The sequence below is a fragment of the Gallinula chloropus genome, assembly GCF_964237585.1.
Source record: "Gallinula chloropus genome assembly, chromosome: 5".
Classification (NCBI taxonomy): Eukaryota; Metazoa; Chordata; class Aves; order Gruiformes; family Rallidae; genus Gallinula; species Gallinula chloropus.
The window spans coordinates 76,000,665-76,144,843 of record NC_140090.1 but is presented as its reverse complement, the minus strand read 5'-3'; the positions used below and the strand labels follow the sequence as shown (position 1 = coordinate 76,144,843).

At 42.1% G+C, this 144,179-nt stretch overlaps 3 protein-coding genes across 3 annotated transcripts; 1 reads left to right on the top strand and 2 right to left on the bottom strand.

Moving 5' to 3' along the window:
• Positions 1-51,291: 51,291 nt before the first annotated feature.
• SEC23IP (SEC23 interacting protein) lies at positions 51,292-75,482 on the bottom strand. Its single transcript, XM_084265239.1, has 19 exons — positions 75,323-75,482; positions 71,056-71,585; positions 69,124-69,319; positions 68,418-68,611; positions 67,975-68,064; positions 66,611-66,731; positions 66,416-66,505; positions 65,666-65,807; positions 65,062-65,270; positions 64,590-64,708; positions 63,808-63,978; positions 63,337-63,432; positions 62,957-63,163; positions 62,006-62,161; positions 61,170-61,272; positions 59,666-59,851; positions 58,590-58,752; positions 55,209-55,309; positions 51,292-52,448 (listed from the first exon to the last, which is right to left on the bottom strand). Exons 1-18 carry the CDS (start codon positions 75,465-75,467, stop codon positions 55,228-55,230), a joined length of 3,000 nt encoding a protein of 999 aa, XP_084121365.1. The 5' UTR covers positions 75,468-75,482; the 3' UTR covers positions 51,292-52,448; positions 55,209-55,227.
• A 235-nt stretch (positions 75,483-75,717) lies between these two features.
• Positions 75,718-90,894, top strand: MCMBP (minichromosome maintenance complex binding protein). Its single transcript, XM_084265240.1, has 16 exons — positions 75,718-75,818; positions 76,633-76,718; positions 78,430-78,570; positions 78,880-78,921; positions 79,353-79,445; positions 80,081-80,216; positions 81,555-81,700; positions 82,032-82,132; positions 83,887-84,050; positions 84,938-85,061; positions 86,561-86,678; positions 87,338-87,503; positions 88,951-89,084; positions 89,695-89,859; positions 90,126-90,214; positions 90,513-90,894. The coding sequence occupies exons 1-16, from the start codon at positions 75,761-75,763 to the stop codon at positions 90,637-90,639; spliced, it is 1,890 nt and encodes a 629-aa protein (XP_084121366.1). The 5' UTR covers positions 75,718-75,760; the 3' UTR covers positions 90,640-90,894.
• Positions 90,895-94,863: 3,969 nt separating this feature from the next.
• On the bottom strand, positions 94,864-134,450 carry INPP5F (inositol polyphosphate-5-phosphatase F; the record flags this gene model as incomplete). The annotated part of the gene is made up of 20 exons (XM_084264691.1): positions 94,864-96,001; positions 96,866-96,953; positions 97,706-97,834; positions 98,844-98,917; positions 99,016-99,087; positions 100,077-100,275; positions 100,795-100,912; positions 102,551-102,679; positions 103,482-103,602; positions 104,577-104,654; positions 105,663-105,787; positions 106,223-106,290; positions 107,216-107,395; positions 109,730-109,928; positions 111,446-111,502; positions 111,837-112,004; positions 112,686-112,814; positions 113,980-114,116; positions 120,085-120,165; positions 134,354-134,450. The coding sequence occupies 20 exons, from the start codon at positions 134,448-134,450 to the stop codon at positions 94,864-94,866; spliced, it is 3,387 nt and encodes a 1,128-aa protein (XP_084120817.1).
• Between the last annotated feature and the right edge of the window lie 9,729 nt (positions 134,451-144,179).

Genomic DNA, 144,179 nt, shown 5'->3' with positions numbered 1-144,179 from the left:
ATTATAGCTTAGTGAGCATTATAACCTACCCGCCTAGCGGATGCGCGAGTGATGGGTACAGCAAGAAGTTGCACTGAAGTCGTACAGCTGCCACTGCTTGCTTTGAGGCCCTTGCTTTTAGTTTTACATTTCTGAAGATGGCAATCTGTGCCTCCTGACACCTCCTCTTTGTACCCCAGCCCAAATCATCTGGGGAGAAAGGCACAACCAGCATATGATTCACCCCACCTTATCTCTGGATAGGATGAATTGACTGCTCAAGGGTCTACTGTTCTCCATTGTCTGTAGAGATGACAGATTAGAAACTTACCTTTAACAGTTTCAAAGAAAGAAGCTTCCTTCTAAATTTCACTTTTGCTTTTTCAAGTTTAATCAGATGACACCCTTTTATGCTATTCATGCTATAGTACTTAATGTAGCACCACACAATCATTATCACAAGTTCACCTTCATGTCATGGTAGGCATTTTGTAAAACAGGAGATCTGATCCCCAAAGCAGCAGAACTAGCCTGTTTTCTGTCTTGGGAGAGACTGGAAACTCTGTCTTTTCTTTAATTGATATTCATTAATTCATAGATTTCCTATACATTTATATTTTTTTAGGAACTGGGAGATATACAGTTTAACAAATTACTCCGAATACCCAAACTTCTCTAGTTCTCTTCAAACACAAAGCCTACACGAGGTCTTGGCAACCATCTTTCCTTCATAAGAGAGAGTTAAAAGAAATTAACTATAAACCCCAAGTCCTGGTCTGATATAGACATAAGCACTCAACACAGTCTTCTTGGAGGAAACCAGTTATGCTTCCAGGTTCCTGGGTTTCTCTCAAGCTTCTAATAAAAGGATAAAAGGTAACTGACACTTTTATACCAAGCCAGAACAAAACCTAGCACAAAGTATAATAAAATTTACCACAGAACTGTTTGAAAGCAGAATAACACATTTAACTCTAATTTAATCAAGCCAATAATTCTGAAAGCAAAGCCTAACCAAAGACAGCCTTAAAGTCTCAAAAAGGCTCCTATGGCCTTTGTGAATAACCCTGCAGGTCAGAATTATCAAAATGAAATCAAAATCTCAAATGAAAACATATTTGACTGCCATGTCACGTGATTTCAGGTAGCTGAAAATCTTTTTATTGAGAGATGAAATGCTCATAAAGCACATCATACTTCTTGAGGCAAAAAAAAAGAGAGCCATGAGTTATAATTATGCAATTTTTCTCTCCAAGGATCTCTGCACCACTCATTTTCTTTTTTTCTGTGAAAGATGAAAATATGTTGGGAAAGAACTAGGTTGCTGGGAGAGAAAAAACAGGTTTTATTGTCAGTAAAAAAAATATGACTATGGTTATAGGAAATATCCAAAGTGAACTCTGCAGAAACTTTACATCAGCAGAAGCAAGAGATAAAGCACTAGCATGCAAAAAAATATGTTCTGGACTGGGTCCTTCTAACCCACAAATTACTACGTGTTGGCCAATACTTGTCCATTAATTCGTTCAGCTCACAGCACAAATGCATCTGACCGTTTTTGCAGTGCAGATCTGAATTGCTAATTTAATAATGAAAATAACACCTCATGACTTACTGTTGCAATCATTTCAGATTTAGTCACTTATGTAAAAAAATAATCTGCATTTTGTTATTAAAAAAGTCATGGGGGGAAAAGTAACTATGCTTTAACTGATATAAGTATGGAAACTGGGAAGCTAAGTTGCATAAGCTTGAGCTTTTTGATTTTAAAAAACCCAACAAAACCTGAAACAATTAGTTGATATTATGCTCTCCAGTGTGGCCAATAATTCAGTCACTCCAGAAATAAATCTTACAGACCTGCTTTCAGCACAAGCCAAGTTAAAAAAACCCAATAAAATCATATTACAGGAAATTTTGCTTAATGGAGAAGTGAATTTGCATTTTATGGCTGTTTATATGTATTTGTGATACACATAATATGGTATGACCTTCAGAAGTAATAAAATTTGAGTTTTTATCTCATCAGAAACTCTTTTGCATGCTGCAGTTTGCTAAGACACACCGTCACTCCAAACCGTGAAGCAATAAACTTGTCCAACTTATTTCCCTGAAGCATACTGACTCCTGGCTGACACTTTGAACAGTACAAACTAATTATCATTGCTCTATAAAAACAAGACTTATGCAAGGACAAATTTTTAACCAAAGCATTCTCTTAATAGCTTGTCAGAAATACATCATTTTCCTTTAGCTGCTCGGAGATGTCGTTAGCTGGAATCAGGGGAGCTGCCATTAGTTTGGCTCCTGCACTAACACCTCTGCAATAAAAAGGAACAATATTTCTGGTCACCTGTGTGTGTCAAAACACAGAGTGAAATTGCCATGGCTGTAAATCCATGAGTGACAATTGGACTAGGCTGAAACATGAAAAAAATAAGCTGAAACAAGTAATGTTTCACAATAAGTAATAATTTTAAGTCTCATTTTCAACTGCTTGGCCTACAATAATATTTAAGGTTCACATGAGTGATACCATGCTTACTAAATGCAGTGGATTAAGACTATCGACTCCATAGATTGATACTATCTACTAAGCTTTAGACCAGTTAGGTATGACAGCTAAATATACTTATTTGTCTTTCAGAGGAGACAAACTCACAGATGAACCAGGGAATTCAGATTTCTGCCATCTTCATATCTAACCAAGATTTGTGCTGTTACTGAACAGAGAAATGAAACAGAAAGGCTGAGATCGTAGGTGAGGGAGAACAAACACACAGCATGATTAGGTGATGCTCCCAACACTCAAACAGCTTGATGTGGTCCAAAATACCTCGTAACTCTTCTGACTAAAACGTGACGTCCCACAAAGTGCCACAAGCAGACTTTCTTATTATATTCCACCTACTAACAATATGTAACTAAGGCACAGTGACACATGAAATCAACACTCCATGGAATAGTGGGAAGCAGCTTAATTCAAAAACCTTTATCCTGGACTCAAAACATGCGGGTTTTTTTATTTTAACTAATATTTTTGAGTGTGAGCCCTGTAAAACATACAATACACAACAACAAGATCTTCTAGACACCCGGAAACCATCACAAGCAGAGTTCTGAGCAAGTCTGAGGCATGTGTGGAAGGACTGATATTTTGTAGACCTTCCTTTCACAGCCAAGGGACAACCTCCTCAAACTCAGAAGTGACTCATTTATCTTTTCACTCTAATTAGAAAGCTGCAACTCCAGTCCCACGCTGGGACCCTGTGTGTCTGGAACAAGAAAATGCACTGACACACAGACAGGTTTCCCCCCCACACCTGTTATGCTAGAATTCTTTTAAAGCCATGGCAGGAATAACAGCAAAATTCTGCATAAAGCACTAGAAGGGTTCAGCAAGCACACAGGCAGCACTGCAACGTTATCTGGTGGCTTTGTGCTTGTTCCTCTATGGCTTAATTGAATAATCAGGAGCAGCACATCCTCCCTGTTCCCCACCTGCCCATGCTAGAAATTGGAACTGATAGCCTTTTAGCTGTATAAAAAGGGAAGTCATGAACATTTTCTGCTACAACCCATCAATACCACATAACCCAGAGGCAGAAGTGAGAGTAATAGAGAGGGGAAACTGCCAAAAACATCAAGGGGGAACAGAAACCTCTACTAATACCAGTGTAAGTTTGAGGTAATACTACTGTTTTGACACATGCAAGTTTGAGAATAGGTAGCTATGGACTGATGCTCTATGTTTATTAACAGTTATCTTAAGAGCTGGGTTTAAGAAGCAGATCCTTAGGCACTTCAGGCTGTGGGAAATTGCCAAGAACTGCAGTTGGCATTGAAGTGAGCTCTAAATGCTTTGTAACACTGACTTTTGGGAGAAGCAGCCTCTCAATCTGTGTAACACTGCTGTAATTACAGTCAGGGTGCTCAGCGTAGGGTACTCAATAACCCAGGGGGCTGCCAGAACACCACTCTCCCTGGGCATCCTTTCAATCCTGGAATATTTGCATTTGTCTGACTCCAGATTTGTTTTTTCCAGACATTTTATAAGAAAGAGCCTGCAAAGGGAGCTGAGGCAATGAAACATATGCAAGCTTACCAGAGGTCCCCCTCTATCTGACTAACATTTTGTTTTAACACAGTCATAAGAAATATCCTGAAATGGATACAGGCAAAACAAAAATCAAAATGAACAAAACAACTTATGAAGTTGGGAATAAGTAAGGTCTTTTTCCAGGAAAGAGGATGAGAGAAATGTTTCCTCAGTTGCAAGAGCTGGAGAGGAAAGGTTCTGTCATTTTAGAAGAGTTTTCACTGGAGCCTGATTAATTTGAGATGGGCTTCCCCATTTTCAGGGGAAAGAGGGAAACAAGTAATGTTAGATTCACTAGTACTTATCTGGTGGATTGGGTTTTGCCACCCATAGACTTCATCTGTCTATTTAAAAGATCATGCCCATTCCATTACTAGGGACAACAGATCAACAGGCCAAGGAGTAGATGTGTCTCACCACTCTTAACCTTATGCAGCTGATCAAATCATATACATTATTTATCTAACAAATAATGTTACTTTAGGAATCTCTTATTCAATCTGCCAGCCTTTGGTTTCTTTCAGTAACAGATACGTTTTTCTACAACCAAAAGCAGGCAGCTTCTTCCTTCAGCTCATTGCATCAGTAAGGCAACTTTGATTAACATTAGCATCACAAAACAGCATTCATACCTGGTTCAGAGCTACGACTGGGTGATGTCCCTAGGTCTGCTCATATATACCTGTGGGTTTTCCAGGGTCATAATGTCAGTTTATTTCTAATTTTTTTTTTTTGCATTAATTGGTTATAAAATTAGGGTAAGATTATTTTTGTTAAAAACACACTAAAACCCCTCAAGTTCAATGCTAAGCTGTAGGCATAATTTCAAACCAGAGATCACCCAAGAAAACTACATGCTCTGCACCTTTCTGAAGGTCAGATGTAATGATCCTACTGAAGGCTATTAGACTACTTTTGTTGTTATATTTTAGCAAACTATGACCTTTCCAAAAGGACATTCTGTAACAGTCATTAACACTGTTGTAAAAGTAATTACAAGACCCAGTAAAACAGTTTTGATTAAAAATTTTGGAAATCTACTGGTAGTTTTATATGGAGATAAGTTTCTTACCTCCACAAACACAGTCTTATGAGTAGTAAGAGCCCATAGTTGAGCACAAGCATTCCTAGGATCTACAGTGTAACCATAACAGTTGCATAGAAAGTATTTTATGCACTTCTGATGAAGATTGCTGCATCCTTAATTTGTTCTTCAAGCCATGTTTCTAGATGTTGTAACAGTGGTGGTTAAAAGAGGGCGTGTGCAAGTGTACTATATGCAACTAATAAAATAACTGGCCTAAAAATTGTTGGTGGTACAATATTACAATAGAAACCAAAAGTCAACTAAAGCTTTGTAGCCAAAGGAAGCTCATTGTTTCAGACCACTGTTACAGAACACTATCAGAATAGTGCACCAAAACTTCCCTTGAAAATCACGTGTGACATAACAGCCTACAGAATGCATAAGTCACAACTTGCCTGGAAATTCTAGGTGCAATTTCAGAGATTTGATCCCTTGATTTCTAAATATAAGTTTAGATTTTCTACAAGTCAAGGAAGAAAAGTTATCAAAAACCTCCCCTCCTCCACCCTCCCCCCCCAAAAAGCACAAAGATCTCCATTAAAAAACAAAACACCCCAGAAAACCAAATGCCTTTAATAAGCACACACACCCCTCAAAAAACAGATAACACCTTTAATGTGATGCCTGTCTGGTACTGTGCAGGAAGCAAAGATGCTTTATCCATGATTCTTAAGGACTTGAATTTAGGACACTTCTCCACAGTGATTAACACCACAGCCAGCACACTCCTGAATCACCAACTGTACAAACCTCAGCACGTAATTGCATTTCTGGTTAGTCAGAGGGCACAGCTTGAATTTCATGCTATTTTCTATCAAATTTATGCCCACTGACAAAGCTTCTGACATGGCATAAAACCTTCCCACTACAAAGTTAATCCATAAACATTTCTTTAAACAAAACTTCAGCCTTCATAGCGAGTTCCCTCTGATCAGAGCTTTGTGTCATGCAGCTATGGCATTTCTGATCCTCCATCACTGATTGAAAAGCCAGGTTTATCATATTATCAAACCACAGATCAACCAGCTGCTAAGCCTTCCCACCATACAGTTGTCTGAAGTCTGGCTGCTGAAGAAAGCATGGCTTTGAGTTCCAATTTTTGCCTCTTTGATCCCCATTTTGTCCAGAAATCAATTTTCAGCATTAAAATGCTCCCATCTCATAGACGTGAGCTGCTTAAATAAGGCAGCAGATAAATCTGTAACAGTTTTCAGGCCTTTTGTTGTATTTTTTTCCCCCTGCAACTAGGCACATACAATTTTAAAATACTGACTGAAAGGAATAATGATTGTTTTGCTTCAGGAACTGCTTATACATTTGAATTTCCCAGAGCCCTGATGGATTAAAGCAGATGCCAAGAGGAGGTTGAATAGTTTTATTCCTATAATCCACACTCACTCTTTTGTCAAATTTGTGTTGGAAGTGCTCCCCTGGTATATTATCAGGCCTCTACACTAATATTACAAAGAAAGAACTTTTCCAAGATCTAAACTTCTTGTTATTACATTTTTTGTTTTGCTTACTTAGAGGAGCAGGTATATACACAGTTTTGCTGTCAGGACTGTTTGGTGAAACCCTGGCATGGGTTGCCCTGGGAGGTGGTAGATGTCCCATCCCTAGGAAGAGTCAAGGTCAGACTGGACAGGGGTCTATGCAACCTGAACTAGTTGAAAGTTTCTCATTGTGGGGGTAGGGGACTAGATGACCTTTAAAGATCTCTTCCAACCAAACCCATTCTATGATGGTAATCCACTCAACTGGAGAAACTGCCACTACCACTGGCCATCACACTTGTGCAATCCCCCAACTCTGAATGTGCTCATCCCTTCCCAACCCTGTTGGGCCAAAATGTTTTTCCTCTTTGAGCCCAGGCAGCACTTTGCAGCTTCCAGGAGGCACTACCTGTGCTCCATCCCCATCACTTCATGCAAAGGCACTTCCATTTCATATTACACACTGATGAAGCTATTCCAGTGACAACCATGACTCTGCTCAATGCCCAAGCCAATGCAGTCAGATCAGAATACCAGAGAAGTCTCCGTTTCGTCACCAAAACCCAACAGCAAGTCGAACTAATTAATTACCACAAACACATTTTCTCTTTGTCTGCTCCATTCTCCTGCATAACTGCAATGCCAATTCACAACCCTTCCAAGACTGATGACCTTTCAAATCTTATGATGCATTAGCTGCCCTTCATTGGCCAGGCACACTTCACTGGTCACCACAGCACTCCTCCAAGACTGTGGCTTAAAGTTTGATAAATCTCTTGGCGTTCAATACCATTTCACTGTGCAAGGAATGAACAATAAGACTGCATAGGTGGAAAAAAAAACCCACACCAGGTGCCTTTGAAGCACACTTTTAAAAGCACCTCACAGAGCACACAGAATTCCCTTGCCTCCATGAGAAGCTATTGAACTCGAGTCTAAACTTCTCTATGCCTAGAAGTGACTTACTAAACCCACATTTGCTAATACTGAGATTTCAGCTAGTAGCCACTCTGCATGTGGGTGCCTCGAGCTCATACAGCAGCATCAGTGGTGGGAACCAGTCTGTGACACATCTTCCCCTCACTTTAAACACACAGATGAGGCCTTTGCAGCTATGTTGCAATTCAGTTATGTTTTGAGTCAGCTAGAAGTGGGTGTTTGAAGTTTTGAAAGTCACACTGACAAGCTGACAAGCCGTGGAACACTGCCTGCTGGGTTCTTCCTCAGCAAGGGAAGGGCAAAACAAGAATCAGAAAAATACAGTGAATAAAGCCATGCCACAGGGGCCACTGAAGATCAGAAACAGGTGTTTGGGGGAATCCCTTCTCTTTTGCAGGTGTTTCTGGGTCAGAGTCCTGAACTACAGCTCTTCCTTTGCTCCCAAATGAGAGCAGCATCCCAGAGCTTCCCCCGCAGAGAAGGGGGATGGGTATGTTCTCTTGCTGCCATCTGAGAGCAGAGAAGGATGTGCTGAATCATGTTATTCAGAGCCTCTCTCGACACTTTATTTAACCTGGGACCCAAGCTGCACAATCTAGGGTATCTCACCAGAGCTGAATTGAAATTGAACCTTTAGAAGAATCACATTGCCAACTAAGCACCTGCACAGACAAAGGAAGCTTGGAGTCATTCAACGAAATCTGTACATAAATGCCATGGAGATTAGAGCAATATGTCACTATTTGCATGTGTTCTTTAAATATTCCTTCAAACAAGGATCTACAGGGCAGAACAAATGTATTGTGCACCAAAGCCAGCTCAAAAACTGTCAGCGATTACTTTTCCTCAATAGTCATTATGCTTTTTCTGTGACAATAAAGCCCTGTGACTATTATGCCTCCTAGCAGATTGTAGTGCATCTCATCTGTAAATTCCCCAAAGCGTCAATATGAATCTCTGGGCATGGTACTGCAATTATAATGAGGAATGCTCCGAATGCCTAAGTCTACCTTCAACCATCTGGAGTGCCTCCTTTATTAAATTTGTTTTCAGTGTTTATACAGTCTCCTGGTAATTAATTTAAGACATAAAGTAGATTTGTCTTATGTTCAGAAGCCTGTCATTCTTCTGTTTAATGACAACTGGAAAGATTAAAGATGAAGCAATTCATAATTATATCCAGTATACCGATATAGAACATTGCAAGGCTGTTACCTTATAAACTAAATGCCTGCAACCCCCAGAACAATAACAAAAATCCCACAAAAACCCCAAACCAACACAATTTAAATTTTTAATCACTATATTTGGTGTAAAGGAGACAATACAGTTTTGCCCTCATTACTGAGGTCACTTAGAGAGCAGCAAGACTGCTATATCACACTTTAAGACATCTGGTCTGTAGACACACAGGATGGAGTCCTGAAGGAAGCATGAACAATATCCACCTTTCCAGAAGCATGAAGAGATGACAAAGCTGTACAGGCCTTGAAACCCATCTAACCCATCAATACCTGTGGTTTCAATGTTCTAAGTACCACCACCCCAAATGAAGCACAGAGGTGTATTGTGTAGGACTGCTAATTTCCCCAAGAGTCTATAGAATTCTGATTTGAACTGTTTATAAACCAGAGACCAGCGTGGGGGTTGAGGGGCAGCGGTTGTTATTGCTGTGTGATTTATTTATGATACAAGCTTGAATTGCATGTAATCAGAGAACAAGTGATACACATAATTACACTATACTATGGATGTGCCATTATGGGCTAGAGTTTCTTTAATTCCCCTCAGTGATTTGAAGCATTAACAGCCCTTCATGATCTTTTCCTAACAAATATAAGCACAGATGCTAGTCTTATTTATATAAGCAGCTCCTTGCATCACTGTATAACAGGGACTAAATAAAGTTCACTAAACTCATTAGGCTCTGTAATAGAATTGATCAATCTGTCTGTGAACAAGACTGATCAAACTACACCCTGGCTTCAACCAGCAAACTTTGTCTGAACCAATGCAAAACTCGTAAGTATAGTTCTTATTTGAAGAGTTGCCACTCTCACAGAGGTTTTTCTGGATTTTTAAAAAAATCTCCAGAAAGTCATTCAGTAATATCAGTCCAATCCTAAAGTACAAGTAATTATCAGTCATTTGCCATAAAACCTAAGATCACCTGGACTGGATCCAGTAAAGACTTGCTGCAGACTAGTATATCACCCCACACTTTCTACAAATTTTAAGTCATGTATTCTGACATCAAGTCTTAATTTCCTTTTAATGAAATGAACTTACTGGTTACCACAAACATCCCCAGGCCAGTCCCTTAGATTTATTTTTTTTTTAATAGTGATACAGCTCAAGAAAAACAGAACTTTCCAGTGAACTGCCTTTTGTGCCTCACTGGGAAGCCACAAGCAGTGAGAACACATGAATAAAAATATTTCAAGAGCATAAGAAATCTCATTTAATAGTGAACAGGTGTGAGAATTAAAACAATCTACTTATTCTATAATTTATCTTGTACCACCTGTCTTAGGGAGAAACACCACCTATAAGGGAAAACTGGGTCTGCTTTTCACTGTGAGACTGCAGTGAAATATTTGACAACACTCCTAGGAGAATTCCAGGCCTGAACCTTCCCTAAAACCACAAGGGCATCACCTTGGAAATGCAGAATAGCTATTTGGGTGAGAAGACTGCCAAGAGGCTTCTGTTTGTTTGTTTTGATTGAATTAAGTGAACTGAAGAAGTCTCTCCCAACCCTTTCTAGGGCTGCCTGAAGAAGTATTTCAAAGCTAACATATTTCCACCTTCAACTCTTATTTATAGTTTGGGCTTAATGTGAACCATTTTGCCTATTCAGGTTTTTTTATGGGCCTTTTTGATGTAATACACTGAGATCTAAATCCTATCTATGCTAGTTTTATTTCAGTTTAACACTATGAAATATGCATTGATTCAATGAACCCTGTATTTCACACAAGGTGGCAAGGAAAGAATAAAAATATATATGTGTATATATATAAGGCTCACTATTCAAGCATTTCTGCATGACCAGAATACAATCTGAAGAACATCCCTAAAAGCCATGGTCTCATGGAGGGCTGAATCAGAAGCAGGATTCCAAGTAACTCCAGAAGTAAGAAGATTAAACCTCTGTGCAAGTTCTGTCTTACCAAGGAGAAACTCCAAAGGTAAAGCTTGAAAAGCAGAATCTCATACACCAACGGGACAACAGAATTCATTCCTTTAGAGATGGCTTTTCACAACCAGTTTTAAGACAAAGAAGGTGAATTTATAACAATGGTAAAAAAATAAATCCTTTTAAAATTAAAAGCCAAACACGACATGAAATGTATTAAATTCAAGAGTTGATGTCCTAACTTTGCCAGCCTATGATCAATGCAAGTCATCTGCAACATAAAATTGCCTGTTGGACTTCAGAGAGTCCATTAGCTACTTCACAAATAATCAATGGCAGCAATATAAACAGACCTGCCGCTGAAGAGGGCATCAAAGTCACAATAGATAATCACATCTGTGAGCTGGAGCACATCGTTGGTGCTTATTGTAGTCAAGACAACGTTTCAGGGGATTGTAGCACAGTTTGAACACTTCAGTATGAAGTATTTAGAATGACAAAAAATGGACACTGAGTCAATAAGACATGGATAAAAGCTGTGATGGATCCTTTTTGATCGGTCTTCAGCACTGACTTGTACCCTGTAAAGATAATATTGAACAGAGGAAAATGATGTGAAGATGGAGTTCTATGAAAAAGGGCTCAGGACCTGCTTTTGCACAGGTGATGTTACTGGCCAGCAGAGTTAGGGCATGCCTGAATCAGAAACAAGGCACTATGCATGTTCAAAGCCAGTGCTGTGGCAATATTAGATTCCCTCTAACCAAAAATACATGCAGCCCATCAAATGATAAATCTGCCATCTTTATATTCATATAAAAAAGTGGAAAATTATATTGATACTTATCACTGTTTTCATACATTCTGTAATTTCTCAAAACGTTTTCAGGCCAGCCTCAGCTAATACTCTTTTCAGCTCTGGAGGTTTTCCCCAGCACTTCACTGTAGTTAACTGCTGAAAGTCCACAAGGTTATCCAGTAAAGCACTGGAAAAAAAAAAACCAAACAGCTACCCACATCTTGAGGAGCATTTGCAAAGGTATTTCTAGTGTCTGTCAAATGAAAGCTATTTCCAATGGGGTTTGTGACTGGCCCCACCATCCTTAGCTTGCCCAAGGCACCGATGCTGGGACACCTGGTCAGCTGGGTGCAGGTGCTTCCACTGCACACCAAGCTCTGAGGCCAGCCCCTGTTGTCATTTACCTGAACACAGACCATAATCAGGCCACAGTTGCTCACCGGGAGTGTTTGTGGGCACCCATGCAAGTCCAGTACAACACTGAAGAGAGCAAGCACAGCCCAACCAAGCCCAGTTTGACACACTAGTGAGTCCCAGGGAACATCCCCTGGTTTTATCAGCTGCCATGAAGTAGGATGTTCACAGCTCACCTCATTCAGTTCTACAAAATAACTCTCATGGACTTCAACAAGGCTCAACCATTATTAAATAGTTAAAATCACCATGCCAAGGCTTTATTTTCCCCTGCAAAACATGACTCCATCAATCATCTCCCCGTCCCTCCTCTCCAGGAAGGAAGGAGGGTGGCCTGTGGAAGAGCTGTGGCAGAGGTGTGACAGCAGTGAGTCTGCAGAAGCCAGATTGCCCCAACACACAAAAACAACTCCCCAATCATCCCCCTCCAGCCCCAGAACAGCTGCTTTTTCCCCTTTCTTCACCCTCCTTCACCTCACAGGCCAGCCACCCTGTTCCTTTATACGTTCCTGAAATACAAAAAGGCAAACTCATAGCTGCAGATACCCCAGGCCACATCTACCTCCAGACCACTCCCTTCTGTCACAGAACATCTTTATTTCTTTCCTGTCACTCGAAATCAAAGCCACTTCTACCAGCCTCACCATCATGACTATCTTCAGGCCAAGTCTAGCCCCTCTACAAAACATACCACACTGGTGCTTGTAGATAAGGAGGGCATCATTATTAACGGAAAGGTTCATGTGAGGACATTTTCTCTTCCCATTTCAACACCTTGTTGTCACTACAAAAAATGAAATTAACATGAACTTGTCCAGAAAAAAGATAAAGGAAGTGTCTTTAGATACCTTCTAATGAGGTAACAATACAGGTTTTTAAAAAGATAAGGAAAAGGCAGTACAAAGCTCCCCAAAAGAATCTCAGAGCATCGATTTAACAACTGGGCACAGCAGCTGGGACCCTAACTTCTTTTTCTTCTGCTATCCTTATTTTTATGCCCACACATTACCAAAGGGTACCCATTCCCTTGCAGCTTCCCAAACATGCTTATCAAATATGTCTGCGTTATTTGCTGTGTATGCTTCTAAACACTCCTACCATCTTCACCTACTCCTCTTCATTTCTTTCTCACATTTGAAACCAAATCAAGTTTCTAAGAATTTAGCTGCTATATTTATGATCATGGAAAAGCCAGCACGTTCTAACAGATCAGCCAATGAAAAATAAGTTATTTTACTTTGTAGGGATATAATCCACTACCACAGTAGTCTCACTTTGCCATGAATTTATGAGAAGTTTAGGTTCCAGAAATCTCAACTGTTGTGCTGGTTTGAGGGTTTTTTAGATAAAGCTAATGAAAGTTAAACAGAGATGAAAAGAATTCTTCAGATGAAACAGTGCGATAGAAATAAAAAACAGTTAAAAATACTATTAGTACAAATCCAGTTGCACCAAATCAAGCAGCTCTGTGGAATGAATGTGCTGCTAGTTTATGCCAAAGCCCCTGCTACAGACCAGCACATCCTTCCTTCCCAGTGCTGACAGCCAGCCCTCAGACCTGCCCCACTTCCACTGCAAACAGGAGTACAACATGGAGCAATGGACAACACACACCCCAGCAATACTATTTGTGCTGTATTAGGCTGATTTCACCAGTGTTAGAGATCCTTTGCCTTCTCCATTTTAATCCTTAATTAAACTAACTCATTGGAGGCAAACGCCAGACCTCATTCATTCTCATTTGCATCTTCCCCAGCCTGTTGTCTTAACCACCCTCTGGTATCTCTACCCCAGCATCCCAGGAGCAACAGCATCATTCAGCTCCCTTTGATCTCTTCTCTATTGCGGGCACAACCGCAGCTGCACAACACGCACTCGTGAGCCTCTGTAACAGCACCGGGCCGCAGAGATTGATATTGATCCGACTGCTCTTTGTACGTGTATGTCTGGAGCACAACCTCCACGCCTTTTGACCAGCCACCTCTAGCTGTGCCAAACAGAAACCACACAGCAAACAGCTATTGAAAAGCTTTAGCGAAAGGAAGCCCAACCACACACCACTCAGGCTTCTTTCTGTCTCCCCAGCGTTGCGTATTATAAAATAGTCTTATTTTTAATGCACTATGTGCAGACAATAACTGCATTTTCTCTTTGCTCACCCGTGCCAAGCACTATGGAAAGCTGCACTGGGCTGAGCAACACTCGTTAAACCATAAAGCCCTCAAACTGGGAAGCATGAGCAGCTTGTTAAATGACAGCGGTGTTCACCAGAGCCAGGAAAGGGCCGAGAATGAAGTTTCCCTTATCGGCCACACAGCAGATATGCTTTATAAACTAGTAGGAACAGGCTGCTCTGTGAGGGAAGAGATGTTTTCTAGCTGGTTACGTGACCCAGCAGGAGCAGCCACGCAGCCCGGGTATCATACACCCATGTGACAGTGACATCTGACCCCTTTGCAAGAGTTACAGCACGATCAGAGGCACTTCCTGCAATCACAGGATCATAGGGGTTGCAAGGGATCTCCAGAGATCATCGAGTCCAACCCCCCTGCCAAAGCAGGTTCCCTAAGGCAGGTCACACAGCGAGGCGTCCAGACAGGGCTTGAATGTCTCCAGAGAAGGAGACTCCACACCCCCCTGGGCAGCCTGTCCCAGGACTGTCACCATCACCATGGAGAAGGTCTTCCACATATTGGTGCAGAACTTCCTGAGCTCCAACCTGAGGCCATCACCCCTTGTCCTGTCTCCCACACTTCAGATCCCTTCGTAGCCTTTTTTCCTTCTCAAGACTGAAGTCCCTGGATGCTTGCAAAGCACCAGCAGAGCTCAAGACGAACGGTGCTGCCGTAAGGAAAAGCAGCAGTGAACAGGACACAGGCAGAGAGTCACTGAACAGCAGCCCTGGTGCGTGACAGGCCCCTGGGGAGTCTCCCAATTAAAGAGATTCATCACCCTTCTGACTCATGCCACTTATTTATTTTAATACAATGCATAAGGAAGAACAAGGAAAGGACAGGAAACAAGGAGCAGTTTTGATAAATGTTTCCTTTCAAGCCCTGTCAACCCAGGCAAAGCGGGTAATATTTCTCACAGGCTGTGTTACTCAGCAAACACCCAACACTTCCACCACCACCCACTCCTCAGGTGGCAAGGCACAGAGGCTGGCACCCACTGCCCACACTGTCCTTTCACAGGACCCTAGGCAGGTGGAAGTTCATCAGCACATCACAGGAGCCCCCAGAGCCACAGAAGAACACCTGTGAGTGCCAGACACCTTACAGAAGTGGGGGCCATGCAGCTCAGTATTGATTAACAAAACAGCAAGAAGAGAAATGATGCAGTGACTACGTGTTTCTTACAAAGCCCTCAGCCTCCCATGCTGTAGCTCCTACAGAGCAACTGGTAGGCATGCCCACAGAGTAGCTCCCACCTTAGCTGTAAAACCAGGCAACAGAGGTGTATAGTGTTAACACCAGTCAGGGGGCTCAACTGGAAACCAGTCCCTCTGCCTGATTTATCACCCCAGCCACAGAGAACTAGGGGTTTTATCTATTTGATCACTTCTCAAACCCTTCACAAAGGGGAGAAAGTGAGAAAACCACATTTTCTAAAACAAGTAGTTTCACATGCTGAGAGAAAGACAAAGGGATGGTGGATAAAACAACAGAGGATTAAACTGCACTTGCACTTCTACTGCAGGCCCACCCCTGCATCTCCTTACCCTCAAGAAATAACCCAGCAGCAGTCCAGTATTTATAACCACAGGCCTGTTCCCTCTCTCCTGAGACAGTAGCAAACTTAACTGTAAAATACTTGCATACAGCTTACGCTGCCATTATACAAGCCAAACCACAGCTACACAGCCCAGCCCCTGCATGACTCAGGGCCATCAAACTGCACACAGCCCAGCCCAGAGACTGGCCAACAGCACCCAGACACAGGCAGTGACCACCCCAACAAGAAACATTGGCACACACATGCCAGCACAGCAGCAAGCACCACACCAACTTCCAAGTAACACCTCAGAAATTATTTTTTCTTCCCCATGACATTGAAAACATTCCCAGGAAAAAAACACACTAACCTCCTTCAAACTGAAGATCCCAGTGCTCCAAACTCCTTCCAGCCAGGCAGCCACCTCTCTGCTTGCCTAAAAGACACTTCAATCAGCTGCTGGGGATCAGAGCTAATTACTGATTTCTACATTGCAATAGGGCACAGGAGCTGACCTCCAATGTGCCAGCTGCAAGTAGGGAATCTCTTCTGTCCTGGAGATTGAGATTACAAGGGTGTTTTCTATCACTATGATTTGGCTTCTGCTGTTTGGAGTTAAGGGTCTTATGTCAGCTGTTCTTTGTATTTACTGTTTCCATGTGTCTAAACTCATTTTATGGAACTCATTATTGAGTTTAATAAACTTACTGAGCTCTCTCTCAGAAATACTGGCTGTAAATGGGGAAAGAAACTGCTAGACTCTGATGCCACGAAGTGAAGGGTGACTGCACTGCACCGAGGCAGCAGCAGCAGCAATGGCTTCATGAAATTCTAATGCTGCTCTCTATTTTCACCCATAAATACAAGCAACTATTGCTCAAAGTAATAAGTACTCACAAAGTTGTTGCTCACACACATCATTGCTTTCTAAAGAACCCATTTCCTAAAAAGGGAGAGAAAGAATAGCATCATCTTTGGAAAAGCAGTTTCAGGAGAGTGAATGTGTTTGGCAGGGCAGACACGCTGCTGCACTAATTTGGTTTTGACATCCACACAAACCAGCCTGTTTAAAAAACGAAGCAGGCATCAAGTGGCACAGTGCACTCCTGAATAAAAACTTATAACAAAGGTGGTATTTAGGTTTCAATTCCTTTTGTCATGCTATCAGCTGTTAGCCTTTCCAAGCATCAATCACGAGGAGCTTGAAATCATTAGAAACAATTTCACTGAAGCCCACAGCTCGCTTACCAAGGTGTGAGGGCAGAGTCTGTCCTGAAGCAAATGACATTTGGTTGAAACTGTTCGGAGTTATAAGGTTCATTATAACTTTTTAAGCACTTCTAGTTAAAAAAAAATACAAAAAGGTGAAGTCTGACAATAGGGCTTGTGTTTATGTTTCACGGAATCAAAGTGGGTCCCGTTTTCTATCTGCAACAGAAAAATACTCTTGCAGCCAAACTTTTTACTGAAATAGCTTTACAGTTTTTGCTTTATTTAGAAATAACTTTTAGCCAGTTTATTCAACAACAGATGACCAAAATTAAAATGATATGAGATCATGTTTCTGTACAAAATTCATTAGAGCAACATATGAAAATGAAGAAAATAACAAAACCCCCAGCCTTGCCATCCAGAAAGTTTGTAATTTGGATGCATTTGAGCTTGAAAGCCAGACATACTTTGAAGATGATCACCATAGCCTTGTAGCACTGTGACCTCCTCACATATGTGTAAGGAACTCAAGGGTGTTTTCTAGAATTCATCTTCAAACAATTACTTCTTTCTCTCTTTTTTTTTTCCCTGACATATTTTTGTAAAACTATGATATTTCTGGACAGGGTTGTGTCGAGTAGAGAGGTGTTGTGGCTTCAGCACAGTGCCTGGCAAAACCCAAGTCAGTTAAGCACTAAGGACAAATTTCCCTACAAGTTTTAGATGCTCAGATTTTTCACTCAGATCATTTCCCTTCCAGTATTGGATAAAGTATCAAAGAATGCCAGGTGTAAAGGTTTCTGAGACTCTATAATAACAATTGTGTGCAGCGCTGCCATGAATACATAAAGGTAAACCAAATAAATCTACTGGAAAAACATTCCTGAAAGCGTTTCCTTGTTGCATCTGACCTAACAGAAGATGCTGAGGGAAGCACAGCTTGGTTTGCACTTGCATTCTGATGCTTATATCAAAAGGAAATTTTTTTGCTGAATAGATTATATTTTGTCTATTTTAAGCAAGCAGCTACATTTATGTCAGATATTTTCAAGTGATTATCTTATAAGACCATGTAACTCACTTTAACTTTTGCCTTGATTGCATAAATCAGCGGTTATTTTAATGTAAGTGGAAGAGATTCTGACTTGAGACAAACAGGGTAAAATTTCTGTCAGCTGAACCCTCTGAAATGTAACCTTAAAAGCCACATATTACTCAACCTGACATTTCTGTTTACTGCAGTGGGGAAAGTTTTGTTGCTCTTTAATCCCATTAGCCCTGCTGAAATAGCAGGCGGGAGCCTGCACCATCTGGAACCAGCCAGAGCTAAACGAGCAGCTCCACCAGTGATGCTCCACCGTGCAACCCACTGGATGTGCTGGTGTGCAGCTTGAGCAACGCTGATCTTTAATTACTCACACAGTAAAACCAGGGAGGGGGAGCATAAGTGGTTTCTGCTCACCTCCCCATGATTGGCAGAGCCCGGTCTTGGGACTGGAAGGTAGAATGAAATTCCTGTCTCAGGATGTGTTGGTCACCAGCAAGAAAAAAGTACCCTGGGGAGCGGGTCAGGGAGGGATTGGGGAGCAGAGGCCAGTTTGGGGAAGAAAGGTCCATGAAGGGGGCTGAAGGGCAGTGCACTCTGCAAGCTGTTGGAGAAGCTGCCACAGCACATGAGCAAGATGTTTCAAGCAATGTGCTTTTTCTTCTTTGTCCACTGGCTGCAAGATTTTCAAATGAGGTGTAAAACAACCCTCCCTATTTTTCAAAATCTCTTTTTTTTCTTCCCCTCTTGTCTGATTTTTATCTTCAAAACTCCCAAACTGAAACAGCAGCAACATGGAAGAAGGACAGACACCACGTCTAGAGCCCATGTTCTGCTGTTCTGGGTACATGAAGAAACCTTTCCAGAGATGTGATTTGGATGTTTACACTATTCAACTCACATGCCACAGCCCAACACTCCAGTATTTTTACCATTTCAATCCACCAATCCCTTATCCCATCAGAGTGATTAAGGTTCTAGTTGCCATATTTTTTCCCCAATCAGCTTTCCACTGAATTGGCCACTTACTAATCCTGATATGGTATCTAGAAATATTAGTCAATATAATAAGCCTAATAAACAGACAAGCTTTGCATTTCTCTCTTGTATTTTCTAATTAATTCATTGCCTGTAAAATCCAGCCTTTGTTGCTTGTATTTGAAACAGTTTTAGTATGCTGAAAATCAGAGAACAACACATTGAACTGAAGGCAGCATTCATATTGAGAGGATAAATATATTCCACTTTAGCCATAAGATTTTTTTCACTTTCTCCAGTTTCTCATTTTATGAGCCTATAAATCATTTTGATTTAGCAGGTGACTAAACTGATTTCATGGCTCCAGCGTGTCAAAGTTACCTTCTCTAAATCTCCAAGTAAGAAACATTGACCTACGTACAAGTGGATTTCCCTTCCCTCTTTCCTCTTCTCTCCACGATCCCTAATGAGTCCCTTCTTTGCTGTCAGCCATCATCAAAAGCTGGAACCATATTTAAGAGCGAGGAAAAAGATTGCAGCTTGTTGGGTTTTAGTATCCTGACACTCCTTTGGGAGAGGATGAAACTTTTATTTCAGTTTGCCACAATCTCATTTGGCTTCGTTAGACTTACATGTTGCATCTTTCCTTAGTAGATAACAAGCTTAATTCTGATAAAAGGCTCAGATAATTGTGATCTAGATTTACTGACTCTTAAAGCTTTTCTAGCCTCTTAAGGCAATGCTAGCCATTCTTTTCTCTTTCTATTTTTATTTCTTTTCTTCTGTTTTCCTTCTGAAACAGAAAGTGGGAGGATTCAAATGTTGTTTAAAAATAAAGAAGAAACAAAACCAGTGCTAGGCTCTCAAGGACTTGTTTAGAAATGACATGTATGCTTTTAGAGGAAAAAAGGTGAGTCCCATTTTTAGTTTCAGCTAGTTTTTTTCCTGTTGTGTTTATGAAAATATTTGTATTTTCAGGTCCCAGACAGATTTTTTCTCATAGATAGGACCCCAAAGCCTGTTTAATCTCTCCCTCTGCCCTCCTTCTAGCGAGATTCCTGTGCAAAGTACCTTCTGAGTTGTTCCACTGCGATGATATTTCTTCATCCTGCCTGCCCCTGGGCAGCTTGAATCTAGTTTCTAAACTAGGGAGCCTAAAAAAGTGCAATAAATCCCAATGGAAATTGACCTGCTAACCTCTAGAAACGATCACTAAGCCACCCCTCTATAAAAACTTGCTCTTGCCTCTCTTAAATGTCTGCAGATCTGACAACATTTAGAGAAAGGGATCCAGACTGCAGGATGACAATATCCAACTGGTTTGGTGTTTCCTAGTTTGATATGTCACACATGCAGTGTGTCACCCTCCCCATCATGTTACTTGAGTGGTTTGGTACAACAACCCCCTGGGGACGTGGAGGCCGCTAACGGTGCTCATGGTAGCCAACTGCCCTCCCATGCTGGCTGGTGGATGTGGAGTTTAGTTGGTCTGAGTTACCTAAATCTTTTATTTCAAAGAAATATGGCATTAGGTACGAGGTGCAACATAGATGCACTGTAATACCCTGTCCAAATAATGAAAATAAGCTAAAGAATGTCACACAGGCTATTTTATTTGGAACAAAGAGTTTTTAAAAGACATTTATTTATCAGATTCTTCAATGAAGATTAAGGTTTTAATAACATAGCAACTGTGTTAACATTCCACATAAAATCCATTGTTTCTTTGTGTCAACCCAACTCTTCCCCCAACAGCAGCATCAATAACTGATACAGGCCCTTTGAACCCTGCCTGGCTGCTGGAACCCCAATACCTGCTTGCACAAGAGCCTGGGCTGTAGTACCTGAAGGGGCTCCAGAAAAGCTGGACAGGAACTGGTTACAGGGGCAGGGAGGGAGAGGACAAGGGGTGATGACCTTAAGCTGAAGGAGGGGAGATTTAGATGAGACATTAGGCAGGAATCCTTCCCTGTGAGGGTAGGAAGGCCCTGACACAGGGTGCCCAGAGAAGCTGTGGCTACCCTTGGATCCCTGGCAGGGTTCAAGGCCAGGTTGGATAGGGCTCTGGACACCCTGGACTGGTGGAGGTTGTCCCTCCCCATGGCAGGGGGTGGCACTGGGAGACCTTTGAGGTCCCTTCCCACCCAAACCAGTCCAGGATTCTCTGATTTTAAGAGCAAAAAACATGGTAAGAGACCAGACTGGAGAAGTAAATGTTGCATGAAACAAATGCCTGCACCCTTTTTTAAATGAGAGCCTAGGCCTTGATTATAAGCACATGCACCATTGGGGCTTCTTTCTCTTCTTAGCACCAGTTACCTCCTGTGAAACGTTTCCTTTGGACTGCAGAAGAATTTGCTCAGTAAATATGGGCACGAGAAAGTCTCTGATGAATTACTGCTAGCAAATAGCCAGGAAAGGTGTCTGCTTTTGTACAGAGAAGACTCAGTGATCCTGAGAGCTTAAATGCACACGCTGCAAAGTTGCAAGGCAATAAAGCGACAAAAGCTCTCCCTGACAGAGAGCACCATGTCTGAAACGGAGTAACCTACTTGTAGCTCAGCAGCTGATTTATTTCAGTTGCAAACCATTTCTCCCACGACAGGTGAGATATGTGAGCGAGCACTAATGATGGTCACAAGGGAAGTGATGGATGATTCCTCAGCTACTGTCCAAACTCCAGATTTTAGCCCACAGCGTGGATCAGTGTGCCAGGCAGAGAGCTGCTGTAAATCTGCAGAGGAGCCTACATAGGAAACTTAAATAAGCTAAAAGGCTTGGCCAATTAGTCTTTAAATAAGCTTTCACAGAGCAGGGAAGGACTTGGGAGAGATGCTAGTTTGAAGTGGTTTTGATACACATCACTGGCAGGAAAGAGGAAGGCACAGAAAGGAAAAAGGGAAAAAGCTAAGCTGGAGGATGGGAGAGGAAACAAGGGTAAAAAACAGTTTTAATGCAATAAGAGTTGAAAAGTCAGGCTGTGAAAAGCCAATTAGTGCACTGAATATGTAAAGCACACAAATTAAATAAAGAGATGATCATCAGAGAGCTGAAATATGAATGCTCCCAGCACAGGGAGCATTCCCATAAAGGAATTTCAGATTCATGTATAAGAAAATGTTTTTTAAAAGGAATGAAGTGCCTTGAGAACTCCAAAAAATCAAGCTTGTAATAGGCAAAGGAGAGATTCTGAAATGAAAGTATAAAAGCCAAATCTTTATATAGTATCTAACACTGACAAGACATTTCAAGGTTGAGTTTATGAGGTCCTGTGCCATAATCATCACAACTTAGACAGCTGATTTCCTACCTGGTATGTGATTTTATTTAATATCTTCTGTTCTTGGAATGTTTAATGAGCAAAAAGCTACATTCTAGCATAATTCCTTTTTGCTAGAACAAAAAAAAAAAAGACTAACATCAGCATTCATAATTAAATTACTTTTAAAATATCTCGAAAATAGTCTCTCCTATTAAGCCCCTTGGGTGCTCATTGTGGTCTGAACACATTGACAACTGCTTTAATATAGATAATGAATTCCTAAGTGACTTTTCTGCATTTAGAGTGGTAACCTGCTGGCTTTTATTCAAAGAGATTATACAGAGAGGGGTTTTTTTGCCATCCTCTTACATATGGATAAAGGAAACTCTTAGGCAATATAGAATGCTTTCAAAATGTTACAGTTGGAAGGAAAAAGTTGCTTGAGTCTTAACACTGAAAAATTTGGCTTAAAATCTTCACATATATATAAAAAAATTTGTAAATTAATTGCCCTAAGATGTGAGAATTTGAATTAAGCAATGTGGGTGCTTCCTGCAGTCTAAATGTACACTGACTTTGTATCTTGGAGCACCTGTCCCTGAGAGTCAGATCAGCAGCAGCTCTTGCTGCATCTCTGCCTCCAGTGGGAACCAACTGCATCCTCTGCCAACCCCTGCAGCCAGCGTGGCATATGGCCACCAGCTCCTTTGTCCATCACTTGGCCAACCTTGGCATAAGAGCCTTCTGGGGAACAGCTACAAAACACCCCCAAGTAGACCAAACAGACCACAAATCACTTGTGCAGGAGTTTGTAATCAGTGTTTAAAGCTTGCCTATTACTCCATCTGCTGAAGTCTTGGAGGAACAATTACGCAGAGGAAACATCCAAGCAAGCAGAGTAGGGAAGTTACCACAGACAGCCTTTTGTCTCCCTTCCAGCCCATTTTTTGTCCTTTGCATTGATGCATTTTACATTCCAGTGGTTCAGAAGGACCTGTATGTAGGATATGTTTTCAATTGTTTAAAGCTGCAATTCAAAAATCAGTGTGTTTACCAGAAATGCAAATCCTTCAAAAGAGGAAATATCAGGGTGTTCAATCCTGTCTCATTTTTTAAGTGTCAAGAAAATGTTTAAGGATGTAATCAAGTTATTTAGCATGTGTACTTTATATTTCTTGAGGCAGTCAGTAGCTTATGCTAATGCCAAGTCAACATCCAGGATTCTTGTTGAGCTGAGGCTCGTGTTTTAGTTCTTGCCCAAAAACACTGAAGTAGGTGTGGATAGTGGGGAATGCCTGTTCTTCACATGAGGATCTCTCAGGTAATACAATTTATAGTTAGATGCTTGCTTTGCAATGTCGATTTGAAGAACTGTAAATGCTAAATAGCTAAGAAACCTAAGCTGTTGTCATTGGGATGTTTTATTTTTGAATGCTTAACCTTGTAAGGATGTAAGTAGCAGGAGAATGTCCTCAATCTCTGGAGGTGCCTTCCATTCCCTACAATTCTGTAACTGCTACCAGAGAGGTTTGGCTCCAGATACTAGATTTAGACTGACTTTCTGAATTCATCCTTCCAAGAAGAAAGAGTTTTAATTTACAATTTTGTAATTCACTTTCTGTCACTTGTGCACTGAAAATAAAAACTTTTTGGAAGAAAAAGCTGTTCTTAAAATTCCAACCCTGAGTCTACAAAAGCAGTAACAGCTCTAATGCAGCCTGCAATTGTAAGACCAATTATGCAATTAACTTGAATCAAGTCTAGAAACAACCTCTCCCACAATTCTGCTATCCGAGCTGCTAGCACTGCTGGAGATGAAATAGTTTCTATGACATCAGCATCTTTGGATGCTATTAGGCCACAGTTAGAAAACCAGATGACAAGGCGCTTGGCGTTAGCAAGAGCAAACAATTAAGTCACAGCCAATAGGGGAAAAGTAATTTGGTGCCATAGACATTTCAGGAAAGCTGAAAGAGCAGCAGTTTACTGAGCCATCAATAGTGTAATTGTCAGGCTTGTCACTTGGTAACAGAGTCAGAAGTAAGGTCAGGCCATGGCAGCTTTCCTCCCGCTGCTGCCTGCGGTACGTCCCTTATTGGCCCGTTAGCCTTTTCCAAACCAAGGCACACGCTCCAGAGGTTGCTCAACCCTGGCAGTGCTCTGCTTTGTAGTTATTGATCTCCAGAAGATTAAAGTGGTAACGCCTGTCTGCAAACCAGCCAGTGTTCAAACGTCACAGTACAGCAGTTCCCTCCTCACCCTTTTCCAGCAGGGCCGTTACGCACCCATGGCAGCCCCCACGAGCACAGAGGTCTATGTCACGTGCTGGGTAACTCTTCATAAGCCTGGAACGAGTCTCATTAAAAAAGAATACATGAACCTATCAACAGTTCGTTATTTCTTTGAAACCCAACCATTTGCTGCTTCGTTTGTGGTTGGCCCTTAACAACACCTTTTCCTCTCCATTAGGCCAGCTCGAGGGGTTGGACAGACCAGATTCAGCAGTCAGACAGCATCAGGCAGTGACTGACATCATAATGTCCTGAGTGGAGGGCCTTTTCCTGCAGTCCTTAACTGAAACCCACACCCCACTTTAAACACAACACTCAACAAGCTGAAGACCCATTAAAGCCCCCAGCACCAGTGACAAAACTCAGCTGGCAGCTGACATATAAAGGTTAAAATAAAATCACCCAAAACCAAACAATGTCACTCAGCTCCTTTGCTTGCACAGGCCATCTCCTCCCTCTGCTCTTCTCCAGACAGGTGCTGTTCCTGGCCTTAGCTAACCCAGAAAGAGACAAGCACTGCTGTGGCCACAGCCCCAGCTAACACACAGCCAGTCTCACCAGTTATCCATTTCACACACACATCTCTTCTGCTTGGCACCTACTAATGTCTCAGGGGTCACTCCAGAACAGAGTGACCCAACCCCACTCTGGATGTGCTTACCCCACTTATTCCATTTGGCCCAGCACCTCCCTGGGAACAGAAATCACATTAAGACTACACTAATCAGAGCAATTTAGTTTCTCACTCTGACACCCTAGAAATTGTTTCCCAGCTCTGGCTCAAAGCTGGCATCACAAAACACGATGACTGTGCTGGCACGCCTTGGGTTATTGTTTCACCCAGCAAACTGTAGGGTCATGGAATGGTGGATATTTTACTTCCAAATGAAAATAGCTCCATGAAGAGTCCTCAAATGAGTTAATTCTAGCCTTGAGCTAGAAAAGACATAGCTACAGATTAAGAGAGACCTGAACAGATAGGCAGGGCTCAAAGAAGAAGCCCTCCTGCAGCTCAGCCTTCAGAGTAAAGGGATGTTGGAAGCTGCATATGGGCCTACTTTGGCTGAGAAACATCACGTAGGTACTACCTGTCCTGTCCTGAAAGTCTGAATGTTTGAGTTTGCAGCTTCTTGAACGTTCATTCAAAGCTGTTGATTAAAAGACATATGGGGAAAAACTCAGAGTCTTGAATGTATTCAGTGTATAAAAAATGATACACATCAAACCTTTCCTGTTATTCTTTGAGTGGCTCTTTAACCAACTAAACCCAATGCTACTAACAAGAACACTCTGGAGAGTTTCCTAAAGAACATATACGTGTGTGTGTGCATGTAGTGTGTGCATATATATGTGTACAGTACCTCCATGCCTACAAACGTTTCTGGAATCCTCTCTCCCCCTGGAAATCTATTTTCCTGACTGAATTTTCAGACAGCTCAATCCTTTCTAAACTCAGTATTAAACTCACTATATTTCACAGAGCAAATAAACCCCTTACCAGATGGCTAGCCAAGGCTATTACAGGCTGTCATTACTTTCCACACCCACCTGTCCCTCCAGATTAGGAAATATGACTGAAGAGTTGGTTTTCCTCATGTGCCATTTCATCGCGGTGCTGCCAGCGAACAGATGATGCCTCGCAGCTATCCCCAGCTCCCCCAGAGCACTCTTCAGTGGGGCTGCTTTGCTCTCCTGGCTCAGAGGAGAGAGTAAGTTAAGGAGAAGCATGCCTGCTCAGAACAAAATGCCATCTGATGGAGAGAGGAGTATTTCACTGGTTGTGACAGAACCTGGAGAAAAAAATAATCAGCTTTGCATCCAAATATAGACATGTGCCAGAACCATTGGTATCACCCTTCTACAGCCAAGTGGAGGCTGCATCCTCACTGATTTATGCTGTATGGTATTCATTTACTAAACAGACACAGAGGTAGCTGTAAGCAGACTGGGTAATTTCTCATGAACCAGGCGCTTGCTCCCTCATTTCCAGTCCTTCTCCAACATTGCCTTGCAGGGCAGCAAAGCACAGCACCATGCACGCTTCCAGCACACAGAGGAAAGCCCTCAGGCTAGATGGGAATGGGCAGGATGCCCCAAACTCTCACTAACCTTTCTCTTGACTCATAATGTCATCTCCAGGTCTGAGCAGCAAACTCACCTGCACCCATCTCAAAGGGCACAGACCCCCAAGGTCAGATAGTGTGAACATAGAGTGCATGGGGCTGCCCGAGGGCAAATGGCAGCTGACTTGAGTTAGCATGTGTTTCTCCTCAATAAGAGATGGATTTCAAATCATGTCACATTTGCTAGGGTTCTGTTCCCAGGCAGTTCCTACAGATACTGTCACCTTCTGATTTATATTTTCGTCTGGGAGCTTAGGGACTTGCTTCTCCTGGCTTTTTTTTCTTCTTTATTTGCACAGATGCATACATAAAACATAATTTAGCCCCTCTTTTGCAAAGTGCTCCAAACACTATTCATTAATTTTAGCACACACAGCAGGGCTGTAAGTCCTGGGAATGTTACAGCCGCTTCGACTTAAATCCTGCTTCACAGAAAATGCAAATGCTGTTAAGGGCAAACAAGCATCAGCTGAGCAGCAAGCAGCAATTCAGGGGTTCCTAAAGATCCATCTGAAGAAATATTGTGGGCACAAGTGATAAAGGGAGTTTTTTAATGCACTGGTGGATGAGTTGGGAGGATGCGCAGAGCTCCTGGGTAGGATGGGACTTCTGCACCACTCAAGGGGAAAATTTTAATACTTCTACTGTGTGGCAAACTAAGAAAATACTCCCTTTCCTACTCAAACTTACTGCTCTGTCTAGGGATGCTGAATTTCCCTTTCCTAGCTCTGCAAGGGGCAGCCCCTCTCCAGCAGCAGGAAGGATGAAAAGGGATGATTAATCCCTGTCGCCCCTTTTCCCACCTGGCTCCTGCATCCCCACTCAGCAATTTTAGCTTTATCAGTAGGCAGGAGCTGCCAAACTGCCCTCAGGTTCTCTCTCCTCCTTGTATTTATCTTTCTTCATTCAGATAGTCAGTTTTAAACTCGTAGTTACTGTGTCAGCACACAGGGACGGTGAATGAGAGGGTCCCTAAATTTCCTAAATGAGCATCTTTACCTTGTAATTCCAGCAGCCCTGGAGTGACCCTGAAAACTGTTGTGGTCACATGGGGAACTGTTTTACTTAAGGGAATGGCAAAGGCAGCTGTCAGCAAAAAAAATCTGCTCTAAAGGACTCAGATGGGTATACTTGGGTGTGTGACAGATTATTAATTATTACAAAATCATTTTAGTTAAGAATTTTTAATTTAACAAATAATAATGAAAATAATTTAATGCCTTTTTCTACATTGCAACTTTTCCTGCTGTTGAGCTGCTATAAACAGAGGATCTTAAACTTACCCTAAAGCTTAGATTTTTTTTTGCTTTAAAAAAAACCCTTTCATCCAAATAAATGCAACAGTGTAATTAAGTGCAACTTATTTCACTGTAACTAACCCATTTTTCAGTCTTCACTGCCTTCCCAATTTTTGGTGTGCGTCTGCCTGTGGCAGTACAAGCCAGACAATGGCAGGAGTAGGCAAGAGCTGCAGGGGTGCAGGTTACAGCACCCACATTCAGCACATACTTGGACATTTATAAACTCGCTGTGGATTCTGGCTGCCCACTCTGGCTGAAGTTATCCCACAATAGTTTTTATTTCCATCATTTCCATCCCTTTGGTAGCTATCCTGGCCACAATACAACAGGACCAGTCACCAATGATTTCTTTCTTTTCATTTATATTGATTAAAGACCTAAGAACTCACTCCTGCAGGACACAACACAAATGCATCCACCTGGTGACAGCTCTTTGCTCCTGATGATGTTTTGAGATCTGTTTTTCAACCAGATTTTAGCGTGCTCTTTAACAAGCAGTCAGTGAGGGTGTTTGTGCAGGCAGCAGCCTGGGAACCAGGGGGAGCAGCTTTCAGCAGAGGAGGTGAGGTCAGCCACGCTGCACCCCTGCTTTGGCCACACATCCTTGGGTAGCATTTGCAATCAGCAGATGTTAGCTGGATACCCAAGTAGGTATGAGACACAAAAGGGCATCAAAAGGATTTCTTTTCTTTCTTTTTCCTCTCCCCCAATGCCAGTTCTACAGCTAAAGTTTACAAACCTGGTGGGGAATTAAAACATTGGCATAATCAGACTAGATGGGGCTTCCACTTGTTGCCAGTGTGATTTTCAGCATGAGGATTAAGTACATGTACACACACCTTCCAAATCAGCTTTGAGACACCAGGTGGAATTACGACTGTAGTCAGTGCAGAGCGCTGCATTCCAAATCACTGACATCTCTTTAACTCAGGGTTACAACAGGTCCCTTTCATTTGCTTTTCAGACCTCAGCTGTGATCTCTCTGGGTTTTATCATCTTCAGTGATGATGAATCATAAGCAGTGAAGGACATGGCTTAAATTTCATTTCCAGTATGCCATTTACAGGGTGAGCAGTAAGGCAGAGGAGATTCTTTTTTGCTTATGAACTGAACAGGCTAAAGTGACAAATAATCATGCCATTTCCTGGTGCCACTCATAGAGTGACTTTCTAGAACAGAACCATATTTTAACTTGAAAGCAAAAGAGATCTCTGCCAAGCAATACATATCAAGCAATGTGATCTTAATTATAGCTCATTAGTTTTTGTTTATGATGCATAGCTAGCTTAGGAAGTGCCTGGGAGACAGCAACCTGGCCTGACATTCATCAAACCTGCTGGCTGGATTGCCATTGATTTTAATGGGCTAAAAATGATCCCCCTGAAAGGCTTGTGGTTTAAAAATTTAAGGTGTGCTTTTTAATTCCTTTGGTATCAAAAAGATTTCTTAGTTGCCTGCTTTTGTAGACCCAAAAAGCGTTGAGAATGATCATACCAGAGCCACTGCTTGACTGGGTTTAGTGACAGGTACTGCAGAAGCAATTAAAAGCTTGAAGACTTGAGTAGCTGAGAGAAAATTCTGACTTCCTTTCATGTTCAGAAGGTCACTAAAGCAAATTTGAAGCTGGGATGATAGAACTAAATGGCTTCTGAGTAAGAACCTGACAGAGTTAGTAGAGTTTGACAGGGAGTGTCAAATAATTTCTATAGAGCTCTAAACACTCACTTGTGATTATTTATGAGGAAGAGTATAAGGATATGGAAGTGTCTTTGCAAAGTTAGACAGTGAAATAAGCTTTAATATTTTAAGCTCATCCATGCAATAAATATCAAGCAAGTTCTAGCCTGGAATTTCCAGCCCAGAAGAGGAGCCCGACACTAACTCAGCAGAAGATAAAGTGAGCTGGAGAAACTGCTTTTGATAATGGCAGTGACCTTTAAAGCTCTATGGACATTTAAAAGAGATAACATCCGTTTTCAGAAGCTGTTTGAATTCAAAGGAATTGCTGTCACACAAAACTGAGAATTGCTGCTCCCATTTCTCTGTCTTACCCAAGCGGGTAGTTCAGAGCTCTTATTTCTTTAAAGGGAGCATCCCTCCATAAAATCCAAGCAATATTCACAGTATCCCACTAAGGGGGAAGCAGGGGGGAGTGAAATATTACCATGGCAACAGAAAAAAGCTGGAATCTGGAAGACACACCACTTTTACACAGGCTACATGTAATTCTGGGTCATCCTCAACCATGAAAGGCCAATGATGACTCGAAGAAAGCTGAAACTAGCAGAGTTTTTTCCTCCTTCATGGTGTTGCTCCAGTTGACCGTTCCTGGGCTCTGTCAGAGCCAGCAGCTTTCTCTTACCTTCAGAATTTCTCAAAATTATGTTTCTTTTGCCAGTATATGAGTTTTTCCTTTCTTGTCCATCTTAGTCCAGTAGCTGGGCAAAAGTTAGAAGGTACTGCTGCATCCCATGATAGAAGAATGCAATAAAAACCTGTGTGCCTTTTCCTGTTACAAAAAGAATTTGATGGAACTGTGAAATTTTACTGTTTGCTATTTATTCAGGACTGCACTGTGCCTATTATTAGTGATATAGCTGGTATAAATAAATACAAATTAGTATATACTGAAATAGAGGCATTTAGCACAAAGGGTTATATGTGTCTTTTCAAGAGGTTTTGTTCTTTTCAGGTAAACTTGTATCATCTCAGTGCTGATCTTGCTTCAGGAGCAAATCTACTGGCTATAGAACAGAATCTTGGTCATATCTCAAGCTAGAGCAGTCTGAATCCACAAGACCCCTACCAAGAAATTCAGTGTTGCAGAAAATCATAAACCAATTCCAAATTACACAAAACAAGTCTTCAGGAGGACTCAAGAGACAGTTTAGCTCATCCCCTATTTTACATCAGGGGAATTGACAGCAGTTAGGCAGCTACAGTTTCCAGGAGTGAGTCAAAAAGGCCAAGACTGAATTTGAGCATAGAAAAACCAGAGGAGCAGTTGTTTTTGGAAAAAGGGTACCTATTCTTTTGATTGAAGAAAATGCTCTTCCCAATATAAATGCATCCAAAGATTGTGAAGGCCCCAAAACCATAAGCTAGACCTGAGCCCCCTCCAAGTTTGATCAAGACTTGAGTTTTAATGAATTAGATCCATCTCTAGCCATGCAAGCTGCCTACAGAAAAAAGTACAGCATTAACATTTGTGTGTACCCCATAAAACAGTCAGTGTCTAGATTGGAAGGAACTCGATGCTGTTCCTCATCTTTCCCCATTGAGCAATGCAAAGTCATTCCTTCGCTCAGAAGTGTGGAAGAGGATTTTACAGTTTTCAAAATACACTTTCAGGTCTCTGGAAGCCATGCCTTCAAGGGTGTAAGCAAATAGGAATGAATTAAAAACACAGTAATTACAAAAGCCCAAGCTATTAAAGGGCCTTTTAAAGGAATCAAAGCTACTGCAAGCATCACACTGCTTCAGAACTTTTAATTAGGTCTCTGTTTAGAGTATATCAAAGAACAGATGGCTTTCAATGTTAACAGACAGCATGGAACTATTTAATATTAGCCACCTATTTCTAATCTGGTCTCCTCAGGAACCTCAAGAGGACATGGTTTAAGGCTAGACCATCTTTCCCAAATGGACACGTCTCTGTGTATTTGTTTCTAAACTGCAAGAATGAAATCTAGGGACAGAGAAATACCCAAAGAGCAGCCAAAGTACTGTCAAAATGCAATTGTCTCTCTCCTCTTTTTCCATACTAAGGACATGTGTATCTTCACCTCCTAATGTGGTAAGTTGGAAATTAGTAGAGGCTGGTATCAATCAGCTGTCAGAATCCACTCTTCTTTTTATGAAAGACAATACCAGATGTAGGGCTTTGGCACAAACTCTACTTGAAGTAGAAATCTTTAATTCTGGGATCTTCTAATGGGGTCTACATCTCATCCACATCACTGAAAAAATCTCAGAAGATTTCTGAGGTTCTGTTGGGTTTGGCCTTTCTTGAGAGTAAGGAGTTGCACTCTGATTCTACTTTTCCTTATGAAGTTCATACTGCACTGCTGAGCTGTACTAATGATCCCGTGGGTTTAATCCCTATATTATCTAGTAACTACATAGAAAAGTTCTGCTTAAGTTTCATCACTGTTTGTGTTCCCTTAGGTGAAAACGGATTTTTATTGGGCTCTACATTAAGTGGCAGGTAATAGCAGCCTCTCTCATCCCTTCAAAATCCTATAGACCTTAACGGAGTTCAGTACCAAATAATTTTTCCTCACACTAATGAGAATAGGATGTGGCCTGACAGTGAAAAGATTCAAAGTCAGAAGGTCAAAAATCTCACAGCAAATGCTGAAGACAACATTTCCCCTCACTGGTGTTAGATTCTAAGTCTGTGCTTGATTTATGTCCCTGAAAATTGTGCAATTTCTGTGTGCTTACCTTTTGAAGGGAGGGGTACACAGCACACAATGTGTCCCATGCAGTGGTGGGCATGATGTCCCAAGTCAATGTCCCAGCTGTTAATGCCCTTATTGCCATTGTGTACATGGCCTTCATTTTATAAATTGTTTTCAGCTTCAACAGTAGGATTTTAACTTGGCTCTGTTCATTTTATTTTTAAGTGTACCTAGTTTTGATATTAATGATAAAAGCAGATTGTTTGTTAGTTTTGATTCCTTGTCTTGATAGGGAAAATGGGAACAGGTATCAGATGAAGGCTCTGACTTACAAAAACTGACTACACTGTGATCAGACCTAGAAACTCCCCATTATGTAGTGCCTCCCAATGCCTACAGTAACTCACATATTCCAATATGTTCATACCCTGGCCTTAAATCCATACCATATCACAGCAGTGACAGGTGGGAATAATAAAGCTGTTACAGACAGTTCTTTATACACAATTTGAAAAATAACAGTAGAAATTGGACTTTTGACCAATTTCCTTGAAAAAAACAACTTGATTGCTTGGAAATATAAGAGTATTTGACATTGGACCCATGCCTTTATATAGCTGTACAAATCCAGTTTTTTTTTAATCTTTGGAGGGGAAACAGAAAACACTATATTTTTCAATATAAACTCATTAAAGTCAGGATTCATGACTCAGTCTTCTAACCTTTTTTGCTATAGAGATGCCACAGTGATATATACCAATGTTTCAGTTTGTTCCACTTACTGATTTTGTCCTTTTTCTATAAGCTGTGTTGACTGCACCATCTTTAGACTGGTTTTTATATGGATACATGAAAGATTTATTTGTACGTATTTATCTCTTTGGCTGTTAATCACCTGTCCTAGTGAAGCAGTGACTAGGAGTCCCTGTGAACAAACATGTACCTTGCATTTAAAAATAAACCAAGCTGTATTAGCTGCCTTCATCTATTAATAATTAGTCTTTTTAATAGCTAAATATGCCAGATGGGCACTTTCCATTTCAAGAATAGAGACTATTAAAGGTACCAAACTTAGTAGACTGTTAAACACTGATGTTTTAATAAAGCATAACTTCTGCATTTCTAACAGCTAATATGGGAATGCTGCTGTTTGAAATGAAAAGCTGTCATCAAACAGCTGAATATGCCTGCTATTCTGCTTCCAAATTCTTAGCTTTGCTGTTGTCTTCCAAGGTGACTTCTTGCCTGAGTACGCTGGGTCTACGGTTTAATGGACTGCAGATCCCTCCTGTTGCTCCTGAGCATCCTCTGCTCTTGTTTAGTCACAGCAGGGCTGGACACAGGCTCCCTTGATTCCTTTTTTCTTCTGCTGCTTGCTATAGCTGTTTAGACCTGGTTTTGCTGTTGGTGGGGGCGTGTGAGAGATGAAGCTCAACAGGTGGTGGGATTGCTACTGGCAGACGATTTATTATCATTAGGTAGCAGAAAGAAAGCAGCATTCAAATAAAAAAATGAAATTAAAACATAGCAACTGATGAGTCTCTGTACTTGGCAGGATTCTAAGTTTAAAACAAGTCTCACAATAACTATTCATCAAATTCTTGGCCTGAAGAAATGTTTCTCTGTACACAACCAGAGGATAGAATATGTAGCTCCAAGTTTGCAAAAATTATACTGATTTAGTATCCATTTAGAACAAAAAAGGGGAGAGGGATTCCTTTCCATTATTCCAGAGCAAACCAGGAGGAATGCCATGATTCCCACTGAATTATGTCAGACTGAGACTAGAGTTGTACAATGACCACATCAGTGATAAAATCAGGCCAGTAGGAACTTTGATACTAACAAAAGACACTGGAAATATTATATCAAGGTTGAGCCATGGGGCCAAAAAAATCATATTTCACCAGGCTTCTCAGGAAGACTTTTGTCTGAGTCATGATAAGAGTTGCTGGACTGAACTTTGTGTTTAATTCCCTTATTATAAATGTAGTATTTCCAATTAAGCAAATGCTTTACATTCAAGAGAAACAACACAAGGCTCATTTACCCAGATTAATCACCCAGTAGCAACAATGACATTTCAGTGACCTCAGAGGTCTTTCCGAAGGGCAAGGTGAATACAAGCCAGGCATACAGGCAGGCAGGAATTCTTTGGAAAATAAAGACAATTTCATCCTCAGCCATGCTGCATTCCCTCAAGTCCTTTGGGAAAGTGCCAAGATTTGCCCCCTCATGTACCCCCAAGGAGGGGGCAGAGAGCAAGGCTCCATGTCCCTCCAGCAGCATCCCCTGAGGAGGCAGCCCAGAGCTTGTGGGGGTGGGTCAGCAGAAAACAGCCCTTGCCTTGCTGTACCAGTCCCTCATAAGCATTATTTAAAGAGAGCAGCAAGAAGTAAACTGCATGTGGTCTGTGGCCAGGAAGGAACACTGGATCTGCTTTAGGTAGCTACTTGTAAATAGCACATGTTGCCTTCATAATGTTGTAAGAAGAACATACAGAACCCAAGTTGGCACAGCTTATGGGTTCACATACATGGGATTACCTGCAAATAAACCACAGCAACCTGAGGTTGGAGCTAACTGAAGATTAAGAAGCTGGTATGCAAGCCTCTTGCCATACTGACTTCAGAGGGGTAGGCTGAAGACCAATTCCTGACACGATGCTACCCCTGTCAGTTTTATTTTAAATGCAATTCCAGTAAAGCAGGCAGTAGAAGAAAGCAACTCTAAATGGTTTTGGAAGTCAGCCATCACTCTTTAATTCTCCAATGGACTCCCAAACCCTCGATGCCACAGTGCAAATTGCCAAAGTCACCAATGAATCCAGGTTGGAGAAGCAGTAGGCTATTAATTCAGCATTGTTTCCCCTGCTAAGTCCACTGCAATTGCAAATCCACTACTGAAATCTTCTCCCCACTCCTGGATTCATTAGTATGCTGCTCTGGTTTGAATGTCAGCAGCAGAACATGTAGTATATGATGAGTTTAGAGGGAAATTCAGAGAGTGAACTAAAATGAGCCATCACGAGTGGCATGTGCATAGCTCTGAGTGTCACAAACATTCATTATAGCAATTCACTAGTTCCCTAAATATCTCCCCTCCCTAAGATTTAACGACATAGGGGTACATCAACATAATTACCCATGATATTTTGCTGCAACTGCTTCATTTTAATCTCTTCCTATATCAGATTGTGTGGGCTCTGGTGCCACTTCCCACTTTTTGATGTTTTGGGGTTGCTTTCCTTAGGTCTGAAGATATGACCACAACAAATTACACCTCAGTGGGATAACTGAGCTGCCCAAAACCATTCCTGAGGGAGGAATTCTTGTGTTTTATTCACACTGACTTCATTGAGTAGCAGCATCAGGTGAGCTTGAAGTGGCTGGATGAGGTCTTTCCAACCTAACCATCGAACTCCCAAACTTCACTCACGGGGAGAAGAATACGATGTAAGTAACAGTAATAGAATTTCTTCCCTTTCTTCTTCACTAGGGGAATACCTGATGGCTTCTAACCATAAATTAGTTATGTGTATTACTGCTCATAAAAGCAAGTTCTCAGTGGTCACATACTTTGATATTTGTGTCTTTAATGACTCTTTAGCAACCAAAAATATTTAAGATACATCCTTCAAACAAGAGCCTTACTCAGCATGTGTCTCACTGTAATTAAGCAGAACTTAAACATAAATTCCTAACTCTTACACAAGTCTCCTAATTTAAACAGCCTTCCTAACCTTTAAAGGTAGTAGTTGCCCCACCTTTTGGATGAGGAAAATCAGGCAAGGAAAAAGGAAATCCAAAAGCCTCCTGGGCATCAGATAAGAATCAGACCTGAGAACACACCACCAGCCCACATGCTCCAGGCCAATCCACAGTACCTAAGTACAGCAGATCCAGAGATGGTGACTAGGTCCAACCAAGAGTCCAAATCACAGTGATGATGCAGGTCCCAAAGCCGGCTGGAAAGTCAATCCATAGGTCGTGATCAGGTCTAGAGCTTGCCAGGCAAGTCCATGGTGACAAGACCATGGGCCAAGGCAAATAATAACCGCAGGAGTAAAGGCCAAGATGAAGTAGTTCTATGGCCATACAGAGCTGGAAACAATGCCTTCCTACAGCTCTGCTCAGGCTGAATGGCTACCACAGCTTTAACAGGCCCAGACTGAGCTTAAATAGAGTGCCTGCGCTGAGGGGTGGAGGCCCTAGATGAGGCTGGTTGCTGCAATTAAGGCTTGTTAGTGCCCTCAGAACCCTGACAGGTACTCTCCATCAAGTTGTGTCTGGTTTTGGCTTGGAGAAGAGGCCCCATGGCAACCTGGTTTACTGCTGATGAGGAGGAGCAGAGTAGCTGGTTCATTGACCTGTGAGGTGCATGTCACTGGTCCTTCTGATGTTCAGGTCCAGGGGAGCGTGCTGTAGGAGATACAGCTCTCTGCAGACGAGCCGTGTCAGGTCAGGGTGGTATAAATTAGTGTAGCTCCAGTGTTGTTTTAAGAGCAATGCTGGCTTCAGCAATTTGAGTTCTTTTCCATTGCATTAATCTGCTCCTGTGCGGGAGGTGAGAGGCAGAGACTTTTGTGGCCCCAGTTGGGAAGAAAATGGTTGCTGAGAGTGAAGTGGCAGTTAATAATTTTGCAAAGAGCACCTTCTGTAGCCTCATTTGCTGTCTAGTTTGGCTACACGGTTTGGAGGAGAAAACTGGTCCTGTTTTGCACAGCAGTATAGCTCAAATTTTAGCAGAATAATGCCCAGAGAGAGGATGCTAGCTGTTGGCACAAGCCTGTATCAATTTCTGCATAAATACACTCACTTTTACAGGAAACCTGCTGGATCAGATCATTGAGTGTAACTGTATTTGTCCTGTTTACTGTCCTTGTTTGAAAGTGGAATCGCTGCTCCTGTACCTCCAGCATGACTGAAACACAAGTTGTGGTAGAACTTCTTTTCAGAACTTCACCTCTAAAGGAACTCGATGGTAGTGTAAAATGACCTCCTTCTTCCTTACATGCAAAGACTGGATTTAAACTGTTAAGGTTGTCAGCTCTGTCACAGCTGCTTTGCAGAGATGAGTTTACAGTTTTATGATTCAGCTGCACCAACTGGTAATGGTAGACGCTGTATTTACTCATCAGTGTAAACATACTTGGGTAACGTTTTTTTCCCCACACAGTTTAAGGATTTTATTCTAGTTCTCTAGTTATATTTTTTAATGACGTGTTTTGAATGAAGCTCAATTTTAGGGTGTGCTGGCTTTGCTATGGTAATTAAACCCCTTCCATTTATTTCAAGTAAATGTTTTGGATGTCATTTCATACTTTCTGCAAGAGCACATTGCAACTCCTACAACTTAAGTCTTATGAGATAATAGAAATGTCACAAATTCATGTTCTGCATCAGATATAAATGGAGCTGTCACACGATATTCCATTTCTGACAAAACCCCAATAAACCAAGAGAAGAAAGAAGGAAAAAAAACTCAAAAAAACCCTAACCAAAAGAAGCAGTGATTGATGAGCATGTAACCAAGCTAGGATTTCCGTGAATAATGTTAGTTACACAATGCCAAGAGACAGACTTTCCAAAGAGAATGATTTTATGATGAGATGGAAATTGTCATCAGGTCCAGAATAGTTCTAGGAATTAAATGCCACTAAGCATGGAAAGGAAGAAAAAGAATCGATAGCCATTCTCATTTTAAACAGGGATTTGGTTTTCGTAGAATCATAGAATGCTTTGGGTTGGAAAGGACCTCAAAGATCATCTAGTTTCAGGGACACCCTCCATCAGACCAGCTTGCCCAAAGCTCCATCCAACCTGACCTTGAACATTTCCAGGGATGGGGTTTGCACTACCTCTTTGGGCAACCTGTTCCAGTGCCTCACCACCCTCAGAGGAAAGAATTTCCTCCTAACATCCAACCTCACCCTGCCCTCTTTCAGCTTGAAGCCATTGCCCCTTGTCCTATCCCCATGCTCTCTGGTGAACAGCCCCTCTCCCACATTCCTGTAGGACCCCTTTAAGTATTGGTAGGCCATCATCAGGTTTGCCCAAGGCCTGCTCTTCTCCAGACTAAACAAGCCCAACTCTCTCAGCCTGTCTTCACAGGAGAGGTGCTACAGCCCCTTAATCATCTTCATGGCCCTCTCTGGAGTCGCTCCAACAGCTCTACATCTTTTTTTGGCATCTTATTTTGTGGCAGCTGTCCTGCCTATAAACTATGGATTTATATATTTTTTTTTAATTGACAAGTGAAAAATCTCATTATAGCCAAACCCTACCTGTGCTGACAATATTCCCTCTTATTAAATCTGAAAGAATTTTTTTTAAACCTCATTTACTCTTCGGTAATTTACCACTCAGGCATTACATGTCTTGTGCAATAAAAATATCTGTAGCTCCTTTGCCTTCTGGGATGTCATGTTTTAAAGGAGCTTTGTAACATGTGAGGTGCTGCGAGCGCTTTGCAGGCCAACATCTCATTCATTTCATTTCAACCAAATGAAAACACAATAAAAGGTTTTATTTGATATGAGAGCCTGTAAAATGTATTTTGCCTTCTCACAAAACATAAATTATCTGACAACATTAATAGAGTCAGCTGAAGTGTTTGAGAGAGGACACTTCTGGAATCTGGTTGGAGAGGCCAACATGACAGAGTCATTAACACAGGCTGTCCAACCACAGGTCCAAGTGCACAGCACAAGGCTGCAAATGGAAATGGAAATTCAACTTGCTTAAGCCCAAGTCTGTGTAAACTCCCAGTAAAAGATGTCTACAGGGTGCCTGCAAAGGGGCTGTGACCACCTACCCTGTCCTTTCTGCTGCTCTTCCACTTCTCCCAAGTGGAAGATCAGACCAAGCTATCAGCATAGCGAGTGCAAACGTGGATCTCTGTGGAGACTCGTGGGTACTTGATAACCCCTGTGCACCTGTGTACTGAGCTTAAAGACTCCAGCTGTGGAATAAGGATCCAGCATGAGCTGAAGGATCTACCCCAGGAAAAGCCAGCTTCAGATAGGGGCTACAGCCAGCAAGGAGGCCGGGTGTGTTGTAGGAAATGAGCACATGTGCCAGCACTGTTTGAGAGGAAGCAAGTATGAGATGAAACATAAGGACCCGTTGGAGGCTGCAGCCTGATGAGATAAGATGTGTGCAGAAGAGGGGGAGAATTTTAAGAGCCAACCCTGTGAGCACTGCAAGGGCAGTACAGACAAATCCACTTTAAATTACTCCATGTGCTCAGAGTAGTGACTATATTGAGCTCTTTTTAAGTAGGCTAACTTTCTTTTTAATACTTTTTCAGTAAATTTTCAGCTTGTAATTCCTTCCCTATTCCCTAGAGTTAAAACTGAAGGAGGGGAAAAAAATGTCAACTCTAGCTTTCACATCTCACACACAAATTATCTTACTACAAGGTCAACATTGTGTGCATTGTTCTCCCATGGATTGTCTGCACTCACTGATAATTCATTCATTTTCTGGCTCATCACCTCTTCCTTCCAAGGGATTAAATGGCCCTCATGTCTCCTCGAGAAATATGAGGGAGCTTGATTGCACAGGGATGACAAGAAAGATGAATGGATTGAATTTTCAACGTGGCTTTTCCTTTGCCTCTCTTATTTCTCTGCTTCTTGACAAAAACCAATCTGCTGCCAGTGCAAATCTGCATGAGAAAAGCAGGATAGACCCACTGGGAAATTTTACTTTACAGAAAACAACTTAGGGCAGCTGCCAACAGGTGAACTTTCCCTGTGGAAGAATCCTTCTGAACAGGAAGGTGCTGCCGTCTCCTGAAGCGCTGGCACAAACCACACACCTTTCACATCCCTTCAGTTTTTGCCTCTGGAAAAACTTCTTGCAGTTGGTCTTTCCTTCCTACGTCAAAGAGAACATTTTAATTCATTTCTGCAGTTGTACTAAAAAAATCTATTTCCTTGTTCCTGAATAAAAATACAGATGAAGTCCCATCTCTGGGACACATTTTCTGTGTAGACATATCAGATTTATGCTGCAAAAGAAATGATTGTATCACTTATTGCACTATTACTATTTTATTTTTCCTCCTTTACTCCTGTATCTGATCATTTAATGCAAATAAACACTTTTGTTCCCCTTTACATCTTGGTTTTATAAGGGAGGGTCTGTCATCATTATTTATTCATTCCAACATGAATTTGGGACATCCATTTATCTTTAGGTTTTGTAAACTGCCTTTGCAGAGTTGTGGACTGAACTGGCCATGTAGAGAGGGGCAGGAGGCTGGTTGTAGGACTGGCTCTCCAGAAGCAATGCCAAGTCAGTCCTAACATCCTGTCGAAGCAGTAATGGACTCTGAACCACCTTGTCTATCAGCAAAACCCCATTCTCTTTCAACCATATTTCCATTTCTGATACAATTAATCATCATTTTATGTGGTGATTCCCACATTCAGTCCTGAGCATGAAAAATAGCTCATTAATTTTCGCTCAAGCACATTCAGACAGAATTTGAACAGGTTCTCCAGTATGTTTTTAATGGCCAATATGCTACACTGCAGGGTCAGTAGAGCTCCCAAAAGCCATTATTCCCTTACTGGGGGAAATACCAGAGCTGTAAAACTGTTCCCAGGCCCTTCTCCCAGGCACGGTTGAATTGAAGGACGGGAATGAGTTGTTGGTGCTACAGACACACCAGATGCTACCGTGAGCCATAGGAGCCACATGTACCTTAACTGAACTCCTAAGGGCTGAGCTATGCAGAGGCTAAGGAACAGCTCAAGGTCATGGAGCAACAGCAGTGCTTTAAAGCTGGTTTATGTCTGCCTGTGTCCTGTTTCTGAGCCACTCTACCCACAGCCCCACCAGCCCAGGGGGTTGAGCCCCTCAGTAGGAGCCTCAAGCTTGACCATGGCTCTGAGCTAACTCAGGCTGGTATCAGCTCGAGCACCTGCTCACAGCTCAAACTGGGGTTTTGTGAGTGATGTGTCCTGTGAAACCATCAGAAGCTGATGACAGAGGTCGTGCTGAGCAACAAGCACCCCCACTCACCTTAGTTGTACAGGTCATCACCTTGCAAATGTCAGAGGAACTTGCTGAGAGTCACAATACCTGATTCCTCACTCCAGCTCACACGTGAGGTCTTTTTTCCTGTACAGCCACCACTAGCCTGGCTGGTGAGTGCTGTCCCCACGCTCCCTCAGTGAGGATTTCTGCTAGACCTACCCAAACCAGCACCAAATCATTTTGGTGCCACTGCTACCGATTTACTCTGCCAGCAGGTAAGGAGTGAGTACTACTTGTCTGCCCAGAGATACAGGGCAAGGCAGCACATGGTCTGTGTTTGAGTATATAGCTGAATCCACAGCTAAGCCACGTTTAAGCTAATTTGTATTGCTGCAGTCTGGACCACTGACATCTTCAGAGTACCAAGGTCTCTTTATTTTGGAGGCAGGGTATCTCATGAATACAGTCCTTGCCTGAGCAAAAAGCATTGTCATTATCTTTTACTAAGAATGATACTTAGAACCAGTCTCTTGTGTATATTAATAATGACATGCTAATTGAATCTGGAAACTCATTGCTCAGAAGCAATGGATCCGGGGCTAATATTAGCATTTTATAGCTTTGGATAGAAGGCAAGCCAGGGTCTTGCCAAGATAAACACAAGGTTTGCTTTTATTGCTGGCAGGCAGCACTGGAGCTCCATTGTTCAGCAGTGTGCATCAGCAGAAAGCTTAGCCTGAAGTTTTTAACTCCTTGCTGTGCTGGAGGTGAAGCCCTATGTAACCTGCACTGAAATTCCCTTACTAAAGAGAATTTTGAGACATTCCTGTGCCCTTTCCTCCCTGAGGGAGTTCTTCCATGAGGCTCAGCTTAGAACGGTGAAAGATCGTAGTGTTCGTCGCTGCCTTGAAGTGCACACCAGAGAGTAAGAAATAAGACAGGTATTACCTTTTCATCACAGGTACATGAAATTTACTGCTGGGTAACGGGGAAGGTTGGGCAGGAATGCTCTTTATCAACAGAAAGCCCTTGCTCAAAGGTTGGCAGCATTTTTTTTTTGAGCCAGGCAGGACCAGACACACCATCAGAAGTCGCACAGAGCACGAAGGAAATGATACTACTGTTGTTCATGCTGTGCTAGGAAGTGCTTGTGTGGCTTGACAGACATCTAGAACAGACTTCTTCCCTCTTCATATTTCAATAGGATTTTTCAGTGGCTCCCTGAGGTGCTTCCAAACACATTCACCCAGAGAGCTGTGCTCCTCACACAGCCCTTGGCTGCATCACTCTGGAGGCAGGGACCCGTGGAGCTCTTCAGCAGATCTTGGCAAGTGACATGTATTCATTGCATTTCAAACTTGGCGTGTTCCTGAGGGAACTGCTTTCAAAGATGACAACTCATCTGTCTACTTCTGGTGTTTCCTCTGCTTTCACAGCCATATGTTTTCAACTCAAAAGTCTAATTTGCTCTGTAAATTGCAGATTTGTAATGATTGTGTCGAGTTCAAGCCGCACAGCAAAGATTTTTCCATCAGCAGTTGCTCATTCCTTCTTCACAGCACTGATGTCTTGCATGCTACTGCCTGGGCATTTGAGTTTAGGATGGTATAATCCATCATCCCCAGGTCCATGTACTGGGCCCCTGCTTGTTTTGCCAAGATCCAAGGTAATCTACATCACCCATTCTCCCAGTTCAGTTTCTATCATTATAAAAGTGGGCACTGTAATGTCACCACATACTGGTTAGCAAGTTGCTGCAAGAACACATGGGTGGGTCTGCATTACAGAATCACAGAATCACAGAGCTGTAGGGGTTAGAAGGGACCTCCAGAGATCATTAGGTCCAATCCCCCTGCAAAGGCAGGGTCCCTAGGACAGGTCACACAGGGACGCGTCCAGATGGGTCTGGAATATCTCCAGAGAAGGAGACTCCACACCCCCTGGGCAGCCTGTCCCAGGGCTCCCTCACCCTCACAGTGAAAAAGTTCTTCAGCATATCGGTGTGGAACTTCCTATGCTCCAACTTGAGGCCATTGCCCCTTGTCCTGTCCCCACAGACCACTGAGAAGAGGCTGGCCATTTCCCCCTGTGTCCCACACTTCAGATATTTATAAACACTGATCAGATCCCTTCTTACTCTGCTTTTCTCAAGGCTGAACAGCCAAATTCCTTCAGCCTTTCCTCGTAGGGGAGCTGCTCCAGGCCTTTAATCATCTTCCACTGGACTCTCCAGGACATCCATGTCTTTTTTATCCCAGTGACCCCAGAACTGGACACAACACTCCAAGTGAGGCCTGACCAGGGCAGAGCAGAGGGGGAGGATCACCTCCTTCAACCTGCTGGCCACACTCCTTTTGATGCACCCCAGTTACATACGCAGACACCAGGAATGGATGGCAGCAAAAGGAAAACACCCTTTCGTTTCCTTACAGACACGCACGTGCGGGCAGAGCCGAGCCCATCCTGGGGACAGGACACCCGACTCCGTGATCGAGAAGATGTGAGTTTAGAGGAGGTGCTGTAGCTCTGCACCAGGCAAGGCAGGCTTTCTAAAGATGGTATTTTGTACTGGCAGGGTAATGGGGAAAGAAGGCCGCAGCGTACAGGAAGCGCTGGGCACTCCTGGCAGCGAGAGGGGGGAGAGCAAAGGCCATCACCTCCAGCCTTCGCTTTGGAAGCCCCTGTGGACAGTGCATTAGTGCTGGCAGGTACAGAGGGGGTGAGATCCTCGCAGGGGACCACTCTGGAGCTACTGTCACCTCTCAGGGTTCAGCAGGCAGAGGGACAACGTGATGCCGGCCATGGGCACACCAGAGCTCCCACCAAAGGTGTCCTCAGAGGCCCAAGGACAGTCCCATCGGTGGTTCCAGCCACTGTGCCAGGTGAGAACCAGGGGTTGCCAGCCACTGCAGGGTGGTGAGGAGGGTCCTGCTGCCTGCAAAGACTTGTTTTCTGCAAAAGGCTTTGAAATTTTACCCCCCAAATCCACTCTTCTTTTTTTTGTTTTCCTTAACAATTTTCAGAAATTAAACTTGTATGAGCTTTTCTTGCCCTTTTTATTTCTTTCTTTTATTTTTCTCTTCTGGTCAGCTTCAGTTTTAAATTAGTTTGGTTTAACCTCCTAACCCTGACACCCTGGCAGGTGAAAGCACAGGATCTTCCTAGCCTCTCCTCGGGGCCATGCCTGACACAGCACCCTTGTTGGGCTCATCGAACTCACGCCTGTTTTGAAACCCCTTTGTCCTTCCTACCGACTTTGAAAGTTTCCTTGTAGCCAAGCACAATCCCTCCAACTCCATCAGCCTGCAGATTATTTTAACTTTTACTTAACCCAGCCCTAATTGCTTTACCCTCAGCGCTTCCAGTGCAACATCTGATATGATTAGCTATGCCATTAATTATCTTGTAGTTTAACTACAGACCTCCTGCTGCAATCCAAGGAAAGGTCAATGCCTATCTACAGAAAATGGTACCTAATAAGACACATTTATCAGCAAATTAGGCACAGTGCGAGTTCAGCACACGCATGCGGTCTGAAGGTTTTAGGAGTGTGCTAATGGTACCTGTTAATTTGCTAAGGATATATGCTTGTAGTCGAGAGCACACTGGCTGGCTAAAACCTCCCACCACCTGCCATGTACAAAAATTCTTTATACGTTGATCTTGAAGGTCTTTTCCAACCAAAACGGTTCCATGACTCTAAGTCAGACTAAAGAATGCAGAAGATACTTGGTAAGTAGTGCTGCCAGCACAGCCACTGGTCAAATGACTCCTGACTTGCTGTCAGATGTTTTTAGTTAGAACAATAAAACCAGGAATAGGCCACTCAGAATGTTCGTGGTTCTCACTGAAGTATTATCATACACTCTCTGTATCTCCTGAATGTCTCTTAGCAGAGACGGGAAAAAAGGAACGCTTCTGAACTTGAATTTTGGTTCTAAAATGCTGTGAGGGTCGGATCTAAATACTGTAAGGGACACTTTTCATTGCCACCTTTCCCTGTAGTTACAGACAGAATCAGAATCAGAATCACACAAGGTTGGAAAAGACTTTTAAGATCATGAAGTTCAACCTTTCCTGTCCCGTGCTAAACCATATCCCTAAGTACCTCATCTACCTGTCTGTTAAACACACCCAGGGATGGTGACTCAACCCCCTCCCTGGGCAGCCTATTCCACAGCCCCACAACTCTTTCAGGGAAGAACTTTTCCCTCACATCTGAGCTGACCCTGCCCTGGTGCAGCTTGAGGCCATTTCCCCTTGTCCCATCTCCTGTCACCTGGCTCAAGAGACCATTGCCCACCTCTCTACAACCTCCTTTCAGGTAGTTGTAGGCAGCGAAAAGGTCAATACACCTACACAAACACCACCTTTTTGTTTGTAGTGTTTTCCGAAGTGTTTGGTTCCTTTTCCTCTTTTCTTTAGGGATGTTTTTACAATATAATGTTGCATTTTGTAAATACTTTTAGCAAGTGCCATTCGGTTCATTTCAATTTTAATGGTCACAATCAACACATATTCTCTATATATACTCCTGTAGCTCAACAGATCTTCTTACTGCCCAGCCCACTTGCTTTCCAACACTGTCAGCACCGACAGAGGTGCAGTAACTCTTTGGTTTGCCTTTTTTCCACACAGATGCTACTGACCCAGCACATCTCCCACTTACTGGCCACATCTCCGGGGTTTCCTTTGGTTTCCCTGGAGCTGCTCACTGACTTGACTCTTTCCTACAACTGCTATTAGAGAAATCTGAACAGAGTAGGCACACGTTTTCCCAAACACACCCCCAAAACCCACCCCACTTGCTGTGGCAAAGCTAAACATGTATTGCACAGGCTCCAAAAGTCACCATGTCCCTTTGCTGGGTCCTTGGGAGAAGAGAGACAGGAGCACCTGAAGGGAGAGATGGCAGATCTGTAAGCTGCATCCCAGGCAGGTTGTCCCCATTTTCCTAGGAATGCATAAGGAGTGGTTATTTGCTCCTGCTTAAGGGCAAACAGCCACGAGATGCTGTGGAAGAAGGTGTTCACAGGGGACAGGAGTCTGGAAGAGGAAGCTCTGGTGCCTTGGGGAGGAGGAGCACGAGGCAGTTCCCCCTCCTCACCATCAGTCTGGGTGGGTGGTGCTGGGAAGCAGCAGCTGGTTCACAGCCTGGGGGAAGTTCAGCGATGGTTACTAGTGTGCCCCATGTGCTACTGCCAGGCTGCCAACGCAGCCCCTCTGTTTCTTCAGTGTTGGCTAGGCACTAACAGATACAGCATGTTTTGATAAATACAGGAGGGTAGGATGGGTATTTTGCAGAGTGTGGACAAACACACCCAGGGATTGAGGACTATCTGTTGTTGGCAGATGAACCGCCCAAGGAACAGCTTGGCGAGCGCTCTCCTTTGGCAGCGCCGTTGGCATCATGTCCCCCATCCCCACGCTGCCTCCTCCGCTGTGCCTGAGTTGTTGTTTGCTTTGCCAGGCCCGGGAGCAGAACCAGATGAAAAACCTTTTATAGAGTAAAACCAGCCCTGACACGAGCCCTTGGAACACAGCACAGATGTGTTTCCACCCTGGACCTTGAACTATGCTGTGCGAGTCTGTCTGCCACGGCTGGCATTTTGTGCTTAATGCAATTTAACCACAGGGCACCAGGCGAGGGGCACATGAAAACCATTTTGGGGACATGCCCAAATAACTCAGTGGATCTCAGGCCAGTTTATCTTAAAGGGTTTATATCTTGGGTAATTCCTCTAGGAGGAAAGGCGAGATAGATCTGGGTTCTAGTCTCAAAATGAATATATATTCTGGAGATGTCTGGAGATGAATATATATTCCAGAGCTGTTGGGACACCGACCTGTACGACCTGTCCTAGGGACCCTGCTTTGGCAGGGGGGTCGGACTTGATGATCTCTGGAGGTCCCTTCCAACCCCTATGATTCTGTGAACATATGCATGTGCATATCTATATACACCCAGGTAAAGCATATGTTTACACCTATGTGTATGTGTATTGATACCTAACCATTAGTCCCCCAGAGTTCCTGTCTCAGCCCAGTCACTAGTTTGTTCATAGTTCTTTTTAACCACTGTCAGGCATCACTGTTTTCTAAGCAGGCAGTCTCCTGAGATAATTCCACAACTCATTCAATAAGAGACGTTGTTAAATTTCAATCCATCCTATTAGCAGCGGATCTTCCAGAGACTAAACCCACAAATATTTGTACAAAGGATGATCTAAACCCCAAATCTAATCTGATTTATTGACAGAGCACTTCCCTGAGAAACCAATCGGTCTCTTAACAAAACATTTACCCGAGACATTTTGCAGCAACGCCGCCCTGTCATGAAGGAGCTTTTGAGGTGACTTGTTTCTGCTCTATGGCTGCAAAGCCTGTTTTTCACTCGGCAGCACTGTCATCATTTTCTCTACATGCAGCTTCCACTGAGAAGCTGGAGTGGGGAGGAGGGGGGGAGAGAGAAAGTATTTGTCATGGCATAGCTGTGCTGCCCTCGCCCTACGGCTGGCTGCTTTGTATCGGCAGAAATGTGAGCTCTGTTTCTCCCTCTACAGCTCTCCTCCTCCCACACCACTTGAGACCCTCCCGGGAGGCTGCTGGAGCTACAGCTTATTATTTAGAGATTCAGAGCTGTGTCTTCCCAGTCCTTTGTGCAGACAGAAACGCTGAGGAAAGGACAATCATATCTGAACATCCTGACACACGCAGCGAGAGCACTGTGGATCCCCTGAGCTACAAACAGATCAGGAACTGTTTCACAGCACCTGTAACAAACCTTGGCTTCGGAAAACTTCACTTCCTACAGCCAAGTGAACTCCTTCTAGTGTCTGAACAAGCCTGCTCATACGTGCAGAGTCGTCTCAGGCATAGTTACCTCTGCACTTGCATTCACAAGGCTGAACAGTGAACGTTATTTGAACATTTTTTTGGCAGAAAGTGAAATACAAGGTTGGCTGCTTGATTTGTTCTCATCTCAGACCTTTGTTCTCCTCTCAGACCTTAGTTCTTTACTGCCATCTCTGAAACATACACACATCACCTTTGACTGCCTAAATCTGTATGGATCTGGAGCTGTTTTACTGATGTGTAGAAGATGTTTCTTCTTTTTTAGCCTGCATATGCAAAGGAAGAACCCTAGGTTTTGAAAGTCATGGAGCTGAAAGCATCCTGGAGAGCTGTGTTGTGACTTCAAGGCAGCACATTGACACCCTGTTCTTGTGCCCTCCAAGCAGCTCAGCTGAACACTGCTGTGGCGAGCGCAATCCACACTGACCATCACCTCCAGCCAGGTCGCTGAGCATCTTCACTGCAGGAATAAGACAGGTATTTAGCTCTTTGGGCTCTGCAACACAGGAAACTGAAGTTTTATGCTTTTCTGTGCACAGGTTACTTTTGTAGCTCGGAAAACACTGGTAAGGGGAGTGCAGACAATGGGAGCACTGGTTGATGGTTGCGCTTCCAGGACCTCCACACGCTGAAGAATGGACAAGCAGGAATCTTGTGACGTTCAGCAAAGGCAGTGACAGTGCCCTGGGGATAAACGAGCCCAGGCACCCACACAGGCTGGGGGCTCACCACCTGGAAAGCAGCTCTGGAAGGTCCTGGTGCAACTAACATCTGCCTTCTTGCTTTTTCACTGCTGTTTGCATCACGCAGCAAGAGAAGGCAAGATTCATGTACTTCCCCACATGCAGAGTCAAGGATACTCAAAGTGACTCCCAGTTCTGAAGCACCAGATCCCAGCCTGCTGGAGTGATGCTCATCATCTTCTCAGCCTCCTTCCCTTCACTGACACAGGTCCCTAGAGCCCGTCTTCTGCTTTCCTTGGGAAAATGGTAACTCTTTAGAAGAGACCCTGTGTAACCTGCATCTAAAGCATACAAAACCCCTCCCTGACTCTGTGGGAATGTTGAGACCCAGCAGGTCTGTCCGTAATCATGTTTACGCTGGAGTGGTTCCATGAGGCTCTGGGAAGCCAATCCTGATTTACAATTATGAAAATCAGATAGAGATCTAGAGCCAAGCTCACATTTTAACAGTTGCAGTTACCAGAGTCTGAAAACACACACAAAATTGCCCCTGTCAAATCCAAGTAAGCTTAACATCATTCCAGATATGCCAAAGCAGTTTTTGAGTATTGAAATGGGAAAGGGCAGCTGAAATAATATTTCCTATTGTTAAGCAAGAATTCATGGGATTTTTTTTTCTCTCAGCATCAAGGAACACATCCTAACTCACAGCAACGATTAAAAAGTAAGAGTCACCGATTCCCTGTGATTCCAGCATTTCCTAAAGCAGCGTGTTGTGCTTAATACCTTAATGCTGCCTCTCTGTCCCCAAACAACACTACAGGTTTTTGGGAGAAGGAAGGAAAAGAACATGGCTGTAGGGAGGTCACAGAGCTACACAGGGTGAGAGGAATCTTCTACTACACACCCTACTATGTGGCTTCCATCAGTGACAGTCAGTCATACTCTAACCCTTCTGCTACAAGAGACTCACAGTCTTCTGTCTCTGCACAACCTACTGTGTGGTGGTCAGTCTGAAGATGCTTTAAGCACTAGAGAGCACGACAACCCCACAGGAGCTCTCTCAGGTGAGGCGGAAAGGTGCCAGTATCACTTTGCTCCTCATACCATGCTTGTTCCAGTGGTTCCCAATACCTCCCCAGCACTGGGCTTTTTTATTTATGTTTATGATCATTTCAGCACAAATTAGTGTATGACAGGAAAATGTTTTGTTATGTGATCCACACACAAAAATTTTGGTTTAAGTGGTATTGTCTAATCACAGATTACAAGACCTACTTGTATTCAGAAGTGCCAAAATAAAACAACCACCCTGCAGTAGCACCTATCAGAGTCTGTGTATACAGTATATACGGTCTCCCCAGTAGGTTGCTGCAGGAGGATTTCAGCTGAGGAAGTAGTATCTGCACCTGTAGCAGACACAAACTCACTCTCGAAAACAAGTGGAGCTTACAGTTCATTGTCTTATAACCACTGGTCCTGCTGTCATTTTTCCTTCCTTAATGTCTGAATTTTGGGTTGCTTTTAAGATGCAAGAATTGCTAGTTAGTGTGGTAGCAGCCAAATTTCTATTGACAGAACCAGAACTGTTTTTAACACGGTATTATTTATATTCTAAAACAACTTCTCCCCTCATGCACCTGCAGCATATTCTCCTGTGCATACTTCCACTGCCCAGGAAGTGCCCTGCCAGCCAACATCCCCCATGCAACAACACTTCTCACACCCCCACAGAATTTTACTGTTCCTTGGTGCTACTGCTTCCTCCCAGGGGGCTGAATCAGCTTTAAAGTAAAAGACAAAGTGAGCAAGGCATCACCAGAGGTATTTAAGCATATTCATCAGATTATTCAGTTTAACAGAGTTGATACACTTACATATACTTAAGATAAAATTGAGGCCAAGGGTTGATTGGGTTTATTAATGTATTAGCTGATTGAAAAGCTGAGGAAAAAAAATGGTCTTCAGAGGCTCATTTGCAAAAGATATAAAGACGTTTGTTTTGGGTAAAAAAAAACACCGCCAACAAATAAATCCTTTGGCAAACCTGGTGCCCAGAAGAAAACTGACCTTTTTGTTAAGCAGAAAGCCCCAGGGCAACTACAGGGCCACAGCACATGGCCTACAAGAACATGTCAAGCCAACTGTCCAGTCTTGAGAAGCCAAACAGGACAATCTTATTGTCATCCTCAGCTATCTAACGTGAGAATACAGGAGAAGACAGAGACATTATTCTTGAAGATGCACAGAGGAAGGACAAGAAACAACAAGGACAACAAGCTCCACCTGGGAAAATCCAATCATATAAGAAAAAAGTTTGCAACCACAGTAGTAAAACATCAGAAGAGGTGGAGGATGCCCCTCCTTGAACGAGACCCTAAGCCACTCCTGCCTTGAGCAGGGGAGTTGGACTAAGTAACCTCCCCAGAGGTCCTTTCCAACCTATTTTATATGATGAAATACAAAATCTTGTCTAAAGACCCACTGGAAGTATATTATTTTTAATTATAATAGCCAAAATATATACACACCAGCACATGTGTTTTACAAATACCAAGGAAAAAAACCCATATTGCATTTCAAAATTCATTTACTGCAACGAGAGAGGCGAACAGTCAGTAGTAGGAAGGTTAAGTCACTAATATTAAGAAGAGCCACAATTTGCCTGGATGCTGAAGCCAGAAGAAAGCTACAGAAGCTCAGTATTCAGGGGCACAAATTGAAGGATTTCATACTATCCCAACTCATCTCAACTTCATTCCATGAAAGGAGTCTGGATTGTGAGTCTGGACCAAGATTATTACCCAGCACCCATAAATTTCAGAAGCACCTATTTACATTAATTGTTTTGAGTTATTAAACTGCAAGGTAAGTGTTTTAGTTCTCACAACCACAGCCCACTAAGATTACCTTAATTACCAGACCAAAATGTTATTCTAAATTATTCTTTATTTCAGGAGATGTGAACACTGAACTAGCTGTAACAAACTTCTAACCTCTTTAAAGTCAAAAGTTTTTACTTTAAAAAAACCCACAATAAAACTCTTAACAGAGGCTTAAAAAGGTCTTTACAAAATAATCTCCATCACACTTACAATAGTAAGAAAATGATTCTGGTTGCTAGTTATTTGTAGCTATGAACTGCTTTGTGTAATCTGTATTAAATGTGGTTCTAACTACAGTTCACATTTTATTTTAAGAGGTGGACCAGTAAAGTTGTCAAGAACAGCAGAATATTGCTGCTTCTCAACAAGTCCTTCTTAGTAAGGACACGCTGCCTTGACAGGCAAAGTATTTTTGACAGCCAGCAGAGACAGGATAGCTGAGGGAGAGAAAGAATCATCTGCATGCCAATAAAAAAAACCCAAAACAAAGCAAACCCAAACCTTCTTCAGCGACCACTTTGTATTTGGCAGCTGTATAATTTAAGATCAAATCTGTGTCATTCCATCCAATGCCTGAATGACAGTCCTGATCATCTCAAAATTTAAGTTTGCTTGAAGTGACACAAGAAGGTAGAATCTGAGCGAGTTCTGGACTGGCAGGAAAAGTCTGAAGCTTATCCTGCCATCTGTGTATAGGAAAATACTAGAAAGTTCTTCCAAGCGCTTTTCACCGGGTCTGTAGGAGCAACAGGTACAGCTGCACAGAGAAAACAGAACAGGTACATGTGGGAAATATGAAATATACCAGGTTTTCTATAGCAATACAAATAAAATTAAGTGTGCCAAGAGGATGCAAAAAGACTTTAAAACTACAAACACATTTTTCATTTTTTTTCATAGAAAAAGCTCCTGAAATATACTCTTTGTGGACACAAATTAAATGCAAACAGGAAGAGCTCACAAGTGCTCATAGGATGCCACTCACTATACATATACTGCTGACTGTTTAAGTTATGGTAATAAATTATCCTACTTTATTTAAAGAGTAAAATTAAAGACACAATAGTTTATTCATCCAAGCTTTAATGCGCTGGTGCATTCTCCTCACTCACTGGGGGCCTCTAAAAAGAACTGTAACATAACAATATGCAATGTGCAGTGATTTAAACAAATCTAACCAACAGAGTGATGCACACTCCTGTCAATTTAACAGTAAGATGCTAGTGGTTGTTACACTTTAGTAAAGAAAACCAAAGCTCTCATTTGCAAGAGCAAATTAAAGACATCTCAGGGTTTTCAGTTTCCTTTCAACCAGGTTACCAAGAGAGACACTGGGAATGAAGCTTCCAATCTGTGTGTAAAAGCTGTCCCAAGCACTTCTTTACACTGCTTACATGAAGCCCTGCATTACTGTTACAAAGAACAGCTTCACAATGATCTAGGAGAATTAAGTCAAGTCACTCATACAAAATAAAAGTAGAACTCAAGAGTATCATTACTACTATTTTATCAGTGAACAGAAGGAAACAGATACTGGTAACTACTCACCAATTCTCATATGCAATTTTAGCCAAGATAATTAACATTAAGTTACCCATAGATATAAAAAAAATCCAAACCCAAACCCAAACCACAGCTCCCATGAGAGAACACTACACAAGCATGCTATGGTGCAGATGTTGTGCACCAACACTTCCCTGCTTTGCTTTCAAAATTCATCATCCACGTGGTGAAGCAGAGTAAGTACAACTTCCTCCATCTCTCCAGAGGTAAACCATCAGCTAGTTCAGACCATATTTTAAACCCAATGTTCAACTCCTCCCTTGGCTTGCCTTTGCTAAATTTTTTATCTGTTTCAAAATGACCACAGTCCCTGAGAAGTGAAAGGGATCTATCTGCACTGGCCAGCAGCACCAAACAGATCACTGTTCCCCAAGCAGAGACAAGGAGATCCTATCTCCTTCCCTCTGCTGACAGCAGACACCATGAAATTGAACTGGACAGCAAGGGATAATTCTGCACATCAAAGCAGGGAAGAGGTGAGGTCTCAGCATCCAAATCAACTGACATGAAAAATACGAAGAGGGAGCCCAGAGCCACCTCTGACACTTTCCCTTGAACAGCCCACAGATAGAGGCCATTCTTCAGATCATCTACATCTTAGACAGGTAAAGGGATGTTCCTGTCCTAGGCACTGGTGGATAATCCATTGTCCTCACACTGCCATCCTTCACATTTGGAGCTCTTAAAAAAAACCCACCCCAAACATCCCACACCACAACATGCCATCTGACTACTGTCTACCACCCAGGGAGAGTTTCCCTTTGCCCTACTGCAAGACTTGTTAATATTTTACACAGCATATGGAGACACATTTCCTCTCATATGGAAACAAAATATCCTGGTCTTGTAGTGTTCAGCCTTTCCAAGTCCCAGCCTGTCATTCAGAAGTCCCACAGGCATCCTTGACCATGCTTTGTTGTGCAAAGTCCTGCAAAATCATCCTCTGACTGCATAGTTCTCAATGAAAAATAATTATCCCAATGTCTGCTGAAGCTTCAGCAACAAACCCACTTTTAGCTTTGTGGTGATAACCTGTCACACCCACTCCCCATCCCCCATGAGACAGAGAGTCACTTCTGCACCAATAAGCTCCACACAATTTCACTCTAAGTGGTCATAAAGAAAGAAAAGCAGAGACAAAACTCTGCAGTGATGACTTCACACCACTGTGGTAAGGGAGACACCCTGGCAGAGCTGTGCTGCCAAGCACTACCTTTTTGCTTTTATTTAACCATGCTTTAGATGATGCATTTGATCAGCCATGACATTTTATTTTAAAAAAATAAATAAATAAAAGATGTTATCTGCTGACCATGAGAAGCATTCTGCTACAAAAGGCTGTATGGCAGTCATTACAGTTATCTAAAATGTTCCTCTGAAATGTCAGGTATCTCTCTTCATGCTGGGTATTTATGTACCTTATCAGTTCTTCTGAAAAATGAAGAAATATATCAGAAACTATCCTGCTGTACAATTCCAAAATGATGAGGCAGGTATTTCTTCCTCCTTGCCTCTCAAAAGAAAATACAGCCTTTTCTGTAACATCCAGTGATGCAAAACCATACAATGCAGATCCTCAGGTAACAGACATCTTAAATACACAATGTGATTTGAGTATCTTAGATATGAGAAACACCAAGTTTTCCTACATTTGGAGAATTGAAATGGAGAAAAAACATGAGAGATCATTTGGTTTGGATGGATTCATACTGGTAATTATTACCCCATACCCAAAACTATAACATCAGATATCTTTTGGGAATGAAAGGGGGAGAAGGATGTGAAGACTTGTGCTGCATTTAAGTCTAGAAATCGCTTCTGCAATCAAAATGCTGACACCCTGCCGCTGCCTGTTTCATAATTTAAACTTCAGAGGGAAAAAAGGAAAGTAAAAGACATCCAAGTTGCAGTTGAAATTAATATAAGTACATAAGTTGCACCACAACAAACTTACAAATTCATGTTTCTATACATCAGTGCTGTGGCTGCTCAGGACTGATATTCATAGTCTTGTATATTTCTTTGAGAAACAGCAGAGCAGTGTCTTCAGATCCCCTGCAAAGAATTTCATTTAAAAAAAAAGAGCATTATTTTTGTATGGTCCATATTCTAATTCTTGTAAACCACATTTCATCCCATCCCAGCTCTCTAAAGTCTGCACAACCTACTGCCCTAGTACTTACCTTTTGGAAACATGGCCTCACATCTAGCATCTTTCTTTGAGCTACAATTCTTCATTGGTCTTGCATTATTTCTGCTGTCAACTCAGCCTATGCATTCACCTTTTTCTACTGCATTCCCCCACTCTGTTATCCTCATTATATTGCAACTCAAAATCCCTTTCTCTTATCCATTTCTTTGATGCTACTCATTTGGCTTAAACCTCCTCAAATAATCTATCCCTTTTTGTCTATGTTGAGCTTGTGAGCTCCACCAAGGCTTTCTTCCCTTACTTGCTCCACTGATTTTCTCTCAGCTACTCAAGTCTTCAAGCTTTTAATTGCTCCACTGCATTTAAAAGCCCAATATCAAATCTCAGCCTTGCCAGTGCTATTTCTTCTCTCCTAACTGGCAGGCACTTCCTTGTAAAATCGCCCATATTAAATACCCACAGTCTTACTTTCTTCCTGACCACTAAAAAGTAAGGAGGTTATTAAATAATTTAAAGATTAATATAAGTGCCATGTTTCCAAGTTGCTGTTTTCCCTCCCCTTTTCAAAATCAAAGCTTCAGGCTATCTGAATTTAACAAGGGCAGACTTAATTTTCTTCTTTGTCTGTAAAGTGTTATTTAAACACACACGAACAATATCAAAGAGTAACAACCACTGTGAAAAATACCAAAATTAAACAAGCAAATCTTAACAAGGTGCCAGCACTGCAGCTGTTAGACAAGATGTAGCTTCCTGTGCTTTTTAAAGGAAATAATATAGGGAGACAGTAAAGGAGATTTAGAGAGAACTGTCATCCTCCAAATGTGAGGAACATCATTGACAGAGCACCAGGAGAGAGTTAAAGATGCAAGCTAAGGCACAACTGAGCATACAGTAACCACGTTTCTTGATGGCCTCCACTATTAAGCAAGTGAGCAAACAAGCAAGCAGAAGAATCAACACAACAGCTCTGCTCTCTCTAGCACACAGATCATTTCATTTAAGGATTTCCCCACTAACCTTTTCCTAAAAAAACAGACAAAATAACCCCTGTTACAAAACCCACTCTGGTATTTGGGTCAACAGTCATCATGCTTATCTTCCTCACTTGAATGACAACAAAAAGCCATGGGTAGGAACTTGTTAAACAATGTGGTGATGATCAGCTGCTGCCTTGCAGAAAAGCTCCCTGTTCCTTTGACTCTACCCACGAAACGGCACTGCCACCACGGGGTCACAGGCTGCTCAGGGAGCCCTGCCACAGCACAGCACTCAACAAGTGCCGGCACACACCGGCTTTGATAATCCCTGCTCCAGCTGCTCATCCCCTCTTTAGCTCCTCAAGCGATGCTGGCTTTAATAAAGTCCTTCAGATAATGCATTCCAATCCAGACTGTAACCCACAGAACAATACCTGCTTTAAAAGTCATTAGCTATCAAACATCAAAACCTTCAAAAGTAGGGTGGAGCATGGTTTGTCCAGTGCCAGCTAAACTCAGGAGAGACCAGTGTGTTAGTTACTGATTAATTAAAGTTACTCCCTCCCACAACAGCATTTTGCACAGCTCAGCAACTGACATCCCAGCTCATCTGTTCCTTATAAAGGTGTGCTGTCATGTTGTCAAATACAGTTTGTACAGCCTCTGCTCTACCATTCCACAGCCTGTGTGCTTCCACATGTGCTTAATTTCATGGCAGTAGTGAAATGCATAAAGTGATATACAAAAGAAAAAAGAAAAGAGGGAGCAAGTCCTAGGGGCAAATACAACAGGTGAATGGTTACTGCTACTCCTGTAAATGGAACATCTAAGCATGTAAAAATAAAGAGTAAATATCAATTCAGAGAAGGTAATGCTACTGCAGCTCTGACACTGTGATGTCACCACACTCTGCTTCTTGCTCTACAAATTGGTCTGTGTATGAGCAGCCACTGCACAAGTGGCAGATCATAAACACCCAAATTTACAGCAAGAGCCATCGTGCCTTTTTCCTTCATTTATCCAGCCACTTCATTCCAACAGGAAGAGGTAATCATTTCACTACACACTGCAGTCAGATACAATTCCTCCATAAACAGTTCTATCTGACAACATACAGCTGTCAAAATGCTCATAGGGCTCTCCTTGTTCTGAAGGTGATTGTAGCTAAACGTGTGTGTTTTGCCTGTCAAAGGTCAAGGGGCTGGTAATGCAATGTCTTTATTGCAAACAGGATGCTAGATTTGTTTCCTTTGTGCTAGAACAGAGTTTTATTTTGATATTAGACTAGCTAACAGTGACATCTAGGTGTAACACCCTGAGACTGACATTCTTGGACAGTCAGATATACTCTTTACCTTAATACTCAAATAGTCTTGATTGTGTACTTGTGTTACACAGAGTGTAATGAATTTATCTTTACAATATGCCCTGTGCAGGAAGGCCACATCTTTCCAAATGAGAGACCCTTTCAGAATGAAGTGATACAGACCTCATATCCAACTCAACAGCTATCTTTTCCAAACAAACAAACAGCTGTCTTTCAAAGCTCAGGTCTCCTAAGTCATAGGCATACACATTGACTACTGGAACAACTCCTATTCTGGTAGCTTTATAACTGGTTGGTCCTTTTGCAACATTTAACTTCTCAAATCAGCAGTAGCCTGAAAAAATATAAATCTGTGTAAACAAAGCCAATTATTTGTGTCAAAATATAGCTGAAGTGAAACACTTAGGGAATGATTTTTGACAGATATCACCCAAGTTTTCATTATAAAAGGTTCAGACAAGAAGCATAGTCACAGAATCACAGAATTGTAGGGGCTGGAAGAGACCTTCAGAGATAATCAAGTCCAACCCCCCTACAAAAGGTCGCACAGGGTGGTGTCCAGACAGGTCTTGGATATCTCCAGAGGAGGAGACTCCACAACCCCCATGGGCAGCCTGTCCCAGGGCTCTGTCACCCTCACTGTGAAAAAGTTCTTCTGCATATTGGTGTGGAACTTCCTGTGCTCCAACTTGAGCCCATTGCCCCTTGTCCTGTCCCTACAGACCACTGAGAAGAGACTGGCCATTTCCCCCTGTGTCCCAGGTAAATACCATAATAGGAAGAAGAAAGGACAAAGGCAAGTCAGCACTGACATTTAAAGCTACACAGCTGTATCAGAACAGCAGTATTTATAGAAACACCAATATTTCCTCTTACCAGTAGCACAAATGACTCTGTAAAGCAAAAAGGTACTCATTGAAGCTTTCTATTGGTTTTTCTTGTAGAACATAATCAATACGGCGTCCTCCATTTAGCATTCCAACCTTCACTGAAAAATCTTCATCTTTTGGAGGATCTGGACTCTCAGTGATCTTTTCAGCTGAAATTAAAAAGAATTTAAGATTTAAACTGTTTTCAAGCATAGCCTGCTTGACTATAATCAAGAAATATCACCCACTTTCCCTGCTATGATTTCCAAGTGCTTGCAGTAAGACAATAACAACAGCCTCAACTGACTAGCACGCCACTGCATAATTCAGAAAGGTTACTGGAAATACAGGCTTATTTCTTCCAGAACAGTTTAAACAGAGTTTCTGTGAAGAACAGCTCACAAAGTAGTAGCTGAGTAATTTTCAAAACAAACCCTCCTGTTTATATGTAGACAGATCCAGTCATTCCACAAGCAAATAACTAGAAGTAATATATTTTTACAACCCCTTTGCACAGAGGCAGCCACTTTCTTCAATTTAAACAAGGAGGAGTGTTTTGTCTTTGCCAGCAGAGACAAAGCCAGCATTACTAAACACCAACAGATAATTCACAACTGGGAAGCCTGCCCTTGGTATCATTAAGGGTAAAATTTATATTGACTTAAGTTTATTGTCCTCAGCATCATTTTTTTTCTGCTAAAGCACATCTTTAAATGCTTCTTAGCTCATTTCAGAACCTCAGCAGAACACTATATTGAAGAGAATAAATCCCACAAATATTTATTTGTACATATATTCCCTGAGAAAGAAAACACAACTGATCTAGAAACATGCCCTTCTAACAGAAAAGCTGAAAGGTTATACAAACTCAAGCTTAAAACATCCTTCAGTAAAAGTTAACTTTTTCTTTCCTATAAGACAGAAACATGTAGTAACAGATTTACATTTAACAGTACTCCAAAAGAACAGAGGCCTCCTCAACAGGGTCAGGAAAATCAAGGTCAAACAGCCACTAAGATGGCTCACGTTTCTACTAATTTAAGATGAGTAAGGTATAAGGAAACCAACAATGTGCCCACATACCTTCTACTACTTGCTTTTCTTCTTCCTCCTTAATTTGGTTAGCTACTTTCTCCAGTTCTGCTTGTAGCTGAGTTGAAGACGTATGAGCACGAGCAAATTCATTCAGGGTCTGCCATGCACTCTTCAAAGAGCTGATAAAACCCTGTTTCAGATCAGATCCCATACGAGAGAGAGAGTCTTTCAACTCTAAAAAACAAATATATATATAAATAAAAATCATTATAGTAAAAGGATTTGAAATTATAAACTAAAAGCAAAATGATTAAACCCTGTTCAAAAAACATCCCAATTTATTAGGAGAAACAGGTGTGCTATTTCATGTGTTTCCTGCTTCTCTATTCCATTTTAAAAGATTAGGTGAAACATAATTAATACACAAGTAATTTCTCACTGTATGGGTCAATGAGTTAACACCTATTAGCACAGGAAACAGTCCAACTGCCTCCAAATCCAGAGGGGTCCACAAAAATAGCTACACCAGTCAACCCCTCAACACCACCATCACCCACAATCACTCCAAACATCCTACTCTAAAGGTAAATTATAGAGACCAGAAGGGCTGTCAATATCTCTTGCAGTAGTAGTGAATTTGGAGAAGCAATCCCACACAACTCCAGCTTGTAATTGTGCTAGAGCTCAGTAACTGTGTCACCAGTAACCAAGCTGCCATGCAATACTGGTGGGAAGTTCTGAAAAAAGAAGAGGTCTTCTCAGTTACTGGTGAGGAGCTCATGGGTCTGTTAAACCAGGGGTCACCATGGATCCATGGAATATTCATCTACACCAATGAAAAACTAGTAAAGAGCAATAGACCATGTTCTCCTACTTTGCTACGTTGGAGCTGTAGCCTAAAATATTCCTTAAGATGTACCTCGTCTGCTCTAGGAAACCAGAGTGATTCTAGTGTATTATTCTATGGTATGGATGCTGCAGAACTTCTCCATCCAAGTACCTGGAGACAAGCTTTCAGGGGGGCTCTGTGAACCTGTACAACACCAAAACTGCCCAACTGTACAGCAGAACTGCATTTCCTTACTATAGATGCAAGATTTAAATATGGCACCTTGATCTGATGTGTACTCCTGAGCAACAAAATTGAGACCTTGCCCACCAACAGCTGCAGAATCACCTTTGTCCTCAACATTTTCAATACTGAACAGACACTGGTTAAACACTGCATGCTGGCCAGTTGGGACAAGGTAAAAGAAACCTGTAAATTCTTTTTGTTTCACACCATCTTAGAAATTAAGGTGAATAAGTGTACAGCAATTTTAAAACAGAACTTTGGTAATGAGAAGCTCAAAGCTGGAGGAATTACAATTATTGCATCTGAATGCAATTCTAAATGCCCAACTTAGGGGGGCATCCCCTCTGATGTTAAGGAAAAATACAGGGCTAGATATCTAGCAATTCTGATTAATCTCCTGAAATCTTACAATATTCCAATGTATCACATGAGTAAATTAGGAATAAGATCTATTTATGAAGGAGATTTTCTTTTTACCCAGATGAAGTCTTTTTCTGCCTTTATGATGTGGAATAAGAACTGGTTTTAAATCCATGTCTTCAACAATCATCGGTTCTAACCTGTAAGCTACTGGATCAAGCTGTTAAGAAACAACACATAGACATTGAGTTATCTTAGAAATTATTCTAATTATCACATTGCAGTGAAAAAAACCTTCCTATTTGTGATTAATAGAGAATCATTGTTTAATTCTGCTCTATTTCAGTTTCATAAAAACTCTGTTCATGACCATTTAGTTTAATCATAAGATTAAGCAGGTTCATTATTAATTAGGTCTTGTTCTACAGACAGAGATTCTAAGAGTGAAAGAGCAGCACAGTTTTCTCGCACTCCAATGATCTCTACTAATGTGTCACTGTTTAATTGTTAAACAAGACAGGACAGAAGAGGACAAATATACTGCACGAACCTCAAGACCTCTAAGGACCTCTAATTTTCCCAGAATCTACAGTAGAAACTCAGAAAAGTCCTGCAAACAGCTCAAATACAAATACTTTATAAAAATCTACCAGTGTCTTGAAATTAATGAGAAGAAAAAAAATGTTCTTTAAGCTCTAAAAATGAACAAGGCAAGTATTACCAAGACAACCCATGTGTAGAATGCTGGGTATGGGACCTATAGCCAGCTCTACTTCACCTGTACTGCAAAAAGGCCTCTACTTCAAATATTTATAGCCTTTTTTTTTTTCTAAAGGTCATTTTGGGATATGCATGCAGGGGAACAGGTGTAAAGCACAGAGGTTAAAACTCTATTCTGCCTTGTTGTCATCTGTATCAACTAAAATGAAAACTCAGAAGCCCTGCTTACTCACTGGATGATAGATATTGAAGAATCCCTTGCAGGTAGGAAGCCGGTAGTTCTCATCAATCTTCTCCACACCTCTCACAGTGAGGAACACACCGATAGGAGAACCCAGAGCAAAGAAAATATCTGGTTCGAAGTCCAAGGCGCTGTAAACCACAGAAACCTACCAGACAGAATGGAGTATCATCTCTCAGAACTGCCAGCTAGTTGATGTTATCATAGAATACTGAGTTGGAAGGGACCTGTAAGGATCACAGAGTTGAGTCCAACTCCTGGCTCCACACAAGGCCAGCCAAGTCAGAGAAGGGGGCTGAGGGCATCATCCAGACACTTCTTGAACTCAGCCAAGTTCGGTGCTGTGACCACTTCCCTGGGGAGCCTGTGCCAGCACCTAACTACCCTCTCAGTAAAGAGCCTCCTCCTAATATCCAACCCAAACCTGCCCTGTCTCAGCTTCATGCTGTTTCCTCAGGTTCTATCACTGGTCATTAAAGAGAGGAGATCAGTGTCTGCCCCTTCGCTCCCACTCCTCAGGAAGCCACAGACCACCATGAGGTGTCTCAAACAAAAAACAAGGTATGTATTAAACTGACCACACGATCACAGTACTTCCAGGAAGCCTCAGCTACATTGCCCTCTTCCATACTAACACTACAGTACTGGTAAATTTTAATATTATAATCTTAAAATGGAATAGAACCATGTTACAGCTTGATCCCCATTGAAAGAAAAAACTCAACTGTAGCAGCATTCTTGTTACAGCAAGCTTTGCTTCTTAGTGAAGTAACCCACTCTTCCAGCCCTCCCTCCTGACAAAGGGTAAAGTTACAAAGGGTAAAGGTCTATGTAAGCATCACATTAGGATGGGAAGCAGCACAAAGTCATCAACATGAAAAAAGAAACCAACAAGCAAAAGAAGAGCACTGCTCCAAATGAATCTAAATCTATACAGTCTCACCTGGCCAGTTCCAACTTCAAAATAATCGTAGTCAATGTTCACAGAAGAAACAGATGCACCAACTGGAAGCCTTCTCTTTGAGTGCAGCTGACCAGAATCTGAAGGGGAGACAGAAGTAACTGTCTCTTTTGCTTTCTGACCATCTTCTTGAGTTTGGAGTGTGGCAGCCACCACTGCTTTCTTTTCTGCTACTGCTTTCTTCTGTTCCTTTTGAGACAAGTTTCAAAATCAGGAAAAAAAGGATTCATTTCACTGTTGTCAAGATTCCTTTATTAAAACCATGAGGCTAAGAAGCACATTAAAGAAGTTACTTCACAGCATAGAAATCAGTTACATTTGTTTAACAACTTTGTAATTAACTCCAGAAAAACTTGCTTTACCTGCTTGGCTGCTCTGTCTTTTACAAAATTAGCTATTTTCTTTCTTGGTCCAAGAGGTATCCCCATTTCCTTCAGGTCATCAACTGTACACATCAACTAAAAAACAAAATCACACACACCAAAGCATACTTTAGAACTTCTCTCATTTCTTATTCACAATGACTTACAAATTAAATAAGACATTTTATAAAGCCACAGAAATGACAAAAAATTAAAGAGACATGATAAAAAGTACCTTCACATAATTGGGGGCAGAGGAGGGAAGGATGACACACCACACTAAGAAAAAGACATGTAGCATTCATGTCATGCATTAATTATCTTACCTTTGCAACTGCCTTTACGCCTCATGGTACACTAAACTTAAAGAAAATAAAACAAACAAACAAACAAAAACTCACCACCAAAAAACCCCAAACAATAAACCTCCATCCCTTAGCAATCCCCTTAAGTGAAGTGAACATCTTGTACCAGAGACTCCATGTCAATTCGTTCCTTTTCAAACGTGGTTATATACTCTGACACACTAAGCATTTCCAGAGTCTTCTGCAAAGTAGGAACGTCATCATCTACTTCAGGCTCACAGAGGTCATCACCAGAAGTAGTAATCGAGGAGCCCAAGGAACTGGTATCTTCAGTCATCTTAAAAAAAATAAAACCACAAAAACAAATCAGCACAAACAGAATCAGATCACCTAACAGTGAAAAGTCAGTACTCACCAAGTAAAAAGAAGCTTCATAACTTTCTCTTTAGAACATTCTTATGTAAGCTTTGTAAATTTATGCCCATTTTCACTAAAGCAAGATACAATTTTTCCACTGATAACAGACCCAAAAAATGTTATTTTTGAAAATTAAGAGTGGCAGAAGGTTTCCTGAGCTTTACAACACTCACATGTATTTCCTTTTATTCAAACAGCTGGTCACTGTTTCTAGCCTGAACAGAGATTCTTTTCCTTTTATGCATCCTCCCCACCATTCAGAAAATGTTAAGACCAAGTTAAACATCCACAAGGGTCAAACCTGATGTTCATGATCAATTCCCTTTGTTAGACTCCTCAGAACTTTAGAGAGATGCAAACAGTTTCTCCTGAGAAATGACAGTGTTTACAACATTGCCCATTTCAACTAATATGTTTAAATGTACTATCAGATCCCAGAACCCCATTTTAGCTAATAAATTCTGAAAACTTAAGAAAATGTTGCTGGAAATACCAGATTTATTTGTCTGGAAAGCCTAGTGTGGAAATTACCTGTTTATCAGGAACAGCCATATCCTTTACAGTCCCGTTAACACCAGAGAACGGTCCACTATTTACTGATGAAGCCAAGTCCTTCTGGTTAGACAGTATGTCAAATAGAATTAAGGATCCTGGAAATAGAAATTAAAGTTGCCTTGGGAAAAACGTCAGGTTTTCTTGTCCCTGAATCCTAAGCACGATTTATATGCAATAGTAATAGCAATATATAGACTGATCAAACAAGAATGGCTGATTTAAAACTAAAATATCCACACATTAACTTGAACACAACCATCATGAAGTACTTAAACCCCTCTCAGATGTTTAAAAACTTAGCTATTGAGAGGTGTTTGACTTTGTCAGCAATATTCTTAAAGACAGCCATGCCCTATCAGCTAATTTTAGCCTTATGCTTAATGACAGTCCTGGTTCCCTTAGTGTAGGAATGTTGTTTTTATCCCAGATCTGTTCCTTGGATAATTACCTAAACTGTGCCCAGCCACAGAGACCCCTCCTTTGAAGTCTGGGTTTCGACTCATGAAAAGTGCATACAAACGATTCATTTCCATCCCCACTTTATCCACAATGGTCTGACAATAGGTGGGGCTGTTGTAAAACAGGATGTCCAGGAGCGTTTCGTTGGTGAAGTGGCGCAGGCGGCCAATGCTTGGCAAAGTGATTTTCTTTATGTTCCTAGTAAGAGAACATCATTAGAAGCATAAACACCTTTAAAGAAACATGGGTGAGAACTTTATTAGCTTCTGAAGTGACAGGTAGCAGAACTGCAATGCAAATACTACAGATCTGGTCTCTGGAGACATTAAAAAACCCCATACAGCCTTCTGGTCTGTTGCATATTCCTACATTAACGCTATCTACTGATTGGACATATTTGAGAAAGATAAAGCTCCCTTTGTTTTCCTTTCCAAGCTGAAGTGGTGCCTCAAATAATACCCCCTCTATTCCAACATTGCTCTTACATACTAACAGGGAACTTGTATAAGCAGACTGATCTAAGTGGAAGAGAAAAACCACTCTCTACAGAAACTGTTAGGATACAGCCTGTATGAAGTTCACAACATGCTCACCTGTCTACACCTGTTGCATCTCCATGCAGAGAACTGTGCCAGTGAACTGGGAGGAATTCCACCCTGCTCACTTTATGTTCCTCTACAGATTTCTTAAAGTGGGTCTGCAACAACTTCAGAGAAACAGTCCTAAAATCATCAACTGCAGAGAAGAAGAGTAATGAGAATCTCACAGTAGCAGTACTCAAGTAACACATAATTTTTTTACGTTTTTTAACCCTTCCTCAATTTCAGATATAGTCAGAAACTGCAAAGTGGAAAAAGCTTTTCAAGTACTACTTCTCTAACAATTTTTTTAAAGCGTATTTTCTAACAAGCTTCTATTTATCTCACACTGAATTCATGTTTTACTCCATGACTAGACACAGCCTTTTACTTGGTTGTACTGCAGAGTATTTAGAAACAATCAAAAATTCAAATAGAAACCCACTCTGCACAATCACCACCCCACACACAAACCACATGAAGCAAATACATACACCCACAACACAAAGAAACCCCCACATCCCCCAAAACCCAAACCACTCTACAAGACTAATACTAAGGACTAATAGTAGCAGAGGTAAGTCTGAGAAAATGCAAACTATACTTTTGGAAAATAATCAGGAAAAAATTCTACCAGCAACTGAACTTCTTAACCTTACAGAATTCTCTTTTTTTTTTAAAGCACACTTATCTTAATATAAGATATAGAGACCCACATTTAAACAGTTAAGAATCAAAGTAGCCATTGAACAAGTAAAAACATACCACATTCAACAATGCTTCTAAATCTCAAGTCACATACAGGACCTATACCATGAACCATAAATACCAGGTGGTCAATTTGGGACATTTCTCCTGTAGAAAAAAGAAAAGAAAGAATTCAGAGTACCAATATGACCTGCAGATTAAGGAATAGATTTAATCTCTAGGCTCTAGGACCCACACACAGCAATCACATACCATCAGGAATTTCATCGTGGTCATCATCAATTCCACGTTTTACCACCCTTGGTCTTGCCTGACCATCTTGAGTGGTGCCCCATTCATCCGGTGAGGCAGAAGGTTGGAACTGAACTATCACCTGGAAAATATGTTGTCCAATTACAAACACAAAACCCCTTATGATTCCAATCATTAGACTGAAGGCACTGCATGGTTTTAACGCATCTTTTGCTGGATTGCTTTACCTTGCATCTGAGATTCATCTATTCCCCAGCACAGATGCAAAAACACCCCAAAAAGTGCAAAGGCCTTAGAAAACCCTAGGGCTATTCCCTGTGGCAGTGACAGCTTCACTAAAACTAGACTCCAAAATAACACAGATAATTCTCATTCGTGTGAAAAGCAACCAGATGACTTAAACTAAAGTAGCCACTAGTTGAAGACAACCCTTAAGAATTTTAACTCCTCAGACACACAGTATGTAAGCTCCTCTTTGCTAGAAGCCACTATCCACTTAGCAGATCAGTGTTTATATGAGGAAACTCAATGCTATTTACAATTCCTCTATCACGGGGACGTGGGGGGAAGCGCAGTGCTTTTCAGGCAAGGAAAACAACTTTCAAAGTAGCCCAGAAATCCTAGAAAATGAGGAATTCACTAGTACAGCTGTTTACAAGGCTTATGCTGACTCAGTAAGTACGAACTCCTCTTTATTATACTATGCAGTTTAAGCACTCCTTCTCCAGGTTTTTACTGGGCATAACTCCTTAATCAGCATTAATAAGTGCTTAAAATAGGAGCAACCATGATTCTTTCTGGTCCTTGGATTATTTTATTTATTAATTACTACAACTGTGATAAGTTAACAGTTAACAGCATTGGTCATTAAGGCTGAAGTCCATGTTGTAATCACATGAGACTGTTACCAGAATACTTAGAATAACTTTTAAAGCTTTTTTTGCTATACTTTCTCATGGCCTAAAAACAGTTGCAGCCGAAGACTTCTTATGTCTTAGATACACAAACTAATTGCCTTTTAGTTAGATTAATGCTCTTCTCCACATGAAAGCTCTTAGTATAAATTACCTTCCACTTGGTACAGGCTGTCTGAGGTTAAACTAATTCAAATTAATTGCCTCCCCATTTGCTGCCAGTTACACTTTGTCAAAATATTTACTATAACCTTAGGTTCCAGAAAACTTTTCATGTGACAGCACATTGAAGCAAGCAGGGGTTTTACAAACCTGCATTCTGTAACCTTTATCACCTTCAATGCACAAACATCCATAATAATCAACAAGTACATTTCAAGCCAGACTAAGACTGTGTTGAATTTATTCTTCCAGACATGTATTCACCCCTAGTGAACCAAAATCTATTACCTTGGGATTATGCATAACAATTGTCTCCCCATTTGGGAATTCAAGTCGCCGATGCCACTGATTTGTAGTTACAGCCCTTTTATACTCTGCCTGAAACAGTAAACAAGTTACATGAAATCAGTATGCTTTGTCAGACAAACTACTGTTTGGCCTCATGCATCATCTGTAACATTATAATCTGCATAATTTTATTTATACAAAAGTGTCACGTGAAGCACTACACAAGCTGCTTTCAGGTCACAGTGATGCAGGACTTGTGCATGAGCAACATGGCCTTCAAGTCGCTCAGCTTTCCAGGATTTGCTTACTTTGCTTCAGAAAGTGCATTGAAATCCATTAAGAGTTGGGAAGCATTTTAATGAAACACAAAGAAGTATTTTAAAGGTCATAAACACGAAGAACTACCGAGTTCTTCATGAAGTTTACATAAAGGTAATACTAACCTCCAGCTTATCACTAAAATCCTCAGTGTATGGAATAAACCGGCTGTCCTTCTCTCCCTTATAAAACCACATGCACCGTCTCACTTCGGAAGGCTCCTCTTCCCAGTACACAGCTTTCCTCACTCTGTCGTACAGGTGAACATCATAGCGTCCCCCGTCCGTGCTCAGAACCACACTCTCAGGATCAGGCTGGACTGTAACACAAATATCACACCCGGTTACAATACTAACATATACAAGCTTTTTTCCCCTCTCTCTCCCCAGCCCCAAGCACTTCTGTGACAGATGTTGAGCCATTAAAAGATAGTTATACTATGAAGCTTCTCTTTCATAGTATCAGGCAACTGTTGTGTTGCTCCTAAAATCCTTCTACGTGCTCGGTACACAACAAAAAAACCTTTGAAAAACTCCCAAATATAAACACTTACTCCAGAGCTGACAGAGATGGACAAAAAGGCAAAACTCAAGACACAAATAACTAGGAGCTCTATGTGAAAATGCAATATCCACTGAGGACGTACATCTTACCACTGACAGTCTCAATCAACAAATAATGTCAGTGAATAAACTAAGTGCACAAAATACATCTTTGAGATCTGCATTAACATTGCTCATTACTGCCCATATCACCTCATACACAAGCAGCACTCCTTTTAATATCTTCCTTCTAGTCCTTCTGTTCACCTCAGAGCAACACATGACTTACCAGAGTTATATACTTCCTCTAGTTTTGCAGAATCCAGAGTGCTGAATGGCATCCATATTTGCTTGTCCTCCACCTCCTTACAGTAGAACCAGTGTGGCTGAACTGGTTCATATTGGTTCTGCAGCAAAACAGGAGATGCCTGGACCAGAGGACCTGCAGGCCTGGGAGCTCGGAGCTGCGACTGAGACTGTGGAAACTGAAAATACATCCAAGTTCACCACCTCAATCTCACACAGCAAAGACTAGATCAGCTCTGTAAAAACTACAGACAACAGTCTGAGCCTTTATTTCTAATATTTTTTCCTCCTCAAGAACATTATCTTTCATTCTAAAAATGTTACAGACAAGTTTTAGAAAACCAGTATAAAGCAGAAAAGTTACACGTTTTCAATCTGAGAAAGAACCTGATTTCTGTTGCCACAAATACTGTTAGAAAGTGTTATGTTCTAGCACCTTATTTACCTAAAACCAGGAAGATTTAATATATTCTCCTAAATGTTAAAAAAATCAGGCTGAGCTTGTTGCTTATAACCACCAAATGTGTTGGTTATAAGCAACAAGCTTATAATTCCATTATTCCTTTGTACATTATCCCATTTTCAGATAAAGATTCCCAGCTGTAACAAGTAACCACTTCAGTAAGAGCTCCCTGCAAAGTGATCAGGACAGGCAAACTTCAAACTCCTACGCAGCCTCAGTGACTCAAGAAAAGGAACCAATTTTGAAACAGACAACAGCCAACATAAAGCTGACTTCACACAAACTGTAAAAAGATCCAAGTGAATAAAACTAAACGCATATGAGGTCAGCAGTAACAACTGGTTTTGTTGATGCACTTAAAAATCCCTGTGATGTTGTACAATATATAAAATCAAGAAGTCTGAAGTTCTGAAGTTCTTAACCTAGAACTCCAGGTTGCACTGTCTTTGCTCTGTTTTTTGTCATTTAACAATCTTTCCCTTCTTTATTCACAGTATCAGCAACATAGCAACAGCTCAGGCTAAATAAAAACAATTTTGATTGTTGTCAGGGAAAATTTGTCAACTTATTACTAATTTACATGACTTCAATCATGCCCTTGTGAAGGTAAGAATGGACATTAATGCTTTGCATCACACAAAATCCTCAACCAATGTGTTTCTAAAGGTTTGCTGACAATCTGTGTTCATCATTTTGAAAAGTACTGGCTTCACCAGTAAAACCAGCTTTCACCAGTAAAACCAGCTTGAAGAGAGATTTTTTTAGCTCATAGCTTGCAAATGGCCGATGTCATTTACAGCAGAGGTACAAAGAATGCAGCAGCACAGCTTAAATGGCAGCAAACTCAGTAACAGACAGAAAAGACCAACAGAATTTCACACCAGTTGAAGAGAGTCAGGGAACTACTGGAGAAAGTCCAGCAGAAAGCTACAAAGATGATGAGGGGACTGGAGCATCTGTTGTGTGAGGAAAGGCTGAGGGAGCTGGGGCTGGCCAGCCTGAAGACTGAGAAAGGATCTCATCAACACTTAAAAAATATCTAAAGGGTGGGTGCCAGCAGGATATATCCTTCCCTGGAGATATTCAACACCTGCCCAGGCACATTTCTGTGCAACCTGCTGTAGATGATCCTCCTTTAGCAGGGGGGCTGGACTAGATCTCCAGAGGTCCCTGCCAACCCCTGCCATTCTGGGATTCTGTGCACTTGGGATTTGTTTCTGATGCCAGAGGCTCATGTAGCTGCAGCCTCAGAGTACACTCATTTCAAAGATCACCAAGTCTTCCTAAAGCAACAGTTTTAGGTTAGTTCTAGCAAAGAGATTTTGCCATCAGGAATGGTTCAAGACTTTTTCTGGGGGAAAAAGAAAAATCTTGAGAAGATAAAATATGCAGTTCAAAGTGGAAAGTGACAAATTGTTTTGTTCTGGTATGAGGACATCAAGATTTATATACCTGTGTTAATGGCCCTGGAGGTGTCTGGTACATCTGGACGGGTGGCACGGAGGATGGTGTGTGAGCTGGTGCGTAACTCTGTTGCAGCTGCGGTGGAGTGAGGTACGGGTTAGCCCTGCTGCTCAGGGTGGTGTGCCGGTAAGGGTTGTACCCCTGCTGAGATGCTCCCTGGGGAAGAGTGGTGACGTTTGCAGGTGGTGGACAGCTCTGCTGAGGTGTTTGGTAAGCTGCCATTCCCACCCCTGATGTAGGTGGTGCACCGCAAGAGGACTGTGATTTGGGAACGTGTGGTGAGAAGGCGTTTTGCCCATCCTGTGACCCAGATGCAAGTGGAAGTGAAGTTGGAGGCCTGGAGAAGGCTGGTGTCCCAACAGGTGGTGCAACAGTCGTTAAGGGAGGCTGCCCAATACTTCCAAAAGGATCGCTGCTACTAGGTACTTGAGAGAAATAGTTGAAAGTCTGTGGTGGATTGGGGCTGGCAGAGGTCTGACCCAAGAAGCTGTCCTCTTCACCAACATCTGCAGAATCATCTGCAAAACCAAAAAGATCACTAGAGATATTGTGAGAGGTAACAAACCAGTAAGCATATGTATGCAAAATGTTCTGTAAGTTTATCAGCTATTCCCAAAACTCTCTGTTGGCCCCCATGAAGCCAAAAACATTACAGAGCTTACATAAACTTCATGATTAAACACACTATAAAATGAAATGAAAGATATCAGGTCTTGAGGAACATTTAAAATGGACCATAGAAGTCACTTGGTGTACACAGAGAAAGCAACAAAAATTAAAAATCTGAAACAAGAGACCAAAGCATAACTGAAGTCAGGGCCTTCTCAAGCCAACTTGGCAAAGATTCCTGTTTCTAGATCACTAAAATCCCATCCAATTTCCCTTATGCCCACCAAATGCAACAGCAGCCTTGGTTCATTTCCTTTCATTAAGAAAACAGTTACCAAGCATAGGTCTTTATGTTCTGGGTTTTATAATTCCAAGATCAAATTCAAAAGTAGAGCTTAAGGCCATTCCCAAAAAGAACCAACCTACTGATTAAGCAATGCATTCTCAACTGCTCCTTCTGCAGTGCCCACAAAAGGTTTCCTATCTGATGTGCAAGGTGGCCACAACTCATCACTCCAAGTCACTTGATGAGCAAGACTTTCTCCAGTTCTCTCTAAAAATCCTACTCTAGACTGGCACAAGAAATAAATCTCTAGCACAGAAAAATAAGTCCCTGTTCTGCACTGTTACAGGAGTGGGCTTAAAAAGCTGCAAAGCCATGACAGCCCTTTTGCATTGTGAAAATACACAAACCAGGTCCTGGTCAATCAGTTTCTGGTAACAAGTCGGGGGAGGGGGGGGGAAGTGGTTTGACTGTACACGGGGCTTACAGTAAACTCAGTTAAACCTGTGATGGTCTGAGCATCACTACCTGCCTGCTGAGGGAACAGCACCTTGCAAGCAGCCAATGCAATCTGCAGAAGTCACAAGCGTGTTGTCATCTGCTCTGGCAATCCAGTAATCCCCAGGGTGTGGGGAAGAAACCACAGAGCTGTCACTGCTTCTCTGCTCCTCAGTCCCCAAGCCAAAGAGAGAGACCGAGCATCGCTGCAGCAACAAGCAGCCAATAACAAATGCCTTCATCCACAGCCAACATAACTCTAATAGAGTATCAAGGGAGCACAGGGCAATCCACAGAGATGTCTCTCTAGGAAGCTGCTGTTCTAATTAATTAATCATAAAAGAAGCAGCTGTCATGACTAAAAAGAACTATTTTAACCATCCTTCATTTAGCAGTCTTTTCAGACAGTGTCAATTTGAGGCAAGCATCACCTGCACTTCTCACTTTCTCTTGCTTTTAGCTATAGCACTTTATCTCACTTTGAGGAGCAGACCCCAAAACCTCTGTATGTGAACCACCATGGGAAGAATACTATAACCACTTAAAAGCAGTGACCACTAAGAAGTCAAGCCTATGCATTATCTCCCAACTATAAACACAGTCCTTGTGTGTATATATACAAAACATAATATGCTAAATAAAAGATCTCAACTCCCAAACTTCCTTTCACATTTCATAAACATCATGGAATAGAAATAGCACTGCATACCAGACTGCTAATTCTCCACTTTCTAAAATACCTGATAGCAGAGCAGGCAATTCACCTCACCATGTCACATCATAAACATGAGGCAACGTGTTGAAGAGTTTAAGACCTTTACTGAACTCCCATCCACAAATAACCTACCATTCTCCAATCTCAACCAGGTTTAGGAGATTTATTTTAGCTGTTATCTTTCCTTGCAAAACAAGGTTGACACAGTTCTGCCAAAACAAAAATCATACTTGTGTGTGTATATATATGTGTGTGTGTGTGTATATATATATACGTAAAAATACCCACACAGTTTTCCAACACAAGACATTGCTTTCTCCTTACCTTTTTCTAATTTTGCAAAAGCCACACTGGAACACAAGCCCAGCCTGGCAGAAAAACAAGCCCCTCATACAAATTTAGAAATCTTCCATGAGTGTACAGCTTTGGCATACAAGGGCAGCGTTCTTCCCATACACAAGCCGTCCTTCTGCAGCAGTGATGGTGTGACAACCTTCTGTATAACCCTCTCTATGTAAGGTGGAACTTTGTCATTCACAGACTGTCAGCTGACAATCATAAGTGACACTAGTCCACTTCCTCATTGGGAACGCTCCTCCCCATCTAAACCACGTGTATCTTCTGTCATCAATCAGCAAAGCACAAACCACTTGTTAGTCGCTGCTGGAGATAAACCAAATACATGACAGCACACAGCTTCCAAACCTTGGCTGTCAGATGAATGTCAAACAAATCCTGAGGCCAATGTCAATTACATTTTACACAATTCAAGATTCAAAGGGCTTGTCCTTTCTGGCTTCAAGCTACAATTCAAGATGCAAACTGCTCTACACAGCCAGATCCCAAGGGTAGCTGGCCAGACTAATTCAATGGGCCACAGAAGCTGAGCATTTAACCAGACACGGGCCTTACTTGGACAGGCACAGAACGTGGCAGGACCTCTGGCACTGATATTCACTCCAATTGCTAAACCATGAATCTTAATCCCATCGAATTTTAAGGGAGATGGAAAGTATATGATTTGTCACAGTAATGAAATACCATCAGACTTTCCTTCCTGGCTATCTTCAAAGTCTTTGGGAACCTGCCACAGGACACCTACCTGTGCAAAGCACACCCTGACTAGCACTCACACCCTATTTTCTTTAGAAAGTGAAAAACAATGTATATTTGCAAGATATAAGAACTATAGAGATGCAAACAGTAAATCTATCAGCCACCTAGATACCTCACTGAATCATATTCTAATGCTTTTATCCCTCCTACTCAAACCAAAAATGTCATTGATCCAAACAAAAAAACACTCCAAAGCCATAGTTGGCCAACATTTTACTTAATCTACAGAAAGGTACTCCACAGATTCCCTGCTATATTAATACTTACTTCAGTTAAGATATAACATTGAAATCAAGTCTTAGATCTCAGACTGAGCATATACCACTGCAGGGAAAGTTTAAATATCTGATTTTTAGATGCATTTCTATGATGTAAGGCTTCAATGTCAGACTGAGCACACTTCCAGATAAATCCACGGCTTCATCTGAAACCCAGCATCAGATTCAAGCTGCAAATGCATGACTTTGGACATCATTAAAGGCTTTAACAGGAAGGGATATTAAAACCTCAGTTAAATGACGAAGGAAATCTGAGGTACCTGTGCAAGATGCTATTTTCCCAAAGGGAAAACAGAAGATGACAAAGAAGCTTAAAAACAAACCCCACCAAAGCCCAACACTAAGCACCGAATGGAAGTGCTGATAGCTTTTAATTGCTGGAACACGTAAGGTAATCAGTGAGCTGAGCCCACGACCAGCCTTCCCTCCCCCGACGCAGGGCCAAGCACCGGGCGCTAAGCACCCGCCAGGCCGCGGGAACACGCACCTCAGGCAGCCCGTCCGTACCGGGGCCACTAAGGCCCGGCGGCTCGCACCGACACCCAGCCCTACGGAGAGATCAGGGCCCAGGCCACACGATGCGGGCACTGACGCCGAGCAGGCCCGCAGCACACCTCCGCAAGCCTCGGCTCGGCTCCTCAGGGCTCCCACCGACCGCACAGCTCACTGACCAGCGGCAGAGCCCCGCCGAGCTCCCGCGCAACCCCTCCGCGCCCTCCCGCTCCCCTCACGGCGGCCCCTCAACACCCTCCCTACCGGCTGCCAGGAGAGCGGGACCCGGCGGCACAGCTGGAGCCTGGCTGACCGGGATGAAGGGCACAGCGAAGTTGAACTCGGTGGCCGAGGAAGAGAAGAGCAAATTGGTACCACCGCCGGTAGCCCCAGGCTTAGCCGCCGCCATGGCTGCGCCCCAGCCACGTCCCTTCCCCGCGGCAGCCCAGCCCTTTCCGCCCTTACTGCCCTACCCGATTCTAAGATGGCGGTGGCGGCGACGCGCCCTGACGGCCTCTCCGCGTAGGGCTGAGGAGGAGAAGGCGGGCTCGGCAGCGCCGCCATTGCCGCAGGAAGAGGAGGAGGAGGAGGGCGGAAGCAGGGAGCCCCCGCGCTGGGCTGGCGAGCGGGACTCGGCGGCTGCAGGGAGACGGCAGCCCTCTGCCTGCCTTCGTCCCCCCGAGGCGAGGCTCGCTCCCCGCCATGCCGTGCGTGGCCGACTGGCTCAACAACCCCTTCAGCATCGTGCAGGGCATCTTCGGTAAGCGCGGGCCGGGCGGGGCCGGGATCCTCTCAGCAGCCACCCGGCCGCCGCGAGGGCGCCCGCAGCCGTGCGGCGGCTGGACGGGGCTTTCCCCCTCGTGGGGAGACGGGGCGGCGGGAGAGCAGCGGGCCTGGCTGAGGCGGGCGGGCGGGAAGCGGGGACGGAGCAGCGCCCGGGTGAACTGGGGAATCGGCGAGGAGGACGGGTGGCCGCTCGCTTCCTCCTTCTCCGCCGGGAGCGGGCGGGAGCTGCCTTCCCGAGGCCTCCGAGGGGGGTGCGCGGCGGCTGCCGGAGGCTGGGGGTCCTGTCCTGGTGCCTCACGGCTGGGAGCGGAGGTCTGGATCCGCTTGGCAGGCGGATTGAGGGGAGGGAACACAAAACCCGACTTATTTCGGGTTTCAGGAACTGAAACCGTGCCGGCTACGCGGATTACCAGTCAGTGGTGATATTACCAGTGCGTTCGGCTGAAGCTGTTTCGGTGCTAAGCTTGATCTCAGCGAAAATCATGTGGAAACAAACGTTTTCGCAGTGGACGTAAAGCAGAAGGGGGTAGCTCACCTCTTTCTCTCTCTAGCTGGGTTTCAGAGAGAGAAAACAGAGCCTCTCTGACTTCCCTAGAGAGGCTCTGTTCATCTTAGGCTGCCTGAAAGGGTCTCAGATGGGAAGTCAGTGCAATCATAAGAGTCAAACAGTACTCTAAAATGCAGTCAGCTGCCCGAAATAGAGGTGAACGTTTAGATTCCTCACTGTGCTAGGGAATGCAGGCCTGTTATGTGATGCTTATACTCACATAAATGTGGTTTGTTCGTAGCCCAAAATGTTCCAAACTCCGATTGGGAAAAGAAAGTGACCGACTACTTCAAGGAGAAACTAAAAGAAAATAATGCCACTAACTGGGTAAGGTTGTTTAAATCTTTTCAGAGTTACACCTCACTCTTTTTGCCTCTTTTATTATTGCAGCGGCCTGTTTCTGAGAGGCTCTTCCTCTTTGTGACGAGCCCCGCTCCCAAATCTTAGGCCAAGGCTTTGTGATAGGTTACTTACAACTCAGTGGCTTTAATCCCTGTGTAAAACCCAGATGTAACATCCTGACTTGAAACCGGAGAAGCCAATCCACTTGACTTCGGTGTACTGTTTTTGCCCTGGGCCATAACAGCTGAACGCTGCCTGTTTGTAGTGTGATCCAGTAGATGGCAGGAGCTGACAAATACTGTCATGTATGAAAATGTTAGTGCCTGCCCTGTCTGCTGTGAGTCTGCACTGTTTGTATGCCACAACTTCCCAGACTGGTGTCCATAAACCCCTTCTCTCACCATCTTTTGTTGCCATGCTGCAGGCTTTGTGTGGGTTGAATACGTAGCTGGTTGGGCTTTTGGGTATTGGGAAAAATGCTTTCTGGTAAAACTGTGCCTTGCTGAGCTGGATCAGGCCTGGTTTTCTTGCATTTTAACAAGGAAGCTGTCCTTTAGGTTTAAAAATAAAGCCTGTACATTGCAGTTCAAAAGCTGGTATTTTTGTAAAGGCCCCTGGCAAAACAGAATGGTGAAACACTTCAAAGTGGATTAGAAACTTCTGTATCAAATCTGTTCTACTTATGGCTAGAAGAACTAGTGAAAATTACTTGGTTTCTTTTTTCCTTCTGCTAGTGAGAGTAGTCTGTAATTAAGATTTCAATGGCAGTTTAATTTGAAGTGTAGATGGCAACATTGTGTTTCACTTTGCAACATTAGAAGGAATCGAAAGCATCTTTTCTTGCTCGAGAGAAACATGATGGAATATGTGTTTGTTAAAATGCTGTTACCTATAGTGCCACTTCAGGTGGTTTTGCATTCTAATGTTGGATGTGTGGTGGGTTGGTTTTTTTTTTCAACAAAGAGTTTTATCTTCAAACTCAGAAAACTATTTTTGTTGCAGGTCTCATCATTTTAAGTTATACTACATGCCTCAGCACTGACTTTTTTTTTTCCTTCTGTTTTTCTGTTGTCATGTAAATATATATGAGACTCCCCCAATGTGGACTTGGAATTTAATATCCAGATTTTTCACAGCCTTTTTTAATAAGAAATTGTGTGTGCAGTTGCTGTGGTACCACTGGTACCTAATATGTGGTAAAAGTGCTGTTAAGTGGGAATAAAATAAGAAATAATACTGTGGATGCAATAATTCTGACTTCAAGAGGTAGTTGCAAATGTTCCTATAGAGTTTTCATATTATTTTAATGACTGAAATATATTTGTTTTGGAGTCCAGTGTTGGGGTTGAGAAATTAACAGGACTGGTGGCTTTGGAACTGTAAGAATTTGGGAACTATTAAGTGTCTGATAGTCTATTACATGTAACAGCTATTGCAGGAACCTCTGGTGTTGAGGTATACACACTGTTACTACTTGGATTAGTGCAGTAGATATACTAGGAAAATACTATGCTACCTGATGAGGCAGGGATTTTTCAGAGGCAATTGATTGTAACAACAACAACAGTACAGGGTTTGAGGTAAGTAAGGGAACAGTAGGGTATATTGGGTGGTCAGAGAACGAGCTTTTGTGCTGGTTTTGGCATTTCTTACCATTTATCTAACACTTGTTTAAAATAAGCTCTCTTTTTTATAGGTTCCATCACTGAATGATGTTCCTGTACATTACCTAAAGCCCAACAGCTTAGTGAAATTTCGCTGTATGGTCCAAGATATGTTTGATCCTGAGTTCTACATGGGAGTGTATGAAACAGTTGACCCAAACACAAATGCACGTGTAAGTGAAATACTGATCTGTTGTTTTACTGAATGTTTTACATTCTAGTCTGTGTGTTTCCTGTAGTTTCTGAACTAAACCTACAGACTCTGGGCAATGTCTTGTAGATCTCTGTTTATATGGCTCAAATGGCATCAGTAATACATCACTCTTTATACTTTTGTTGGTAAATAAAAATTGCTAATGTAATGAAAGCTTTGGTAGTGTGTCTTTGAAGGACTTTACACTGCAGAGATTGTGGTGTAAGTACTTCTTGTTTAGGATGCTCACAGAAGCAGAATGATCACATTGCATTTTCCTCCTTGGCAGGTTTTGCATTTTGGTAAATACAGAGATGTGGCAGAATGTGGGGTAAGTTATACAAGTTACACAATTTTTGAGATGAAATATCAGAAAGATGTGGTTTATAGGTGCAGTATAGCTTATTTGGTACTTGCCAGTGGATTCCTGGAGATCCTGCTGTTAAAGTGCAAAATTAATCTCAGGTTTAGAAAGCAGAGTTCTCAACTGTTCATGGGCATTCTAAGTTCATCACTTTCTGTTGTATTTAAAATTTGTTTTGCATTGGGGGGCAGGGGAGCTGCTGTGAAACAATGACATTTGGTAGCACAGTACTGTTAGAATCAAAGCATTATTGACACAGACTCTTTGGAGTTGTTTTGCATTTTTCTTATAACCTCTGGCTGAATAAGAGACTCTGTGGGATTAGTTTATTAAAAATAAACACAACAAAACCCCAAATTCTGCTCAGATTTTTAACAACATTTCTATTGCTATTCAAGCCTCAGCAGGAAATTGATTTGAACTCTTCGCAAACAGTCACCTTGGAGAGGCAGACTTTCTACTGTGTTCCAGTGCCTGGAGAATCAGCATGGGTGAAAGAAATATCCAAAACCAAAGGCAAACCTTGTGGGTGGGGATAAGGATGGTTTACTGGGACAGCAAAGGAGGGGGAAATAAGTTACAGGACTTTATAGCAAAGCAGTGATACACAGTGCAGTTTCTCACCCACTGACACAACTCAGACTGTACAGATCAGTCCCCAAACCACGTGTTCTGGAGCTGGGTGCTCCTTCCCCCATCAGCTCCCTCATTATGCTGAGCATGGTATCATGGTATGGAATAGCCCCTTGGGTTAGTTTGGGTCACCTGTCCTGGATGTGTCCTCTTCCAGCTTCCTGGGTGCCCCCTCTACCACCTTCTCAGGAGAAGAGCAGTGTGAGAAGTCCCTGACTGCTTGGCAACAATTTAAAAACATCCCTGTGTTATCAGCACTGCTCTCATCCTGACTCCCAGCTGCTAGAAAGCAAATTAACTCCATCCTAGCCAAGCCCAGGACAGCAGATTATTTATCTATCTAAAGCAATTACATCTAAATAAAACTTTAAATCATTAATTTAATGGCTGGCTCAACATGGGATAATAGCATTTTGTTAAAAAAGAAGACTAAACTCAAAATAACTTCACCTGAACTTTCTCAGCTGAGTCTGTAGTCGTCCTTAATCCTCAGTTTCACGCATATATTAGTGCAAGTCAAGCTCGAGTTAGTCCTTCCACATCCTACACGCCGAGTCGCCACAAGAGGAGCTATGAGGAAGATGAGGATATGGACCTTCATCCATCTAAACAGAAAGAGCAACATATGGGTAATTGTTATTGATGAATAGCTACTGTGATATTTCTCCAGAACTGCAGAAATTTACTTTTCACTAATCAGAGTTTGTCAGTTGTTTGACTCAGTAGCCTTTGTGACTAATTTGGTGGCTTTGGTAAGTCATTAGTGGTTTTAATTGAAGCAGTGGGGCAAAGCCTGTGGTGTTGCATGCACACAGTGTGACTTGTTGGAGTTACTCTCTAGGGTCAACTCCTAAAATTTCTTTTTTGTACAGCAGCACTTGGGTGTTGTCTTCCATCTGTAACAGCACACAAAAATTTCTAGCAGTGGGCTGAAATTTAGGAGTTCTTGTTTTATTTCCCACTCTGTTGCAGATTTTGTGGTAATCTGGGTAGAATCACATCATCTTAACTCTTGCTCTCTATTATTGTGTAAATTGAAGCTGAACTGCATGTCAGTTAGGTGCTACTTTGCTACAAACAGTAGTCGACATCTTCCAGCTTATCTTTTTCCTAATATAATTTCTAATCCATCTTCATAAAGGGACCAGATTAGTACCAGACAATTGTAGCAACCTGCAAAAAGCAATTAAACCTTTTAAGAAGATGGCATTTGGAATGCTAGTAGTGTTTTCTGATGGCAGGCAGTTCTTGCTTATCTTGTAACCCTGTCTGTGAGGTGTTTGTTTTGATGCTTTGCTGTGGAGGTGCCTCTGGCATGGTGGTTTTCTTGGAGATTCTGGCAAAATTTCTTTTAAACAAGAGAAAATGGTTTATTCTAAATCATCAGTCTTGTCAAGAAAAGAAATAATTGTAGAAGCTGGTGGTTTCTCATAGGTGTTACGTGTCTGTCAGGATTGTATTCTTACCAGTTGTGTTCTTACCAGTTTGCGGATGTTTGTTAGTGTTTTGTCTTCATATTCAGTGAACAATTGTAGAACAGATGCTTATATATTTAAAAATCTCTGTAGATTATCTGCAATAATAATGTGAAGAGTTGTTGATGCACACTCTTACCTTTAAGAGCTATCTAGTTTTTATCTGAGGTGCAGAAGAACATTATCTGTGCAGCCCTATTGATGTTAGAAAAAAATTATTCACACAGTTTAAGCATTACATTTTGAAAATCAGATTGTTGGCCATGCATATAGATCTTTACCAACACTCATGCTTATCTTGAAGATGTGAAATACACATTTGTGAGACATTTCTATTCTGAGCAAGACTACCCTCTTTCAAGTATTTTGCTCACTAAATTGTTTTTTTTTTCTCAGACATCTTGTTAAATTAGATTAATTCTGTGTTGTTCATTGAAGAAAGTTCACTGCTACATTTCTGTTTGAAGAGCCTGTGAATCCTTTCTTTTTCAGGCAGTGATATCCATGGATGTGTGGAGCCAAAGAGATTAGAAACAGAAGCTTCTGCAGGTCACCATCTCATTTCTCCCAACTGCTCCCCTCCACTTGATTTAAATTTTCCATTGCCAGGAGAGAAGGGACCGGCGTGTCTTGTCAAGGTAACAAAAGCTGAGATGATAAGCATGGCTCTGGCCTCAGGGAGGCAGACAGCATCCAAGGCTTGTGTTAGTTTCTGGGTACAGAAATTCTCTCTTAAGGCCAGAATTCTGTGTGTGAATTGCTGAACTCTTTCAACAGCAGTGATTACAGCTTGTGCATTCTCACTGTGCTTAGGGAAATGAAACAATCCCTTTACAGATGCTCAGGGCTGTAGCTGATTCTGACTCCTGGTATTTTGCATTCAGAGATATTTCCTTTTGTCTGTGTTTGTGTACAGTCCTGCATCTGGCCCAGCTGTCTCTGCATTTTGCTGTTTTCTCTTTGTGGCAGGTGTATGAGAGCTGGGATAGCTTCAAAGTCAATGATGTTTTGGAGGTATATGGTATATTGTCTGTGGATCCAGTGCTGAGCATAGTGAACAATGAAGAGAGGTAAGGCTCCCCAGTGCATGATCCTGACATGGAAATCTTTATTTAAATGAGCAAAATAATTTGGTTATCCCCTTAGTACAGGCAGGGAAATGTGACAGTACATAACAGTTATGCTAGGAAGTGAATTTTGTTGCTTAAAGGTTTGATGTTAGATCCACAATCCTGCACCCTGGAGTCTGTTGTACTCTGATATGTCCTTCTCCTTGGATACAGAATGCATCTCTTTTTTAGGTGGTTGTACAGAAAGTGCTCCTGTAGCTAAATGTTCTGTGCTCTTTCATGCCTATTAAACTTCAAGTGAATGAATGAATAACAAGCAGAGCTTTCAAATAAGCTTTGAAAGTATAAAATGACCTTTCGAAATGATTTGTAAGTCTCTGAAAGTTGTTCTTGTGAACTGTTCTGTAGAATATTTAAAAAAAAAAGATTGTGGGTCTTCATGGAGAGTGAAAGTGACCAAAATGAGTACAAACCAGGTTGATTTTTTTCATTAATTAAGGTGTATCATCATGTTATACTGCTGATAGAAACTTCCCATTTCACCTGCTGTCCTGCAGTTACTTCCTTGATGACACACAAGCTAATCAAGAAGGATGCAAGAGGCAATTTTTTAAAAATAAAACTCTTGACCCCTCTGACTTGGGTACTCCTGATGTCCTGAGCTGTTTTGTTTCTCCCTGATAAGTACAATATGAAGAGGGCAGCGTGGATCGATTCCACTGCCAGCTTCTTCAGAGTCAGCTCAGCCTGGTCAGCTGCTCTGGTTATCATCTGTCCTGACAGCTGGTCCCAGCCTGACAGCTCAGCTGGGCTGTCAGAGGTGGTTGGGGTTCTTCCTGCGTGTCACTCTGTGGCAGAGAGACAAGTGGTGGCATTTAGCAGCGTTTTGAGTGCAAACCAGATGAGTTTCTGTTAATGGAAAGAGTCGATAGCTGGTGGGCTGCTGAAGGGGGCTTGAAGTTAGGAAGCCTTTCAGCTTTTAAAACTGGTACAAGTTGATTAAATCCACAGTAAGGTTCACTATTGTCTGGTACAGTCACTTTAGGGATTTTAGTGTCTGTGTAACAAATGAAAACCACCTGGAAGGAATTCTCTAAGGCATCATCAGGGAGAGCAAAGCTTGTGTATCTGAACTCTTTAATTAAGAGCTAATACTTTCAAGTTTGAACTGAGGTATGTTAGGATTTATTTCTTCTTTTTTTTTCTGTTTGGCTTGTTGTTTTGGTTGGTTTGGTTTTTTTTTCACTCAACCAATGATAGGGCTGTGATGTGACTGTCTAAAAGATCTTGTCAGGCTCCAGAACCCAGTGGAATAGGAAAATCCCAAATGTGCACACACAACTCTAATAAATCATTACCCTATTTCATAAAAGTTACTGTTAAGAGTTCATTCAGTATCTGCTGGACAGAGCAGTGTGTAATATTTCATTGTATTTAAAGCTACATCTTATTAATGGTGGAGCAAGTAATAAACGTGGGTTTGCTCAGGGTGTTTTGGTTTCAGGGAACTTGGGGAGAGGGTTTTTGGGGTGGGTTTTTTTGGTCAAGCATGCTTTGACATTTCTATATCTTTCTAAAATTGTGATTTATGGTGTTTCTGAAAATCATAAGAACAGTAGTTTGAATATGGGAGGGGATGTTGTTTGTTCCGATGTGCTCCGTTCCTGGCCTGGTTCCAGCTGCTCTTAGTCAGCTGGAGAGAAACTTGTGTGGAATGTTTCTAAGTCCAGTTGTGCTGTGCTCTTTCCTCTCAGCTCAGCCCTTGATCCTATGGACTGTATGGATACAGCAGAAGAACAGAGAGTACACAGTCCTCCAGCCTCATTAGTCCCCAGAATCCATGTGATTTTGGCACAGAAATTACAACACATTAACCCATTACTGCCTGCCTGCCTTAATGAAGAAGAGAGTAAGACCTGTGAGTATCCAAACTTGACCTCCCTTTGTGTGCATGACAGTGTGTGGTTTCCTACTACACATGAACAAACACTCTGCTGGGGGATAAATGCATCAATGGCAGGGTTTGAATTTAAAACTTTTTAAATGGAGGAGACATGACACACTACAGAACTGGACAAGGTGCAGGTGTTTGTGTTCAGGATGCTTATGTGTTTATTTTTTCTGAAATAAATCTGATTTCTATGAAACTTGGTTTTGCATCCTACATGCCTGAGGATTTTACCAAGTTGTTCTCCCACAGGATTTTGTTTGTTTTCAAATGGAGCAGTGAATTGCTGGAAAATTAGATTTCCAATTTAGTATAACAGTGAAAATAAGTTCACCATCAACATAAAGAACCATAATACTGTGAAGAAAATGAGGCAGTTGTGGTTTTAAGCAACTGTGCTATTCTGTGTGGCTTATATAACTGTTATTTTTTGTCACTGTGTTATTGCACACAAACCTCTAATTGATACTTATCACTTTCTCTGTGCACACCATGTACTGGTTGTCCTGTGTTGTGCTATGTGCAAGGGTTTGGAGGTTTTTCTGCCCTTAGTATAGTATGGATAGGTTATCCATTTTATAAATTTGGGTGCAAACTGTAAAGCCTTCTGCAAAGTCATTACACAACATCTAATTTTAAAAACCAGAAAGCACTTCCAAGGAAATGTTGAGTGGTTCAGGTTATCCAAAGCCAGTAATTGCTTAGTTGAAAAACCAGGAAACATTTGCTTATTTTTCCTAGACTGCTTTGGAGTAACCATTTTTCTGCATCAAGCTAACATGAAGTAAGATTTATACAGAGGGAAGAGAGTGAGGAACAGCACGTTTCCTGACACTTGTCTTCTGTTCTTTTATCAGTTGTTTCGAATTTCATGTCTGAGCTGTCACCAGTGAGAGCAGAATTGCTTGGGTTCCTCACCCATGCCCTCTTGGGAGACAGTTTGGCTGCTGAATACCTAATATTGCATCTCATCTCTACAGTGTAAGTACTTAGATGTTTGCTGAGAATTCTTCTTTTATAAGAAACCTTCTGTTAGGGGGTTCCTCACCACTCTGCAAAAAAAAATGTTGGAAATAGCTTAAAGTACTAAGTACTCCTTGCAGGAGTACTCTGTCCAGCCAGACTTGTCCTGTTGTAATGGACACAGCAAACAGATTTCATTGTCTGAAATGTCAGGTTTGTTAGAAGGCAGGTTTTGTGGCAGCATGTTCTCTCAATGCTCCTTTGAGAGCTGGACAAAATCTCCAAGATGCATTTTTAAACAGAAGCATGAAGCAGCTTTTTCTCTCTGGCTTCTTTTATTGAACAGGGTGTGCATCTGACTTCTCAAAAGCAGCACTTACTGATTGCAATAATTATTGTCAAGGTGTTAGAATGTACCTTTCAGTATCCTTTGAGAATTTGTTGAATTAAAAGTAAACATTTTATAGTTCAATTCAAATGATCTCTGTTTAGCATGTGATAGAAACTTCTCACCTGAGTGGATGCTCTCAGCAGAACATGCTGATACACGAGTGCTGTGATCTGTCTTTGTTGGTGATTAAAGTGATTTGCTTTAAGATTTGCTTAATGTTCTCTATGTTGGTTTAAACTGTCACTGGATGAAGGACCAGCATTCTTTGACTCCTTGAAATTTCAGGTGTGAACCTTACGACCATATGTTCTGAACAGCTAGTATAGTTGTCAGGCTCATGTTTAGTTTCCAGCTTGCTTCAAAATGAAAATCCCAATTTCTTTAAAAAAAAAAGACTACTCTTTTTTTTTTTTTTGGTAAATACACCATATCTCATAGTTTTCAAACTCCAGGAGACAGGTGGTATGAGCATAGATCCAGCCATAATGCCATGGCAGCGTAATTATGAGCTGACAAGATTTACAGTGGGTTTATGTTTACAGTCTGCCCTGAACCCTTGTCCCCATGTATGAGTATGCATTTGTTTTCTTATTCTGCACACACTTCATTCTTTCTAGCTGGACTGTGAATGCTTTAACACTTAGACTAGATGTGTTTTCTCTCTTAGCTGATATCACAAAAAGTTGAAATTTGCCCAGAATGGGGAGAAGATAAACAGTGAGAAGAGGGAGAGGAAAGCTGAGGGCAGGTAAAGGAAATGAACAAACATGATAAGCAGGGACATTGAGATTGGGCAATGAGAGAGGAAAAGGATGAAGCAGCATATTCACTGGGTAACAGCAGAGCTCAAGGAGAACAGAACATCTAGAAGGCACAGTTACAGGATCTGAAGCTATAAATGTACTGTTTATGTGCACTGCAGCAAAAACTGCCACCACAGTAATTCTCCAGCCTCACTTAGCTCCTCGGACACTGGAGAAGGAAGAAAAAGTGGCTATTGTTTATGTATGTATTATGCTGAGACCCTCCTAGCTCTCAGAGATCCTGCTCAGTGTTCAGACTGCATGGTGCTTGTGTTTGCTGTGTTAACCAGCTGCTTGCCTAACCCCTGTTACTTTTGGTTTAGCTATGCAAGACGAGATGTGCTTCCTCTGGGAAAATTCACAGTCAACTTGAGCGGGTGTCCAAGAAACTGCATCTTCACAGAGCACCTGTACCGCATCATCCAGCAGCTTGTTCCAGCAGTAAGAACAGCAGCATTAGAGTGCTTTAGTGTTTCTCATGGTGGGCTAAATGTTCCAACCACATCAACACTCTAGTTAAAGGCAGGCATCTTAAAGGAGAGCTCCTGCTGTCCATGTCAAGGGCAGATAAAAATGGAGTTGTGGCTTGCCTGTCAGCTGAAGTCTCTGTTTACCTCATCATTGAGGACAAATGTGGAATGAGATCAGATCCTCGTGATCCATCTAAACTGACAGACAGATGCTGCATGCTTTATTTTGTCTTTCTGGGTTGATATGTTTGGACATTTAGGTCATTTTAATTATCATGTCATTACTGTTTGTCTCCCAAGTTTGTGGATACTGATCTGCAGGAAAGCCATCATTCAGTCTGCATTCACAATGATTGTATATTGCTGCAATTAAATCTTTGCTATTGTTGTGCTCATCCTACATGTGAAATATAGGTGATACCAGTTCTTAATAGCATTATTTGCCTTTGGGATTAGTATTTTTAAGTATTTAGCATTTGGGATGAAGTCTGTTCTATATTGTGGTGATAAGTTTTGTTTTACTTGCCGAGGAGGCTCATAAGTTACAGCTCTTGTTGCTATAGGAAGCAGTGCTTACTAGGGAAGCTGGAGGAGAGGAAATGTGCTGATTAGTTTCCTTTCTCTCTGCAGTCCTATCGCCTGCAAATGACCATTGAAAACATGAACCAGTCACGATTTATCCCACACAAAGACTACGCAGCCAATCGCTTGGTCAGTGGAGTACTGCAGCTTGCTAGCAACACTTCCCTGGTAGTAGATGAGACTCAGCTGGAGCAAGGACAGCTTGACACAACAGGTAGACCTGGAAGCTTAAAACTTGATCTGTTTTAAGGTAGCAATGCTAATTGTGTCCCAGTGATAGCTTTCTATTGCAAAACTGTTTGCAGTTTCCACATCCTAGTTCATCGCCTGAGCTAGCTTCCTGCTTGTCTGCTGCCTTCTCAGGCAACTTACAGCTTGACTTGGGGCTTTTCCTCTTGCTTTTCATTTTAGAAGTTCCTGGTATTTTGCTCAGAAATGCTTGTATTGAGTCAAAATCTCTGTCCCAGCCCACGAATGAGTGATAAATGAAACCAGATTGTTCCGTGTTCAGTGTAGTTTTGTTTCTGCGGTAGAGAATTGTGGGCAGCATCTTTGCCACCTGGAGATAAAGGCCACTGGTGTTTGAGTGAGTCCCTAGAACAAAACACCTCGGCTACATTAGAGCAGCCCTTCAGTTTGCTGTGACAGTGAATGAAGGTGAGGGAAAGCCTGTGCCACTGCCTTATGCTTTATACTCTGACTTCTATGTGAGAGCCTGAAAGCCCAGCGAAAAACTGGGGGTAGAAACTGTTGCTGTTGCTGTGTGGAAGAGAATGGGGGCGCTGGCTGTAGGCTGACGCAGTGCTGTGTCCTGTGCTTTCTGTAGAGCTTCAGACAGTGTAATTCTAAGGTATGTAACCAAGGAGAGCTGTGGTACCTATGAAAAGCTCAGTAACTGGAGAACAGTGGTGACTGCAAGGAAAGAGGAATAAGAAATTGCTGGAAGTGACTTTAGTTTAAAATCAAAATGCTGTTCTGACAAACATCCCAGAGACTGATGCTGTCCCTTCAAGCACTTGAGCATAGTGAGGTTCAGAGTTCAAGTTGATTCTGTTTAGAAACACAATTTACTCTTTTATCACTGCAATTAAAAGTTGTTCATTGAAATATTAAGGACATTTGTCCTTAATGCCTAAAAACCTTCAACATTAAATGAAAAGTAGTATTTTAAGTATTAAAAGTTCCAGGTGATGAAGACTTGTAATTTTATTTCACTTCTGTTGGTGTGATGCTGTTCTCTACTGGATTTAGAGTTAAAAAGTGATCTCTTGTGATTTCTTGTTACCAGTGTTGGGAACAGTGAGACTCCTTAAACTGTTCAATTACACTTTTGGGCAGATAATTGATAGCATTTGGTTCTCTTTGGAGGAGAGTTGGGGTCTTTTCTTTGTAAATAGTTATCTCGCTTTGTAGGACTAATGAAAACACTAGCTGCTTTAAACACACATCCAAGGCCAGGCAAAATTTAGGCTTGCAGTCCTTCAAGGATTTTTAATTTTGGTCTGAAGAAATGTTTCTCCATATATGGAAGACACCACAGGCTGGAGAAGAAACAGGACACATTTTTCTACAAGCTGCTCATTAAAAACAGATGGGGAAAAAAAATCAGGTCTGACACTTGTTTGGGTCCAGTTGTCTGAGAATTGTTCTTGCTTTTCTAGGTGTACATAACGTGACAGCACTGGGTAATCTGATAACTTGGCAGAAGGTGGATTATGACTTCAATTACCACCAGATGGAATTCCCATGCAACATTAATGTCCTGATCACTTCCGAGGGCCGATCGCTCCTACCGGTATGACAAGGTCTTCCTGGATGGGGGGAGCCATTCCAGCTGGTAGCTACTTAGAGCAGGCTGTTCCAGAGAGAGATGGGGAAACTGGTATGACACCAGCACGGGTTGGTTACTGACTTCTCAGGGTCCTGTGCAAAGGCCAACTGAGGGATCAACCTTCCCTCCTCATGGCTGAGCAGCACAGCAATGGCAAGGCAGTGATTGAATTTACTAACGAGATACTAGTAATTGGCAGAGCCTGCAGCTACGCTGCTCCTCTCAAAGCCTTGTTCTGGTACAGGAGTTCCTGCAGTGATGGGCACCTGAATAAAGAGCAGTAGATCTGACATTGACCCTAGAATTAAGCCTGGGCTTAGGAATCTCTGATCTCTTGCGTTCTGGCTTTACAAACTGAGTGTTTTGCTCTCTTGCCTCTGAGTGCCACTGACTCCTGCTTGAATAAGGACACCGTGCTGGTTTTCAGAAAGGAAACTGCTCAATACTTCATTAATGAATTGTACCTTCATTCTGGGAAATTCAGTGACTTCTGTTTCTTTAGTGATTAAATTAGCCTTGGGAGAGAAAAAAAACCTGGATGTGGAAAGAGATGCTATGTGATTTTATTTTTCAGTCAGATTGCCAAGTCCACTTACAGCCACAGATAATCCCACCGAACATGGAAGAGTACATGAACAGCCTCCTGACAGCAGTGCTCCCTTCTGTGCTGAACAAATTCCGGATTTATCTAAGTTTATTGAGGCTGCTGGATTACAGTATATCTGAGGAAGTGACCAAGGTACAGAACACTTCACTAGTGTCTTCATGACTGTGTAGTCGGATAGAAAGCACCTCAGTGGGTCACTGTACTTTCTGTAACTCTCCCTGGCAGTGATTCTCCTTGGGTTTTCTGAAAACCAAACAAACATTTACACATCCTGAACAATAAGAAGTTGAAATGTTTCTCCTGTAATGTAAATGTTGTTAGGGTGTTTAGATCCTTAACAGCTTATATCCTCCTCAGGAGTTGTTTCTGCCACCTAATACGTGCTGTATTGTCTACAGGCAGTAGAAGAAGACTTCGTAGAAATGCGCAAGAACGACCCGGAGAGTGTAACAGCTGATGACCTGCACAGAACCCTGCTTGTAGCCAGGTGGGTGAGGCTCTTGTAGCTGAGAACTTCCTAGCAAGCTGGTGCCAAACAAAGTCAGTGCCCATGGTCTGCAGTTTGAGAGTAGCTGCCTGAGGCAGGCAGAGTGAAAGGTGGAATCTCCTCTTCCGTTGCTCCTGATGTCACAGGTTCTTAACTCCATGAACTCTTTCCTCCCCCCATCCTCCCCTTGCTTTCTAGTTTGCAGGATCCTGCCAGCAAGCTGGGTTTGTGTTGTGTTATCTTACCAGACGTGGGGCACAAACAAGCTCCTACTGACTTGTTGTTTCTGCTCACCCAGGTTCCTGTCCCTCAGCGCCGGGCAGACAACGCTGTCGCGAGAGAGGTGGCTGAGAGCCAAGCAACTGGAGGCGTTACGCAAAGCCCGACTGCAGCAGCAGAAATGTGTCAATGGGAATGAACTCTAATACTTTGTGGATGTCGCTCTGAAAACTTGTCTAATCCTAGATGGAACCCATACTAAGATTGGAATATTGTTTATACCAGTTTTTGTAGATAATTTATACCAAAAAGTTACGGATATTTACCCTTGCTGCCTGGACACCCTTAACTCTGTTCAGCCACTTAAACATATTTTATGAAATTTTTTGGAACCTGTTTTGTAATTGAAGATTGGTAACAATGAGCAAATTGTTTGATATTAAACTTTAATACTGATGTTGTGTAAACTTATTTCCTTGGATAATTTGGAAGTTTAACCCCAAGCCCTTCAGTGCAGGGGTAGGTGCTGTTCTGGAGTAACTCCTGCATGGCTGAATGCTGGGGAGCAGGAGCTTCCCTAACCAGCAGCTGACAGCAACATTGGCTTCAGGATTTGTTCCTGTGAGCCAAGGCACGTTCTGCTCAGTGTAGTTGCTGTTATGCTGCTGCTCTGTGGTGTAAGGGAGAGATTTCATCTTACCTGTGACAGGGCTGCAGCACGAAACAGACCTTTATTGTCCTCGGAGGGGAAGAACCTGACTAATTTCTCAGATCTCTCTAATGAGCTTTATTCTGTCACAAAAAAGCCTCAGCTAGCAAATGGGTGAGAGTTAGGAGGCTTGTACAAAACATATCTTACTACATTGCCAGTAAAGCAGTGTGTTTAAAGGGCTTGAATGATATCAGTTAAGCACCATTAAGAATGGTCTCTTACCACTCTTAGTCGTGCTGTGCTGTTTGAGCTGGTTTTCACAGGACATACTGTCCTGCCATGACTTGCAGAGCTGGAGTAACAGGTGGTTGTGAATAAGGGAATTGAACCAATACCATCTTGGAGTAAGATGGAAAGATGATGCAGTAGTAAGGAGGGCTGTCCTGGGGGAGCCAACTACAGGTTTTCCTTCAATTCAGTTCCCTGAAGCTGACAGAAGGTGCCTATCTTAATTTGCCCCATTTTGCCTTAGTGCTTTTGCCTCACTGAGCTGTGGGAGCAGGAACCCCTTTTTACTGTACTTTTTCCTGTTCTAAACATTATGTTTGACTTTGGCTGCAAAGCCATCTGAAACCATCCTTTTCATCCCTGCATGCTGAGATTAATTGGAGCATTAAAACTACACAAGAGTTATCTTAAATAGAGAACAGCCCTGAGGAGGATTGGGGAGTGAGGAGCTCATCAGTCAGTAATGCAGGCTTGCAGCCCAGAAAGCCCACTGAGTCCTGGGCTGCATCCAAACAGCACAGCCAGCAGCAGGTCAGGGAGGGGTTCTGCCCCTCTGCTTCCAGGAGACCCTTCTGGGGTGCTGCATCCAGATCTGGGGACCTCAGGACAAGACAGACACAGAGGCTCCAGCAGAGCCCATGAGGATGATCAGAGAGGTGGAGCTCCTCTGCTATGGAGATGGGCTGAGAGAGTTGGGGTTGTTCAGCCTGGAGAAGAGAAGGCTCCAGGGAGACCTTATTGCAGCCTGACAGTACCTGAAGGGGCTACAGGAAAGCTGGAGAGGGACTGGTGACAGGGTGTGGGGCAATGGATTTAAACTGGAAGAGGGGAGATTTAGATGAGACTTTAGGCAGAAATCCTTCCCTGTGAGGGTGGGGAGGCCCTGGCACAGGGTGCCCAGAGAAGCTGAGGCTGCTCCTGGATCCCTGGTAGGGTTCAAGTCCAGGTTGGATGGGGCTTTGGGGACCCTGGACTGATGTAGGGTGTTCCTGCCATGGCAGGGGTGGCACTGAGTGGGCTTTGAAGTCCCTTCTAACCCAAACCAGTCTGGGATTCTATGATCAAACTTAGCTCAGCACTGATGGTGTCAGCTGCCTTGCAGAGGAACAAAGTCCCTCTTTACTGGGCAGCCTGGCCAGAGGGCAGAGCTGGTGTGATGTCATTGCTGCTTATAGGACAGTTTATGCCTGTTGTCATGGGTAAACTCCAATACTGATGTATGAACAATTCATAAGCTAGAAGAACACGTGGCTCACCAAGCAGAGAGCAGTGACCTGATACAGCCCATCAGGAATCAGGCTCCAGGAGGAGCTGCCCCAAGGCTGCTGCCTAACCCATGGGTTTTTTAATTCTGGGAGTGGGTTTATAGCTCTTAGTGCCTGCCCTGCAGTCACCCCATACCTGTACAGATATTATTTTGGATAATAATGGCAAAGTACTTGACATTACCTCTCCCCCCTCCAGAACCACTGCAAGTACCAAGGCTCAAGCAGTTCTGAAGGAGTGTCCTCAACTGTGTATGTGTGACTTCCCCAACCCCTGCCCCAAGCTGGAAGAGGAGGATAAAGGACTTAAGTGACATCTGTCCCTGATAGACCAGCCTCAGCATCTCTAACTGCCTGAAGGAAGCCTGCAAAGGGGACAGGGGCAGGCTGATCCTAAGGATGGGACAAGAGGCACAGACAAAAACACTGGAGGGTCCCTACAAACATCAGGAAACACTTTTACATCCTGCACGTGGCTGAGCATGAGAAGAGGTTGCCCAGAGGGGTGGTAGGGTCTCCACCTTTGGAGACAGCCCAGAGCCTGGAACTGCTCAAGCAAGGGGGTTGGACTAGATGACCTCCAGCACTCCCAGCTTCAGCCAGTCCGTGATGCTGTCACTTGTCAAAGCCAGAGAACAGTCCAGGCACCCCATCCACCCCCAGAACCTTGCAGTTCCATATCCCTGAACATCACCTGCCAAAACCCATCTTTTGATTCCACTTTTTTTATTAAAATATCTCATGTATATTGCTCACATTAAAATACAGCAGGAGTTTAATTTTAAATATAACCACAAGTATAGACACTCAAAAAACCCAAACCCACATCACTTCAATAAACCAAATAAATAAACCAGACTTGTTTATCAAAGTCTCAGACCATGGGGGTTAGATGACAAGCACTTCAGACACAAGAAGTCCTAAGACACTGTACTACCCTACCCATATGACACTATTTCCTTGGAACACCACGTGCAGCCTATCTACAGTACATGGACAAGAACACGGAGGCACTGGGTCTATAGTGGTGGTTATAGTTATGAACCACAGCATAGTCAGATCCTGCTTTACAGGAGCTTTTGGATAATGTCCTACACTAGAATGGCATCACAAGGCATTTCTGGGAAAGAAGAATTTAGATAATCTTTTGACACACACAGATAAGGGTTGTTTTTTTATCTAGTTCCCAGCATGGATGCTTAGCCTTTATCCTGTGAGTATGCAAAGCTGGAGTTGGTAATGAATTCAGTTTGGATTAGATGCTGACAGCTATGCTCTAATGCAACACTGATTTTATGCAGCAGTACACTTGCCTTCTGGTTTAGATGTTGTTTTGGACTTCTGCATCTGGACAGTTAGAATAGAGCTTGAAAGTCCTACACAGAGGGACAGAACACCTGAAGGTCAGGTTGCTACACAAAGAGACAAGAAATCAGAGCAAACTGCCAGTGTTTGAAATCAGGAACAGAGAGAACATGAAGTTTCCACATGGCAGGACAATTAAAGGGTGTTTTGCTCCACTTCCCCTCACCTCAAGACAAGCAAGGAGGGGGAAAAATAAAAATCAATCTACAAACTAAATTTGCACTGCAGGATCACTGGTATTTCAGATTGGATCTGTCTCTTCACTGAAAGCATCCCAGGGTGTGTGGAAAGAAAAAGGAGAGCAGAAAAAACCAATTCTTAAGTTTCTAGTTAACATAATTCAACAAAAACACATCAGTTCCCATTGTAGAGGCACAATTCATAGAAAGCTGCATCCAAAACTTCAGTGGAAACAAGTAAAAATACTAGTTCAAAAAATAAATAAAAGGTAATTTACTGGTAGGTTGTTTTGCTGGTGCAGTGCAAGGTAAGTTAAGGTCACAGAAGTGCAGTATCACCTTTTTTAGTATAAATACTTTCTACATAAGTCAGAAGAGCTACAAAATTAGTCTCCAAAAATAACTGTGCAACACATTTAAGACAGACAGCATGCTTATTTAACCCCAGTGTCTAAGCTACCTGTTTAAATATGGTTTACCCTCCTTTTGTCTCAGCTGCCTGAGTGGATTCTGAAGCTTGGACAGAACCAAATTCATTTGCATCTCATCACTCCTGTAAACAAGTCACCTTTATTATTGATCCCAGTATTCAGTAGCAGTAGGTGCCACCGTGAGTCCTGATGTAACTCTTGGTTATTGTATTAAGAGCCACAACCAGAAGAACACCTCCTGAATCAGCAGCTAGATTTGAATTATCCTGGTCTGGCACTGGGTAAACATTTCCCTCAGTTCTTTTTGCTTGATCTCATTTAGAGCTTCTGCATCTGCAGGGCTTTTCTGGACCTTGGCCACAGCAAAGTTAATCCCTTGAGTCAATCCTGCTTGTGTGATGTTAGCAACCTGGACCATGGAACTGCGGATCTTAGCGAAAGGAGACACAGCTCTGCTGCTGCTGCTGTCAGCTGGAGAAGGGGTCGTGTGGAGTCCCATCTCAAGGTTCCCAGACAGAGATCCTGGGCTTTTATGGGATTTAGCCAAGTCAGTCCCACCAACAGCCAAGAGCTGAGGATTTGGCTCAGAAGACTGTACATCCAGCTTGGATGGCCTGGAAGGAATGTCTCTGATAGCTTCAGCCTTGTTTTCTGCCTTCTTAGATGTATTATTATTGCTGGTTTGGTCTATTATGTGATGGGGCTCTTGAGAACCTGCCTCAGCCTCCAAAACATCCAACATCTTATTCTGAGCATCATGCACAAACCTCTGGCAGTACACATCAATAGGTTTAGCAAACTCCATCTCTGCGTTGTCAGTGGAAGGTGTGGGTACATCCTCACCGTCCGACTGGCCAGCCTGAGACACGTGGATCTCAGAGGGAACGTGGATGCTGATGTTCATGTCAGTGCTGCTTATAGACTGGGAGCGACTGCCCAGGCGTGGGGCTGAGGCGATGATCCCACAGCTTGGCAGCACATAGTCTGCCTGCCCTATGTTCTCCAGGGAGTCTGTTAGCTGGTTGTCCTCATCCGACTTGGAATTCGTCAGGAAGTCATCTGAGTGGTATGAATCATTATCTGATACTTCTATGTCAGATTCAGTATGGGCTTTAGGATCTACCACTGGATTCTCTAGAGTTTCCAGGCTGCTGTCTGACTTCCAGAGGTTGACTTTCAAATTTGGCTTTAGGAAGTTGACTTTCACCTCAGGCTTGGTGAAGCTGCCCAGCTTCCTCAGGTTGCTGATGTTCACGTTGGATTTGGTTTGCTTCACTTTTTGATTGAGGGAGGAGAACTTGCTCAGTAAGTAGTTCTTGCCTTGGGCCAGGGACCCTCTGTTCTGAGACCGAATGCCAATGATGTCTTCATGAGGTTTACTGCTCTTCCTGGAAGGAAAAGGAGAAAAGATGTCTAGCACATGACCAAGGCAGTCTTGTTCATGAACACCAAGTATGTGCAGCCTCCTAGTCTGCTCCATAACAAAGGCTGATGTTTCACTAACTACATTACCCTTCCCTTATGTAATTGTACCCACCAGCTAATCAAATTCAACACAAACAAAGGAGGGTTGCTACTGAACAGCAGCCAAACAAGGGGAAAAACAAGGGAAAAAAAATGCAGGTTTAGATGAAACTGGATTTGCAGTCTCAGTATCTGTAACTCTGTACACTGTACCCAGCAGCCAGATTAGCAAGGGGTCTGCAGCACCTATAGGAGAGTAAGGTTTTCTTGCTGCATTTCCTGCTCTGCTGGGGAACACAGCAGAAATAGCAGCCCAATAACCCCATGCAGAAGGAGGCTAGTGCAGGATCTGTCCTAGCAGTTGTCCCTTGACAATTTACAGCTGTGCTACACACCACATTTCCTGGTAGTTCAAGCAGTCTGAATTGGGAGGGTCCAAAACAGCACAACTGAGCACACTTGAACTGGTAAAGCGTGCTGGACACCCAGCTAGCCATCCTTTCACTACAAGGACAGAGAATCTTGAGCGTGTCCAGAGAAGGGCTACAAAGCTGGTGAAGGGTTTAGAAGACAAATCTTATGAGGAGCAGCTGAGGGAGCTGGGATTCTTTAGTCTAGAGAAAAAGGAGGCTGAGGGGAGACCTCATCACTCTCTACAACTACCTAGAGGTGTGGGTAGCTAGATACCCACACTTTTAGGCATGGTATATATGACTTATCACATCCTGTAAGCTGGGAAGACAGCAAAGAAGTAGGACACAGAGGTTTCACATCATTGAAGTACTCACCTCTCCAGCTTTTTCTCAATAATGGGCACGTCTAATCCCATTGCTTGCTTTGTGATTCTCAGCATTTCTGCAATGCACTGAAGAGTGTCTGAAATCCAATTAGCAGCTTGTCAGACCCTTAAGAATAACCCTTGAAAGCCCATATTCTGAAGTCAGATTTGGTTTTATCATGTAATTGAGCTTGCTTGGTTTTCTAGGTTACTTTTTTCCCCTCAATCTTTCACCCTCCAAACTAGTTATACCCTCCAGGCTGCAATTCTGATTTAAAGCTTATAAAATAACCTTGAAGAATAGACTTTCCTTAAGCTCTAAATAAAGTGCAAGTGAATCCCTGCCACAATTTATCACTTGCAGAAGAGAAGCAATTATATTTATTCTATTCCTTGCTGACAAGACTCAGTGCTCCCAGTAAGAAGTTATTCCACCCCCCCTTATTAATATTCCTTTAATTTAGTTAAACAACAAGCAAGAACATTTCTAGGCACTGATTTCACTGAATAAATCAATTTCTTCCACTCTAATTAATTCTATAACTTTTTTGAGCAGTAAAGGTCTGGACATGGAAATGTCTCTGTTCTAGAGACATGTTGCTTTCAAGCCCTATCTGAAGCTTATTTATATATATATATTCACTCTATATACACTGAATGCTATATTCAGTAACACTGTAGAGCTCTCACAGGAAGGAAGCCATGTACAGGAGTTTTTGTTGCTTCCCTGCCCCTCCTAACTAAGTTACATTAAAATTTATCCCTAATTAAGGCCAATTAAAAAGTGTTTCCTAGAGAAACTTTGTTACACTGAATTGTAATTTATACTTTTTTTTCATATGAAACAAACCTTTTCCATCTTCTTCTGGGTTGCGTACCACAGCTCTGAGAGTGTGAAAATACCCACTGGTCTCTTTGTATCTGTAATGCAGCCTCATGCAGGAGAACTTGGGTTTGCCAAAGAGAGTAGGCTCAGGCCCTGAGAAATAAACCAGGAGATTAGGAATCTTCTTTAACCAAGCACTCAAACAGATATTGCAGAGACCATACCCAAGCACATGGAAGAGCTGACAGTATTTTTCAGTATAAATAGGTTTGTCTTTCCTTTAGAGTAGGATAGACATTCTAAAGGACAGGTTTTCACAATAACTAAACAATTACTCACAAAAAGCAATTAGGCTGTCTGTGCATGTCTATTGTAATCCAGCCTGATTGTTTATTACAGATCACCCTTTCAAAAAGGAGAGAGATGCTACACCTATTACATCCTGTGGTGTAGGGTATGCTCTGGCAAGGACCAGCATATATTTACCAAGTGGAAGGGCTGCAAGTTTCAATATTTAGACCCACTACTTTAACTCCTCAGCCTACTGCATTGTATCTGTACCATTAAACAGGGGGGGCTAAGGCATTTAGTCTAGATATTTTAACTATATTCTGTCCATCAGGATGTACTACTGAGCTACACAAAGCAGAGGTGAGGAAGGCCCTTCCACTGAACTCTTAGGAACTGCACATAGTTACAGAAGACTATGGCATCACTGTGTATTGTGTAACAGAGGGCTAAACTTCACTGGGGCAGGAAGCACACACTGGCACTCACAAAAGTTCCCTCCCTTCTCTCCAAGTCTAATGCCTTAAGTCAAAGGTATCACACCTTTAACAGTTTTCAGGTGAAAGTGCAGGATTTAGGCTGCATATGTTATGTACTTCAGTCAAGAAATAAGTTAATTAGCATAAGTGTGACAACAGTTTGAAAGAGGGACATTTTAGAACCCTTCCAGGGATCAAAGTTTCATTTCAAGCAGTAGCAAGAGACAGACTGAGAGAACAGACTCCACTCTGGCATCTCATATCAACAAGATTTCTAGCTATGGTGGACTAGACAAGATGTGCAACAAGTGAAGACCTGCTGTTTCAACGTATTGGTAGGATGCTTTGCTACATGCTAAGAGCATTCCAGAGACACCCAGTGACAATATTCTTACCTATTTCTATTTTTTCCAGGGCTTCAAGACTTAACCTTTGGTACTGATTTACCTTGTCGACTTCATCATCGTAACTAGAAAAAGAAAAGGATCAGAATTGAAAGCTTCCTACTGATCTGAAACAAAGCCACTCAAAATAAACTACAGATTGTAAAAGAAAGTGGTAACTTACTAGGCCACGTAGTAGGCAGAATTAGAAAGTAACAGCAGAACATCCACATCCTTATGAGTAGCATCAATGAGACTAAGGAAGGGGAAGAAGAATGAATACAGGGAAGATGATTATTTGCACAGCTGCAACTCATCCCCAGCATATTTTACAGAAAGCACATTACAACAAGAGGTTTCAGTTATTGTCTGTTATCTTGTGTTATCTGCTACCTCTGCAGAGCCACTGAAGAGCCAGGGTTAGGTGAGACTTCACAAGCCAGAGCACGATGTGTCATTAGACTCACTGGACGTGAAGCTGATCTACGTAAGCAACTCCTTCCTAAACCTGGAGTCACTTCACAGTGCAAACAGGTCAGCAGCAGGCCCAAAATAAAGAGAAAACCCACAAGCTGTTTAAAAGGCTAGCAGGGAAATGGAAAAATCTCAGGCTCAGATAGTGTGACAAGTCTGTGCATTCAAGTAGCACCCTGCTTCACTATTTTTAGATGCTGAGTTTTAAACCTGCAGAGAAACTAACCACTGCTTTTCTTTTACAGGGTAGCACACCTTGATGAGGTCTCCTTCCAAGTTCAAAGTTAAGAGTTTATGATCACAACTTTCCACAAAGAGAAGTCTAGGCTTTCCTACTAACAACTCATTCCACAAGAAGTTAATCTGATCCCACATGACTTTGAAGTCAGGTCACACTTGCCCTGTGAAGCTGTAAGGAGTAACTGCTCCTCAAATCTGTAAATAGGCCTTTCTAGAAGTGGTGATTAGAAGTTCTCTTCGTAGTGCCTACTGCATTTTAATGCATGCATTTCCAGGTGACATCTCAAAGGTAACTCCAGAACACACCATTTTTGTGGCACTTTGGTGCATGTTTAGAGACACTTCCCTTCTACAGTTACAAGTATTTGATCCCTTCCAGGACTCTTGACATTCTACAGAACTGCCCATTTGTATCCTGTTAACACATCAGCTGTCAAAATCATTTCACATCAGTAGTAATTAACCAAGAAAACAGGAATTAACAGAGGTGCCACAGTGGCAGCTGATCACTTATGACTTTATTCGACAAACCTTGGATCACAGTCAATAAGTGCCCATCCTCCATGGAATTTTTCATCATCTGGTAAGAGCAGTTTCATGTAGCTCTGCAACAGCTGGCTGATCAATTCCTGATGGCTCCTCAGGTTCTCCTTGTGCAGGGCTTCGTGCTCTTTCTCCTTTGTAAATATGGAGTAGAGATCCTCTGTTACAGGGATACCCTGCATCAAATCTAAAGAAAACACAGAGTATCAAACAAGGAACCAACCAACAGTTATGAGTTACACACAGCAATGGTCTGCTGGTTACTCTGCAAACTCCTTCCAAGTGTTTCCAGAAAATGGTTAGTTATTCTTTGAGGACAATTTTGTCTGAAACTGAAGACCCAGTAGGTATAACACTACTTCCTCTCACTGAAAAGCAATTTTTAGAAACACTTGCTACATAAGTTTAACTTTGTCTGATAACCAGATGTTAAAGGGCAGTTAATGCTGAAATGAAGTCAGGGGCAAGTTCTACAGTGAGTCACCCTGCACATAATCCCTCTAAATTGAATGTTGTTTAATCTCCAAGCAGATAATGACTGTTCCAAATGGTGTCCACTACACAGACATGATTATATATGCTCAAGGTGGTGTGTTTTTTTTCCCCCCCATGAAGCTTAAAAAAATTAGTCAAAAAGGTAAATATCAAGATGATTTCAATGGACTAGAAATACCAGAGTTGAACTTTGTCAAAGTTGTGTTCTTACCTATGACTGCTTGCCTGTAGGCATCCCTGAAACGATTCAAGTAGTATCTGTTTGCAGAATTAACTCCATCCTTCATTACTCCTGCCAGCTTTCTTTCACCAGTCCTTGTGAAGTCACCCTGTTAGAAAACACATAAATCATGAACATAGGCAGCTTTAACACAGCAGCCTCAGCTCAAGAGCTCAGCACAGAACAGATAACTCTAAAGTTATGTTCAAGTTAAAAGTTTCATACAGAGGTTGAAAATACCGATTTCTCATCCACCAGCACCCCTAAGTCCTCTGCAGGGCTGCTCTCTAGTGTATCATCTCCCAGCCTGTACTGATGACAAGGATTGCCCTGACCCAAGTGCAGGACCTTGTGCTTGTCCTTGTTGAATGAACCTCATGAGGTTTACATGGGCCCTCTTCTCCAGCTCCCTCTGGGTGACATCCTGTCCCTCCAGCACATCAATTGCCCCACTCAGCTTGGTATCATCTGCAAGCTCAACCTCTTTGTCAATGTCACTGATGAAGATATTAAATACTTTTCCCAGTACAGACCTCTTGTCACAGATGTGTCAGCTAGCATTAAAGCAGAACTTAAGACATCAGTCACCAGGATGTTTGAAAACCTAAAAACCCCAAGCAGCCAAGCAGCCCCTTATTTTCTGGCATTTAGTGTAAAAGGAACACTACCGGACCAATGGAAAGGCTGGAGCTCACTAAAAATGGTTTTCATCTTTGCTTCTGCTACTGAAACAAGACAAGCATAACACACTGAAGGAGAATAGTACATATCCTCAAGCAGAGACACAAAAGTTTCTAGGCCAGGGAAGGCTCAGAATTTGAATAAAAAGCTGTTTGGGGAGTTACACTTCATTAGAGGATTTTATTTGCAGAGACGCTCTGAACATTGGCACAGAGCAGTTTAAAAGCCAGACCAACTACTGTGAAGAACATTTCAAGCATGTTTCACTCAAATTAAACAAACATATCATGACTGAAGTACAAATAAATTTACTCCATAACCTTTAATAGCCAGTAGAGAAATCTTCTAAGTTTTCATCCATTCTGCTTGATCTGTAACAGAGTTCTGTGCCTTAGGCTTAGTTAGAAATATTTACAGTCAAGACAGGCATGTCTGGCAGGTTTTTATGATATTTCCAAGAGAAGCAGTTCAGTAGAGAGACTTAGAAAGAAATTTAGGTAATAAGCTTTGCCACCATAAAGGTTTTTCTAATGCCAAATAACAGAAATACTAAAAATTGTTCCACCAATTGCAGCTATACACACAAATTGGCTCAAATTCTGTGACTTTTCAAAGCAGCAGGAGCAAAGAATAAGGAATTCAGTAACCAATTTCTGATCTTGGTGAACAGACTGCATTACAGCTACTTTAGAAAAATAATTAGTATCACCCTGCCACCTACATAGGCTGATCTTTAGTCCTTCAGAGTAATTTTTAAGTACTGAAACCATGCTTAAATTGAAATAGGAGTAGTGCTTAATAGATATCTTATGCTTTTAGCTCAGCTATGCTTTGTATCTAGACACAAAGCTAAGAGAATGAAGTTAAGCTACAGCCAGCACTGTCAGAGGACACCCAAGTCTTCCCCAAATCAGAGAAAGGTATAAAACACTGAAAGACCTATCCCAGAGACAGAAACATGCAATGTTTGGCTAGCTGCTACATATAGAAGAACTCTTCATTGGACTTAACACCTGTAAACACACCATCATCTTCATCAGAGCAGGTAACACTCTCCACTCTTTACCTTTAAGGCTGCTGTGCCAGCGTACTGCCGGCTTATGGCATCACCGTTGTTTGCCCACATTATCTGGTAGATCCTATTGCACTTCACAGGCAAAGGCTGTTCAGGTGGCATCACACCCAGTTTTTTGAGCTGGAATTTAACACAGACATTAGTATAAGGTTCAAGATCACAGTAATTCTCACTACCAGAGCTTGATAAAAAAATAGAAACACTTGCCAAGCATTTAATTAAGTTTCATATGACCTGAAAAAGGAACTCATTCTGCTAACTTCTCAGGTTAAGTTAATCACTATTAATTAATCACTACTTCATTGTTAAAATGTCATCTTGCTGGACACCTCACTAATATTAATCACAGGTATAGGAGTCAATCTGCAAGAGGAATTAGCTGAAGGAAAACAATTTCTGTAGTTTACTCAAGATACAGGAAGTGTTGCTATTTTCTGCAGAGAGCTGTCAGAAGAACAGTCATCACAGAACTTAACATGGATAAACAAGTTAATACATTCTGCTGTGAAGGTAGTCGTGACCTCAAAGGTTTGAAAACAAAAAGTTAAATCTCTTTCCAGTTACAAGAAAAAAAGCAAGACAGATTCTTAATCTTCTGCTTCTATTTTCTTGGGGAGGATGTCTTATTTTTCAACTTTATTCCTGCACAACTTAAAACTAAATCAAAACAAGAGAATCCTCTCCCAGGTGTCATCAAACAGTCATTTCTTCTCTGAAGGAGAAGAGGCATCACTGTTTCAGAGTTATTTCAGTTACTTTAGCTGTACTTCTTACTTTCAGCTTCACGGCTCTCCAAGAAATTAGCAAAGATCCCTTTCAGTACAGGTTAGTTTGGCAGTTTTCAAAGACACAGATTTCCCTGTGAATAACGATTAAGTTCTGAGCTACTCAGCACGTGAAAAAGTACATTAGCTATACATGCCTGCTGTTCCATGACCACTCTTGCAATAGCAGCCTGCACAACATTGGTACGATCCAGACAGTCCATGCAGTTAACCCGAAAAATTCCTTCCTGCTTACAAATCACACCAGCTTGGTCAACCCTTTCAACAGAAAAACAGAGCAAGAGCATGCTGAGATTTAAAGCCCAGTGTAATTTATCAGCTCCTACAAAGACTGAAGAGTTTTCTATATGAAATACTGTAAGTAGTTTCCCCTCATCACCTCAGCCACACCCCACTCAGAACTCACTACTCTTGTTCCCACCTATCCTCCTCTCTCCTAGGCTAGATATCCTATTGGGGCCATAAACTCAGTATGTAATCAGATGTTGGATTCATATAGATGTGAATATTTACATATAAACACATACACAATTAACAAATATATTCATATATGTGAATAATAGGTAATATATAATTATATTTTAATGTATTAATATATTATGTTCTATATATAAGAAACATATATATTACATCACATCTATATGAATCCAACATCTGATTACATATTGAGTTTATGGCCCCAAGAGGATACCTAGTCTATATATAGGCTACACCTAGCCTATATATATATATACATATATATATAAAACAAACCTTCAAGAGAAGGCACCTAATTTTAAAAAGTTAGAAAACAAAAGGTAATGATAGGAATGCTCCACACACTATATATCACTGAACATATGTTAATTGATGGCAGACAGCAGCCAAACTCATTCCCAGAATGCATGAGCTTTAATCAGTACAAATTAAGCAGTGAAACATGCCTACTGCTTTCAGCAGCAAGGCTGGCATTTGAGGGTTTGCAGGGCAAACACAAAGCATTTCACAGTAAATATAAGAAACCCTGAAGTGTTAACTGTGGTAAGCCTCAGACAGAGAAGTGTCTGAGAATTTTTGCTGTTCAGTGTGTACAACACCAGCACTGCAGAACAAACTGATGCACAAGCTGGGCACCGAGACAGGAACATAAAACGTGTCATTCATGACAAAATTCAAGGCCTCTGGATAACTACTGGTTATTGGGGCTTTTTCTACAAATATTTCATACTAGTCTAAAAGAGCTGAGTACCTACCAGCACCACTTCATGTCAAGAATAATATCGTGAATGGCATCAGTCAGTGTTTGAACATTTTCAAACTTCATTCCTCGGCTAAAACACAGAATTTCACAGAGGTTAGTTTCAACTAGAGTAGTGATTTTTCTTTATTTTATATTACTTGCAATGTTAACACACAAAAAAGTGTCTTGGCTGAGTGAGACACATTCTTTCCCATAATAGACCTGGTGGTGCAGGGGGAGGAGTCATTTCCAGCACTGTTTGCTATTCACTCATGCTCAGAGGGCAGAAACAAACCAGAGTTTTACAGCAGCCCTTAGGGAAAGGGCAAGCAGACAGAACAGGGAGCTCCTTTAAACAAAGGGGTAAGTATCAAATCAGCTCATAATGTCAACAGTCCTATAAAATAACAAATCTCAAATGCCATTACTATTCTGAGAGAGCTTTCTCTTCCCTCCCCCTCTCAGGCAGCATCTACAGATGACATACTTATTCAGTCAGTAATACTTTTCCAGGCCAGATGCAATCCCCAGATTAAGTTAGGAAATGGAAGATTAGGACAGTTTTCAGCCCCCCCATATTCATACTCAAGCAGCCTGCTTGAGGGAAGCATGAGGAATACATGCCTGTGTGATAGATCATATGCCTGAGCACACAAACACTGACCCAGACTGTGCCAACATCAGAGCAGAGGCACGAAAGCAGCAACTATTTGTTGGAATCAAATAAAATCCAGTGTATTTTGTAATGGAAAACCAGGGTAAGTGTCCTAAAAGAGCCCATCCTATGTTTATAGAAACAAGCAAGAGAAACAGAAGAATGAATGGCTTGTAGTAAGGAATGAAGAGCAGAATGCTACATAGTTTGCAAAGCAGGTCAGTTGCAGCTTTACATCCACAAATGGCGTGTTTAAGGAAACTCTTGCTTAAAACACATAACTTCTAAGCTCTGCCTAATAAATGTTTGCTTTAGTTTACAAAGTGTATTTTCCCTATGTAAGAGAAGTATTTCATGTAGAAGTGAAAATGGCTTTTCCTCCCTTCTACTCTTTTCATGCTAATCAAAAAAGATGCAAAGTAACATTTTTAAGAGTTTTCTTACCAGTGCTCATGGAAGTCAAAGGAGACATAAGTCAGATTTGCATTGTTGTACAGAAGAACTTGTTTAAGGTAAGCATCTCCAATAATCTTCTCTCTGCCTGTCTGATCCACCAAATTAATAATAACCTGTTCAAAAGTTTAATTAACACTTGTCATTTGCTACATGACTTGCTTAGATATATATCTTAGGAAACAGCTCAGGAGTTAAGATTTGTATGTAATCTTGCTCAAGGTACAATCTTAGCTAGACTGTACTTAAGATCAAATGAGTTTCAACAGTTTTTTGTATTAAAATTCAGGTGCACAGGCAAGCTATGAATTCAGACAGGTACACAAGTGGGAGTCCCACCTTTAAGTTATCACCAAGGGGTTTTTTAGCCATTACTTACATGGTTACTTGAAAAAAAAAAATAAAATAGTACAATTCTATTTATGTTCCCCCTTCCAATCCTCAAGCTTAAAAAAAACACAAGCCATATCATCAACAAGAAAATAAACCCTAAACCCATTAACTTTCATCCCCTGTGTTTTCAGAAAATGATTTTTTCATGTAACACCCACCTGCTTTTTGTAGTTTTTCAGCTGTTCTTCAAAGTGTGCACGGAAACAGGACACTGTTTCATTTTCACCTATGAGGCAGAGGGGTGTGAGACAGAAACAGCCCTTTCAGCAACAAGTCCCCTCTGAAGTATTAATCTAAACTCAAAAAACCCAAGGTAGCTTCACTTCAAGCACTCTGACACACAACATAACACGCTGCACAGAATTACTTTCACTAGTCTTCCATTAATTTGCTGGAGTTCAACATCGTTGTTCTATTACTGTAAGTACAGGAAGCACCAGTCTTAAAGTCTGCTTTCTTTTTTGTGCAGAGTAGATTGGACAAAAAAATAGCTTTTCATAAGCTTGTATAATCCTTCCACATATGCACTACACACCCACATTAACATCTCTTTCAAAAGAGGATAACTTGTATTTGGTTTGCACCTTTTGAAAAAGCAAAGCAAACTGAAGCACAAGAAGAGTGTGAATTGCAGAGGGAGGCACGCAGGACAGGAGGATCCTCAAAGGGCTATCCAAGCCTCAGAGCAAAACTACTGGTAACTAAAACCCAAAACCATCATCCAGCTGATTCAAGGCACCACTGATTTCTTAAAGTCTCAATTCCTAACTAAATCTATCAAATTAAAATATAATTCCTCAGTATTTTTTTTAAAGGTAATCCTATTAGGAAAAAAAAAAGAACAAAACCAAGAACTGCTCAGCTCTATGAACTGATGTCACAGCACAAGCTTTCAGCTGGAAGTGATGAAGTATTGCTTCCAAATATCAGGGGAGAGATGTGTTATTTGCATTTTCCTCACCTTACTACTTTAAATTTCAAGACAAGACAAGAAGTCAGAGCTCTGCATAGTTGCTGTTAAAGTAGAAGTAACCTGACTGAAGTCATTCCTGGCTTCTAGAAAGTGCCATTAAGAGACTACTGGTAAAGCAACACTACAAACAACCTATTCTACAGAAACCCCAATCTTTAGGTATTCCACTCATACTTACTCTTGTCTAGTCGAGGCCGTGGGTTATACCTATATCCAACCTGGCTCCAGAAAACAGGCACAGAGCCTCTTGTTTGTATAAATGAAAGGGTGTGATTATGAACATGGATCAGTTGCTCCGTCTCAACGTAATTTGCCACGTTCCCATTTTTATCAACCCCTCTTCGCTTATACCGCATTCCTGGGACAAAGGAGAATAATACTTAATTATCTACTGGTCAGTTTGAAACATTAATAACTTTTATTACCATTTTTTTTACAGTGGTAACACAATGAGTTTGAGCCAAAAGCCACCATCAGCATCAAAAGTCACTCCTATCCCAGTCTAAGCCCCAAAAGCTGCGTTGGCTATTTGGACAAAGTTTATTCCCTGACATGCTACAAGCAGGGGAAAGTAAATTGGCAGGGTAAGGTAGTTCACTGGTGCTATGAAGTCAGATATATCTATTCCACTTTACAAGACACATTACTTCCTGTTGTGTGAAGCTCAGCAGAACTCTTACTTTAGGTTCATGGAAAATAGCATCCACTACAGGGCACTGAGAAACGCTTCAGTTCTTGCAATAAGAGATCCCACAAGCAGCCTGAGAAGATCTGCATGTTCCACAAAACAGACAGCTTTTCACCCTTTGTTTTAGCCTGCATAACTAATTCTGCCTACCCAGGTTTTCTGCCCAGCTGTCACTGATTATACAGAACAGATAACATTTGTATATAGAGGTTTCTGTAGCCTTCAGCAAGAGGACAGTATATGACTTTCAGGAAGGATGCAGGTGGCAGCTAGAAAGGGAAGGACTGTGTAAAAAGGGTTGGGGAAAGATTCAAGGCCATAGTTTACAGCATGGAAATTCAGTTCCACAGAACTCAAACAACTCTGTTCTTAGTCCTCAAGTATCACTGGACCAAACTTCTGAACTGAACCTCATCAGCACAAGTTAGGGACTATGGGAGAGAAGGGATGAGGTTTGAAACAGAGAACTGAAAGGAACATAAAATACCTATCATAGGGACCTTAATAGGGTCACAAAATGTTGAGGCAGCTTTACAGCACATAATCAGAAGGGGACATTTAGGCTAAGACATCAGACACTATTTAATCATGTCTGGTCACTAGCAGTGGCTCTTACACCAAAACCCAAGCTAAATCACTGCACAGGAAACTTCAGCTCCCTTACTTTTTAAATATCAACTTTTACAGACATTAGGCTCTTATTCTCTTAAGCTTAAGAGCAGCTGTCTTCCTTTGTCTTGATACATTTCATTAAGCTCTTAAGCATGTTGATCATTTAGCACAGTGGTTATTTAATGTCTTCTAAAACCTAACAAACTCAAACAAGCCCTCTAACAAAGAAAGATTCAGTTTAACATAGCAGTATCTTAGGCTTCCAAATCGGTGTTTCCTCTGCCTTTTTGGGGGGAGTCAGGTGGTGTTGGTTGGTATTATTTTAACTGCTACAATTTAGACATGAAAATATTTTGAATACTTTGCTTACATGATGTATTAAAGACTGAATTCAAACACACAACTTAATCCTATGGTTAGTCATCACAATATTTGATCAGTTTACTGAAACAATCTTTTTGAGTCAAGGGAGAAAGTTCTACACTTTATGCCCCAGACTGCTTGCAATGAGATGATCACAGTGTCACAAGTAGTAAGAATGAATAAATAAGCAATTTGCCCTCTGAGATTCAGTTTCTATATCTGTAAAAACCATTTAGTATAAACAGGGCATGCTGCAAACCAGACACTACCATGAAACCCTCAAATATTTACTCTGAATTGTTCCAAGAAATAATTTTCCTGGAAAACAAATGAAATGCCCTGAAGTTAGCTGTGGTACAAAGGCCAGCCCTTATCAGCTCACCAGTTTGGTGTTTTTTATTGTTTTGACATGCTAAAAACCTAACTGTGTAGAAAAGGAGTTGGACATGGTAAAGAATAGCTATAAAAATGATAGCCTGAAAAGGCTTAGAGCTGAACAGAACCCAGTGAAGTATGAAGTGATTCAGTCTTTCCATGCTCCTAAGGACAGGGAATAACTTCTGTTCACCTTGGCGCAATTAAAGTCAAACCAGGTGTAAGATCAAAGCACAGTTCTTATTTCACACCTTGGCCCTGCACAAACATCTCTCAGGACACAGGCACACATGGTCCTTTTCAGGTCCATCAGCTGCTGTTGGGCCCTCAAAAGACCACCTTTGAAAAATTTAACTCCCACTCAGGCCTGCTGAAATGCATCAGGACAGAGCTGAGCACAAGGTCCTAATCAAGGCATTCCTTGCAAAGATGGGACCTCATCTCTGAGCTGATACACAAGAATAGTCAAGTGCCCTTAAATAAATAGCAGCTGTGCAGTGCTGCAGACTACAGCCTTTCCTTTTCTTCCTGGAAGGACATACATTGAGAAAAGTTGACCATCTGCTGAACACCACAGCACTCCCAAGTTTTATCATCTGCACCCCTCTCCAGTGTTCAGGAACAGCCCCAGTGCCTTGAGCTCTGTTTGCCTACCAGCTCTGTGCCGACTCCGGCGTGAAATCAGTGCCACCAGAAACGTTGGATGAATGTCATCTACACAAGTTGATTCCTGAGGAGGAGTTTCAGGGCTGCTCTTATCATCATCAGAAGATTCACTATAGTTTACTACAAGCTCTTCAATCTGCACAAATCCTTGTATGATGGGTATAATCCAGAAGTCCACTTCAGCACTCTGAAGGTTACAAAAAGCATTTACATTCTTGTTGTTACCTACAATTACCTCTGACATTTCTCATGTTTATAAACAGATTTTTTTTCCACAGAATTTTTTGCCATATTTGTCTTACTTCTGTAACAGGTACCAGCACTTTTTCCCTTTCCATCAGTTGCATGGCTTTTAAGTCAGGAGGAAGAAAGGGAAATCAATTTAAGGTTTTTATATGGAGATGAAGCAAGCTGAGTCAGGGCAAAGAGCCCTCCTCTACTCCCTGCTACCTGGGAATAGCAGAGTGCCCTACAGTATTTAAAAGCTTCTATTCCCCTTTCCCCAAGGGCATTTTCATACAATGTTACATCTGATGTTTAAACACATTAAAAGCTTAAAGTAATCATTTCTCATGTCAGAGACAAAGATAGTCAAGTCCAGATAGAGCAGCAGATATCAGTAATTTATTACCTAGTTGCTGCTTCAGGCAGCTTTACATTCTCTATGTGTACATACAGCATATTACATTGTGTAGGTAGATAAAAAAGGTGTAATATCATTAATCTGTTTTTAGCAGAACATATTAGCATAAGCTTTATGTAGGCTAACTTACTACCAAGCCAACTGGTTCAGGGCTCTGCACATTAGTGTTTTGTCACCCTAAAAACTTCAGTTTCTTGAATGGAGTTTAGATCCAAGTTCCAGGTTAATTCAAGGTTATCCATTTATATCTTGTAACATGAAAAATACAACCAGTTAAACTCCTGCATTGTCTGCAACCTTTCCCAAATATTGGGTTTATCCTGCTCTCAGTCCATATGCATTAGTGTATAAAATTATTAATGAACAAGAAATGCAGAGCATAAGGCAGGATGTCCATTGCCATCTTAGAGAATCTAAGACTTGACCTAAACCAGCATGCAGTAATGAGGAATTCAGTCCTTAATCTAGGAGGTTAAATTTTAAATTGAGATTATATACTGAAGAGTGGTTGTTCTACGTTTCTTTGTGCCCAATAGCTAGGAAAATGCTTTATCTACTACCCTGATTAGCTGTTCAGAGTAACTTGTTCTACACTATTGTTACACTGATCAGCAAGTCTGTTCAAGGAGAAAAAACAGTATTCTCCACTTAAGAGAAGAGAACTCTGTAATTCAGAGTCTCTTCCTATTTTGGCTCCTCCTCCTTATCAAATAATCAGCTCTGTCCATAAATAATACATTTCACAGATAAATACATCTCTAGTTTGCCTTGAAAAATCAGCACAAACATCACACATGCAGTTACCCTACACTGCTTTATGGCTATAAAGCTTTAAGTTCAACTGACATGCTTTTTGTTAGCAATGATCAGAGGATGGCTACAAGGCTGCTGGAAGGCCAGAGGCATGAGGCCAGCTGCTCAGCCTCAGAAGGCACAGTCCTGATCCTGACCTGCCTGCCAAACTCGTTTAAGTAAACTTCTATGAGGCCTTAAGTAAACGTTTCAGCTAGAACTAAAGCAGGGTTTGCATAATAGATACTGCTGTGAGGAGTAAGACTCACATCACTGCTGATGAGATCTTCTATCATGTGCTTGTTCCAAAAGAATCTGTCATCAACCTGTTAGACAGAAAGTGGAGGTTTTGCAGTATTAAACATTTAAATATTTAATATTTGGCAGTATCTTTGGTAAAGATACCAGTGTCATTCACAACCACCACACACACACAAAGTCTAGTGTTTACTACTTTCAAATATAACAGCTCAGATCAAGACACACTACTGGAGACTTCTGCTTCATTTCCTTGCACTGAAGCTGGTTACAGGGCAAGATCTTCAGTTGCCCTGGATTATACCCACAGAGAATGTGACCAGTCATGTTTGGACCCCCCACACACACACACTACTGAGCACCACATCTCCTACAAATAAAAGACAAACCACACACACTTACTTTTCGCCACAGTGGCAAGTTAGTTTTCTCACATGCACTCTGCCTCTGCACAGAATTTGTTAGGTCATAGGTCAGGCTGTAGTAAAAGGAGTCTGAGTCCATGAACATTTTGAACAACTCTTCCAATAATCTCTTCTCCAACTTCTCTTTTTCCTTGCTTTCCTTGATCTGAAAGAAAAAGTAATGGCTTTTTGTCTTTCTTTAACTGACAAAGACTCCAGTCATATTTGCTAAATGCTATTTCTGACTTTGTAGGACAAATATATTCTTATCAAGGAGCAGGATCTTAAAATTCCTAGCAAAGATAAATGCAAGAGACAGCACCTTCAGAAACACCAAGCTAGGGCATTCAGAGCAGTCAGACCCTGACACTTGGATGGAAGCTCCAGAAGTTCCAGCCTCAAGAGTTTATCAAATATTGCATCCGCCCATTCTACTGTTAATAGTGTTTGGACTTTCAAACCCAAGCCATGATTGCATTAAGAAGTGTTCTGATAAGATTGTAAAGCGTTCTCTGAGGAACCATGCAGCAAATTTTGTCTCCAATTCTGTATAGAAAGATTCCTACACAGAGCAACCTGAAGACATTTAGAAACCCACTAGAAGCAAATCCTGGTGAGAAGGTACTTTATTAGCAATTCTGTTGAAGTGCTATAATTACCAACTGCAAAAAATCATAGAAGAGCAACAGAAATAATAAAAATTAAATTGAGCTTCAAGAGAGTAGCTGCACACCCTGCAGTTCTCTTTTTAGGTCTTCATTTTATCATCCACCACACACAGGCTTTGGTTTATCAACTAAACATCTTGAAAGGAAACAAGAAAGCACTAAAAAAACAACCACTTTACCTTCTTTTTATTTGGAGCAGACACATTTGATTTAATTTGAGTAAGAGTCTTCAGCAGAAATTTTGTGTCATCTGGGGACTGTGTAATCTTCTCTGGCTTGTTTATCCCAAAATGGTGCTTTTTACAGAGCTAAGTGATGATTCAAACATTGAATTAGAGCCAATACTGAAATACTTTCTAACAAGTTCATGGAAACTTTAAAGTCTACATATAAGCAAAACTGTGATGTCCACAAATCTAGGGGAGACACTCGAGATACAGAGGAGACACACAAGTTTCTATCTATAGCCTATTCCTTCCCCTTTTTTTTATAAAAGGCATTTTCTGTGATCATGAAAACATCTGCCAAAATTTGACAACACTTGAGTAACCAGACCCACCTCAGCTTCCCACCAAAATTACACTGTAAATTAGTATCACTCAGTTTTGTTTTATTTTTTTATCCAGTTATCTTTCAGGAAAAAAAAAGTCTGCAATATTTAGTGTAAGGGTTTCCCTAAAGCCAAGTTACAGAATTAAGATACCAAAACAAGATGCACAGAAGCAGCCAGCAAATGTGCTAAGTTCATGCCTACATGACTAAGTACAGGGAGGTGTTACACCTCAATTTCAGGACATATTCTTGGATCCCAGAGCCTGGGACATTCTAATGCCCAGTCTCTGAAGCAGTGCTTCATCAGCTCTTCACAATCCTAGAGTTCCACACCAAAGCTTTGGAGATTTGCTGTTACTCTTTCCATCTCCACAGAAGGATTCTCAAGCTATCATACAGGCACCAGTGAGACTATTAAAACCCATCATGTGTCCCCCCATCATCATTCCACACACAATGAAAAAAGTCTGAAGCCAGAATTTTCTCCAAACAGACTACAAACTACAGTGTACATCAGCTTAGCCTACTAGGATTTACTATGAGTCTTACCACCCTAGTCATTAAAATTTAATTGGAAAGCTTTTTTTCTCAAAGCACAAAGTTTCTGTCCCTTTAGATTATTCCAGTGCATTCAGTTCCATTCTCAAATGATTTGTTAGTCTATTACACTAAGAAAACTTTGTTTCTCTGTGGTATTTTGAACAGTTTTGATGAAGTTTGGTTATATTTTATTGCAGCTTCCCTTCCTAGCAGAACTTCTATTAAAAAAATAATCAGAAGTGGCAATTAAAGCACAAAACATTCAGTATGTCTGCATACACTGGGAAGAAAACACAAGAGGCATGTGTTCAGCTGTATTTCACATTTGAAGTTTCACTGAAGCAGGAGAGGGAAAGCAGAACTCATTGAATATAATCATACCTCTAACTCCAGATCCTGAGGTTCTGTTTCAGAGAGTGGAATCACTGCAATCTTTGTTATCTTGCAAACCTCATGGTCCCCTGGGAGCTTGCCAATCAATGCTTTCTGACGAATTAAGAGCAGCCACCACGGTAAATCTGGAAAAAATGGTAGATGCTTTTTTTCCCCACCCTCTATCAGGCATTTACTTGGATTAGCCTGCCAGAAGCTTCTCCATGGTGTAAAGCCCCTTTGAGGAACCATTTGATCAGAAGGCTCTAGTGATGATTCGCTGTTGCTATGTTTTGTTATCATATATTGCAATTAAAAACCTCCACACTCTAAAAACCAACGTTCCCACCAACATCACTAATGCAGGACAATTTGAAGAGACCAGCTGGAACCATGGTAGCAAGCTAAGACTTTGCCTCTATACCTTCTGTTGTCTACAAAACAGCAAAGATAGACCCAGGTAACATCTGATTACAGGTTTTATGAGTTCAAGATCTGGTGAGCAAACATGGACTGCATCATAAAGCAGCTCACGTTCGTTTAAAGCTTCGCATCATGCCTGAAGTATTCTCATCTAAGTGGTGTAGAAATTAATGAGCCAAAGATTAATGAAGATCTCAGTAACAGGTGCATTCCATACCCACATTCAGTCTAGAACATCTGCAATTATAGCTTCAAGTATATAGAGAGAGTGGGGGTACAGAACAAGCATCCTCACTGACAGCTGAGTAGTGCCTGGATATCATCTCTGTAGAGTTTAATCCTTTGGCTGGCTCAGTAGCAGCACACTGGGCTTTTGAGTCAGAAGTGAAAGTTCTTTAAGACAGATGGAAGAGGCACAGAAAGTCTCAGACACACACACACACTCACCATTTCTCCCAACTGAGAAGCAGCCAACTGAGTTTAACCAAAGAGGTCACCTACAGACATTAAAGCCTGCTGTGGTAGACTTAAATATGCTTCCACACTAGTGACAGATTGTCATCTCCCTATTATGCCTTCAAATACCATATCCAACCTTTGAAAAACTTTTTTTAGAAGCTTTATAGCAAATACTGAGCAAGGAAAACATACTTTGTAAGTTCTAAACAGTGTTTCATCTGAGTTCTTAAGAAAAACCCTGGATTGTGTGTTTAACATCACAGAACACCCAGAGTTTTTGGTTCCCAGATTTGTCAACATATTCTCCACACAGAATTAAAGCCCTATCAAAATTGCAAGTATCTTTCCAACAACTGTAATTAAAGTTAACTTATCAAATAGGAGTTGGAGTGTTAAAGGTATGTCCAAAAGCAGGTTCTTCAATTTAAAGGAAAGGCATAATAATTGTAAATAGACTTCTGTATGCTATGACACTCCACCCCTCATTTTGATTCCATAGTACTATCTTCAGAAGAAAGATGTGTTTATGTTGGGTACTAAGAAACCTTTAAAAACTACAGATCCTCATAAGAGCTAGAGGCTGCCCCTGAAAGAGGCAGGAAGGAAGGGCAACAAAAAGTTGCACTCAAAGTCATCTTGGTGTGCATTCCAAAACTCTATTTGTATTGCAGCCAGTGAAAGAAAACAGGAATTCTCCAGCAGATCAAAAGGAAAGAGTCAGGAAATAATTATGGAGATAAAGTATGCCTTGAAGCAAAAGCGTCAACAATAGCCATGGAAGCCCTGCCCATGGCAGGGGGGTTGGAATTAGCTGATCTTTGAGGTCCCTGCCAACCCAAAGCATTCTGTGATTCACAGAGCATGTGCTTCTGCAGTTAAAAAAGTCATTTCAGAGAATAACTATAAAGATTAGTTATTGTCAGCTCACTGTGGGAGGTACAGTGCGTACAGGAGAACGCCACAGCCGTAGGTCATTCCAGAAGAGCATGTTTTAAATCACCTCAGTATCTAACACTCATTTTTAATGTTTTATGAACTATGACAGAGCAAATGGCAACAATTAGAGTACTACACCTAAAGTAAGGTATTACATCACATCCCTCACTAAAACAGGGCACAGGCCCCTCCTGTTTCAACACTGTCAGTTTATCTTCTCTAACACTTCCCAAACAATCTAGCACTTAGTTTCCACAAATTCTTTTGCTGTAGCTTTTCTTCAGCTGTGCTTAAGTTTACTACAAATGCTGCTTTTTTGCAATTATTTTTGATTGTAGACAATAAATTCCAAGATACTGTTTTCTTCTTTTTTGTTACTTGGATAACTTGAGAGTTAAAACATGATTTTTGCAAGAAACTATGTTGATGATTTGATAAAGTCAGAAAGAGAGCAGTTACATCACAATGAAAATATTCCAGATGCTGAACCACTCATTGTTTCTATCAAGATCCAGAGACATGCTAACAAAATAACCTTTCCTTTCCTGGGGATAGGGAAGGAGGAACTCCACTTCCCTTCTGCTTACTGAATCTACAGAACCTTGCCAGCAGCATTTAATTTGGGTCTTAATTAACCAGCACTGGAAAATACAGCAAATGGATACAAATACAGAGTGTGCTTTGACCAAGAAAAAAAAGAGAAAAAAAAACATGGTAGCAATGAGCAAGCTGGGTGGAAGTTGCTGGAACTGTTTTAGAAACACAGCTCTGGTTATAGTGATATGTAGTGTATTAACTCTGAGCACATTCTGGCACTACAGTGTCTGATCAGCTTCTAAATAGTCTGATAAAGTATTCAGTTTAATCCACTAAAATGATAATGGTAAAGTACCTCATTGTTATTATAACAAAAAAATAAATAACACAACCTCCTGTAGAGGCATTTTGACTAAATGGAATGGAGTGGCTACATTTGTATTTTGTATCTATGCACATCAACTGGACCACAAAACAAAATTAGTATTCTATAAAGGAGACACTGTTTACCCAGGAGATGTGCTCACCTCTACATGGAAAGGTCATGCAGAGACAGTTTTAATTGTGCATTGGTACCAAGAAGATCTGCAGTGATCTAGTTCAGTAACGTATCTCCACACCACATTCTAAAACCTTTGTCTTTTTATTCTCATTTTTACTCCACATTTTCTTACCAGTCATCTCAGGGTGAGCCAGAAATAGGTAAGAAACCATATCTTTGCATTCTGGCATTCAATTAAGTTTTGGGGTGTTTATTTTAATGGGGTTTTTGGAGAAAAAAAAGCCAGAAGATGTTAAAAAATTAGTATTAAGAAGAACCAAATGATACTTTAAGTAGACTCTCATCTCCAATGTAGGTGCAATTACGTTGAGATGTACAACTGACCCTCTCATGGCAAAATTCTTTAAAGAATTACAGAATAAAGAATAAACCATGTGATATTGGCTAGCTGGTCCCTGTGAGACTGCTCTCCTGCCACAGGAGCTTTCATACTAATTCTCCCATACTGGGCCAGCAATAAAACCAGCACAATCAAGAGGAAATTAAACCCCCATCCCTAGTTACAGCAACTTGGCAAGGGTATGTCAATGCTAAATTAAAGCCAGCCCAAGACTGACTACAGGGGCATTTCAAGGCCATTTTAGGACTTCTCCAGCATTCCTGCATTAAGCAATGCTTTCAAGAGCATATAAGGACCTATGCCCAAGACATTAAAGTGCATATAGGCTTAGTGACAGCTTTGGAGTGTGCTGGTAGCAACTTCAATGCCTAAAACGGTGTTTAAATTTTCCAGTATTAGTCAGCATGCACTAACTCACACCAGCATTGTTTCCAACAATAGGTGGTAATGAGGTTCTGGACAGGACAAGCCCACACAGGGCTCCAGTTATCAGAGAGAGCTTCAGATTAAGTTCTCTCATCCTTACAGACTGGGGTCAGGGGAGAGGAAATCAGAGCAACAAGTCCTCCTGTTTCCAGATGAGCTCTGGGAGAAAAGCATTTCACCCAGCTTCTGCAGCACAGTGTGCCTGCTAAGTCTGGAGATCATGGTTCAGCAGCATTAAATATTTATGCAACTTCTGCTGATAAAGTTTCCAGGTGACAAAGATTGATACCAGAATAAGCAATGAGGACAGGTTACTGTTACAGGGTGCTGGATGATTCAGCTAGAGGATGACATAAAGCTACACTTGAATATAAACAAGTGAGAGTATCAATAATAATAGGCTTCCAGAGACCTATGTAAGGCATCTCAGTCATCCCTCTCATTTCGACTGCAGCCTGATAGAGAACACTCATCAGCAACTGTCAGCAGATTGAAGGGAGCAGCAGCTCCCAGCAGAAGTATAAATAGCTGGAGATTGTACCTTTCTCCAGACATTTAAAAGGTATAAAAAGAAATGCTTGTTTACAGGACAGTTGCACCACTAAGGACCAGAATACCAACAGCAAGAAGGATACTCTATGAGCAGTTTGCATCATCTGAACATGGCAGAGAAGCAAAGTGCTTCCTGCTGGCACTGAGCGCCTGGATGAGCAGAGCTGGTTCAGCAGCTCTACAGGACACATGGAAAAATAACCAGATACCAGGTTTATTACCTTAAATAATCTTAATTCAGGTGACAACAGCCAGCTGGCACCAGTTGAAGCATCACATGCTGGGGAAGTTTCAGCTTTCCTAAGTAGAGGAAGCACTTCACAATAAACACACATGCAAGGACATTCAGTTGTCATAACACAGGGAACCTTCCAGCAAGCATTGGATAAGGTCTCTCCCCTCAAAGGCTTTTATACTAGACTCCCTAGAGAGGGGGGGAAGGCCTTTGTGTACCCAAGCACTTGGTCTAAAACAAAACAAACACAAAGACCAAACAAAAACCCTACAAAGCCAAAAAGCAAACACATACAGCAACACACAAAAAAATATGTTTAAACAATCAGTGAGTATTTTCCCACAGCAGAAAGTAGTAATTACTGGAGTTCAGCCATCATTCAGCATGAATAGCACGTGCTGAGCAGCACAGACAAACTAGAGGAGACAAGAAAGGGAGATGGCAGGATCCAAACCACTTCATGCCATCAGAGCTGAAACAGGATTGCTGAACAGATTTGTAGAATGAGCACAGAAAAATCAGGTAAAATTCAAAGCAGATAAAGCAATGCAGTTGGAAAGAGGATGTCATCATAAACTCCATGGAGAGATGGGCTCTGAACTATTTACTCTCAGAAACAAAAGCTGTGGAGCCAAGCATCCCCTAGAACTGGATCTGTGGACACTCATGCAGTGGTGTACCACCTCTGAATCCTCCCTCCCCTACTGCTAGTAAGCCACTGTCACCTTGACTAACCTGCTCCTATTCAAGAGACCACAACACCCGATCCATTCCAGCACTTAATCCACCCTGCTACCCTGGCACACACATGAAACTTTACCTGTATTGATCATATTGCCAGGCACTACTTGAAATGCAGGGTCTAAGCGTTCACAAAAAGAGCAGCACACAGGGAGTGAAGCAGAGTTTACAGCCAGCTTTCCTGCCTGCCAATAAACAGATATCCAGAGCTCTACCAGCACAAGAATCTTTCTAGCCAAAGCTGGTTTATCTCAAAAATAAATATTTATTATGACTAGAGGAATTTGCAGCTGACTAAAGCTACAAGAACACTGACCTTATTTTACAGGAGAGAGTTACTAGAATCAGTTAGAGACAGACTTAACATTAAATCACAATGCATTCTACACCTGCTTTCATTTTATAGCTGTCTCTTACATCTGATGACAAATGAGGGTTTTTTTAACCTTCAAGTAGTCATCTATCAAGGTAGTAATTATTCTTCAGGCTTTCATGTAAGTATTGAGAATAAAGCTTATGTTTTTGTAAACGTTTCCATCACTACTACAACAAAAACACCTGAAAGGATTCAAAGAGGTACAACTATTTTATGGTTCTCACAGGGAGTCCTGGATAGAACTTCAAAGGAATTTCTACTCTTTGTGAATTAAGTTCTCCATTTGAACATGACAGCAATGAACCAAAATACATACACTGGAAGCTACAGGGAATCTGCACCTGCAGCTACAACATAATCTCTTTGACAAGTTCACATAGCTGGGGAATACTCCTCCTTACAAAGAACACTACCTTATTCCTTTTGAGTGACAGGATTATTTGTTTTAAAAGTCAGTGATACTACAAAGTGCATTAGTAATAAAAAACAAACCAAAAAAAAAACCTGACAACAACCCAAGCACATACCTGTGTGAAGCTGAACTTTACCAATGACTCCCTCCACCAGGCCCAGACAAATGGGATTCCAAGCCAAAAGAAGATCAGTGGCTGCAAAATAAAGAACAAATCTCCTGTCAAAGTCAACTCAACAGAACAATTACTCTCACAATGGTTATTCTCTCAATTTTCCCCACCTTACAGGGTAGAATACACACTAGGAGTCCTGCAAGAAGAATAAAACATGATATTCAATTTTTGCTTTTTACCAAGTAGCTATGATCAAATTACTGAAGTTACCAAATTAAAGCTCTAATACATCTTTTGGAAGAAAAACACATGAATTGAATTACTGTAGCACAAAAACAATTAACAGAGACTTAGTTCTTCTAATATCCATCAGAATTTGTAACATGGCTATAGTGAAACTGAATACAGGTCATTAACTTCAATAATGTAGCTTCAAAAAGCAAGCAGATGCTAGCTGTCAGCCCCAGCTCTCTCCCAAACCTTTCCCATTACCATTTCACACCCACTTTCCATACACACACACAAAGAAACACAAACTTCTTTTGTGGAAACACTCTCAGCTACATGGAATCCTGAAGTACAAAGTCAAGACTTGGGTTTCCAGTTCCCCTCCTGTTAAGAAATTCCAGGAAGCCACATGGGAAGTAGAAGAGAAAGCAGGAAGGCAGCACTATCAGCTTCCAGGTCTGTGAAGGGTACCCTCCCAACATGCATCCAAGCCATTGCTCAATGGAAGTCAGGGAGATCATGCAAACATGAGCATCCTGTGGTCACAGACACACACTGATGACACCCAGTCAGAGTTTCTAACAGCAGTGTAGCACCTGCTCAACAGGGAAAGAATAGTTTCAGAAGTCACATCTTTGAAGTGAAAAGAAATCTTCAAAAGCTGGAGGAGACACTTGCAAATGCAAAAACACCCACCAAAAAAGGAGATTTTTCTACAGAAAGACAAAAGGCTTGTTATTATCTACTAAAACTCACTTTTTTCCAAGGTGGAAGATTTTCTACAGTTTAAACCTCCAATTTTAATTCCCAGGGTAATTAGATGAACATTTAAAAGAAAAAAAAGACCACCAAAAACCACCACACCAAACTCACACACCACCTTAAGGTACAGAAGCATACAAGTCACCCACCTACACAAAGTTTACTCACAAGACCTCAGTTTCTTCCTGGATTCCACCTGAAATCTGGAGGTGATAAGGGATGGGCAGTCTGTTACTTTACATACCCATTTTCAAACACCTTCTCCTCTTTGAAACATCTGTAATTGAGACTTTGCTGCTCACATTCACTCCTAGCTTCCACCATCCCATTTAACATTAAACCAGAGTCAGCTCATCATTAAATACAAGCATTCTCCTGAGATGCAATAGAAGTGGTGTGAGTCAGGATAGATCTAAACTCATTTCAGTGGGAGACATCTGGTTTGCTTGTATGCAGGCAAGCAAGAACTGAGAGCAGACAGTAGCAGAGCTTCAGTGAGGTTTCCAGGAGGGAGCACAGAGCTACAATTAGTATAAGCAGCCAGGCTGTACCATTAACCAGGATGTATCTGCAGAGAAACTCCTGGTTCTTCCTGTTTCACTGCAAGTTTCTTGGTGGATACAGAACCCAGCACGACTCACACCATGATTAAATGAAGCTCTTGGAGACTAATACAGATAGATGAGCACCAAGAAATCAGTGACAATGGTTACGACAGCATGAAGAGCTTGATTTATCCCCTAACCTTGCTGAAGTACTTACACTCATCTCGTATGTGTATGCCAGCAACTTGTACAAAATGAGTTCTAGGACAGGCTGAGCTCAGAGCTGCAGTCCAAACAACATGCAAGAGCACCTCTATGCCAAGCAGAGCATCCACACTAATAAACTGAAATTGCACTATCACTTACAGAACACAGGCAGCTTTACTCACAGATGTACCTTCTTTCCCAGTTCACCCACACAATCCCCAGAGCCTTGTCTTCACCCCTGGGAAGTTTCAAGCTGTACTGTCTCAGACTTCATCTGCTTTTTGCTAACTTCACAGCTGACTTCCACATTCATATTCCACTGTGAGAGCTAAAAACCAGCCCCCAAAGTAACTAGGCACAGGAGGAATTTAGAGAACTAAACCATTGAAGTTTTAGTTCTACTACAAGCTACTATAAACCTAGTAATCTAAAATACCATCTAAGCCTTTTTAAACCACCGATTTCCTGCTGTGACAGGAGATACTAGTAGGAAAGCTCTGATAATTAAGCTATGTTTTCATCCAGTAGCTTACAAGAGGGGGGGAAGAGAAAATAAGCTTTTGTTTTAATTATACATATAAGGAAATGTTAGTTTAGACTTGGCTGCAAAAAGCCATAAGGAAATTGGTATCAGGGACTGCAGCACTACATAGGGTCTCAGGCAGCTACTCAATTATGCTTTGTGTGTTTCTCTGACATAAATAGTCCTAGGCAATCATACACAACACCCAAGACTTGTACAGGAATACTCCTCCCTAGTAGTAGAGCAGCACAGTGAGAACTGGCTCTAAGCCCTGACTCTTATGCTCACTTATAGCTCAGATGAGCTTTGGGGACAAAAAAGAAGATAATGTGTTTGGAATTAGACACACATTACTTGTTAAAGACAGCAAATATGGACGCACCAGCTGGGCAGCACTGGTTCCTGAGATAAGCATGATTATCAGGCTGCTGACAGTGAAGGCTGGCTGCTGCAAGAAAATCTTCCACAGGGAAGGCAGGGCATGAGAACAAACCACAGCATTATTTAGCAATACTTGGAGATTAGTGTGGGGCATGGTGTCAGTGTCCAAGACGACCCAGATGCAAAGCAGTCTTACAGGAGAAATGCCTATAGGCTGTGAGAAAACGTGGAATCACACTGACTTTCTCTGGTGACAGCATCACAAGGATTGGGGGTTTTTCCCCCCTTGCACTATCTCTAGAGAACTTTCCGCAGGAAAGTATGTGCCCCAGCATAGAAACAAGTCATTGTAGCTAAATAAAATACAACTGGTTCTGATCTTCAGATTAGAACTTCGTAACTGGTTGCAGCTCAGTTTCCTGCACCACGACCGTATCTCAACTCAGAGCCAACACCCAGTCGCGCTGAGTACACATCACTACAGCAAACACCGATAGGAACCTCTGGCTCTTGGACAGTGTGGTCTGGAAGCCTAAAATGGCTAAGCCAAGTTTAAAAGTTTTAACTGCTGTCCCCCCCCAGCCACCCTTGAAGAACTGGGGCTTTCATGTTGACTGCAGTCCTGTTTACTCTGGCTCGGAAGAAGCCAGCTTCAACTTCTGACTAGTACTGTAAAGTCGTTTGAGTCACTTTATCTGGTGATCCCGGCAGCAGCTATCTGCAGCCACCATCTCCTACCTCTGAAAGTTATAACCACTTCAGCTTTGCTTATGTAACCATTGCAAAGATACCTTCCCTGGGTCTCTAACTGCAAGCCTGAGGGGATTAGCCTGTAACTGCAAAATAACAGCAGAATTCAAGAGGCAGCATAAGTTGGTGGACAGTAATACATGTTAAAGGCCAAGGGGGGAAGTAAACACACAAAACAAAATCCTCAGTTAAAGGTTTCCAGCTAGCATACATACAACATGCAGACATATTTCTGACCCCTGAAACAACACATGGCAAGTTTTAATCTTTTTTAATGAAATGTCTTATCACTAAGACTTAACTACCACAAAGTCCTAACAAAGGAAACAGCCAGCTTTCCCCTACTCCCAAACAGACTGAAAGCTTTGAGAAACAACCCAAAACAAGACTTAAATACAGTTACACAAACTTATCCTCCTATAGATGTTATACTAGTAGTCCCACGATCTCTTAAAACACAGAGCAAGGAATGAAGACTTAACCTCACACTGCAAGGCAGTGTTGTTGAAACATTGCTCGCTGTCACCAGCCCAGTAAGAGAAGTCTGTCTAAACAGCCATTGTCCTTCAAAGCAACAAGCTGTGTACAGAGAGTCACTACCAGCAGCGAGCTGAGCCCCATTGAAAATCTTCCCTGACTTGGGCAATTCTCTGGTGTCCTCAGCATGCTTTGATTTGACAATTGTCAAGGTTTAACAGACCTTAACACTCTGAGGTATGTACTTGCTTATTGAGTTCCTTTCCCAAAGTCAGAAAATGCTCATCCTGTCCCTTATGCCCCTAACAAGATTCAAGCCATTGAAATAAGCACTGCCTCTTCTTGCTGATCCCTGACAGAGATTAACAGCCATGGATGATGGGTTTACCATTCACAGTGATTGTAGCAGCATTGTACTTGCAGCACAACAGAACATCCATCACAAATTCGGAACAAAACTGGCTTTGATGCCACAACTTCCACCACCCCCCCCTTCTGAGCTTCCCAGCAGCAACACAGGGCCATGCAGTGCTGGATGAAGTGTCTTCAACTCTGTTTACACAAACATAATGGTGGAAAAGGTGATATAAAAGTAACTTAGAAGAGCATCAGAAGCCAGAACCTGCTTCCTAGCCGCTTCTCCAGTCTACCACCAGAGTTGATCCAAGGTCAGGCACAAATTCTGCTAAGAAACAATCAGCTGCTGCAGGGTGAGCCACCTGCTCAGCAGTGCATGACTCTGGGCAAGGCTGAGGACTGTAAGGAGGGAGGCTAGCAGCTTCCTTCTGGCAGGGGCAGGAAAAGAAAGATTTCATTTATCACTTAAATCCAGCCCTTACTACTCAGCCACTGCCTGGTTCAATCCATCAAACAGCTGTAACTATTTGTCTTCCAATCTCAGTGTAGCTCAAGGAATACACTCCTCACTCTCCTCAAGCTTTGCTGGCTTTCAGGAACAGACCGTGGTGGATAGAAAATGTTTCCTGTACTCAGTATAAAAACAAACACCACATCTCTGAACTCCAAACTCAGTTTATCTGCAAGTGTAGGGACACAGACAAACACATGCTGGTTCTCAAAAATTCTCTCCACAGAGCAGCAATTCTCATAATCCTCCTCACCATTCCACACAAGCAAGGGTGGGTTTTTTTTAATATAGAAAGTAAAAGCTGAGTAACTCATTATGAATAGCCCAAGTAAATCTTTTAGCTCTGCTAATGTAGCAATTGGTAGCTGAAGTGTTAATTTTCAGGAAGAAAGATTCAATACTTTAATATGTTTGAGATTTTTTCCTTTAAATTGTGTCTGCTTTAGATTGACAGCTACCAGACTTTATTATTAGCACTATTTGACCCTCATGACCTCCTGTGGCTTTTCAAAAGAAAGCCTGCTTCCAAGTTCCAGTTCATCTTTAATAGAGTTCTGAAAAATTAGCTGGGATTAAGAGATTACAAGTTAACTGGGAAGATTTAAGAGTATAAATTTGAACTTCTTTCTCTTGTAGGAAAGTACTACTTATGCAAGCAAACTTAGGCTAATTATTTTTTCCTTTCAGCACAGATGTATAAATTTATACTTGTGCTACTATAATTGCAGAAAGACAGAGGAGTATTAGGACATTATTACAAGTATAAACCCTTAATTTTCATTAAGTGTTAACTTTATTTGCTTGCATACTTGCTACTGAAGTTTAAACAAGTTATTCCTTCAGCTAATCACCTGTTTTAATTACCTTTAATTTGTCATCTCTACAGCTTATGCTGCCTCTAAGTGTTACAGTCTTGAGAGTTCTCAATCACTTAAGAGTTTAGATGCTTTGCTTAAGAGATAAATGAAGTCACCACTACTCCGCAGTCTGCCCACACACAGCCTGGCTACACTAGGAGGATTTCAGGAAAATCTGTCTTCCCACTGCTGCTACACCTTGTGAGAAAGCCTGCTCATCCTCTGGTCTCTACTGAGGAGCATGTTTTCCAAACAGTAAGATCATGGAATGTGTTGGGGTGGAAGGCATCTTTGGAGGTCATCTAGTCCAACCCCCCTGCAGTGAGCAGGGACATCTTCACTAGACAAGGCTGCTCAAAGCCCCATCAGGCCTGACCTTGAATATCTCCAGGGATGGGGCCTCTATCTCTCTGGGCAACCTGTTCCAGTGATCCACTACCCTCATATTGAAGAGCTTTTTCCTAATATCCAGCCTAAAACTGCCCCAGTAATTCAGTGCAAGTTTCTTACAGAGTGCCCGTCTCAACCATGGAAGCACAGCTCACTGGAGAGTACACAGCTACCCACTTGTGTCTAGGAAAACAGAAGAGTGATTTAACTTCTTTGGACACGTTCCTTCAGTATTGCAAAGTTACCCTAGATAAACAGAACAGTTCCAGTACAATTCAGGCTGTATAGTGACAGATTTAAAACAAGGATCAGAGTATAGGATGCAAGTTTGTGTTACAGCTGCAAAAGCAAGATGCAATTCCCAGACAAAGTATCTAACAAAACCCAAGCCTTACTACTCCCTTTGATAATGAACACTTCTTTGTATTCTGCTGCAGTTATAAAATCCCCTGAGTCACTAGACATTGCTCAGGAAACTTAAACAGAAAATGTTCAGTGGGCTGGAGAGTATCCAGTTATTACAGGCACTGCACAAAGGAACTCCTGTACCAGTTGCTGTTACCAGATGAAACTTCTCTCCAAACATTCATCTTCAGGGCCAAATCCTGGTCTGCAGACTTTTCTGATCACATACCACATTAATAAAAACATATTTTATACATTATATACATTTGGGGTGCATGCTAAATATACATATGCTCTACTGTACTAATATTTACATCCATTTAAAGCTTCTATTTCCTATATATGTTTTAAACCGTATGAGAGAAAATTTTAAAATAGTATTTATTTTGATGGTACAAACCTCAGTGGATTGTCTTGCACACCCCAAAGTACATGCACCCCACTTTAGACACAAGTGCTGTAGGCAGGTAGGTGCGTACAACAAGCTGTCAGACGCATGTTAACCACTGAAATTACAATCCCCTCCTCACCCTTGCCACAGACCTGTAAATACCATTCAGATAAACAGCCAGCAGTGACTCTCTCAATGTGCAAACAGGCACTAAGCCACTAAATGTCAGTGGCCTTGGTTTTTTGTTTGTTTTTTTTAATTTAAAAAATTTCTCTTTATTCTTTTACACTGCTGAACCCTGCTAGTAAGCACATACTTTATCAGGAGTGATACAGGTAAGGAAATATCTTTTATCCTTCCAGAAGTTAACACCACCACACTAAGTATTACTACAGACCAACACACTCCCATTTTCAGCTGGTATTTCAAAGCTCCAGTCACTTGTGGGTATATCCTTGAAGCTAGGAAAGCAGTAGGTTGTCTGACGTTTTTTTTAAATCCTATTTACTTTGTAAGAAGGAAATGATCAAAAAGGCAGGAGAACGGTTTTATTCAACCTACTTTCAGAAGTGACAGTTTAAATACTACTTTCACACCTCCTGAAGATACTGTTTTACGAGCTCGCTCCACAGTTACAGCTATACTCAAGGGAACACAAGAAAGCTATCCCACCCTCAGAAGATTTAAAACATAAACACCGAGTAGAACAACTTCACGATTGTGAAAATAACTTGGTTTATTTATCACTGAACTGACTTAGGTTAATGCTTCTTAAAAGCCATGAAAGAAATATGAGTATAGCTGTGGAGAACAAGGCCTAAGCGAGGTAGGCCATACTTCTAACCCCACAATTAGCTTTTCTCTCCAACTGCCAAAATGATCAAACTCAAAGCAGAAAAAGAATAAGGAATTGGGAACAGTCATTTCAAACACTAAAGGAACTGTGCTAAAAAGTCTTCTACATGTTTCACAAGCAGCAGGTAAAGGATTTCATGACACACACACACACACACCACATAGCCGTGTGTGCGGCCCTTCTTTTACACCGTGGGGACAAATCGGCTATTTAATCAAATGACAAGCAAAAATACATCATTTAAACATTACTGGAAGACATGTCAGTATAGGGAAAAACTTAAGTATTGGCTGTATATAGGAAAGCTGCTGCTTTTCCTACTCTGAGGAACCAACAAGGAGAAAGCAAACTGAAAGTTAACAGTCTCAAACCAGCACACTTGCCATTTACATTTTGCAACTACTTCTTTGGCAACGCCCTATATTTTTATATTTAGCTCAGAATTCTGTTTTGCACAACGCTGGCATCTTTTGTATGATTCACTTCAGCATCTCACTACAGTTTTGCCTACCATTGCTAACATTTTATCAGATATAAAGACTTACTACGTTACTCAAAATAGAGCGTAACAGTTTTGAGCTCAAAGCATGGTCAAGCACCTTGTTTTCAGTCTTCCAAAAACACAAGGAATGCTGTTTCAGGGTTTCTATTCAAGTAAGATTTCTTCCTTAAAAGGAAAAAAATGTTCAGGTGAAGTTCTATTAATTTCAGTTCAGCTTTTCAGGAAAAAAAATCCTCTCCCAGTTCTTACTGAGGAAGGGATTAGAGGTGTTTGGAACAAGAATATACAACAATTACTGAGTTTTAATATTCCAACGTTCCAAAGGAAAGCTTTCAAAAACAGGGCCTTGCGCTGTTTACATATTTCTCTAGAAGTCTATCCAACCATTCCCTCTTTTTGATTCCCATTCCTATCAGTTTACTATTCAAATTATTGCATTTCAGGTACTTTAACAAATAAGCATACAGGGAGCTGACAGAACTGATGACCATCATCAGGAACTTTGAACTCCACAGACAGGAAGTAGAGCACTTCAAGAGGTTTGAATACATGCTTTATAATATTGAAGATGAATCAGGAAGCCTCTCAAACTCGAGACATTTGAAGGGTGAAAAAGAGTAGAGTCTGCCAAAGTCTGGTCCCTGAGTCTCAATACATCACCCTAAGAGAAGGGAGTTTCAGAACACACATTCAATATTTAATAAAGCTGTATTTGAGATCTGTTTGACACTGAATAATTTGCTTCCAAAAGAAAATTCTAAGCCACCACGTGGGAATTGCCTCAGTTCAAGGGCAGAATTTAGTGTATGTTATCACAGCCCCTCAACATCTCCAGGCTCCTGTTGCAGCTGCCATGCAACACAGCAGTTTGGAAAAGATGCAGGAGAAGTTGTTTTCCTGTTATGGCCAGCAAGTGTCCTGCTGCCCACCATATTACTTTCTGAAGGCACTCAAAACCTTCAGGAAGTGGCTGAAAGAACCTCTCAGCTGGAGAAGCTACAGCATTAACCGTTCTTTCTGGAGCACAACTTCAGCACTATTAGCCTCTCCTGTATGCTTAACAGTGCCAACTAAATAGCATTTAATTTATAAAACCCTCCCCCATTCCAGTCTACAAGACTGGTTTTAAAAGAACATAACTGGCATATCAAAGGATTGCCTTTTATTACAGTTCAGACAGTTTAAAACTTAAGTTTTACGTGACTTACTGTCTCCTCACACATACAGCTGCAATATCACCCACACTTAAACTGTGAAACAGCTCAATAAGAACAGTATTCACAGACTGAAAAACCACAAGACTGATACCCATGCTGACCTTTCTTAAAGAAAAGGCTGCTACCCCTCAGCACCTTCTGTGCTACATACTTCAGTTGCAATTAGCCTGCAATTTTCTACTCACTAATATTTAGTTAACACTACGCCATGAGAGCAAAGATGACTAACCTCTGTTGGCAAATGCAAGCCACAAAAATCCACCTGAATTACAGATTCATTTTGGAAAAAAAACCACCATTTTTTTTTTTACCCTTCACAAGGCAAGCAACATTCAGATCACAAAAAAAAAAAAGCAACAGCACATCAAGCTTAAAAGGTTTTTCCTGTATTTAAAACCTGAAGTTATTTCAGTGTGGCAGGAATTCCAAGACACACATGCATCTGAGTTGGGACAAGTTTAGCATTTCCAGACCAGAGGAGAAAAAAATAAAATGACAAGGACAGTTTTATTACATTCAACTTATCTTCTGCTACTAAAACTCAACAGGAAGCTAAAAAAACCATCTCACCTCAAGATTTAATTCTCACCAGCTTAGGAAATAACATACCATCAATTCATTTAAGTCTCAGTTTTAGGTTTGCTGTGCTCTGTAAGAGCGATGGATAGAGTTACATAGGTCTTGGTTTAAGTGCAAACTAATTATCTCTGGTAAATGCATTTGAAACTCAGTCAGAAGCTACAAAATTGACTAGTGTATGTAATCATCAGATGAAGGGTATAGAGCAGCACATCCTCTCTGTTCTCATTTGCAAGGAGGAACAAGCAGCAACAGGTAACTGCTCAAGGTTTAAGTGTACATTCTCACTGGGTTGCAGATTATATGCCACACATATGTTGTGCCAACAACTAAGCAAGGCTATGGAGAAGAGGGAACAGAATAAGCAGTCAAGGGTGAGAAAACAGTTCTGTAACCACTGCAGCTAAAAGAAGTGTCAAAAACCAGCTTGAGGTTCCTTGTCGAGTAGCTTGTAGTACGGAGAGAATTATTCTAAAGCTACAACCACCTCCTCTGGAATTCACTGTCCAGAATAGATGGGCAGTTTCCAAAACAAACTGCTGATATTCAGGAATTCAGTTTTGTACTAAGTACTTATTTCAGTAGCAGGAGTTAGCACTCAGGCCATTGACCCTCAGAGCTGCTCTGCAGCCTTAAGCCTACCCATACATCTATTGTTATCGGGAGCACTGATCCTCGCATGGTGTGCTAGGCCACGGCCTACACTTGAGCATTTACCAGCATTAGACTTCAAACACAGGAACTACTCTTCTCCAGTCTACAATCATGAAGAACAGCTCAGGAATTTCTATGTAACTCCAGTAGCGTCCTGGAGGAGTAAGGGTAGCACACTTCCCTAGAATATCAGCTGGCCTTACAATCTGCGATTCAGTTTCCACACCTAGCCTGAAACCTCTCCCCCAGTACTCTGAGAATACTGCTTGGTAACACATCTCTCACTGAAAGGAAAACATTTCAGAGGCATAGCTTCAGTTCCTGATCCTCAACCCTTTCCAACAGGTGAAAGCCAGTACTGTAACACCAACTTCCTAAAGTGCTTAAGCCAAGCAAATGCCTCCAGTTAGAGCCCCAGAGGCAAGGCACATCCTACCACCACATTACTCTTCAGACTGAGGCGGTGGAGTCCTTGAGCATGAAGTCCACAAATAATTCTTAGAATAGCTCCAATCTTCATATATCTCATTTATTCTCCAGGCTGGTGGGAACCAACATTATTAAACTAGTTTTAGTAGCAGCTATTCCCGATTTTATTTAGTCTGGCATTACTGCACTGAGTATTATCAAGGCCAGCACAATAACAGAATTTTTCACCCCAGACTCTTATTCTTCTTTCTGCCAATAAGAAAGAGGTGAGAAGATTTCAGTGTCTTCAATACTTTTGCTCTTTTCTACATATATATTTATACATGCATATGTATACACAGTTACTATCAATAACATCAATAAAACTTGGTTGTCAGGAGCAGCCAAGGAAGGCGTAAACACAGTACACCAAGTGAAACACCCTGACCAAGACCTGCTGTAAGGTATTTAATGGATGGCTGAACAACATGTGTTTTTTCACTACACTCAAAAGAATATACCCTTGACAGCTAAAATTCCTAACAAAAAATCTATGATGCCAAAATGATTCATGATTTCCTGCAGGTGACTCATTAGTGCTTTCACTGCAGAGAAAAAACGAGCAGAAACATCTTGTAAACATAGACAGACATCCTTCAAAGGAGGGCCAACCTCAGACTTTGCTTATCACAAATATTTACCAAATGGGGGATTTTTTTGCCTTTTTTAATTCAAGCTGTTCACTCTCTGATTCAAAGAGGTCAGAAATACATCTTTCAATATTAGCAAATTTCTGAACATGCTGTTAATAGTTGAGGGAGGAGGGTATTATAAACCTTAGTGTCAGCTCTTTAGATTCAGACTTCTCATATAAAGCAATACCTCACAGGGTTTGCCAATATTACCTCTTTCTACATGTAAAGATCAATGCAGAGCAGCCTCTTTGGACCCAAATAAAGCCAAAGCCTCCAAAACCAGGTAGAGAAACATAGTTAGATTATAGCCTTTCGATAGACTATTGAACATGTCACCAAACACAAGTTATGACTGTTTTTTTAATACAGCAGTGACTCATCACACAGTAATCCATTTATTCATTTCCGGTCAGTGGCCTTGATTATAAACAGTCAAATGTAATAAAATTGTAAAGTTGAGGTTATCCAGCTTTGTCTTAATATAAAGCAAGAGCTATCGATCCGAGAAATACTTCCTGTGAGAGAAAGGTTTGTTTCTTCAGCTTACTTTCAACACACTAAGGTTGTTTCACAGCCCTATAGCCCACTTTCAGTATGATGATTCACAGGCAAGGTTGGAAAAACAAAAACACAAGCACACGTTAGCACAACTAACAACCCAGCATTTCAAGTAGACTGAGAGACTTCAGTTCCATATCACCTTTCATTAATCTGTAGGTCACACACATTAGGGATCGCATGTATACTGGCTGAAAATGTAAATGGAGACTAAGGTTAAAATCCCGCTGAACAGCACGCAGGAGGACTGCTGGGCACCAGCAAAGCCCCCATGAAGTTCACAGGCTTCAAGGAAAAAACAAAACAAACAAAAAATAGGTTAAAAAAAAAAATCACAGCAATGGCTGCATAAAAACAAGTGATTGATATTTTTAAAGCTCTGAAACAACAACCTCCTAGAAGTACAGTTCAGTAGTTTATGTTTTATTACTCTGGGCCAAGTAATAGCTTTTATGCCCACACAGATGACTATAACCTTAGCAAAGCTAAAACTGAGGGCTCAGGTTTGTTTTTCTTTCCATGAAAACATGTATTGCACTGACTAGCTATTGCTCACTAGCTTAAAATCAAGTATTTCATAAGATGACATATAAATCAAAGCATTGCTGGACTTCTGGCCATAAGTGAAGCTGTTGAACAAGAGCAAGTCATGTTGACTTGAATGAGCCTGTAATTTTACCTAGGAGATGCAAACAAATCGCACTGACAAGACAAAAGCATTAGCGTGACTCAAGAAAGAAAACATAACACAAGAAAGACCAGTAGAGAAAACAGTTCCCTGGATAGACACTGATAACAATGGTATTTGTTTACATACAGAGTTATTCCAGCCTTTTTAAAAAGCTCACGAAGCATACTGCACCCAGAGAGCCAACCTGGGCACGTTCACACTTGACTGGCTGTTTTGGCATGACACGGATCCCCATTTTGGAGAACTGCAAGTAGCATCTCCTCATCCTGCCACAAGTTCGGTGGAATACCCAGCTAGTCAGGGTATTTTTAACTCGTAAGCAGGTACACTGTGTGGTCCTTCACATCTAACTACATATATTACTCAAAGCACGCTAGTTTCCAAGGATGCTCTTTCACTTCACAGACACCTTTGCTGACTAACCTCCCAGACATCACAGTTACCTCTGCTTCCCAAAAAAAAAAACCCCATTAACACAACTCACTGGACCGACAATTTCTGTTGCCGCTACCCCCCTGCAGCCGGATATGAAGGCAGGCAGCCCCCCTCCCCGCAGCTGTCACTCGCCCTGCCCACAGCCACACACACACACACACAAAGGGCAGTGTACAAGTGTAGGCACCTCCCGGGTCACTCCTGGGAGAGGAGACCGAGGAAAGCATTTGTCCAGAGCCAGAGCCGAGCACAAACACCGGCCAGCATCACTTCTATCAGGCGGCCCCAAGCACAAGATGGCCCTTCCTACTCAGCGATGCTCCGGGACGGGTGGCCAGGCGCGGGTCGCGCCTGGGGAGCTGGAGGGGGCAGCCGGAGCGTTTGTTTAGTAGAGACACAGACACGCCACGCCAGGAAGCCCCCGCAGCCTAGGGGAGGGACGTTCCTCGCCGGGACACGCGTGACCCTCCTGCACCGCAGCTCGCCGGGCTGCTGCCCCCCACAGCGCGGAGCCGCCACGGCGGGGACGGCGGCGGCAGCGCAGGCTGGCCCTCGGAGGACCGGGGTGATGGGGAGAGGTGGTCACCAGACCCCCGCCCCGGGCAGACCCGCAGCGCGTCCCGGAAGACCCCTGGCGCACAAGCCCCGCCGCCTCCTGCCCTCACCCCGGCGCTCGGCCGTTCCTGGGGCGGCCCCCCCGCCGGCCCCCGGCGGGCAGCTACGCCACGGCCCTTCCTCCCTACCTCTCCCCCCGCCCCGCGACCAGCGACCCCCTCCTGAGCCATTGCCAACCGCCGCCCCCTCCCCGGCCAGGGCGCCGCGGGCGGGCGGGTCCCGGCCCTTCCCCACACAGGAAGCGGGCACGGAGGCGCGCCGCGGCGGAGGCTCACCGGCTCTGAGCTGCAGGCTGCCGTCCCTCCGGCTGCACCACAGCGCCCGCTCCCCGCTCTGCAGGATGTAGTGGTCCTTGGCTTGGAACAGCTCCATCTCCGCACGCCGCCGCCGCCGCCGGGAGGGCGGGCGGGAGAGCGGGGGCAGCGCCCGCCGCTCCGGCACGCGGAAGGGAGAGGGCCGGGCCGGAGCGCGCTCGCGAGCCCGGCGCGGGGACGCGCGCAGGCGCACGCTGCCGCGGGAAGCCCGGCGGGTGCCGGCGCCGCCGCTCCGGCCAAGGGGCACGAGCCCGGACTCCACCGCCGCCGCACGTGACAATGCCCGTCAGCCCCCTTGCCGCGCGCTTAAAGGTGCAGCGCCGCGCGGGGCGGGGCCTGCGGGGAGCGAGGGGCGGGGCTCCCGCGCTCCCGCCCGCCGCTCCCTCGCCCTCCCCTCGCCCGTCCCTCTGGGGAGGCGCGAGGGTGAGGGGAGGGCGGCAGGATCGGGGGGCACCTCCTTCGCGACGGGGATAACCGGCGATAACTCCCGGGGCGGTCCGGTCCCGACCCTCTCTCGCTGAGGGGCGAGTGCGGTCCTGCCTGGCCCCAGAGTGGCCCCGGGTCTCCCCGGCCTGTGGCCGCTGACTCTGGGTGTCTGGAGGAGTCATGGAACCGTAGAATGGTCTGGGATGGAAGGGACCCCAAGGGTCACAAAGTTCCACCCCCTGCCACAGGCAGGGCCACCAACCTCCAGGCCTGGAGCTACACAAGGTTGCCCAGGGCCCCATCCAACCTGGCCTTGAACACCCCCAGGGATGGAGCATCCACCCCCTCTCTGGGCAGCCTGTTCCAGCCCCTCACCACTCTCTCTGTAAAGAACTTCCCCCTAATACCTAATCTAAACCTTCCCTCCTTCAGCTTCATTCCATCCCCATTGTCCTGCCATTATCTACCCTTTTAAAAGCTGATTCCCCTCCTGTTTCTCTGCTCCCTTCAGGTACTGGCAGGCTGCAATGAGGTCCCGCCACAGCCTTCTCTTCTCCAGGCTGAACAAGCCCAGCTCCCTCAGCCTCTCTTCACAGGGGAGGTGCTGCAGCCCTCTGAGCATCTTCATGGCCTCCTCTGAACCCAGCAGCAGTTCTGGGCCCCCTCAGGGCCCAGGAGCTTTCACCTGCGGAAGCCACAAAGCCACAAGAGGTTACAGCCATCCGCCACAGACAAAGTGAAGGCAGCCAAGCGTGCAGGCCCCGAGCTTCTTCAGCTCCTCCCAGGAGGGAGCCACCACAACAGCTACGTGTAACTCTGTGTGAGAGTTTATACAGTGTGCCAGTTAGTGGGGAAAGGAAAGCTCAGCCAGGGCACAGGGCTCATAGCCACATGGAAAGGAACATCTCCTGATACATGGGTAATTTATACCTCCTTCTCTCCAGGCAACATTGCAAAACATACCAGCAATCTGACCGCTGCTATAGATCCTTCCTAGATGGACTGGCCACTCATCCTTACGTTTCCACAGCTTTTCTTGACAAAAGCTGGAAGTCCCACTCCCTATAAAATGGACATAGACAAGACCTATCCCATTGTGCGTACAGCCATTTGAGACCAGCTTGGTTTGCTGAAAGAACATCTTTGGTATGTTTTGAACATTAATGGTGCAAGTAGGTAGTTTAAAATAGTACTGGAAAAGCAGTTTTCTCATATTTTTATTTATTTCCACCTACCCTTTTTCTGAAAAAAAAAAAGATTAATTTTTTTAACTGTCTCTAGACAGTGTTTATCTTATTTTCAGTGGAGTTTTAGATTTTTCTTTCAAATATAAGGTCTGAATTTTTCTTTCAAATATAAGGCCTGACCTCTGCTGTTGCTTTTTTTCTTTTAAGTACACTTAGGTAGCACAGGAATTCTATGAATGGAACTGAACTCCATTTGATAATAGATGCTAGTATCTCTTTACATTTTCCCCAGGGTAGGTATGCCAGATCCCAAGCCAGACAAGTGCTGTGCCTTGTAAATGCCCTACAGCTTCCAGCGTAGCACTGCTCTGCCTAATTCTTGCATGCAGCGGTCAGTCCCATTGGCAGAGCACTGGTAATTCTAGTAATTCAGATTGCTCCTGCAGATATGGGACAAGAGAAGGCTTTAAATGGATTCTCAGCATTATTGGTAAAAAAAAAACCTCTTTTGAATGGCTTTCTTCTTGGTTTTCCTATAAGCAGAGTTATTTCCCATAAGCACCAGTTATTACTAAACGTATTTTCAAAGGCCTATCAAGCATACATAGAAATGCAGTGCAGGGATGGATGGGTCCACAGCTTGTTTCCTGGCAGAACAATGCAGTGCTGTGTTCTCACTTCCAAATGAAATACATTTATAGTGCCATAAAGCTTAGCCCAAGTAGAGAAGGCACTGGGAAATTTCAGGTCAAATGGATGGACAGCAGAGCTCTGATTGCAATGGGACATATTTTGTGTCTGTGACTGAAAAGCTCCTGATGAGCAAAGAAAGCTCTGTCTTTCAGTTGTAGCTGCCTGAAGGGCAGGGTGCGGAGCAGGAGCAGCCTCAGGTTTTTCAAATGCTCAGCTCAGTAGAAGCCTCACTGCAGCTTGTCCTGAAGATAAATCACTCTGTGACCTTGCAAGGAAGCTGGCAGTTGACAGCTAAAAGAGATGCCTGGGTTTTGCTCTTTGTTTCTTCCCTGTCTTGCACTGTGAACAGCGCAGAGGGACAGCAGTGTAGTTAGACAGTGAGTCACAGACAGCCGGTGTCTTAGTGCCGGTAGTGCAGCATTCCTGTTGTCACAGGGAAATGTGTGAAGTCATAAGGAAAAAGAGAAATCTGAGTATTATTTGGGGTCGAGGCTTGCTAAGATCTGAGGTGAGGCAGATTTTTGAGAAGCTAACTCTCCTTAGGTAGAAGAATTCACTTTTAGCTGTCAGTCGTGTGCATCAGCCTGCCTGAAATATTTTGTTGTCATTTTCTGCAGAGTGCAAATTGCCACTTTATTCAGTGGTACCATTCCTTCATTTCATTGTCTAAGTATTTGACTTTTACATAGACATTGAATTAATTATCTGAGAAATCCATAAAGACTTCTAGCTAAGATAATTAATAAAGTCTTGTAAGAACAAATGGTAATCAATATGAAAATGGCAGTAAGAAAGATGTCCTGCCACGTGCTGTGGACTCTGTTCTCTTGGTTAGAGGGCTCCATGAACAGTTGATATTTTCACACAACAGGAGAGTGTGATTCTCTAGCTGGAGCATCAAAACTGGCAGCTGAGGGCAGCGATTTCCAGAATGAGTCTGTTCTGGCAGTGGCAGATCCATTTCAGGAATTGCCCTCCACTGCCAGAGGATTCTGCTTCCCTTTGTCATGCCTTTTGGACACACTCTAGCTGGGACCACTGAGGTTTCAGCTGACAGAGGTGGAGGGGCTGGTGGGGAGCTTAGTCAACTCACAAATAAAATGGTTTACCAGCTATTATTAAGCTATCTACCACTGAACAACACTACTTTCAAACCGTTCTTTAAGAAGATTAGTCTCTCATACAACAATTCTCCATGCACTGGGTTTGTGTGACAAGGTTCTGGTAAGCAGGAGGCTACAGGGGTGGTTTCTGTCAGAAGCTGCCATAAGCTTCCCCCATGTCTGATAGAGCCAATGCCAGCTGGCTCAGAGAAGAACTCACTGCTGGCCAATGCCAAGCTCAAGAGGGAAAAAAGCCTTTTCAACAGCACGGGGAGCAATTGCAGCCAGAGAGAGGAGTGAGACTACGTGAGAGGAACAACTCTGCAGACACCAAGGTCAGTGAAAAAGGAGGGGGAGGAGATGCTGCAGGTGCCAGAATAGAGATTCCTCTGAAGCCCCTGGAGAAGACCATGGTGAGGCAGGCTGTACCCCTGCAGCCCATGGAGGATGATGGGGAGTACAGATTCCATCTGCAGCCTGTGGAGAGCCCCACGCTGGAGTCTGTGGCCCCGTGGGAAGCACATGCTGGAGCAAGCTCCTGGCAGGACCTGTGGTCCCATGGAGAGAGGAGCCCACGCTGGAGGGACTTGTGACTCTCTGGTGGACCCATACTGGAGCAATCTGGTCCTGAAGGTCTGCACCCTATGGAAGCCATGCTGGGGCAGTTCATGATAAACTGCAGCCCCTGTGGGAAGAACTCAATGTTGGAGAAGTTCCTGGGTGACTGTCTCCCAAGAAAGGGACCACATGCTGGAGCAGAAGAGTCTAAGGAGTACACATTTGTAGAGGCAGAGACAACATGTGATGAGCTGACTTCAATCCCCATTCCCTCTGTGCTGCTTGCAGGGTGGGGGGAGAGAAATCATGAGTGAAGTTGAGTCTGGGAAGAAGGGACAGGTGGGGAGAAGGTGCTTTTAAGATTTATTTTTACTCATTACTCAAATCTGTTTTATTGGTAATAAATCAAATAAATTTTCTCGAGGTGGGGCTGTTTTGCCAGTGGCTGTAGTGGGCGAGTGATCTCTCCCTGTCCTTGACCCATGAGCCTTTCACTGTATTTTCCCTCCCCTGTCCAGCTGAGGAGAGGAGTGATGGAGCAGCTTTGGGGGGCACCTGGCCTCCAACCAGGGTCAACCCACCACACTCTATTAGTGTATTATTCATTTAATTTCCTCATGCTACAAAACATGTGACTAAAGGACATTAAGAAATTAGAACTTTCCTTACTAAATATCACCATTCAAGACCCAGGGAAGAGGTTGATTTTGGAAGGTACTGAGCATCAGGGCTTGGACTCAGTGATCTTGGGGTTGAACTCAATGATCTCTTGAGGTCCCTTCCAACCCCTAAAATTCTGTGATTCTGTGATCCAGTCTAGAAAAGCATTTCAGTGCATGAGTGACTTTAGATGTATAAATTGTGTGTTTGTTTGGACATTAACATCATCTAAGATGAGCAGTTGGTTCAGAACCTTTCTGCTTTAAAATGAGGAACAAAACACCTAAGTGGGTCCAAAATACAACCCTTTATTTTCACTCCCATCTCTTCCCTCTATTTCTGGGAGGTCTGTGCTATCATTTGCTAAATATTTATCGCTGCCATTTGCAAACTCATCTCTATTCTGCTTGCATTTCCCAAGTAGTTCACTGTCATAGTGCAATGGGTTGGGCTGCCACTGAAATAATTCAGAGCTCCTTGTGGTTATTCATAGACTTTGCTTCACCCTTGCTCGCCCTTTAATCAGCATTTTGGTTTTTCTTTCCCCTTGGGTAGTTTTCTGTTTGCCTTCAGTGTGTTTTCCATAGATTCACAGCTGGGCAGGGTGTTTTTTATGAGCCTGTCAGCTTTAATTAGCATGGGGAAAAAAAATTGGACAAGGAATTTTGCATTTTTTTTTAACAATTCATCGTCAACAGCTAACGAAAAGGGAACGCACAGGCTGACAATTAGTCATGTGCTTTTACTCTCAGTATTACCTGATTGCCCTCAGCTTGATTTCAAGTTTAAATCATGATTAATGGGAAGTGGTATCATTTACCAACGCTCCATACTTGGAAGTACAAATGACTGGATATATTGGACAAATACATAACTCCTTCTGGGGTGAATGATACCAGTTTTGGAAATGACACTGCAGACAGTATGAGGATCTTTGTTTCTAAATGCCTGTGATTCAGAAGTTGTGGACTGTTTCTGTTTGTTTTCTTGGCTTTCTATGCCCCTGGTATGTTCCATACAAACATCAGAAACGTCTTCTTTGGCAGTGAAGGCACCTGTAATATACTTGAAGCGCTGTGTTTGCCTGCATGATATCCTTGTAGTCAGCTCATTCCTCTTTTGCAGTTCAAAGCTAGCAATTCATAGGTGCAGATGGTGGAAATTTTAGTTTGGACATTTGCTGCTTTGCTTTCTACTGGCAGGTTGAGCCATGACTTCTTCAGTTATCCTATGATTGGTAATAATTTTTGCTGCCTTATTATTTATTCCATGTATATTCAGCATGGTTGTTCCCAGGATTGTCAAGTGTGATGATAAAGATGGCAAAAAGCAGTCTTGGAGTGGCATCAGCCAGCTCCCTCAGCACTTCTGGATGCACCCCATCAGGTCCCATGGACTTTTTGTATGTCAGTTTAAGGAGTCCCTAACTCAATCTCCTGCCACTGGTTGAACTTCTGTACCCCAACCTTGCTCCTAGACACAGAGGCATGGGGGGCCTGAGAACAGATCCTCCAGTACAGTCTGAGGCAAAAAAGGCCTCGGCCTTTTCTGTGTCCCTCATCACAGGGAGGCCTACCCCACTCAGCAGCGTGCTTACCCTCTCTTCACTCATCTTTTTGATGCCAGGCTAACTATAGAAGCCTTTCTCGTTAGTCTTCATACTCCTTGCCAGTTCTTAATCTAGCTGCGATTTGTCCTTCCTATTTCCATCCCTGTGTGCCCAGGCAATGTGCCTGTGTTCCTCCTTGGTAGTCCCTACCCACTTACGCTCCCCATATGCTCCCTCTTTGCAGTTGAGCTGAGTTAGGTGTTCCCCATTCGGTCTGGCTGGCCTCCTGGTATGTCTGCTCCTTTTCTTGCAAGCTGGGTTTTTATTTTTTGCAGAGAAGACAAGCTGCTCTGCCCGTTTCTGTAATGCAGATGGTTCTAACGGGCTCCTGCTAATACACAAATAGGAACAGTAAATTCATGATGCCTCAAATCACAGACATTGATCCAGGCTTCTACAACAGTCCAGTTAGACCTTTTAAATTTACCTAATCCTTCATCACATATTTAGCAACCTGGTAGCTCCCCTCCTGGGTGAGATGGTCCATAAACTATGATGCAAGAAGGACTCTTGAGTTACTTTTCTGAACTATTTTTTGAAAAGGCTTTTGTGTGCTTCTTAGAGGGTGTGTCAAGCACTAAAGACACTGAAAAGCCTCAGAAAAGCCTCAGAACAAAAGTAGCACAATAGGTTCTTCTGATTAGCAATATAGCAGATAAAAAAGATACCTATTTGTGACAGCCAATGGTTGCCACCAGGACACTTCTGAAGTACCTGTAAGTGTACTTTCAGTATTAAATACTCTGAAAAACACTGCTTTGTAACAGAAAAATACAGAACCACTGGCATGAATATTAGCTTTTGGCAAGGAAACAAAAACTTTCTCAAAAGCAGGGAAAGCAGTGCAGCATAAGAATTTTTTCCCTGAATTTATTTTTAGCTTTCTTTTCACCAGAATAACTTTCTCATATGGCAGCTGTAGTTGTTATCTCTAAAGGAGGAGGGACTCTGGTATTTCCTCCTTCCCTGTGAAAACCTGTTACTTGCTGATGGGAATATTTCCATTGACCTCACCGAGCCTCACTGAGCACATAGGAAAACAATAACATTTTCCCTTCAAAGCCCTGTGTATGTGATCAACATTTGCAAGATACTATATGGCTTATGGGTAATATATTGATTTCCTTCTGTTGCACTTACTGTTAAGTCAAATCAATGAGACCATTTGCAAAAAATAAATGTTTTGACTGCCTGGGAGCCTTTTACTCTGCAATTACAAATTTCACTTTGCAGACTACCAAGCTAGTGCAATCACACACTGAAAAGATTCCTTACTGTCGTGTTGGTCCGCCTTCATCAGTTAAAAAACTATTTATAATATACTAAGGCCACATTTAACTCCCTGTTTCTCCAAGGTAAATGATGGGCTGTTCAACATGGCCATTGTAATAAAATTGACAGCTAATTTAAAACAGATTCTACTTGCTTTTTCTCCTTTGCCCACCTAGGCATGCTGGCTTTGTCAGTGCACAGAGCAGCCCAGTTCAGATACAGAAAAACCTCCACCAAGTAGACCATATTTTTTGCTCCACAGCCCCATTTCAGTGTTTTCATTGATTAAGGGCTGATTGAGCATTAATCCCATTTGGCAGAAAGCACCAAGGGAAATCTACACAACAGACTCATGTTTCCCAAGTGTGGGCTTTTGCACATTTTGCCTTGCAAGGAACTTTCCTTTCTAGACCTGCCTTTGAGCAAAGAATGTCTCCATGTAGGTGTTTCTAAAACAGGCTTCCTCACAGCCATATGTGTCTTTATTAGGGTGGCACAGGGTCACAATTTGGGCTTCTGTGGAAATGTTTCAAAGGCAGCTTTGTCTTGGTGGTTATAGCTACCAAACAGGGTTTAACTCTGTGTCTTGGGAGTAGAGCAAAATTAATTTAATAAAAAATGGGATGGAAATCCATTAGCAACCCATTGAAGATACACTGAGCAAAATAAGATATAAACAATCTGAACAAGTTAAATGGTTTTATTAGCTTTAGAGCTTACTGACCTTTCTTATAATTTAGGTTATTTTTTAAAGAAAAAATAGAACATGTTAAAAACAAAAAGCAAGACATTTGCCTTTTGAAAGGATGAAAATTTTAGGATCACTGGAATTTAATACCTTTTAAAAAAAATGTTAGAAGTCTATTTCATCTGGTACCATTTAGCCAATTTGAATCAATGTTGTAAGTAGCTTTCTTGGAAGTTGCCTTTTTTCCCCTGATTATTTTTTTTTCTCTTTTAATATTATAGAAGCAATAAACATTATTATCTTTGTAATGTTATTATAGGTTCACCAAGTCTTTTTTTCCTTGAAGTTCATCATACTTTCTGTCACTATTTATGAATATGGCTACTCAGTTTCTTATTGCATTGAGGCAATTTGATAATAGAATAGGAAAAATAGTGCAGTGTATGTATACTGTTCTTGGCAAAGCATAAGATGATGTGCAGTGAATACTGCTGAGGCTGAGCACCAAATAACTCCTTAAGAATCGCAATAGTTGCCAAGTGCTGAAGTGTTCTGCATTTCTTTTTGCCACATTTCACCCTGGATCTGGCTATCTTATGAAACAGAAATGTATTAGTTATTCAGTGCAAAAATCTCTGTCAGTTGAATCCGGTGGAAATAAATGCAGGAAAAGTCTAACCCTCCCTGTTTGGTTGTGGTTTGGGGTTTTTTAAATCACTAATCTCCTTTCTTGTGATACTTATTATTTTATACAATATTTATTAGTTATTGTGCATTGTTTTTGTGAGTGTCATGCCCAGTAGTTAGAGATATAGATAAGGATCCCCACTGTGCAAGTTGCTGTACAAAGCCAGAGCATTATGTCTATCCAGATTCCAGACATTTAGACAAGGAACAGGAACAGAAACAGATGTTTAAGGGACAGAACATCACGCAATGAGGCATTATTGATCACCATGGAAGCATCTCAGCACCCCAAGATTTAAGCGTTACCAAGTTTTGGTGGAAATCATACTTTGGTACTCCATTCAAGTATTACATTTTTAATAGAAAATATTTATATTCTATCTCTTCAGTTGACTTCATTTTCCATGCTGTGACTCACATGCTTTCAAAATAACATATGTACTTGCACAGTTGCAGCAAAAGCCTATGCAATAAATTACTTTGGGGTCAAATTCTCCTTTCCTTACCCCAGAAGATGTTTCAGAAGGAACTTTTCAGAGGAAGCCTTGACATGCTGTGGCATTCAGCAACAGTACTGCCAAAGCCAGCATAAATCATCATTTCCTCCTTCCCAGCTGTGTGTTTCTATTCCTGTACCATGCCTGCACTGTATAGCCACAAGCATTTGTGCAGCATATTGTGAACTGAATTCAGGAAACTAATGCAGATGCAGAATAACCTACTGAAAGGCTGTTTGTGAAACTGGACTCCAAATTACAATAGCCAGAATAATAGCAGATCTACCTGCTGTAATTGAATGGAAAGAACCTAATGTTATAGGGACAGGATTTGCCCTAGTGTCATTCAATTGGCAATTCATTCTGAGTTGCCAAGCAATGCAGAATCAGATGGTGTCTATATTATG

What these genes read in the sequence shown, in the direction of transcription:
- MCMBP (XM_084265240.1), top strand. Translation starts at nt 75,761, where the DNA reads ATGCCGTGCGTGGCCGACTGGCTCAACAACCCCTTCAGCATCGTGCAG. An exon ending in TGAAGAAGAGAGTAAGACCT is followed by an intron (nt 84,051 to 84,937) that starts GTGAGTATCCAA and finishes TTCTTTTATCAG; the next exon opens with TTGTTTCGAATTTCATGTCT. An exon ending in TTGCATCTCATCTCTACAGT is followed by an intron (nt 85,062 to 86,560) that starts GTAAGTACTTAG and finishes CTTTTGGTTTAG; the next exon opens with CTATGCAAGACGAGATGTGC.
- SEC23IP (XM_084265239.1), bottom strand. Translation starts at nt 75,467, where the DNA reads ATGGCGGCGGCTAAGCCTGGGGCTACCGGCGGTGGTACCAATTTGCTC. An exon ending in TGTGGCTGGGCACAGTTTAG is followed by an intron (nt 64,709 to 65,061) that starts GTAATTATCCAA and finishes TTCTATTTCCAG; the next exon opens with GATCCTTAATTCTATTTGAC. An exon ending in CAGAGTCATTTGTGCTACTG is followed by an intron (nt 55,310 to 58,589) that starts GTAAGAGGAAAT and finishes AATTCTTTGCAG; the next exon opens with GGGATCTGAAGACACTGCTC.